A 118,575-nucleotide genomic window follows, 5' to 3' on the forward strand; every position below is an offset into this window, starting at 1 on the left:
TCGATAGCTGTTCGGGATTTCCCAGAGCTAAAGGTGATCAGATTTAATTTCTTAGCCCAGAGCCCTGAAAACTCCACTTTCCATGTAAAATATCACAGAACATCGGTTTTACATATTTAGAGTGCCTTTTCCACTTAAGCAAATAGCTAAAATTTGGAGAGACATAAGTACTTTTCTAGCGCTGTTAGCTATACGGAGAACAGGGACGCACAAATACGGTTTGTAGTGATACAGCATTTCCAGAGGACCGTGGCAATACGTATTAAATTCGAGTTCCACTTCTAGGACTTCATCCTAAAGAGTTATATCTGTATTTTTATATTTCAAAGCTTTAATGGCAAAAGGAATATTAAATTGTCAACAAAAGAACTGGCTAAGTAGTTTTAGATATCCAAACACTGATACATCTCTATTTTTTAAAAATGCTAAAAAATTTTCTGAAAGGCATCTATTAAGACACAAAGATACACATGATATTTTAAGTAAAAACACAAGTTATCAAACAAAAATTTGTGTGATCCTCTTTAAAAAGTATACATAGTATACAAATATATGCATATTACTAAAGTATAATGGTTGTGAGACAGAATCATGTGCCCACAAAATTAATATGTTGAAGTCCTAACCCCCATAGCAGTTTTTGGATACAGGGCCTTTAGGCTTAAGTGAGGCCACAGTGGAGGGGTCATAATCTAATAGGATTGGTGTCTTTCTAAGAATTATAAGAGATAAGAAGCCAAACACAGAGGAAAGCACATGTAAGGACCTTACTGAAAATAATCCCACCAGCACCTTGGTCTTGAATATGCAGCCTCCAGAACTGAGAGAAAATAAATGTGTTGTTTTAGCCACCCAATCTGTGGTATTTTATCATCCCAAGCAGACTAACCTAATGCTTGTCTATCTTTTGATTATTTCATAATGTGAATGTAATAATGTTTTTTGAATGTCTTAATTTTTGAAGTAAATAAAATTTACTGGAAAAAAGGCAATTGAATCACATTGTAAGAAAAACAACAAATACTAGCTAGGAATAGTGGTGTAAATCTATAATCCCAACACTCTTGAGGCTGGGGCAGGAGGACACAAATTTGAACCCAGCTTGGGCAATTTTGAGACTTAGCCACCATCTTCAAATAAAAAATTAAAAACAAGGCCCAAAGATGTAGCTCAGTGCAAAGACACTGAGTTCAATCCCCAATACATCTTCAAAAACAAAACATAACAAAACAAACCTAAGATATTTATTAAAGACAAAAAAAAAAAAAAAAAAAAAAAAAAAAAAAAAGAAAATTAAAATGTATATCATAGCATAACAAGTTTTTGTTCTTGGAGTGATTTTGAGAAGACTTCCACACTTTCCACCTTTCTCAACTACACTTTTTCTTTACCTGCCAAAATCTTCTAGTAATTTTGTGTATATGCTATAACAGAAATCTAAATCTCAAATATATCTGATAGCCCAGCAGAATATTAATTTTACTCAGAGCTGTGGATCATTCCATATGGAATTTTATTAGTGAAGAATAATAAATCATCATGCTTATTTAGAGCATTGCTTCTATTTTCATTTTGTCATTGCGTAATCTTAAATTTTGACCACAAATACATTTTATTTCCCACTAATATAAACAGTATTTATCAAAAATTTATTTTCTCTATAAATTAATTCACAATATCTTAGCAATTTCATATCAAGGACATTTTGAGTTTCAAATTTTTAAAGGCTAAAATCATTCGCATAGGAAACAAAAGAATTACATAACTTGGATCTTTCCTTTTTTTATAGCCCACAGAATGAACAAATAGATTCTAACAACTGCTCACCATAGTATATGGCTTTGAGTTTACTTGCTTTTATTTTAGGCCTGGACAAAGAACCTTTAGTGATAATCTCAAACTAAAAAATTAAAAGGGGCTGAAGATGCAGTTTAGTGTAAAGGAACTTGGTATTGAAGTATTGAAGCTGTGCAGTGGCTCATCCTGTGGTCTCAGCTACTTCGGAGTTAGGCAGAGACAGGAAGACTGCAAATTAATTGCTTGGGCAATTTAGCAAAATAAAACACAGAGGAGGCTGCGGATGCAGCTCAGTGATGGAGCATTTGTCCACAGTAGGATGTGCCAAGCCCTCATTTCAATTCCCATACCACAACAAACAAAAAGTGTTGGAAGAAATTTACAAAATTCAGAAAATCTAGCAGCTTCTTTGATAAGTGTAGGTAAAATTATGTTAAATGGTAGAAAACAGAATCAAGGGATTAGGAATCGGGAAACCTTTACTTTTTAAATACAAATGTGAATTGGATGAAAAAATTGTCATACCTAACAGCCCCTAAACTAGTCCAGCTATGGGACAGAAGGGATGAGGGAGCACAATTTTTGCTTTTTCATTAATGATGCTGAATTACACAAATCTATACCCTGAAGAAATTATGATCTGTGGCCTAGCACAACATTAACAGTGTATAGTTTTGTACACAGAAAATTTAAAGTGTATTGTTTTTTTATGAATGATTTTGGAAGGGTATGCTTCAAGTTGGTAATAGTAACTACTTTCGTTAAAAGACTGGAATTGGGTAATGAGTGAAGAAACTTTTATCTGTATTACTTGAATCTTTTACAGTAAAGAATGTATTGTCATATACATAAAAATTTTTTTCTACTACAGAATATCTTATTTGAATGCATGTCTACAGTGGGGTTAATTACCTTACATACTCCATTAAACTTTGTCAAGGGAGAGAGGTATATATGTATTTTGGGAAACAGTTCTATTTCTAGATATTTGAAATTTTAAATTTTTAAAATTTATTTCTTATTAGTATATGTTTACAGTACATGTTTACATTTCTAGTATAGAATTATTACATGTGCATAACACATTTTAATTCCTTTTTTAACCCCCTTTCCTTGCCCTCATTCCCCTCCTCCATCTCTTGATTCCCTTCCCATTTGCAAATATTGTATTTCAGTTACCCATAAATAAAACAAGAATTGTCAGGCATCTTGATTTCTGAATCTACTCGCCACTGAAACATATGGCTACTGCACCATGAATTTCTGGTTTAGAGCCATCTAATAAACTGTTGTCTTTTTTTAAAAAAATTTATTTAAAGAAAGAAAGAAGAGAAAATTTTAAAAAATAGAAAAAGCAAGAAAAAAGTAGAATACAGAATTCAAAAAAAATAACATCATAAAATCACTAGTTGATACATTACATATTGTCATCCTAACAATAGTTGTCAAAGTTACAAAATCAAAGCATAAAAAGTGGCTAGACATTCAAACATTGACAGTGCAATTTGCTAAACTCTTCCTGTCTTTGGTTCTTCAGTCATACTTATACATATACAGCTGACTTCCACTTTGAGAAAAATGACTCAAATAAATTTAATTTCTGCCTCCAAATCCATTATTATTGATTAATCCAAGAATACTGTATTTTATACATAGCTGCATGCTAATATGTGAAAAACTACCAGGCCATCCACAAACTTTTGTCTTCCTAGAGTTCAGTCACTATTTTAAGAATATACTTCAGAAGAATTGAAAAATCCTGTTTTCAGTTGCCTGAAATAAGTAATGGGTTTGTACAAATATTCTTAAAATGATTACTGGTTGACAAATCACATATTTGCTTTCAAAGTGGGCTCTCTGATATAGATACAGTCAAGGATATTGAGTTTATGAAAGAAAGTAGAACAATGAGTTGAATTCAGTTATATATGTATTATTTTTAATTTGTTAAATTTATTTAAAAATAATGCCTAGAAGCCTACCAGTATGAATACCAGGTGATATTTCCATTGTATATATTATGTAATGTTTTAATTAGGTTAAACATGGCTCTTGTCTCAAACATTTATTATATCTATATGAAAACATTCAAAAGCCTTCCAGCTTTTTGAAATATACAGTACATTATCATTATCCATAGTTACTCCTCCTGTGTCTGGCACACACTTCTCACTCCCATTTACAATCTTCCTCGCTCACTCTCTCCTCGTATCTACAGCCTCTAGTAACCACCATTCTCAACTTGCTTATATCTGCGGATTTTCTATTTGTTTTCCTTTTAAAAACTTGATTGAATCCTTTTTAGGGTTAATCTGCTTTGAGCCACTAAGTCTCAAGGAAAAATTAATGGTAGCCTTTTGAAAAAAAAATAATCATGCTAAAAATGATTTCTTATTTATCATTTCAAAGTTAAACTCTCCAACTTGGCTTATGATGACTCCATTATGTGATCATAACTTAAATTTCCCATGGTCTTCACAGTATAGCTCAAGATGAACGGCAGCAGGGCCAAATGGTCAATGAGGGGCATGGGGACAGCCTGAGACCATCACAGGACAAAGAGCAAGTACTGGGTCTTTAACCTGTTACTCATTAAAAGTATGATTTGTGTTTTTTTCTGAGGCAGTCAGAGTTTTAAAAACTACTTTTATGAAAATATAGTCACTTGAGCCCTCAGATACCGATTGTTAACTACTTTTTTCTTTTTTTGTCTTTTTTGAAACAGGGTCTCGCTATGAAGTTCAGGCTGGCCTTGAGCTCACTTTGTAGCCCAGGCTGGTCTTGAACTGACAACGATCCTCCCACCTCAGCCTCCCAGGTGCTGGGATTACAGGCGTTAGCCACCATGCCCGGTTTGTTAACTACTTTTTTATTTTGTACATATCTAAAACTTGGGTTTAGATCCCTGCTGACTCTGTACATAGCTGTATTGTTTAGAAAGTATCTGTCTAAAAACTGTCAATATTGTTCAAAGTTGACTATTCCTAAATTTACATCATCTATCTCCTGTCCCTTCAAGATTGAGAAGTCAAGATGAGAGATTTACAGCAACATTCAATTACCAACATGTGCCTAGAAGTCTAGTCATAGCCCTAAATCTGCCTCATCTTGGATTTTAGCAGTCTTGGCAAAACTGAGACTTCCCCAAGCAGAAATAATTATCTCATGGAGACCAGATTTCTCCTCAAATAGTAAGGATTTATCTAGAGCCACCTGGCAAAACCAGAACTGAGATATTAATTACCTAGACCCTAGCCCATCCCAGAAACTGCTTAAAGGGTTCTCTCTTCCCTTTGCAGACAGGCCAGTGTGATCTTTATCAGAACTGTGATTCCCTCAGCTCCTCAAGTCTAAGTCCCTTCCCTAGCTTCCCTTACTAACTCTGGATGATTAATAAATTGGGCTATATATGTCACTGACACATTCTGAAATGCTTTTCTGCAGCAATATATCAAAATCCTGCCTGGGCTGAGCTGAGGTCCCAGTCTCTTCAGACACACAGTGACTCAGCTGTCCCACCAACCAGTTTCGTAATTCTCCTGGATTTCAATTTTCTTGTCTGAAAAAATAATAGCTAATATTTAAAAGTTAAAATATGACACTAGGCATGGTGATACACACCTGTAATTCCAGTACTTGGAGGGCTGAAGCAGGAGAATTCTCCTGAGTTTGAGGCCTGCAGATCAATCAGAGAGCACAAGCTTAGCCTAAACTGGTAGTGAGACTGTCTTAAAAAACAAAGTTTAAAATATATTAAGTACTTTACATAGATTATCTGATTTAATCATAAGAGGCCAAATATTAACAACTTAATCAAGATGACATGGTAAGTAGTAGAGCCTGAGATTTACATATACTGTAGAGGCACCTTTTATATTATTTAATGTTTCTTAGTATAACAATATTTGGGGGAAACTGTTTTTTGTTGAGGTCAGTGCCTAGATCCCTGACCCTCCAAACAAGTGCACGGTGAAGGCTCAAATGAATGAGACAAGCAGCATGATCTTTAAGGCTCCAGGAGAACTAAAATCCTGTGCAGAGTTTATAACTCTGATAGCTGACCACATGACTACCCCTGGGTGGCCTGTATTTATTCAAAACAATGGAGGAGCTGAGTGGAAAACACAGGAAACCCAAGCAGGATCTTGGGAGGAGTTCAAAGACAAGACAGCCTCTGAGCAACACACGATGCTAATTAAGGAAAACTATCCAGAAAGTCTTTCAGTGGCCTCAGCTCTGGCCTGTCTTGCCCCCTAAGGTGTCTCCTTGTTCTCAGTTCAGCCATGCCTGGGCCATGGCACAGCCCCGCATGTGTATTCAGCTTCAACGACTCCAACAGATTTCTAAGCTTTGCTTTTATCTTATGAATTTTAGAAGTTTTGTATAACTAGGTATTTCTCCTATCCCGAGAACACAGAGTGTCAGGCCTCTCTGGGAGTGAAATAAAGCCAAGAATACCAGAATTCACATACAGAAAGCTGTATTACAAGGTGAAGGACTTCTCAAAAGGGTTTTAATAATGGATTAAATAAAGTTACTGCTAAGGAACTTTTTTCATTAGTTAGGATGTAATGGTCATGGGCTCTGAGACATTCCCATTTGGTGGAAGATTTTGATTGTGCCCAAGTCTCAGAAAACTTCCTTGTACTCAAGAAAAACCTCTACTCTGGTACCTCAAGACTCTAGATAGTGGTCCATCTGCAGTGGTATAAGTAAACAGATATGAGTCCTTTCCTGTTGGAAGGTAACAAGGAGCAGATCGGGCTAGAAGGAAGTTTGATTTGACAAGTATAACAAGACATCTAAAGATGAAGGTCATAGTCTACGAGGTTTTGTAGTTCTAAAAATCTTGACATCAAGGCATTCCTCCAGACAGGCAATCAGGGAATCCAGAGATGATAAACATAATGAAGAAAGTTTATCAAGAGGCACAGTGTCCCCGTCTTAGCTTAGAGGTCAGGAACAATTCTGGAGTAAACTTTCAGGAATATGTGTTACTAAGAAGGATGCAGGGACTGGGGAATACAGCTCAGTGGTGGTATAAGCATCTGCCTGGTAAGCACAAGGTCTCAAGTTTTACTGCAGGTACCAAAAAACAAAACAAAACCAAGACAAGCAAAGACGCAGAGCCAGACATGGTGCACCTAAAATCCTAGGACTTTGGGAGGGGATTGCAAGTCAGAGCCCAGCCTGGGAAACTTAGCCACTTAGTGAGAACCTGTCTCAAAATTTAAAAAAAATGAATGAAATGTAGCTAGCTCAGTGTGAAGGCCCTAGATTAAATTCCTGCTACTGGAATAAAAAAGAGAATGAATCCATTTCATAAGGGACTCGACTGGACATGTTCCCAAGGCTCAGACAAGATCAGTTAGGGCTCAAAGTGAATATGGGACTTAGAACAACACAGAAGCTTAGCCTTCAGGATTGGGACACAAAGATGAAGATAGGCCAGCACCTGAGAATTCAGCCAGCAGTTTTTACATTTCTTTTGCTTAAGGTTTAAAGAAAGCTATACATTGGTAATGTTCAGGAAAGTGAAGGGCAGACCTGGTGGGGAATAAGGGAACGTTACAAAGGCTAAAACCCAGTAGAAATTGACAAGGAACCTGAGCTGCTTTGCTTTATTATACAGTTTCCTAGATGCTCTGGAAAACTCAACAGAAGTTGTTTTATTAGGATATTTATGACTGGTATTTGATTTACAATTGCAAAGTTATATTTTGCTGCACTTGACAGATTTTTTTTTCACCATTGAGATATTTTGAAAGAAAGTTAGAATTTTCTGCCAGGCATTCACTTGTGCCCTTGATTGAGCCCTTGGCTCACCTCCATGGAATGTTGCTTTATCCAACTGTGCATGAACAGATGCTATGAGAGGAGGAAAATAAGGTGGATCAATACAATGACCAGTTTTGGGATAGTAGATTATCTGGGGCTTCTCTTTTCCATGGGTTTGTAGCCATTCAGACGTTATATTAGCACAGAATCCACTATTCCAGTTATGATCATCCATGCCAACAATAAACAAGAAAGGTTCCCGGGCCTTTTCCAGTGGAATAAGACTCTAGCGATTGGGTTCTTCCAGTGGGTTGTTCCAAATATCCACCATATCCAAAAGGCCTGACGATGATTTTTTGTTTTCCTAGATCATTTTGGAGATTAGGAATAATCATATCCTTGTAATGAAGAGGACATACTGTATTGGCCACACAGGTATTGATAAGTTCAGTGGCAGTGCTACCTTTCAAGAAAGATGCCATTGAGAGACACAGATCACCTCCTTTGGAGAAACCAAGAAGCCCAATACTAGGACCTCTCACCTGATGAAAAGAGAAAAATAACAAGCTTAGAAATGGAGGACATAAGCAATAATTTTACATGTTACGTAACTTTCTCAAATATAATTTGCTTTCCTTATGCAACAGTCTACAAAGTTCCAGTGTGTCTTCTACTGTCAAATGATTTCTTAGTATACAAGCTATCCCTTGGTATTTATGAAGACTGGGGTCAAGAGTACACCTTCCTCCTTAACATTAGAATCTTTGGGTCCCTTTAAACCTAGATGGTAGCAAAGAGTATGTATCGTTTCATTTATAATCATACCAAAATGTCTTAATTTTCTGCTACCAGACAAAGACAGCTGAAAGAAAACTGTAATACTATTATGACACTTGCATTAATGATGATTCCTTAATATCACCAAAACACTGTTCCTATTCAAATTGTCTCAAAAATTTCTCTTTATAGTAAAAACTTTCTCACTATGCATTTGCATCAGTGCTATAAATAAGAAAAATTAAGCCCCAGAGCCTTATTTCGGATGTTAAGGCATATGGCACATATAGAACAAGGACTCAAGGTTCGTATTTTCTTAATACAGTGCTCAGTGAATTATGTAAACACAGAACTAAACAGTAAGTATTAAGAGATAGGTAAGAAGAGTGGAGGCGGAAATAATAGTCCTGGTAATCTTTAAGAGAGTGCTTGCATCTCATACATAGTTTCCACTCCCAGTTCCTGCTAGGGTTTTGGGTCCAGCCCTTTATTCACTCCACCCAAGTCCTTCTGCATTTAGGTGAGTCTCAGGCCTTACCTTTTGGGTGTTGAAGCATAAAGTTCACAGCTTCTTCAAAATACTCCAGGTGGATCTCACCCAAATATTCTGGAAGATCCTCAAATCTGAAGCACAGCAAAGCCATGTCCAGCCAGCAGGTTGGCTCTGTATTCACAAAGGCCACCACCACTTCCAAATAGGTGGATGATCCCAGGGAAGCTGCCCTTGCCTGGAGAACATCACAAATCAAAGAAATTTTACTTTCTCAAAAAGAGAACCTGGGTTTGAGATTTGGGCAGTTAGCAAGTAAATTTTTGAAGCTAGAAAGATTAGGAGTGGAGGTTAGTGAAAGAAGACACGGTTTTTGCTTCTTGTGTTTTATCTTTTTTTAATGACACACAGAAAAGAGACGCAAAATTCTTTATTTTCTTCTGAATTTGTCACATATTTCCACAAATATTATATAAGTAAATCAAATTAGAAATAGCCTGTGATGAGATGTATGATTTTCTATCAACTATTCGTTTTCATTTCCTTCAAAAATCATACCTGAGAATGCTTTGAGAGCTGTAACATGCACTATGTATAGGGCGCTTACTAGAATACACTCCTCACCTCCGCCTGTACCACCTTAAAGAATGCCATCTCCAAATACGCATCTTGTTTTTTGCTCCTGAATATTAATACGTGCTGGTTCTTTGGACTATTCCCTCTCCTCCCACTTTTTTTTGATCTGATTGACTCCTTAGTCTTCAAGCCTAAATTTAGATCTCTTTTCCAAAAGCCTTCCTAGATCCCCCCAGGCTGAGTGGGGTTAAAGACCCCTTTTATATGTTTGTATCAGCAAACTGGGCCTGAACCTCCCCTACCATAGCAAAGCTGCGTAATGGGAAGTATACAAGCTATCCCTTGGTATTTTGAAGAAGACCCACCATCTTCCAAGGCAGTTGGTTCCTTCTCACATCACTCTGTCTCTTAAAGTCACTGGCCTTATTCAGCAGCAACATAATGAGACCTTTGTCTTGCTTACAGTAGCACTTGCCACACTATTTTACAGGTATAATGTTATTCGCCAGCATTCTCTATTACACTATAAGTGTAACAAGGTCCATGCTTGAAGAAGACTTTTTCTGGCACAAGTTAAATTCTTTCACCACACTTAGATTTATTTATTTATTTATTTTACTAGTTGATGTTTACATATTGTCATTTTACAAATAGTTGTTCAAGATACAAAAATGGAACATGTAAAGTGGGAATTCAAACAGCAAGATCGCAAACAGTTCTGTTCAACTGTCCAACAAAAACTTAGTAACTTGGTTGTCAATCCTATACACTTAAACATACATGCAGTTATCCATATCTTCATTTATGTTTAGATTAAACAAACTAAAGCAGGTTAAAATCATTCTGAACAAAGAATAATAGTATTGCTGGATTTTACATCATAACACTCTGGGATCAGCACTGAGTACTGTAGTGCCTTTTTTAAAAAAAAATTTAATTTAAAGAAAGGCTAAATAAAACAGAAAATGGGTAGAAATACCACATAATTTCAAAGAAAAAAATAAACAGTAAGAAATCACTAGTTGATGATTACAGATTGTCTTCTTACAAATAGTTATTCAAGATACTAAAGTGGAGCTTATAAAGTGGGGATTCAAATGTGAGATTGCAACCAGTTCTGTTCAACTACCCAACAAAAACTTAGAAGTATGGTTATCAATCCTATACACTTAAACATACATGCAGTTATCCATCTCTTCAATTATGTTGAGATTGAATAAACCCAAGCAGGCTAATATCACTCTGAACAAAGAATAATACTATTGCTGGGTTTCACATTATGACACTCCAGGATCAGCACTGGGTATTTTAGTGTCTCTTTTTCTTCAAAGTATCTGTTCATTTCATCATTGTCATATGATCAGTTCTCATAAACTGTTTATAGATTCTACACATGCATGAGTCTTAACATGTATTTCTATCCTTTCTATATCAGAGGTAGAAACAAAACAAAGCAAGGCAAAACAAAACATATTCCTATAAACACACGAAATGAAATAAACATATAAGACCATTGTACAAATCGTTCTATCATAGTTCCTGTGTTGTCTCTTGTTATCTCCAATAGAATTGGCTATATCATCAGACATAGTATAATTGAATATGTCAGTAAATAACAGTAATAAAAACACAACTTTGTATATAATATATAATTTCAAAGACCGGAAGTTATCAAATCAGAATGTGTATTGCTGAGTCTTGTCATCTTCAATGTAGTTGCCTATACTCTCAGACTTGATACTATCAATCCTATCAGTTTTGAATAAAATTTTCTCTGCCTCATTTCTGTTATGCTCTTTTTTGCCATCAAGTTGTCTGCTTATCTTCTTCATTCTGTTTTCTGCTCCATACATTGAGGCCTCTCTGCCACTATTCCTGAAATCCTAGTACTTTTCTCTCTCTAGAATGCCCTTCAGTATTCTCTGTAGAGTTGGATTGGTGGTTGCGAACTTCCCAGGTTCCTCTTTGTCTTGGAAGCATCTTGTTTCTCCATTAATTTCTAGAGACAGTTTAGCAGGGTGTATCAATCTGGGATGGAGGTTATTTTCTTTCTTGGCTTGGAATATTTCGCTCCAGGCTCTTCTTGACTTGATGGTTTGTGTTGAGAAGTTTGCTGTTATTCTGATGGGCCTTCCCTTGAAGGTTATCTGTTTCTTGTCTCTAACAGCTTTTAATATTCTGTTCTTATATTGAATTTCTGGGATCTTGATTATTATACGCCCAGGTGTAGCTCTGTTTTGGTTGTAGGTGGCTGGAGTTCTGTATGCCTCATATATCAGAATATCATTTCCTTTTCCTATGTTTGGGAAGTTTTCCTTAATTATTTCTGTAAATAACCTTTGTATTCCTTTGTTTGTATCCCAGCTTCTTCATTTACATTCTTTATTCTCAAGTTATAGATCCTTTTGTCATCTTCTAGCCTTTATATTGTTTCTGCTTGTTTCCTTGTTATTTTTAAAAAGTTTTCCCTTTCATACTCCCACATTGCAAAATTGTCCTCCAGTTTGGATAATCTGTCCTTAGTTTCTTTCAAGCTGATTTGCCATCTTTCCATAAAGTTTGTAATTTCCTGGTGATCTCTTTGAATCTGCTTCATGTATTCTATATTTTTTTATATTCTTCACCAAATGGTTCTCTCCTGCGTTTGAGTTCCTCCCTTTTTCTGTCTGTGTCTGCTTGAGGGGTGCTCAGTATCTCTAATCTTCTTATATATTGCTTTATTTGGCTAAATATTTCACTTTTGAACTTGTCTATGAGGTCCCGAATATATCTCTTTATGTCCACTGGCACTGTATCTGATACTGCATGTTTGCTGTTCTCATTCTCCTTTGTATTTACCTGTCCTGTGTCAATGTTCCCAGGGTTGGGGTCTGGGGACTTTTTGTTGTTGCCTCCTCTTCGCATCTTTTTTGCTTCTTCCAGGAGGCCCCAGTTTCTTTCTTTGTTGGTTACAATTCTTCCAAAGTGTGCTGGCTAGATGACCCTTCACATTGCAGTGTGCTAGTGAGTTGCAGACAGGGACAGTGTATGCTGGCCCCTCCCCTCCAGATCAGTCAAGCTGCTGTGGCCTGCACTGTATTACTTTGCACTGCCTCCCCTCTGGACCAGCCAAACCTCTGAGGCCCCACTGGGCCAGTGTGGTTAGTGTGTGCTACCACTGCAAGAACTTGACCTCAGATAACCTATTGGGTCTCACCCAGGTTATGTGACCCAGGCCTAGCTCACTCCACCAATCCCGTTGGAGAAGGGAACAATTGACTGAAGTCACTGCTGCCCCTTGTGCTTGTCAGTCCTGCCCGGTCCCAGAATGTCATCTGCAGGAGCCCCCCTATTGATGGAATGGCTCCACTCCCATCACTCACCACAGGTTGTGTAGGCTCCCCACCAACTCAGCTCTCTGTTCGGCTCTCTGACCCACGAACTCAGTGTAACTGCACCTCCAGTGAGTTGAAGCAGCGGGACCTTGGATGGCTTGGCAGGTCATGGGTCGTGGCGGGACCCCGGCCAGTCTCAGTGGGACCCCTGGCAAGCCACAGCGTTGGCCAGTTGCCGAGGGACCTCTGATGGTTGGCAAGTCGCCTTTTCTTCTTGGGACCAGAGAATTCATCTCCCTCTGTTGGGGTCCCCACTCTGTATTATGTTGAATTCTAAGTTGACTATCTCAGGGAGCTTCTGTAGCCAGTTGTTATCTATCTACCATCTTTGCTCCTCCTAGTCAATTTATTTATTTTTCTGTCTGATTAAACTCCATACAAATGCTAGCTAGAAACTCCCTATATTCCTCTTTCCTCAAACACTCCTTAGAACTCAGCTATAGAGAAAGGTCACAACCAAGTGACAACAGCCTGTAGCTTGTAGCTACAACAGCATGTAGCTACAACAGCTTGTAGCTACAACAGCATGTAGCAGAAAATGGTTAGAGCCAGGCATGGGTCAACAGAAATTATAAGTCATTTATATTTTCTTTTAAATTCACAGGTTCACTGACCTTCCCATAAGATACATAAAGATTCATAAGATTCACCTGTCTGGAACCTCCATCACTTCCCTTGCAAAAATCAAAATCTCAAGCTTAGCATTTCCCAGCATTGTCTATTACACTATATGTGTAACAAGGTCTATGCTTAAATAGGCTACACAGTAGACACTGAAATAGTTAATGCAAGATAGACACTGACTTGTGTGGGGTATCAGCATAACTAAGTTTTTTTAAAATTAAAAGTTAGAAAGTTCCAAATTAATCAATGTGATTTATTGAACTCCTACTACACTGCTGTGAAAGACTCCAGAAATATAGAGAAACAGAAATATGGAAGATCCAACTCCATCCTAACAGTTCACAGTGAAGAGAACAGCAGCCTCTAGTTAAGAACTGCTGATGATTTGCAAAAACAAAACAGTCTGTTATTTTGGATAATAATCAAAGAGGTCAGCTCCAGCTTTCTGGGCACTGTGTCAATCAAGTCTAGCATTTTTATGTAGTAGGGGTTTAAGTCAGGAATTTGGTTGCACTGGGTGAATCAGAAGTGGTCTTATATCCAGGTCACTTCTACCTAGCCTGCTTCCCTTTTTGTCAGACTGAGGTTTCTCAATCCCAGCACTACAGCCATTTTAAGCAAGGTAAACCTTTATTCTGGTGACTGTCCTGTGCACTGTGCAATGTTTAGCAGCAACTCTGGCCTCTACCTGCTAGATACCAATAGCACATCCCCCTGCGGTTATGACTACCAAAACTGCAGATACTGCCAAATGTCCCCAGAGGAAGTGGCAAAGTCACCCAGATCGAGATCACTGATAATATTTATTTTAGGGAGAAGTGGAATGTCAGGGAATTTTGTGTTTCAGTGATTGTACGGCATTGGCTCTATTTGGACTTAACCTCTTTGGAGAGACGACAAAAGTAACTTTTGCTCCTGGATCCAATCATTGGATTTCAAAACACACTCATGCGGCTGGCGTGAAGAGAATCTCAATATAAGTGGAGTGCACCGCTCAGCATCTGGCTAAAGCACTGCCAATGCCTCCAAGGATGGCCATGGAATTTAAACTTCCATTTAGAGCATTTGACTGACACTGGACAAGGCAAGCAGTTTAGAGAAGTTTCACAACCACGTGTCTCTAGGCCACAGAGCATTTTTCAATCTTCTGGCAGCAGTGTCTCACCTGGGGGCAGGAAGAGGGTGGCCCGCACCCGGCCCTCCCGCACAGGCACGCGCCGCACCCCGGGCGCCAGGAAGTGGCGCTCGTGCACCGCGCTGGCCAGCAGCTTGCCCTGGTCCGGCTCGTGTCCGTCCAGCACCTCCAGCTCCACCACGAAGGGCGTCTGCACGTCCCGCTTGAGCAGGCTCCAGAAAGGCCTGTCGGGCTGCATGGCCCAGAGCAGCCCCATGGGCTCCAGGCTCAGTGCAGCCTCCATTTCGGACCTTGAGCGGGTAACAGCTCGTGGACGCTGTGCCTGAGCTTCTGAGGCGAAGGGAACCTGGCTCCTGGCTGGGCGGGGCTGGGGCTGCGGGTGGGGGACAGGGGTCAGGGCTGTGAGGTTCTGGCTTTGGAGCTGAACCTTTAACACTCCCACTGGGGGTGGACTTTGGTAATCAGTTGGTAAGTGACAGCAGAGGAAATGAGATCAAGTCAAATTCCAGCACTTCCATGAGGGCAAAGACAGTTTTTAAAATAACCTTCAATGAAGAATATTCTCTGTCTTGGACCGTTTATATGTTGCTATGACAGAATACAGGAAACCAGGTAGTTTATTTAAAAACATTTATTTCTTACACTTGGGACTGGAAGGCCAAATCGGAGGGGTCACATTTGCAAGGGTTTTCTTGCTGTTATCCCTTTGCAAAAGGCAAAAGAGCATGCAAGAAAGGTTGGGGGAGATTTAATTAATCCTTTTTGAGGAACCTACTCTGGGGATAACTAACCCATATCTGCTATAAGGGTAGTGCACTCAGGAAGACAGAACCCTTGAGGCCTAATCCCTTTTGAAGGTCCTACCTCTCAACACTGTGACGTTGGGGATTAGCATCCAGCACGTGAAGTTTGACAAAAAAGGCACACATCACACAGGTATACAGTTCAGTGAATTTTCACAAGCCCAACATACATACATATATACAGTCAGACATACATGCCTTTCCATGTAACCAAGTAACAAGATTCAGACAGTGATTACTATTACCAAGTCCATAGAATTAATTCTTAGTCTTGCTCCAAGCATTTCCTCCTTCCTAAAATATATTTGTCAGTTTTGCACTACTACAACAAAATACCTGATGCAATTAACTTAGAGTGATACAATGTTTATTTATCTCACTGTTCTGGAGTACCCCAGTCCAAGATTGGACTGCTCCCTGTATTTCTCTCTCTCTCTCTCTCTCTCTCTCTCTCTCTCTCTCTTTCTCTCTCTTTCTCTCTGTCTCTCTCTCCCTCCTTTGTTGCCTCCTTTCTCTTCCCTTGTTTCTTTTGCTACATACCTAGCCCTTATTATTGTGTTTTATTATGAGACAAGGTCTTGCTAAGTTGTCCAGGATGACTTCATACTTGCCATCTTTCTGTGTAAGTCTCTCAAGAAATGTATTACAGGTGTGTGCGGCCACTCTTGGTTTAGGCAGTCTCATTTCTTTAGTCTTCTGATGAGGGTGCCAGATGGTCATGGTGGGGCCCGCCAGAACCCATACCACAAGTCAGAAGTAAGAAAGACACTGAAGTGGTAGGGTCCTACAGTCCCCCTCAAGAAGTTTCAATAGCCAAGGACGTCTCAAGGGTTCCACTACCTCCTATTAGTATGAGGGACGCGATGAATATCAAACCAATGCAATACTTTGTCTTGATTCAAATACCACAGGTTAATTTTTCAACTTTATGGGAATAAATTGTACAGTATGCTTGCTTGCTTTCCTTTTTTTGTGTGTGTTTGCCAGGCAGGTGCTGTACTGATGAGCTATACCCTCAATCTGTATGTTTTCTATAGTCCCCATTTTCTTTCACTCAATACTATAGTTGTGAAAATCATCAATATTGTACAGTGTATTTGTAGATTATTCATCTCCTTGCTAAAAACTAGTCCATTTTTGCTCCCTCACAATGCTTTCTGCCATGATGTGATGCAGCCAAGGGGGCTCTCACTAGAGGTAGTACCATATGTTTGAACTTAAATAATCTCATTTTCTTTATAAAATATCCAGACTCTTGTACATTGCTATATTAACAGAAAATGGACTGCTTTAACAGCAAAGGTCCTCATCCACATTTGTCTCCTGTTACTGAAATATCTCCTCTTTTTTTTGTTTTGTTTTTTTCTTTTTTTTGGAAACAGGATCTCTCACTATATAGTTCAGGCTGTTCTTAAATGCACTGCATAGCTCAGACTGTCCTCAAGTTTGTGACCTTCCTCCTGTCTTGCTCTTCCAAGTGCCAGGATTACAGGCACGTGCCAGTACACCTGGCTACTCAAATGTCTAAGCATTTGGTGGCCTCTGATGAAATGTCTTGTGTACAGTAGTAAAAATACCCAGTAAAAGAATAATTTTTCCATCTATGAGTTTTTGTATAGAGTGAAATTAAACCTGGGGTCAATCCTTTTTCTTGAAATCAGTCCCAATAATTTTTTTACTTCTGGTAGGGAGACACAAGGAATGGTGTAGGGAAAATGATTTGTTGAATAGTCCTGCAGCTCATTTTGGAGACTTTTGTTTTAGGAAAGTGAAGCAGAGGACAAGAGTTCAGGAGGTTCCAGAGGTAGAATTTGTATAGGCTGTAGGACCTAGAATGTTAGTGAAATTTGTTACACATTGAATTAGGGGGTCACTAGAGCCACAGATTGATTAGTATTTGGGAAGGCAAATCCAACAATCTGTAAGTTTCCCTTGGTGATGGACTGGCAGAGGCAGACTTGTATATTGTTCTTGCAAGGAAAAAGAGAACAAAATAAATCTAGAAACAAGGAAAGGGTGTATTTGCCCACTCTGGTCATCATGGGAAATCTGTCTACCACATATCCCAAGTGCCTCAACTCCTAGAAATTTTCAAGATTAATTCATCAACAGAAGTATAGATTCAATTCAGAGCTGATATTTTCCTTACTCAGGAAAAAGGTAACAGGAATCAATTCCTTTAATCTTGACCGCACAAGGGTTGGTCAACAAGACCTGGAATGGGACTTGTGCGGAGGTTGTAATGTCTGTTTCAATAGGCAAAAATCTCCTTGCTAATACATTATGGCGTTTTAAATCTTTATCTCCTAGTAGAGTACTATGGAATGATTGTTGTTACAAGAATATAATTCTTATTTATAACATTCATTGTACCTTTACAATACAGAAGTATGTGACTTTTTACTAATTTTGGATGAAAGGAAGTTAGCGACAAGTACCTGGGGAAGCCTTTAATGATTTTGAGTGGGACATTTTATTTAATTTCAAGAGTGACTGTTAGTTTCAAAAGGTCTGTATATAGGTCTCTTGTCCAGGATAAATGGAAAGTTTGCATAATTTTGGGATTTGAGCATTCATTGGTACACTAGCCCAGAGGACTAGGGATGGTAAACACAAAGACATGTTGTAAGACCAGCCATATTGCATTTAATTTGTCCAGTGAATGTGTTCTTTGGCTGCTGTGGTGCTAGAGGGGTTGCCCTAGGTAAGGATTAATTTTCTAAAAGGACTTCAGCTAGTGTTGAGGCGGTGGTTTGTCAACTAAGGGAGAGAAACTGCAAACAGTGACTAAAACATTTTTGTATCTGTGTCATGGAGATACTTGGTTAAAGTCCATCTGCAAAATCTGAAACGATCCATTATGGAGGTCAAAATTACCAGAGGCTGTACTCATTAGTTTTCTAAGATATAATTTAGGACAGATGTATCTGGCCAGATAAGTACTTTTGCATCTTCATTGAATCTGCCACACCAGTATTGTTTCATAAGGTGACCATCATTTCCACGGGCTTTGTCAGTGGTGGTTCCATTTCCCTGTCAATGCAGAATGGTCCTTCAAGGAGATGGGCAGAAAGGAACCCCCGTCAGGAAGGGAAATGATCCTTCTCCTTCTTTACATCTCTTGGGTCTCACGAGAAAGTATCAAGAAATTACAGCGTCCCATAGAGTGCACAAGAAAGAAAATGTCTACTCTTCCAATAGACCAAAGAGTTCTTTGCTTTTGCAATAGAACCCATATGAGTCCATCACACTGTATTAATTTCTAAGTGTAAAATTATATCACCTCCCTCTTACAAAACTAAGTCATTACCTTGCTTGTTCAATTAAATACATTTAAGGCCATTTATCAACTACCATGCTCCTATGTTTGTAGTTTTACCATTATGTTATTTTATGTGTACATGAATGTTCTACTGTGGACTAAGTATATATGAACACACTTGAGTATTTCCGTCACTGAATCTCTGAGCCTACTCTTTACATTTTTCCAAAATGCCTCTACCATTAACTCCATTTTGGAAAACTTACACAGACCGTATGTAAAATTCAAGTGGCAAATAACAAACTGATATAAGGTGGCCAGCATTTACAAGGATGATTTACTTTCTTAATAACAAACACTGCCACAAGCCAATAGGAAATAGATGAGTGCAAGAATGGAAGAGGGCGTTCTAAAAGGACAAAAATATTTTCCCAGTAAGAAAGGAAAATATGGGCTGGGAATGTAGTTCAGTAGCATAGCACGTGTTTATGCATGAAGCCCCAATTTCAATCCCAAGCAATAAAAAAAATAATATTCAACATGACTAACAAAATCCATACAATACAATCCTCTTCATAGTGCATAAAATGTGTAAAATTGAAAGGATTCCAGACACACATATGCATACACAACCATACTATACCCAATGGTGGTAAAGGTACAATGCAAAATAGGACTGTTACATCCAGTGATTCAGATCTGGGAGGACCATCTTTCCTGGTATTAACACTACAGAATCATACAACTATTTAAAATCCTTATCCCATGGCCTGGTAAGTACAAGGTTATCACTTTGGTCCCTGGTACCAAAAACAAACAAACAAACAAACCAAAACCAAAAAAATCTGATCCTAGTAGTAATTTTATCACAAAAATATCTGTTACTAAAAATAAGCACACCCTGCCGGGGATAGAGCTCAGCAGCAAAGCGCCTGCCTGGCAAGTACAAGGTTGTGAGTTCCATCACCAGGACCAAAAAAAAAAGCAGTTATGCATACAAAATCATCTATAGACAAGTACTTTCACTGTAGCACCAGACTTTGTGACAATAGCATATCAAAAATGTAAAGGCCCCCAAAATAGAGGATATGTTCAATGAAGGGTAGTGATAGTGATCTATAAACTGTAAGTCATGCTGTTTAAAAAATCATTTGTGAAGAATATAATAAGTGGTAAAATGCTCACTACACACAATAGAATCCACTTTCTGAAATATTTAAAAGCCTGGGGGGAAATGGAAAAAGGTTAATGGGACTGATTTCTAGATGATAGAATTATATGCACCACATTTTCTTTTTTTTAAAATTTTATTTAGGGAGGAAAAAAACAGAGAAAGGGTACAAGTTATACAGATTTATAGAAAAAAATAAACAGTAGGAAATCACTAGTTAATGGATTACATATTATCATCTTAAAAATAATTGTTCAAGTCACAAAATTATAGCATGAAAAGTGGACATTCCAACAGTGAGACTGCAAACAGTTCTGTTCAGTGATCTAATAAAACTCAGTGATATCATTTTCTATCTTATACACTTAAATATACATGCAGTTATATCGTTTAGAGCACTTTCTTTTCCTCTCTTTTGTACAATGACAATTACACATTTTGGGTTTTGTTGCTCCCACAGTTCTTATTACTTTTTTGGAAGGGAGTAGAACCAAATGTGACATAACAGAACAGAGTCAATCAAATCAAAAGGGTGGACATAATAGATAATGTAAAAGCATAATACAAGGTGATCAATAATGGTTACCATAATGCCTCCCGCTATCTCTAATAGAATTGCCTATATCATCAGTTATAATAAAATTGAACAAAACAGTAAAGAACAAAACCGACAAAACCAAAACATTGGAGACATTATAGGTCTTCAAAAGTAGGTAATAGTCAACCAGAATGGGTGTCATAATGAATCCCACTATCTTCACAGCTGTTGCCTAAACTTTCGAACCTGGTACTATCAAGCAAAACAGAATAGGGGGACATCAGTCAAAACAAGATGGTGAGAGCAATACAGGGCTTTAAATCAAGATAATGGAAAGTCAAAGTGGGTTACTATAATATATCCTGCTATTTTTATTTATTTTTCCCTTAATTAAAAGGATGAAAATAAAAAAGTAAATAATGGAGTGGAGATTGAGATAAAAGAGGGCATAACAGCAAAACAGCGCAGATCAAAACATAACCATTTAAGCAGAATAATGTTTCACCACAAGATAATCCTGACATAAAAGTAGTTACCATATTGTCTCTTTTCTTGAAATCCTTGAGTACAACTTCGTATACTGTAGCATCAAGTATATCAAAACAGTGTAAAACCATGTAAGAGAATGACAGCATTACAGGGTATTTAGAATCAACTAACAGAAAATGAACAATGGTTTCTGTATAATCTCCTTGTCTTTAAAAGTTTTTGCTTATACTATCATACATAATAAAATCCAATAAAATACCATCTGTTTAGACCAATGGAGACAGAAGAACAAAAGCTTGATGAGACTTCAAAACAAGATGATACTAAATCAGTATTACCTATTAAGACGTCATTTTCTCCAAAATAGCTGTTCCTATCATCCAATCTTCTCTGCCTCATTTCTGTTGAGCTCTTTTTCTGTCATTAGTTGTCAGTTTGTCTTCTTCATTTTGTTCTCTGCTCCATTCATTGTGGCCTCCCCTCCACTATTTCTGGATTCTTTGTATTTTTCTTTTTTAGAATATCCTGCAATACTCTTTGTGGAGTTGAATTGGTGGTTGCAAATTCCCCCAGTTCCTCTTTATCCTGGAAGCACCTTGTTTTTCCATCAATTTCCAGGGACAGTTGTGCAGGATATATCAATCTTGGCTGGAGATTATAATCTTTCAAAGCTTCAATTATTTCCCCCCACGCTCTTCGTGATTTGATGGTTTGTGCAGAGAAATCTGCTGTAATTCTGATGGGTGTTCCCTTGTAAGTGGTCTGTTTCTTGTCTCTGACAGCTTTTAATATTCTGTTCTTGTATCTGGAATTTTTATTATTATATGCCTAGGTGTTGCTCTGTTTGGGTTGTAGGTGGCTGGGGTCCTGTATGCCTCATACATCTGAGTATCTTTATCTTTTGCTACATTAGGAAAATTCTCCTGGATTATTTCTGTGAGTAGCTTTTGTAGTTCATTTGTTTGTGTCCCTACTTCTTCTTTTATGTTCTTAATTCTTAAGTTATGGATCCTCCTATCATCTTCTAGTCTTTGTATTATTGCTGTTTGTTTCTTTGTTACTTTTAAGAAGTTTTTCATTTCATTCTCCCATATTACAAATCTGCCCTCCAGTTCAGATAGTCTGTCCTTAGTTTCTTTCAAGCTGTTATGCCAGTTTTCGATAGTTTTTAGTTTCCTGGTAGTCCCTTTAAACCTGCTTCATGTATTCTATGCTTTCTCTATTTTCTCCATCTAACAATTCTCCCCTCTTTTTCTGTTCTTCCATTCCACCATCTGTTTTTTTCTTGGGTGGTGCTTAGCATTTCTCTAACTATTCTGCTTACTTCTAGCTTCAGATCATTAATAACTTCATTGCTGAACTGATCTATGAGGCTCTCTAGATGGCGCTTTATGTCTATTGGTGCAGTGTCCGCTATTGCCTGTTTCTCAGGATTGGGGGCCAAGGAGCCTTTCTTGTTGCTGCCTCTTCCCATGTTCTTTGTTCCTTATACATGCAAGCTTATATAGGAGGCCCAGCTTCCCTCCCTGTCAGCCACAGCCTGATCGAATTGCGCCAGCTAGGATGCACAACATTTTCTACTGAATAATTTTCCCATTGTATTTACTATGGTGTTTTATAATTTCAGAGTCACTAAAATGATGTCCTCTTAATTTTTAAGCACACATTTTAAATAAAAGCATCTATCTGGATTTTTTATACTTGCCCCAGTAACATATAATTTTCTTCTGCCCTTCATAAATCCTCTCTATGGCATCTATGGTGCCTCTTTTTAGCTCCTCCTACTTAAAAGACTTTAAATTATCTTTGTGTCTTTTCAATTACATGGTCTATATGACTGGATTATTAATAGATTCTAAATTTCTGTTGCTGAGTTTTATATCCCTCATGACCCTCATTCTTCATGAGACTTGCATGATAAACAGGAGATTGCTGAAACTGTCTTGGATCATTCTGTTCACTCTTGGCTGGTGGATCTAATATGGCTTATTGAAAAGAGAAGAAAGAAGAGAGGAAAGTGGAAATGAAGGGCAGATTACATGTGTTAACAAGGAAGGGGTGTAAGCGATTTGTAGCTGTTTGTCCTCCATATACCTCCCCGTCAGACTCAAATGCTGCATCAAGGCTATGGCTCTGGTTCCAGAGCTACTGTTGTGGATGTTTTTCACACATGGTGCCATGAAACATCGCCTACCCCCTGTCCACTCTCAATTCAGTAACTCTATCACAAGCCTATATGAGTAAAAGAAGATGCATTTCTTTCCCTCATGCAGTAACTGGAACTGCTGTCCTGCAGACAGCACAGAAGGGCTCTAGGGAACTCGCGATGCACCCGTGTGTGAGTGTGAATGCAGGCCGGGATGCATTCTGCTGCTCGGTCAAGAAGTGGCTGAAATTGATGGACAAATGGCTCTGAGTCTAAAGAAAATGAAAATTCACAGACTCAAGCTAAAGAAAATGAAAATTCACAGACTCGAGCTGAGCACCGCAGTCCCAAAACAAGCAAGTAGATTTTGGGGTGCTGAGCCCCCGCTCTACACTGACTTACAGGGACCATCTCTATTGACTTGAGTGTCTCATTTAATAAATGAAGAGGACCCTGCTTCACAGACCAGTGAGGATTCCATGACAGGGACATGGTAGCACCAGTGTGTGAGTAAAACCAACAAAACAAAGAAAACAATGTATTGTTTTTGAGTTTGAAGGAAAACATCTGCTGAGAATTGCCTTCTTAAAAAACAAAATTGAGGAAACAACACAATAACCACTGATTAAGGTACTTTATTGTAGCTACATTTAAGATCTAAGAAAAGCTTATTAAATGTATGATGGAACTATTTATGTCAAGTGATACAAAAATCATATTGTAATTTCTTTTCACATCTGTCAATGTTGCAATCATGTATGTACTTCAGCTAAATAATGTGGTACCAACTTTTGAAAAACAAAATCATAAAGGTTCCTAATAGTTTCTTTCTTTAGAATTTTTTTTCTTTTTTCAATTGAAAGAAAGAAAAGAAAAATTTAAAAAATCAAAATAGAAAAAAGAAGGTAGAATAATACAGAATTCAAAAAAATTAACATAAAATTGCTAGTTGATACATTACATGTTGTCAGCTTAAAATATTTGTTGAAGTTACAAAATCAAAGCATAAAAAGTGGTTAGACACTCAAACACTGATAGAACAGACAGTCAAACATTGACAGTGCAAACCCTCTGTTCAATGATCTAACAGAACTTTAGTAATATGGTCATCTACTAACAGTTTCTTTGGTAGAAGAATCCATATTCATCCAAGAAGACATCCAAGAACAAAATCTGTATTTGCTTTGACAATTTTTACTAGTTTTATATCTAACTTGTAACCAGTTTATAGCTTAGATGTTACCTCAAGGCTAAAAGAAGCAGCTCAAATCTGATGTTGTAACTTTTTAATACATGGAGAACTGGTTGCAGGACCATTGCAGATACTAAAGTATGAAGAAGCCAAGTCCCTTATGTAAAATGGCATGCTATCTGTCATGTAACCAGCAGGTATTTTTCACATACTTTTTAATCACACCTGGATTACTTAAGTTACTTAACACAGTGTAAAGTGTCGCTGCACCGTATTATTTAGGATAGAATAACAGGGGGAAAAATCTGTGTGTGTTCCATTCTGACACAATTTAATTCCAAATACTTTCAAACTGGAGTTGGCCAGATGTACAATGTGGAGTCCACAGACATGAAGGACCACTGTATATGCAGACAGTAATTTACTAGCCAGTAGTCATTTAGCATATGTTATGGATTAAGAATTGGTGGCCAACTTAACGCCAGCTGGATTACATCAGCATGGCATTGAGCAAAGATGCTCCACCGGAGGAAAGATGCCAGGATAAATAGGTGGAGAAGCAGGGAGGTGTTGAGGTGTTGGGGCGTTAATACATTATTGCATCGCGTTGAGGCATTGTGGGCTCTCCTATGAGTTGCTGTTTGAGCCGTTAGGTTCTCTTGGAGAAGCTTTGGTCCTCACACCAAGCATTGCTTCCTGGCTCTGGAGGGGAAGATGCGTGCCGCTTGGTTTCCAGGATGGGCTCGTCACGCTGGCTTCCTGGTAGGTACTTGATTGTGCTTGTTGTTGGAGGAGCTCGGGGCCTCCATGTCACTGAGGATGGCTGTGGTGCCTTTCAGGACAGCCCTGGTCTTTGTTGTGAGTGTGTCTTCTCAGCTCCAGCACAGAACCCTCATCCCACCAGCACAGCTCCTTCACCCTGCTGGCATAGACTTTCTGGCTTCCACTGCTGACCCTTGGGTCTTCCCGGCACGGATCCATAAAAGAGTCTGGCATGAGTCCTTCTTGTGGGCTCTGGACCTCCAGTTGGACTCGTGGAGGCATTGCCATGAGCTCTGGGTTTTATCTGGACTCATGTGGGACATTGCTGTGGGATTTAGGCTGTTGACTAAATAATCTATGTCTTTGGTGTTGTGGATAGATTTCCTGCATTTTCTTGTGTTAACTACCGGTGACCATTATAAAAATAATATAAACTCCATGTCCTGATTCTAATTGTTCTCAGTGTACAACCCTAACTACAACAGCATATAACTAAATTCAAGTTGTGTAGCAGGCAGGGTTAATGAGTGGTACTCACTTTTTATTTGTTTATTTTTAGTGAAAGCCTGTCAGCTGCAAGTTGTATGATAGTCATAGATAAGCTTTTAACACCTCTTATGATTACTTATATTTTTGTGGAATCAATCTCCTCAGGAATAGATAAATATCTCTGGGGAAGGACTCTTAGACAGTTGCTAAAAGGAAAATACAGAGTTAGAGATTTAGCTCCATGGCATAGGTACCTGCCTGGCAAGCCTGAGGTTTAGTTCAGTCCCTGGTATGAAAAAGAAAAATACATATTTTGAAGTGCAGCATTGTTTGCACTGTTCTGCTCTAATTTACTTTGTTCTATTGTTTTGGTTTAGTCTCTTTATAATAAAAAAATTTTTAAAAAAAAATATATATATGCACATGAATTTGACAGCTATTCCCAGTAGAGATCAGCATCAGATGCCACACAATCAAATAAAAATGATAGTTTTGTTTGTATGGTCCCCTCGTTACCACCCAGGTGTCTGTGGAAGAAACTCTGGAGTTGTTTCCATGTATCCACCTGGGCCACGGCATGAGACCTGGGCTCCCCTCCCCAGAAGACAAGGCTACTCACTGTGGGGTGTGGAGAAGCTGGGCACAGAGGAAAGAAGGGGAGCTCAATAAAGTGGCCTATTTCTGGGTAACAGATGATCTGGGGCTTTTTCTTCCCATGGGCCTGTAAGCACTTAGAGGCCACATTAGCATAGAACTCTCTGCCAGTTGTGGTCATCCTGAAGGTGGTGTCAGACCTTTCCACAGGAATTAAGCTCTTCTGGTCAGGTCCTTCCAAAGGATCGTTCAGAACATCCACAATATCTTTGATGCCATCTTTGGACACTGTGACTCGCTTCAGGTTTTTGCCCAGAGGGGGCAGGGTCACATCCTTGTACCTCAAGGTGATGTCAACATTGGCGATGGAGCCATTGATGATGACAGCAGCTGTGATGCCCTTCAGGAAAGAGGCTATGGAGACGCAGAGCTCACCACCTTTGGAAATCCCAAGCAGCCCAATTCCTGGGCCTTTTATTTGAGAAAAGGACAGATAAAAATAAGGAGAGGTAAAGAATTGAAAAGTTGGTTTCTATGCCGGTGTCTATGTGAAGGTCAAATGAGAAACTACATGTAAGCACTTGGCATGATGCCTGTCAAGGAGAAAGACTTCAGTCCGAAAAGTGTTGGCTACTTAGTTTCCAGTGCTTCAATGGGTGCTACACTCCCATAAGCCTGTTGGAATCTGAAGAAGATTAAAGTAAATTTTCACTTGAGTAAGATTCTGAGATGAACTTGTCAATACTACTACTAGGGAGGAAAAAGTCCTGTGCTTAAAAGTTTTCTCCATAAAATTAATACTAGTTCAAAGAATGATTTGAAGTAAATAGTTACCTAGCAGATACATGCACTATAAACTCATCAACAATTATATATTAAAAAGCTGACATATCCATATAAGCCTGTTTGACAGTGTCTATGTCATCATTAATTCCTTCTGTGTTTTATTATGTTGCTAACATTTAAGTGGTAGCCAACATCAAAAGATGTTAGAAAACATATTATCAAGAATGATCTAGACAACAAATAGTACTACTACTGCTATTTAGGGTTAGTAGTATTTAAGCTTAGTAGTGGGGTTACTACTGTTTAGAACTTCCATCTGTGATAAATGAGGCTCCTCCTGGCTCTGTCCAGTCTCATCCACTTTGACTTCCTCTCTTCTGCCTCAATGTCTTATTAATTTCCTTTGCACTTAGGTTGTTACGATTCCTTTTCCCCCGGCCCTCTCTGCATTTGCAGGTCTGTGGTATGCACACTGTATTCTAAGCTCATGTCCTTCTCACTCTGTATTCACTACATATACCTGGATTCTCTAGTGTTTGCTGCATGAATGAATTCATGTTGATCATCAAATGTTATACCTTATTTCAATGGCTTTATGTGTACGACTCATTTAACTCTCACAACAAATCTGGAGGCCAGATACAAATTCACACCTACAAAGCAATGATGCTACAAAGATGACCAGCCCTCCTGCTTTGCTTGGGCCTATGCCAGACTTAGCACCAAAGGTCTGAAATCTTCCATCTAGACAAACCAAGATGCTCTGTTACTCTCCCTGACATTCAAATATTGGAAGCTTCAGTGATTCTGTCATATGTTCTGTGAGATCATCCCAGCTAGAAATGTACTTTTTTCTGTGATTTAGAAGAAACCTGGTATTTGATTTTGTCCGAGTGCATCCTCAGGAAACTAAATTGAAAAATCAATCTTACTTTGGCTAGGGGACATATTGAGGAATCTGCTGTCTAAACTAAAAGATGAACAGAACAGACAACCTGGGGGTGCTTGAGCAAGTAGTTCACGGCTTCTTCAAAGTATTCCAAGTGTAGCATCTCTATGTCCTGGGAGAGGTCATCGCAGTTATAAAAAGCCAGAGGCATCACAGCAAAGCCCTTCCCAGCCAGCAGACTTGAACAACTATTTGTAAAACGACAACATCAACTAGTGATTTCTTAGTGTTTATTTTTTTTCTCTGAACATATGTACTATTTCTACCTATTTTCTGTTTTGTTTAGTCTTTCTTTAAATAAAAATTTTAAAAATAGATAGTTGAACAGAACTATTTGCAGTCTCCCTATTTGAATTCCCATTTATATGTTTCACTTTTGTATCTTAAACAATTATTTGTAAGAGGACAGTATGTAAACATCAACAAGTGATTTATTACTGTTTATTTTTTTTCTTTGAAAGTATGTACTATTTCTACCCGTTTTCCGTTTTGTTTTGTCTTTCTTTAAATAAAATTTAAAAAAATTTTTTTCACATATAGTTCTTTTTTTTTTTTTTTTTTTTTTGTACTGAGAATCAAATTCAGGACTTTGTGCTTGGCCAGACAGGCACTTGTGCCACTGACCTATATCTCCAGAACATATAGCTCTTTAACTGAGGTGGAATTCATTTTTGTATCTGTGATGAGGTAGGGATCTAAATAAATATCTAATATGATATTCTCCAGTAATTTACACTCTCCCCTGTATCACATTTCAACCTTGAATAGGTGCATATATCAATTAATGAACTATTTATTCTGTATCACTACCCTATTTGTCCATTTCTGTATCAACACTTTTTAATTACTGAGATTTAATAAAAAGTTTAATATCATGAGTTGACTATTTCCTTGAGCCTAGTTTTAGAATTGCTTTACATGCCAAAAAATTATTTTGCATGTAGACACATACACTTTAGTATATACAGAAACACTTGCTTACTTAGGAAGTGAAATCACCTTATGTACCTTTCTGCAACTTGTCACGGAGGACTACATCTTAGACAGCCTTACCTCTGCCCGCATTAGTACACACATCGACGTCATTTTGACAGTTGTAGATCATCTCAAAGTACTGACATATCACAGTTTCATTATGTAACTAGTGGACATGCAGAAATGTGTTCAGACTCTCATAATGACAAGTACTGCTGTAAACAGAGTCGTAGAACGTGCACGAGATTCCTGGAGGCTGAACAGGTGCATTTCAGCAATTTCTTGCAGTGAGGAAATCTCCCACCACACCAAGGACAGCTTAGGAGAGTAAGAAAAAGGAGATGTGTCAGAGCAGACTGAACAGAGAAAGGGGACAGAGGCCAGCTCCCCCGGGGGCAGGAAGAGGGTGGCCCGCACCCGCCCTCCCGCACAGGCTGCACCCCGGGCGACAGGAAGGGGCGCTCGTGCACCACGCTGGCCAGCAGCTTGACCTGGTCAGGCTGAGAGCTCTTTGACTTTTCCCTCAAAAGAAATAACTATAGGTGGGTATTTGAAATAGCTGTTCTTTGAAGTATTACAGGCTGTGTCCGAGTCTAGGAATATTCAACACATAAAGCATTTACCTCGACCTCTGCAAATCTGCAGCACAGAAATGGAGGCCTACGTGCAACTTCAGAAGGGCAGTTGCTCCTTTTCCTTCTCTCACCAATGATACTGCAGAGAATCACAAGTGCTCTCTGGCATAGGAAAAGCAGCTGGCATGTGGCCTGGCAGGGTGCTCTGAGCACCTTCCTCTTGGGAGGTCTGTTCCTAGGAGTTCCATGAGGAGGTAAGTGCTGTGTATGTTCACTGTCTGGGGTACCCCACTCTGAAAATAATTACTATATAAAAAGTACCTTAACTCATGATCAGAGGCTGGCTTCATAGAAAGTCTAGAGTTGTCCAGTGATCTGATGAATATGTAGTCTCCAGAATTAAACCAAAACATTCTTTTATGTCTAGTGTTCTATTTTTGGAATACCCATACCGATTAAACATAAGTTTTTTTTTTCTCTTTAAATTCTTGTCTCTTGAATTTTTCTAAGTAACATATACGAATTTCATGTAAAAAAATTTAAAAATTGCAATCTTTGGCATAAATGGGTTAATTTTTGTGCCCTAACCAGGGGGAGGGTGGATGCCATGTCAAAATCCTTTGCCTATCTAGGGCAGAATTCTTCTGTTTACCTCCAAGAAGACTTTCCTAAAAGGGTTTGTTTCTGAGAGGGTCCCTGAATTAGTACATGGGTAAATAGCCATTGACTTTCAGTTCTAAATTCAATATGGAAAGGCTGAGCTTCAGAAACAAGATCATCTGGATCAGCCCTGATCAATACACCATCAATATAACTATTACCAGCCACTTAGGTTCATATGCTCAGATCTGCTTGTTCACCACCAACCAAATCAAAAGACACCATTCATTTATTTTGGTGAAAAAGAAAAGCCCTTATTCAAAGTTAACTGAGGATATGGAGCGGCCTTGCTTGCCTCAAATCACCTATGAATGGTGGTATAAGGGTCTCTTATACTAAGGAACCGAGAGGAGAGGAAATACTATGAGAAAGTGGACAATTCCGAGCTTGATTTACCCCTCCAGGCTCTTTTCTTCCCTACCTTCCTGTAGCAATCAAACTGGACCACAACTTCCCAGTTTTTGCATATTGTATCTCTTCATCTGAGCTGAGGACAGTAGTGGTAATGGTTATGGCCTAGACCTGGGCAAGTTTAGAGAAGCTGCTTATTTGTTTTTTTTTTTTTTTTAATTTTAAGGAGAAAAGAAAAAAAAGCAGAGAAAGGGTACAAGTTTACAGATTTACAGAAAAAAAATGAACAGTAGGAAATCACTAGTTAATGGATTACATATTGTCATCTTAGAAATAATTGTTCAAGTCACAAAATTAAAGCTTGTAAAGTGGACATTCCAACAATGATACTGCAAACAGATCTGTTCAATGATCCAATAAAACTCTGTGATATCATTTCCTATCTTATACACCTAAATATACATGCAGTTACATAGTTTAGAGCACTTTCTTTTCCTCTCTTTTGTACAATGACTGTTACACATTTTGGGTTTCATTGCTCCCACGGTTCTTATTACTTTTTTGGAAGAGAGTAGGAAGCTGCTTATTTGTAAAGAAAAAAAATTTAACTTGTCAAAGTACCATTTTTGTCTTGCTGTTTACAGAGTGAGTAATTCCATTACATAAATTAGATTTGGGATACTTTTATTTAAATCTCACCTTGACCATTTATGACAAATGTTAGAAAATGACATGTCTTAAGGCAAGATTGTAAAGATAATCCTGACTGGTTATTGGAACTGAAAAGACTGCATTGCTGAGGTCAATAAAAAGTGCATAATGAAAATCACCCAAAGTCATTATTTTGGACTAAGCTCCTGCACTAGTTAGCAGTAGGCCAAAGTAAAAATCAAACTGGAGTCACCCATGTGGAATCTAAGTTGTTTGTGAAATCAAACTGAATCTAAGTTGTTTTTTAAAGTTTGGAGAGAGAGAGAGAGAGAGAGAGAGAGAGAGAGAGAGAGAGAGAGAGACAGAGATGGAGAGAGAGAGAGAGATGGAGAGAGAGAGAGAAAGAAATAGTCAAGTTTCCTAAAAGATCAATTGCAAGTGGCATGATGATGAAGTTGTCTCTATTTAATCCTTATATCCTGTAGTCCTTTAAAGATTACAGGACTGTGGGGGCTGGGGATTTAGCTCAGTGGCATAAGCGCCTGCCCTGCAAGCAGCCAGTCTTGAGTTCGGATAACAAGGGAAAAGACAAAAAAAAAAAAAAAAAGATTAAAGGACTAACCTCAAGTACTGCAATGTAATCTGTTATTTTTTTGTTCTTCTGTCTCCCTGTCTCTACCTAACTAGGAAAGTGATTTTGAAATAACCAGTCCCTTTTTCATATTTCATTTCTATTTTTTATAGACTTTCTCCACCTAAAAAACTGAGGTTTTCTACCCAACCAATGCCAACACTTATTCTACTGAAGTGTTACCTGGCTGTAGAATAAAAATAAAATCAATGAATATTTTAAAACTAAATTATTGTCATGTTTGTTGCATGACAAGGAACAAGGTGACTTACAGAAATCTTATATTAACATTACAAAGAGAAATATTGATAAGCATATATTCTGTATAAATGAAACAGTGATCATCATCCTAGTTTCCTGAACACCAGGAATAATTTTTTTTTGTCTTTTTCTTTTTTATCGGTACTGGGGATCGAACTCATGACTGCCTGCTTGCAAGGCAGGCGCTTATGCTGCTGAGCTAAATCCCCAGCCCCAGGAATAACTTTTATGTGTGTAAAAATATATCCAGATCTTGCTTGGTGCAGGTGTCTTTCTGACACTGCCCACCAGGTGTAACTCCATCTACTTTACAGTAAACTCTGTCTATCCATCTGCAAGGCTGCCTGTGAGTCTTGACTGAAATCTTTCATCAAGGGCACAAAAGAATTGAAGACCAGGAAGTGAGGGGCTGGTTCCTTGCTACATTAGGGTCTGGATTTCTGGTGATAATAAAGTAGACATACAGTTACTTTAGAGCTAATATATTGCAGTAGGTAATTGGAGTCACTGTCTTTGCCTGTGTGGGGCCTAATCCTTAATCTTTAAAATAGGGTTTCCTACATTCAGGGAAATTCAGTGAAATAAAGACAGTGTTTGCAAAATAGCCACTAGGAATGAAAAGAGCTTTGTCATTATACTGGTGAAACTTCTGTAGGTTGCTCATTTTCCAGAACCTTGAACTGTGTGTGTTACCCAGTTGAACGCTTGCCAAGACCTTTTTCCTAGTTCCAGATGACAGGCAGAAGTCTGAGAGATTAAATCCTTCAGAGACTCCATCAATTACTTTTGTACCATAATTTTATTAGATAAACAATAAGCATAGTACTTGGCTAAGCAGCTTTTTTAGACAGAATGAGACATTAGCTTTTAAAAATACATTATTTGTTAACTCTCTATGTATTCATTACCAACACCATTCATTTCCTTTGTGCTCAATATGCAGGACAACAGTTCTGTGTCCAGCCGTGTGGTGTGATCAAAATATATGCTGAATGTTTAATAAAATGATAGTAAAAGACACATTGCCATTAATCCTCTTCAAAATACTCTTCCTCACTCTGAACACACTTACCTGGTTGCCACTTTCTGAAGGAGTTCTGAAAGTCCTTTTCTGTGTCTTTACATTGTATGATCAAAAAATGCTGCTGTCAGGCTGGGTATTTAGTTCAGTGGCACAAGTGCCTGCCTAGCAAGTGCAAGGTCATGAGTTCGATCCCTGGTACAAAAAACAAACAAACAAACCAAAACCACAACAAAAATGCTGCTGTCAAATACTATATCCAATGAAAAAACAGATTTCTAAAAATATTAGGGTGTGTCCACACTCACCTTGTTCTTTAGATCTGTGACTTCTGACCCTTTTCAAAAGTCAAAATAACCACGAAAGGTAAATGTTTGAGTTGATTCAGGACATCAAGACAGCCACACCAGCAAAACTAAAGACATGCATGAAGGAGAACTTCCAGGACTGCTTCGTAAAGTGAGAAGAATGACTTAAATTTTTCAATCATTCCTCTTATTTGAAAGAGAAGCATTTAAATACTTGGAAAAATGAATGCCAATCTCTTTGTGTTTACTTAAGCTAGATTATTTGGGCAGTTGTGGTTCCCCAATATCTCATAATTATGGAAACCTCTATGTGCATGAAATGCCAAAACAGACCATCTAATTCTTATCATGTCACATTCAAGGAGAGGTTTCCCTGTAAGAACTCCCTTCCCATAGTCAGACAGGTCAATAATGAAATATTCCCATTGGTCTCACAGCATTCATACTTTTTTCCTTAGCAGTATTATTGTGAAACATTCCATGGAGAAATTCAAGTCCACCCACCCCTATCATTTTAGAGAGGTAAGCACAGAGGAATTGTCTGTTGCGTATTCCTTGTCTGCTGCCTCTGCCCCTTGCTGACTTCTTTAAAGATGTGTAATATGTCTCTTGGGGATGCTAACAATACTTTTTCCCTTCTCTTTTGCAGTAGTGAAAGGGAATACTAATATTCTTGAACAGAGAAATCACAAAGTACAAAGTGTATCAGGGACCCGACCAAGATCCCCAATCTCCCAAATGACTGTATGGTGCAGGGTTAAATAAATCAGACAATTAATATGATTTTAGGGCTCCAGGAGGATCAAAACCCTCTAGCAGTTTGAGATTCTGGGGGCTGAGACAAACTGCTTCTCTGGCCTGTTATTTATTAGGTTTTCAAACAAAGAAAGGGGATATTGAGGAGAGTGTGAGAACTGAGCAGGACCTTGGGAGTCACTTCAAAAACTTCTCCAAGTAGTAAATTAAGCCAATTTAGGAGAAACACCTTATCTCCATGATGACATTTATGGTAGGAGTGGGACAGCAGGAGTGAGAAGCCTGCATCTGCAGCCTCTATTTACTTAATTAGTGTTGGAGACAAGGTGTCTTCAGCTGTGGCCTTATCTTGCCCTTTGAGGTATCTCTGGCCTCGAGCTATCTCTGGCCTCACAGGTCTCAGCCAGGGCCAGTGACTCATAGAGGTTCACTTACTATGAATCTCTTGCCCATCTCCAGGCCTAGGCCTAGACAGATTCACAGATAAACATAGAAAGCCAATTAGTTAATTTTAAATCCTGCTCAGAGCCACTTCATTAGTGGTCTCCACCAAAAGTCTAACCTAAATTGGAGAGAGAGTCTCTAAAGAATATTTATTTGGAATAGAATAGCACTTGAATAGGAATATTGGTTGTATACTAAACTGACCATTCTCAAAGAAGTTGAGGCAAGAGGGGAAAAAACAAGGGTTACAGCAGATATTTTACAATAAAAATAATGAATCACACACACTCATAATAAAGATGGAATCAGTCTGAAGTTGTATAGTCAGCTGAGCACGTCCTTGCAGATTGATTGACCGACTTATTGGTGTCTGTGGTTGCAATGGCCTTTGTGCAAGTTTGTGGTTCTGGCAGAGTCTTTTGAGATTGCATCAGGATATTGTAAGAACCCTTCTTTCTTTCATAACTACTATTCTTAATAGTTATTCTGTGAATTTCAGTGTTGGTTAAAGTTTTCCCTGGCTCTGATTACAAATGTTTTTAAAAGATAATGTGAATGACAATAGACTTGGCTAAAATTTAGATGCAAGTTCAGTAATTGATAAGACATTTTCATTGAATAGAGCGTTTGAAAATAACTGTCTCAGTGTTCCTTGGAATTTTGTAAATTTCATAGAATTTTTAGAACATTCATGTTAGTTATATTGCCACAGGAACATACCTTAAAGAATATTTACCATCATTTAATTACTTGACAATGTTTCCTATAAAGTCCAATATAGTAAAATCCAGTAGTAGCCTAATTGGGAGAAAATAAATGATACATTCTTTGAGGAACTGCAGAGGCCCAACTGGAAAATTTCAAAGTCCAAATGGCTTCATAGAGAACTTTGATCCTGGGAAGCCCGCCAAAGATGTCAAAAGGTTTGAAACATTTCATTATGATAACATTACACATCATTGTAAAATAATAGTCCTTTATTTAACAAGCATAAGAGACCAGATAAGGAGGATCGAGGCTCCAACTGATCTTCTCATGAGCACAAATGAGAAAAAAAGTAACATGGCAGCATGCAAGCAGATGGCACTGTTGCAAGTTCCAGGGAAGCATCAACACCAGCTGAGATCTGGTTGTTTACTTGGGCATATACTATAGATAACAGGAGGCAGGTGAATCCTCTGCTACCCTAATTGGTTGTCCCTGTGTCTAAGCAAATACAAGCAAGGTAAGCCAATTGCTCATGGCTCTTTTGTCCTCTAGAGGCAAGAACCTCCTGGCCCCTGCATCCCAGATTAATTCTGTACCTTTTTATCTTTCATCCTTCAGTCTGTGTTTAGTCATATCCCTCCCATCAGGGATAAACTCATAGGCATAAGTTAGTTCCTATAGACCAGAGTGATTTAACCAGAGTTATAATTCAGATGTAACCACAGCTATAAAGTAATTTGAAGATATTAAAAGCAAGTAAATTACCAAAAAACTCTTAAAGCTTCTTTTACCTAAGTAATCAAACACGTAGTACAAGTAGCAAAATCACAATCAATTATAAGAACAAAATCTGGGTTTTTAATGTCTTTCTTGTAGTTTTTTCTCATAAAAAACATTTTTGTCAGGCATGATGGTGCACACCTGTAATCCCAGCAAGGAGAAGGCTGAGACAGGAGGATTTCTGTGAATTTCAGGCCAACCTGAACTACCAGTGGGAACCTGTCTCAACTCTCCCATAAAACTATTTTCTTACATTTTTGCATGTATGATTGAATATAATAATTAGAATTTTTAACCTTTTTTTTTTTTTTGTCTTTTTCCTTTTTACCAGTACCGGGGATCGAACTCACGACTCCTGCTTGCAAGGCAGGCACTTATGCCGCTGAGCTAAATCCCCAGTCCCCAGAATTTTTAACCTTTAATAAACTTATTTTTAGTGAAGACACAGTAAGAAATAATTTTAATACTTTATTAAGATATGTTATAATTTCTCACAGAAAAATTTTATATGTGCAATGAACATACCAATATACAAAATTTAAAAAGTTAAAGAGTACTTGAATTTGCACTTAGCAGTTGATGTTTCACTGTTTTAACTTACTCAAACATTTTATGCATATCTATTACTTAAATTAACGTAACTTTAACTTTGAGAAGTTCATTTATAAACATCCCATTTACATTCTCATTTAATTTTAACAATATTACTTAGATTACTTATAAAAATTGAGATAATATGCAATCATGATCACTGTTTCAAGTTATTTCATTGTCAATGGAAAAAACTCTACAAGTTAAATTGTTGTATTCAGTACTCGGGAAGGAATGGATGTGGCATTGCATTTTCATCTGTATATTTGCTCTTAGTAAAATTATACTTTTATCATTTTATACACCAAACATAGATAAAATAACCTACCTGGGTAACACATGTGCTAACAAGTATGATGACAACTTCAGTTTTATTTTACCAAGAAATTTAAAGCCAACTTATTGTGCCCAGGTTCACTTCAATCATATGAACTAACTAGAATTTTGGTTAATTACTGTAATCCTAACAGTTTAATTTATGTGTGTACCCATTTATCTGTTAGCCAACTGGAACAGAATTTTCTTCTGGTGATTTAGCCCTTGTCACAACATTCAGCATATGCACATGTATAACCTACATAAACGTGTATGACCAAGAATCTTACAGCATTTGTCTTAGAATTTTTTTCACAAAACAAAAATAAAATAGAAATGTAAAAGTACCAACTTATAAAAGGCTGTGTAATCCACATTATATATCTGAAAATTGAGACAAATTAAGGCTGAGAAAGAGATGCTCCTGTGTAGAGGTTTCTTATGACACTGCGATACTATGTATTAACTTAGACTTAGCTAGAAAAACAGACTTTTCTCCTGTCTTCCCCTATTCAGACTATATTCTACAATGTCTCTTTTTACTATTTTTATCTCTTCCTCAAGGTCCTGCCTATCCAGAGACCCTCCAAATGCGTGATATTTGCTAGGCAGTTAAACAATTTTAACTGCCAGTAATTTCCACTCAGTTAACCATTTCATTTTGAAAATGGACTGCTTTAAATTTCTTTTTCTCACATCTTGAATAGGTTAATGCAATTATCTTATTTGCTAGTCCTATTTCTATGTCTAATCTATATAGTTGGGAGATAGTTTTAGAAAAATTTTGTTTAGTTGGTTGGTTCTGTGGTTTTCAGGCTAGAACCCAGAGCCTAATGCATGTTAGACAAGTGGTCTACCATTGAGATACACTCTCCACCTTTAGAAATGGTTTATGAAAATTTGGGTTTTTTTGTTTGTTTGTTTTGTCTTTTTGAGACAGTGTTTCACTGTGCAGTTAAGGCTGGCCTTCAGTGTACTTTGTAGCTCAGGCTGGACTTGAACTGGCAGCAATCCTCTTGCCTCTGCCTCCCAAGTGATGGGATTACAGATGTGTGCCACCATACCAAGTACACTATGGATAATTTTTACAGGGCCTATCTCTCTCTCTCTCTATCTCTCTCTCTCTTTCTTTCTTTCTTTTACTTTTTCCCATTGATACAGACTAAGCAATTTTTTAGTGCCAGAGGTCAATAGCCAACTGCTTTAGTTATGAATTTGATATGGAAAGCAGAGATACAAAAAGATTTGTTTTCTCACCATCACAGGAACTCCTATAACAAGTGACTGATGTAAAAGAGAGAAGCATACAAATTTCTTGAATATAAATTTTTGGTTTTTTGATACTGGGACTCAAACTCAGAGCCCTGCACTTGCCAGGGAGGCGCTGCACCACTGAGCTATAGTCCGAGCTCTTGACTATAAATTTTATGTGACATAAGAGTCTCCTGAAGTGAAAACTCAGAGAAACAAGAGAAACTCGTACATTTTTATGATTTGGCGTGATGAAGACTGGACTGGCATGTGGAGTTATGCTTAGGCTAACAGGCTACGATCTAATAGCCTGGTATGTCCATATAAGGCAAAAATTTGGCACCAAGAAACCACAATTTCCAGTCTTCAATAAAATGCTTCCTATTCAACAACAAGGAAAGTACTCGCTCACCAAAGGATTCACTCACCAACAGGACTTGGTGGGGAGCAGCTTTCCCCACACCTTAAACACCACTGGTCATTACTTCTATCTATTTCTGAATTGTAATAGGTCTGTTAGCGCTATGCTTTCAACTTCTGGAGCATTTTTTTGGTTGAACAAAACAAACAAGCTTTTTGAATAGGGCCCTGTGTTCATTTTCCAGCAAAGGGAAAGAGTGGGAAATATACCTTCCTCACCAGCCCCTCTTTCTCCAGTTTCTTCCATAAATTTATAATGAAGTCAGTCTTATATTAGGTCCAACATACTTGCATTGCTAACAAACTAGTCCCATTTTCCCGTGACACAGTCTGCCAATGACTGAAACAATGTATTTTACACAACAGAAGTTGTTTGCAAGACAGTTGAGTGGGGGGAGGCGAGTCTCAAATCTATGTCACTGAGTGTAGTGTTTAGCAGTATTCATGTGGTGAAGAAGTGTACGACAAGGTATTATGGAAGGTGACTGGAGTTGAAGCAATCAGTGGTCTTCTTGGAATGCGTGTTCAAAACATAGTAGTTTTTCCACCTTTTCATCTCAAAAGATCACTCAACAGATACTTGGATAGGCCCAAATGAAGGGTTGCTGGTTTAACTAAAACTCTTCTTCTCTTTACTTTGAATGTTGGGTATTTTGTCTCTGCAATGAGTGAAATAACTAAGACACACTCAAATTATGGTGCTGGTACCTGAAATGGTATTCACTTTTCCTTTAGGACCTAAAACCTTCTTAGTCACATTTCTTTTTTTTTTTTTTTTGTCTTTTTCCTTTTTATCGGTACCAGGGATCGAACTCACGACTGCCTGCTTGCAAGGCAGGCGCTTATGCCGCTGAGCTAATCCCCAGCCCCCTTAGTCACATTTCAAAGCAGTAGAACGTAAGAATTTTTTTTTGTCCTTATGTTTTCTTCAGTTTTTCCCCTCCACAAACTGATAACGTGTGCAGTTGACACATATCTGTTGACGCAAAACTATGTAATTCTTTAACGGAAAACAAAATATATATACTAGCTTCGAGCTATTTCTAGAAGAGATAAGAACCAGGGATGTTACCTGATCAAACAAAAACTAGAGTTTTGCTGCAATGGTCCCCTCTTTACCACCCAAATGTTTGTGGAAGAAAATCTGCAGTTGCTTCCATGCATCCAATTGGGCCATGGCATGAGCCCTGGGCTCCCCTCCGTACAGGATAGGAGCACCCACCAAGTTATGCCAACCAGTCTTGCACAAGGGGAAATAAGGCACCTCGATATAGTGCCCAGCTTCTGGGTAACAGATGACCTGGGGCTTTTGCTTCCCATGGGCCTGCAAGCGCTTGGAGGCCTCACTAGCATAGAACTCACTCTGCCAGTTGTGGTCATCCTGACCTACAAGGAACAGGAAGGTGGTGTCAGACCTTTCCACAGGAATGAAGCTCTTTGGTTCTTCCAAAGGGCTTTTCAGGGCATCCATAACATCCATGATCCCATCTTTGGTCATCTTCATTCGATTCCTCATGACAGGGACAGGAGGTACAGACTCATCCTTATAGTATATGGGTGCTCTGACAGCAGCTACAGAGCCATTGATGATGACGGCAGCCGAGATGCCCTTCAGAAAAGAGGCCATGGCGAGGCTTATTTCACCGCCTTTGGAAGTTCCCAGCAGCCCAATTCCTGGGCCCTTTACCTGAGAAAAGGGCAGAAAAAAAAAGAGAGTAAGTTCATGATCCAAGAAGCAGTACCTACCTATAACTCAGCTAGATCTGAGCCCAAATCTGACTCTATCAGTACCTCAACTTTAAGATCACTAACGCTCTCTAAAGCTCAGTTTCTTTAGCAGAGGGATGAGGAGTGAACCCCTAAGTCACAGTCTATGCAAAGCACAAATGAGAAGCCACATGTAAAGCACTTGGCATAATGCTTGTCAAACAAAAGCATTCAAGTCCAGGTGTGGAATGGTGGTCTCCAGCGTCTTTATCTTTCAATGTGTTTTGCATTGAGATATATCCAGGGAAACTGGAAAACATGTAATGTGAAAACTTAGCTAATAGTACATTTGCATATAAGACTCTAAGAACAGTATTGGTAAAGTACAGTATCATACAGTATTGGTGAAGAGAAGGGCTGTACTTATAAAACAAAAAAATTTCCATACTGAATTATTTGTGCAAAGAATGTTGGAAGCAATAAAAATGTTTTCTAGCTTATACAGCATATATATGCAGTATAAAATTACCATCAAGTGTTTACAAAAAAACTGAAAGAATTCACATAAGCCTATTTGGCAGCTACTACATCATTACTAATTATCTTTTGTGTTTATTTTTAATATGTAAGCAGTAGTGGGTACTGAAAGGTTTAAAAGCTAAATGGTCCAACTAAGAGTATGATGACTAGTGATAAGGGGGTCTACAGTTTCATGCACACTATTCTTCATCAACATCCTTTTAATTTCATTATTAGTGTTTTTACTGCTGAGATTCCTTTTTCCCTAACCTTTCCTCCCCAGTCCCTACAACTGTATTGTGTGTCATGTGGACATGGACCTTATCCTCTTCACTCTATGCATTCAAAAATGCCTAGTTCCTCTAGTGTTTGCTGCATGATTGAATGTAAATTAATCATCAAATGTCGAGCCCATTTCAACGATTTAACAAGTGTGGTTCATTTAGCTTTTATAATAAGTTTGGAGACTGAATACAAACTTGCTGCCCACAAAGCAGCACCATCCCTCCTGATTTACCTCTGCCTATCTGGGTCTTAGCACCAAAGGCCTGCATCCCCAAAAACCCTCTGTCTTGGGCAAAATTAAAATGTTTGGTCAACCCTAACTGGGGATCTAACACCTGGCTGGATGCCCAAATTTATCACTCCAGCTCAGAAATATACATTTTCTCTGTCAGACTGTGGACACTTAATATTTGTTTTTTTTTTTTTTCCATAGAGGATCCTAAGGTCACTTAGCTGAAAATCTGTACTACATCGGGGAAGTATTTAGAGCCTGCTATCTGAACCAAAAGACTGAAGGAATAGCCAACCTGAGGGTGACAGAGCAGGTAGTTCACAGCTTCTTCAAAGTACTCCAGGTGGCAAACATCTATGTGTTTAGGGAGGTCATCATAGTTATAATAAGCTAGAGCCATCACAGCAAAGCCCTTCCCAGCCAGCAGACTAGCTCGATACTCTAGAAGGCCTCCTCCAACTCCAAAAAGGTCCACGATCCCAGGAAAGGGCCCAGGTCCTTGAAAAGAAACAAAACAAAGATGTAGTCCTTCGGATGGGTGACTTTTAGAATCTGATTCTCATTATTTGGGAAGCCTCCCGGGTGGGTGAACATCCATTACTCTCCTATTTTGAAAGGATGCTATGTAGGGGCTCAGAGAACTTAACAATATCACCAAGGGTGGAGAGAGATTTCCTCATCGTGTGACCTAGATTCACTTCCTTGAGTGATAGCGAGAGGTAGGGAGGATTTAGAATTTACTCAGGGTAGCAGCAGTGGCACTGAGTCCACAGGAGTCCTTATGTGGTACCGAGGGTCCAGCATTAATGATGTCCAGTGTTGGCACAGTACTGTGACCTTAGCAGGGTTCTTGGTGAAGTCTCCCTTGACTGTCATTTTTCTGATCCTAGTCTTTGGGACAATTTGGATCCTAAACTTTACCTCACAGTAAATCCCTTTCCTATTTAAGAAACAATAAGTCTTTACTTGCAACTCAAAAATTCTAATCGAGCTTCCATTATGGTGATGTCAAAATCCATTGTGAGAAAAAACTGCAAAGTCTTAGGCAATGTCTGGACATTCTATGTCAAGGCTTATCGTCTTCCAGATTGCCATCAGAATGGTCAAACTCAGTCCACACTTCATCTCCACCTCCCGCCCAGAGTCCCACTTCTTTGTAAGTCAGGTTTTAGTTAACAAAGCTCCAGGTTATGAGTTTTTGTTTTCCACATCTGAGGCCAGTGGCAAAACCCATCTATACTATATATAATAGGTTGATGAAAAATTTACGTGGTTTTCTTTGATGATCATTAAGGTTGCTGCAACTGCTGCTTTAAGTATCCTGTAAGCTCCACATACAAGCATTTTTCAAGCACTGTACATACAAGATACACGCCTAAGTTACTTAGATAATATGTACATTTGAATTTTGACTAAAACCTACCAAGTTGTTTTTCAAAGGTGCTTTATTGATTTACACTCGCACGACAGGTGTAGACTGTTTGTGGTACTGCATCACATCTTCACCCACACTCGAAACCAGGTTTTCAACAAATATATTTGTTTGAGGGATATGAGGTATGAGAAGGAATTTCCTAATACTTTTAATGTGCCTGTTTATGTTATCTGAGTTGAGAATCTCTTCACATGTTTACTGGCCTTCTTTTTCCTGTTTCCTTTGCAATGGAATGCCATCTCTTGGGCCTGTTTTTCTAAAAAGTTGGGGGTGCCTTTATTGACTCATACTAGAAACATCTTCTATTGCTTATGAATACACCCACAATGTTTTTCCTCCTTTTTTCAATTTGTGAAACCCCACAGCCTTGAAGTCAGGGAACACTGAGCCATACCCACAGGCCTTTCATATTTTGAGACAAGTTCTTCACTAAGTTGCCTAGGCTGATCTCAAACCTGACATCCTCCTTCCTCAGATTTTAGAGTAGCTGAGATTACAAGTGTGTGACACATTGTCCAGCTCCTAGTAATGTTATAGCTTTCATATACATGTCTTCAGTTTACCTGGAATTCATTTTTGTGTATAAGACAGCAATTTCAATAAGAAGCCAATATAACTGCCTTTCCCCAATAATCTATACTACTACCTATATCGTTGGTGGCAAAACTATGGCACATGGACCACAGCCACCTGTTTGTTATCATTGAGAGTACTAAAAGATTCACTGTTCTTGACCTGTGTCATATTTCATGCTTCCCTATGGGCATAGGTCAATTTATGCAGTGTCTATTTTGTTGATCTATTTGGCTGTACATATATCAACATGTTTAATTGTAAAACTTAATTCCTGGCAAGGTTAAGTATGTTGTTCATTATTCTCTTAAACCTTGTTCCACTTTGGAACTGTAGGAATTATAGTTTTCAACCTCCCAAAGAAACACTGAAGTTTAAAAACTATCGTAACTGGGATAATGGATTATAAGACATCAAGTACTTCACAGAAATACAGCGTCCCATGTAAGTCAAGGAAAGATAACATATAGAAGACAGCACTTTAATGTAGACCCCTTGTCCTATTGATATATTTGCTTGTTACTATTTAAATATGCAAATATTACATTATTTCCTTTACTAAAGAACCACATTTCCAATTTTAGAAGTTTATTCTTTTTTCTGTAGCAGTGTTAGGGACAGAGTTTTGGCAAGAGGAAAATTTAACTACTGTCTAAGATATAAATAGTTCTGTTATTATTATTTTTATTGTTTTGGTGTTGGGGATCAAACTCATGACCTCACATCTACCAGGCAGGTGCTATGTCGCTGAGCTATATCCCTGGCCCAAATTATTTTGTTTTTGAGACAGGTTCTTGGGATGTAATTCAGGCCAGTCCCTGAAACTGGTGGCCATCCTCCATGCCTCAGCCTCCTAAGAGCTGGGGACTATAGGCTTGCACCACCATACCCCGCTAAACTATCCTTACCTTTGTGCCTTCTATGTGCACGCCTGTCTGTCAGTCAGCAGTCCCAAGTCTGACTCTGCTGAAAGGGAATTCCAACTATTGACAGAGACCCTGAGAACAGCTCTCGGTGAGCCCCAGCACTTTGCAAGTCCCTTTGCTTTAAGCACAGGTTCTCACTCTTCATCTGCCTCAGAAACAACAGGGAAAAGTGGTTCAACTCAGGATGCTGGTTCCACTCCCAACCTGCAGGCTCTTGCAGTGTGGGAGGACCAAATAGCATTTTTAAAAAGTTTCCTGGAGAGGCTGCTAGTTCCTCTGGATCCAGAGCCCCTGAGCTCCATCGTGGACCTGTATACAAATCACCTGCCAGTTTCTCTTGTCCCCAATCAGATTCCACCTCAGCAGGTTCTGAGAAAGCCAGGCATTCTAAGCACCTTCGGTACTGCTCAGACTTTAACTGTAGCCAAAAAGTCTGTCACACTTGCAGTGACCACAGACCTCTAAGGGTTCCTTGGAGGGCTTGGGAGAGGAAGACAGAAGAGGTTAGACCAGAGGGGGCAGCAGTGTCTCACCTGGGGGCAGGAAGAGGGTGGCCCGCACGCGGCCCTCCCGCACAGGCACGCGCCGCACCCCGGGCGCCAGGAAGTGGCGCTCGTGCACCGCGCTGGCCAGCAGCTTGCCCTGCTCGGGCTCGTGTCCGTCCAGCACCTCCAGCTCCACCACGAAGGGCGTCTGCACGTCCCGCTTGAGCAGGCGCCAGAAAGGCCTGTCGGGCTGCATGGCCCAGAGCAGCCCCATGGGCTCCAGGCCCGCGAAGCTGCCGCCCAGCGCGGGCGCGCGCTGCAGGTCCAGCCGGCCGGCGGCGTCGGCGCGGTAGCGCGCGTGGGCCCGGAAGAGCGCGCCCTTCTCGTCGCGCAGGGCGGCGCGCAGCGTGACGGGCTGCTGGGGGGCGAGGCGGTGCACGGCGATGCGCAGCGGCTCGTCCCAGAGGCTGCGGCCCGCGGGCTCCACGATCACGGTGGGCGCCATGGGTCCCTGAGTGAATAAAGTTGGATTGGCGGGCGGAGTTGGCTCAGCGCTTGGCTTCTCCTCCGGGGAAGCGCTTCCGGTGGAGCTCCCCAGACCGCTCTGGTCTGTTGGTGTCAGCTGCACGAGGACCCCTCAGTTCACGTAATACAGCACCGCCCTCCTGGGTGGAGAAGAGAGTGATGATTACTGCTGCAAGTGACGAAATAGAGGTAAAATTTAAGAGTGAACCTGAAAGCCTGGACAGGGTACGTTCCTAAGAGGGAACTTCGGTCTCCATGATAATAAACTCAGCCTGAGCAAAGAGCACAAACTAACAAGGCAAAAAAAGCTTTAAGTGAGAAGTAGGGGCTTTAGCTTGAGACTATTTGTATCATTAAAAGCTCTAGAAGTTCTGCTGTCACTGGCCAGTCCGTATCAGCATGTGGATATAGAGAGTACTGATTGTGAACTCATAGGTCTGCTCCCTGGGAGTGTCAGTTTTGAGTTCCACTAGTTAGGATTTTAGCATGAAACAAGTGACCATGTAAACTGAGTCATTTGGGAAGAGTTCCATAAAGGGATTATTTTCATGGACAGGGACAATAATTTTATTTTATTTATTTATTTTTTTAAAATTTTATTTAAGGAGAAAAAAAGACAGAAAAAGGGTACAAGTTATACAGAATTTCAGAAAAAATAAACAGTAGGAAATCACTAGTTAATTACATATTATATATTGTCATCTTAGAAATAGTTGTTCAAGTTACAAAATTAAAGCATATAGAGGGGACTTTCAAACAGTGAGACTGCAAACAGTTTTGTTCAATGATCCAACAAAACTCAGTAATATGGTTATCTATCTTATACACATAAATATATATGCAGTTATATTCTTTAGAGCACTTTCTTTTCCTATTTAGGGAAACTAAGATTTAATCCTGTAGAATCAAGGAAGAGAGCTGACTGGCAAGACCTGCTGCTTTCCTAGAGGGAAATAATCTATGATCATGATGCAGACAGTAAAAAGTTCATAAATACTCCATTTCACTATACCCTTGCCCTGCCAATTCCTGTCTTTGCTGAGCTGAGACACTGTTACTGGTTAGTGTGAGTCCTTATTTTACTGATAATTGTTGTAACCTAGTTTTAACCATTGCGCCTCATTTTCTGTTCTGTATGCGTCTTACTGCCTCCTCCTCCCCTTTCCCCTTCCTATCTATCCAGGTTAAGTTTCAATTTCCTGAGAAAGCTGTAAAAGCCTTAGGTATCAGTTTCCTGTAACCCCCTCCCCTACCCCTCATCTGGGTATCTGTAATAAAATGTGCTGTTCTTTAAGAAATGCTTAACTTCAAGGAAATTACAGGAAGTTCTATAAAGCCCAGTTGCTACCTAACTGTCAGCGATTATAACATTCCTGTGGTTTTTGGCTTTAAAACCCAACCTTTCTAGCTGTAAGGCTCCCAGTCTCCAAATTGGCTCCTGGAGACTGTGACGCCAGGCCTGGCCTAAAATAAAGCCTTTGCTCCCCAAATTTTAATTTCTTGCTTCCTTGGGTTTTATTCTGGGGTCCAAGCTAACACAATAATAGAAATTAAAACAAAAGTGCAAGTATGAATTTACAGGCAAGAGCATTCATTGAATGATAACAGAAGATAAGGAAAGGACTCTAGTTAGAGGAGTAGCTGGAAGGGACATACTCTAATGGAGAGGCTCAGATGTGCCCACCAACAAATGTATGACGTGTGTGATGTATGAAGAGAATTGCTGTCTGGCACAGGAGGGAAAAGCAGCTGAAGAGGTGGCCTGGGCTGAGGCACTGAACCATTTTCCTCAGAGATGTTCTATCCCTAGCAGCTCAATGAAGAGATAAGTGCAGAGTTTAGTGATAGAACTGTGGGGAGAGGAGGACCGGTGGTGGCTGAAAAGGTAAGAAGTATGAAATATAAATGACCTTTATTTTGGGAATGCAGGGAGAGACACCCCCGACCCCCTGGGGCATGGCATCTCCACTCCCGGGGCTAGAGATCTCTCTGTGGAACATGTGGAGTGAGGCACATAAGTAGCTTCGGCTTGGGGTGGAACCTAAGGGGAGCGTTAGAGATGCACAGGCAGCCCATTGGTCTTAGTTTGGCGCCAGAGGTAGATTCCCAAGGGCGGGGGAGATAGGAGCTCTTTGGCTTTACAGGCTGCAGTGTCCAGCCTGGGCCAAAACCCTTTCAGTGAGGGGTGACCATATCCCAAAGTAGCGTCAGCTACCATAGAAAATACTTCGTACTCATTTGAGGAAAGTGGCCCCAAACAAAGTACAGTGCTATGTAGAGACTCAGTGAAGAAAGTAGCTTAATTCCAAGATGGATGGCATGCTGTCTCCAGAACTAAACCAAGTATTAATTTCTGTGCCCTTAGGGTTGAGAACTTTATAATAGCCAGAGTCTTTGGCTTGATCCAGGTAGAATTTTTCCACTTACCTCAGAGATGACATTGCATCTTCTCCTGCTTGGTTTTCTGGCTCACCTTGGAAGAAGAGGACATTTCCCTCTCCCATGACCATCATTTTTGCAGAATGCACAATGGCTGGGCTGGCCTCTGGTGTTTAGGGTCCCCACAATTTCCCTGCTCTGAGGGTGAGTGACTCACTGAAGTAACAGGATCATTTTAATAGGGTCCTGTTTTACCCTGGGTTCTGACTGACCTTAGAGGGCAAAGGCCAAATATTATTTGTCCCCTTAGTCCTTTTATCTTTCTTAACTCTCCATGCTTTGGTTGTTGAACACTCAGAAGGTCACTTACTCCAGTCTTGAAATGGTATCAGTGGGCTCTAATATTAACTATGGTAGTTTCCTCTAGGTCCAGGGACTCCTCTCATATTAAAATATTGTTAGGTTGTCTGCTAGAAGTCATGCTCCTGAAGAATGGAACAGACAACAGTTACAAAGTTTTATAAGGAAAAGTAAGCAAAAGATAGTAAAACCAAACCACTGCTAAATGTGCTAAGAAATATAGTAAATCTAGTTTTGTCAGAATTATAGTCTTTTGAAATATAATGTACTTGTTTACAGATGTGATGTCTAAGTAAATAATCTTTACCCCTGTAGTTATTGGAATGACACAGCCTGGAATGCAGTTTTTAATGATCATAATACAATTAAAAACACATAAATACAGAACTAAATTTAATTACCATAATGCCATTAGAAACACAACCACAGAACTAAAAAAAAAATCTATTATAAAAACCTTTAATTTGCAAGATACCATTATTATAATGTGTTTTTTTTAAACTTTGTATTTCAGAAGACTTATGCACTTGGGAAGTATAACGACATTTAACATAAAAAGGAGTCAATATTATTGCTATGTAGAAGTCCTGTGCATATCCCTCTAACCTTTTATTTTGAGGCTAAATTTAGAACTTGTACCATACTACTGTAATCATATGATTTTGCAATTAACAGGCCTTCAAAACTGAACAGCACTGACCAGGGATGATTTACAGAAATTTCCCCCAGAGACATACAATGTCAGCAACTGCTAATTCTAGTTCATTTAGTTTTCTGTGATTCTCAATTAATTCCTGAGATCCATCTGCTTTTTGAATAAGCCAACTAAAAGTACAATAAGAAAGAGTTAAGCAAGACAGACTCCAGTGTCATAGCCCTGAATTCACTCTTGAACCTGGGCCTTACTGCATAGGTATAGTTTGGCTGGGACAGGGGAGCTCCACATCTTTCCAGTTTTAGTAGCCAGTGGACTTCCTATTTGAATGAGTGCTTTCTTTGAATATTTTTGTAAGGTTTGTGTAAGTGTAAAATTGTTTCAAAATAAGTTTAAAAAGATGATCTCTGGGAAAGGAAAACATATTTCTTGTTCTTGGCAAGGCAGAACCAATATAGTGAAAATGACCATCCTTCCAAAACTATTAATACATATTTAATGCAATCTTGATCAAATACCAACGCATATCTCACATAATGAAAGGAAATAATCCTTAAATTAATTTGGAACCAGAAATGACCTAGGACAGCAAAAGCAGTTCTGGACAACAAAGGCAAGATGGGCACATCAAATCCCTGACTTGAAATTATACTACAGAGGTACTGTGATAAAAACAGCATAGTATTGACAAAAAGAGGCCTGAGGATCAGTGGTACAGATTAGAAGATGCAGGACAATTCCAAACACACTCAGCCACCTTATCTTTGACAGTGGGGCTAACTACCTTTACTGAAAGAAAGCATCTTTAATAAGTGATGCTTGAAAAACTAGCTTTCTACATGCCAAAGATTAAACCTAGAACCATATCTCTCACTATGCACCAAAGTAAAATTGAAATGGATTAAAAATCAAAATATTAAAACAACACGTAATCTGCTGGAAGATAGAATAAGTAAAACTCTCAAAGACATAGGTGTAGGTAAAGATTTTGTGAATAAAATGCTGACCACACAGGAAATATTATAAAGAATCAACAACTGGGGTCTCATCATATTAAAAAGCTTTTGCACAGCAAAAGAAACCACCAACAGTGGAGACAGCCAGACCCCAGCCTTTTCCCCGTGAATCAGAGCCATTTGCAGACTGCAGGGAAAGAGAACAAGAAATCACCAAGAAGCAAGTCTTCCCTGTGAATTAATGCCCTGTGTGGGCTGCTGAGGGGACAGCCAGACCCCAGCCCCTTCTGGTGTGCAGTCTGGGAAACAAGAAAAGCCAGCCCTACCTCCCCATAAGTGACCAGCTGATTCAGAGAAACACAGGTTGTGATGTTAGCTCCTGAGGTGAAATGTGATTTGATGCTTATGGTGTTTGGTGTTTCACTGACTTTGCAGGTCTAGAGCCGGTGGTCTGATCATCTATTCAGGGGATAACAGTACACAGTGTGGTATCTATGGGGTATCTTCTTCTGAATGTGTAGCCATTATTAGTTCCCTATTATCTTATTTTGAAGTCCTGTATCATTTTCATTGTTTTGTTGGGTTGGGTTTTATTCTGTTTTGTTTTGTTTGATTTTGTTGAATACAATCACATGGACAGCTATTTCAAAGATAGCAAGATATAGCCATTTTGGATTTACTGTTGTCTTGTTTTGAAGTCCTTTATTGTATTCATTGTTTTGTTTTTATTGGTTCTATTCTGTTCTGTTTTGTTTGATTTTTAGTATGTCTGAAAGTATCTGCAGCTATTTTGAAGACAACAAGTGGCATTAGGGTAACCATAGTTGATTCTGTATTGCTTTGAAGTCCTGACAGCAAATAAATATGCGAAAAAAATGTTCAGCATCACTAATCATTTGAGAAATGCAAATGAAAACAACACTGAGATTTCATCTCCAGAAAGAATGGCTCTCATCAACAATCAACCAGTAACAAAAGCTGGAGAGACTGTGGGGAAAAAGAACCCTTCTCCACCGTTGATAGAAGTGTAGATTGGTGCAACCAATAGGAAAATCAGTATGGAGAGTTCTCAAAAAACTGAAACTGGGGTTCAGTTTGATCCAGCTATTCCCTTTGTTTGTATCTTTCTGAAAAAGTTAAAAGCAACATACCACAGTGATATATGCACACTAATTTTTATAGCAACACAATTTGTAATAGCTAAATCTTGGAAACAGCCCAAATGCCCATCAATCAATGAATGCATAAAGAAAATGTGTTATACAATGAAGTACTACTCGACGATAAAGATGTAAATTTGAGACATTGTTAGGTAAATGCATACACCTCAAGCCCATCCTTGTAATAAATTGGAGACACATGTTGACATAAGCAACTCTGCTTGACACTGTCAACCTTCAGAGGCCAGCATGTCATTGGGGTATGTGTTGCTGCAGTCAGGGCTCTCTGGAGCTAGGTATAGAGTACACGGCTGCTGAGCTGGCTGGTTGTACTCCAAAGAAGCACATGTTTAATGCAATTTTTTTGTCATGTGAGAAACTGAAAGGGTAAACAAGGATGGTAGATAATGGGAAGCAGGAAGAACATGTTCAGACAGGAAGGGGAACCAAGGAGAAGGGAGTGGAAAGGGAAGGAAGGTAAAAGGGGAAAAGAGAATGGAAGGAATAAAATGAAAACAAAGGTTTTGTAAATAAGAAGAAGAAGGATTGAAGGGGAGAGGAAAAAAAGAAGAACCAAAATATATTATGTCCGTGTACCAATTCCTATGATTAATATGATCATTAAGTATATAAGAAGTGTATCAATAAAATTAATTTTAAATTATCTCTGGAAATACCAGAGAGAATCTTTTGATGGTTCTCTGTGCCTAACTTGTAGAGTTAATAAAAAAAAATACATCTCTGATCGTTGCTTCTCCATATCCTGAAACATGTAACATTACCCATTCTGCTTAAATTGCTAGCCATTTGCATCACCTATAATCTTGTGACTAGAATCCCCTGAAATTGTTGTTGTTTTTCTTGTTTACAGCATCTGGATTCAGGCATAGTTATTTCAAAGGAATCTGCGTTGTAATGGGTCATTATAGAAAGGTCCCAAGGTTCAAGGAAATTGAGTTAAACGGAAGGCATAGTTTTCCAAAAAACCACTGGGTACAAAAAGAGCTTGGTTATTACCCTGATGAGGAGCTCATTTTTCAGAACCTTGAACCCTGTGAGTTACCCAGTTGAGTGTTTGTGATGACCTTTCTCCTAGTGCCAGGTGATATGCAGAAGATTGGAAGATTAACTCTTTCAACCCTACTTTTGCAATTTTATTTGCTAACCAGTAGGAGTGACCATAGGCCTTGGTGAGCAGATATTTTCTACCGTGAATCAAAGACTGGCATACAAAAGTCCTTCTCAGACGTCTATTTCTTCTCCTAGATTGGAGTATGTGTCTTTTTTTACGATATTGATCAGTTTGGTAAATTCTGTGGCCTAGATATCAGGGATAAATCTTGTCTTTTTAAATTTACTTCACATTGTCCAGCTTTGGGTTCAAGTTTTTAGGAAAGAGTAGTCCATGTTCTTAGAAATTTTGCCACAGGAAATAGGGCTGGAGAAACCTACAAGCATTTATGCTGTAGTCTGGGTTATAGGTAGATCACTTGTTTAGTTTCATTGGATTTGGCTTAATATTTACAGAAAAACAAGCAAGAAAAGTAAACAGTATATAGTAATCTCAGATAAAACTTACCCAGATTGCAAAGCAGGAAGACTTTGATTTCCACCTACAGTACCATGTACCTAGAAATTCCAGGGCCTACTTTGAAGTGACAATTTTTATTTACTCATAGTAAGGCTGGAAACTTTTGAAGTTAACATTCTTTGCATATTTTCAAATATACAAAAGTTTCCAGTTTTGTCCTGTTATAAAGAAAACAGATTCTTATTGAGCTTATTGAAACAACCACATTGCCATAATGAAAATAAAGTCCTTATGAATGCTTTTAAAATTTTTTCTTTTGTTTTTTAAGTTGATTTATTTCAGCTATTTGTTATAGTGATGGAATAACAGCAGATGCTTTCCTCAGATTCAGTAATATTTGTAATATTATTTACATGAATTTCACAAAAAGCATCTCTCAAAGATTCAGAACAGAAAGTACCTTCATAATCTCAATATTTCCAAAAAAATACTAAGTTCAGAAATAAAATAACAAAGGCTGTTTTTTTTTTTGATAGACCTTCATGGAAGGCAACTTAGAGAAGTGTTAATTAATGTTAGAAACTCGTTCTTTTTGATTTGGTGTGTATTAGTGATGTGGAACTATGAGTCTCATTGTGGTAGTTTGGGATTTTACATGCATACAATATGTTCATCAGTTCTTTCATTTTTGTGTAATTACTGTTTGATTTTCATTAGTAATCTCATGGACCCATCACTTTTGCCTGCTCACAAGGCAGGTGCTTAAGCCACTGAGCTAAATCCCCAGCCCCCAACCCATCACTTTCTATATTAGAGTTCTAGAAACTTTTAGTTAGATCTTTAGTTTTAAAACTATCAGAATATTGCTGGGCATGGTGGCTCACACCTGTAATCCCAGCATTTGAGAGGCTGAGGCAGGAGGATCATTGCTAATTCGAGACCAGTCCGGGCTATAAAGTGAGCTCAAGGTCAGCCTGACCTGCATAGTGAGATCCGGACTCAAAAAGACAAAAAAAATCAGAATGTTTATTAGTCTTTTCTATGACCCCTATTTCAAATGTTAAGGTTGTGATAAGAATTCTGCAATTGATATGGCATTTCAGTTTTTCTTACTGTATAAGCATTTGAAGATAATTCACAATATTCTCAGAATTTTTATATCTCATGTAACCTGTAGAAGAGTCATATCAATTACACCTCCATAGGAACATAACTTAAAGAATATTTAGCATTATTTCATTACTTGACAATATTTTTCCATACAATCCAATATATCCCATAAGCCTAGTTAATTTATTATCTGTAGGAGATGAGAAATATACTCTTTGAGAATCTGCAGTGGCCTAACTGGAAAATCTCAAAGTCCAAAGGCTTCATTGAGAACTTTAATCCTGAGGAAGCCTGCCAAAGATGTCAAAGGGTTTGAAATAGTTAAGCAAAATAAGGTTGCACATCACTGTGAATTAATAATCCTTCATTTAACCAGTGATTTAACCAGAGTTAGAAATCAGATATATCAGAGTTATAAAAGGATTAAAAAATATTAAAAGCAAATACATGTTTTAAGAAAATTTAACTTTTAATGCTCATTTACCTAAGTAATAAAATACCTATAAAGTTAACAGAAATCATAAATTATCTTCACAAAGAAATTTGCATTTGTTAATTCTCAGAAGACTAAGATTGGATGTTCTATTCAATCCAACTATTCCCCCCTGGGTATTTTCTCAGAAAAACTGAAAAGGTCATATCACAGTGATATATGTATACCCAATGATCATAACAGCACAATTTTTTTTTGTCTTTTTCATTTTTATCGGTACCGGGGATTGAACTCACAACCGCCTGCTTGCAAGGCAGGTGGTTAATGCCGCTGAGCTAAATCCCCAGCCCCTTATAGCAGCACAATTTGTAATAGCTAAATCTTGGAACAAAAACAACAAGATGCCCATCAACCGCAGAGTGGATGAAAAAGATGTGGTATTTTTATACAATGGAATATTACTCAGCTATAAAAAGGATAATCTTGAGGCCTTCATAGGCAAATGGAAACAACTTGAGGCTATCCTCACTAGTGAAATAAACAAGAATCATATTCATAAATATCACCTTGTGTCTCTAGTGTAAAAAGTAATAAGAAATGTACGAGTTATAAACCCAAAATGTGTAATTGGTATTATAAAAAAGAGAGAAAAAGAAAGTGCTCTAAAGGATATAACTACATGTATGTTTAAGTGTGTAGGATTGATAACCATATTACTAAGTTTTTGTTGGATAGTTGACCAGAACTGTTTACAGTTCTTGCTGGTGAATGTCTACTTTGTATGCTTCACTTTTGTAACTTGAACAACTGTTTGTAAGAGGACAATATGTAATTATTAACTAGTGATTTTTACTGTTTATTGTTTTGAAATTATGCATTATTTATACCCCTTTTCTGTTTTGTTTTTTTCTTTAAATAAAAAAATTTGAATTTGTTAAGCCAGTTATTGAGAGATAAAGAAAAATCTCTTGCCATGTCATTGCTTGTATTTATTCCAGATCTGTTTAAATAACTTTCTATTAAACCTCACGAAACAGTACTTGAATGTATTTGGACACAGGCAGAATGTGTATCCCAGTTATGATTGTATATCTTAGTAAACAAGAAAACTAGAACCTTGAGCAGGGCAATGCAGGACTCTTGGAAATAGTAAAATCACTTGAAATTGGTTCCACCAAACAATTTAAATACAGGCAAATTAAGAGTAAAGAACCAAGTTATCCTAGCCTTTCAAATAAATATTTGTGGTATCATCTCAATAGCCAAGTCAGACTTGTTGTACCCCCAAAACAAGCTCCGTGATGTTGTCAGTTGTCAAGAAGGGGACAAGACATGTTTTAAAAAGAAGCACTTTTAGTTAAGCTGGTATCCAGCAGCATAGTGCAGATGGAGTTTGCAAAGCTGTGCAACTGGGTTAGAATTTTGACGGATTTTTATAGTTCATTTACGATTAGCTCATTGACCACTTAAGTACATAGTGATGAGAAACAGAAACAAGGTGGGCCTTTGTTCCCCTCTGCTTGAGGTCGGAGGCATTTCACAGTGGGTGGTTAGCCAATTCATAGCCCTTGGTCTGCCAATTCCAGGAACATTTGTTTCTTACAAAGGGAACAATGGTTGACACAGCAAACAGGTTACTCAGGGACGAGGCATACAGAACAGCATGATGATGTGGTCAGTTAATTTATAACTATGTGGTTGGTGCTTCGGAGTTCCTAGGGTAACGAGCACAGCTCAGAATGACAGTACTGCTAATAACTAACTATCGTTTAACTATTTTTGCTAATAACTATCTTTTTAACTTTGCATTTTAGTTTTTTAGCATTTTAGTACAAGACTAGGGAGGAGAAAAAAAGCTTTCAGGAGATGACTAAAAAGTTAAGGCAAGAACACCAGCTAGTGGAAAATGCAGTTCACAAAAAGGTTTTTAAAAAACAGATTTCAAAAATATCAAACCCTCTTGCAGATTTTTCCTAGGAGCAGATCAGTATTTCAAGAAAGCTTGCTTTAACCATAATATCTTACATTCCAGTTTCATATGGTGCATTATTACTTAATTTTTAGAAAAGCCTATAAGCTATTTTCTTTTCATTATACCCAACTTGATCACAGCTACATTTTCTTTCATAAGATTATTCCTTTATAAACCTTTCCTCACCTCTGTAGCCTACTTGAACATTTAGTTTTGCTGTTCCCATTCTGGACCAATCTAAGTGTTCACCTTAGGACAAAACTTTTATTCTTCCATGAAAATGACCTTGCATACTAAAAAATTCTTAATGTTACTCACAAGCAGATTCTCAGAGTTACACATTTTTTTTTGCATTTTGCATTTTGAAAAACTCACTAAGAAAAATCTCCAAATTTAGAGACAAACATTCCTTTTCCTCAAAGAACAAATTTTATCTCATAATTTTTCTCATCCACAGCACAGCTCTCTTTTCTTATATTTTCTCATATAAAATTAATATATTAAAATAGAATTAAACTCATAGTAAACTTACTTTTTAGTGAAGACCCAGTAATAAGTAATGTCAACATCTTATGAAAGCATATTTTATAATTTCTATATAATTTTTATTATTAAAATATTTAAATGTGAAATCAAACTAACATGTATATATACATTAATATATTTTCTAAATTATTTAAGAAGCCAGGAGTACTAGAATTTATATTAACTAATTGGCATTTCATTATATTGAAAATAATGCAGACATTTTATGTGTATCTATTACTTAAATTAATATAACTTTAAAATTTCAAACTTCATGAAAGTTCATTTATAAACATTCTGTTTATTTTTCTCTAATTTTACTCTTAAAAATTTTGCCTTCGTTACTTATATAACTGAGGTATTAGACAGCCATGATCATTGTTTCAAGTTGTTCCCCTGTCACAGAAAAAACCTTAAAGTGCTGTACTTGAGGGACTGAGGATTTAGCTCAGCGGCATAAGCCCTGCCTTGCAAGTGTGCGGTTGTGAGTTCCATCCCTGGTACTGATAAAAACAAAAAAGACCAAAAAAAGTGCTGTACTTGATACTCATTTATCTGTAAGCCAATTTGAATACAATTCTTTTAAGTTTTTTTTACCATTGGAAACAAAATACACCATATGCACACATATAATGTATGTAAACACATATGTCCAAAGATTTTATAGTTTTTTAGTCGTGAGACAAAAAAGGAAAAGCAATGTAACTCACCTGTTCATATAAAGACTGTTGAATCCAAATTGTATTTCTAACAAAATTGGAAAAATTAAGGTCTTCTGTTTGTATGTCTCAACATGAAGGATTTTATTTGTCTTGATCCATAGTCTTACTTTTTGAGACAGGGTCTCACTATGCAGTTCAGACTGGCCTTGAGCTCACTTGTAGCCCAGGCTGGTCTCAAACTCACAATGATCCTCCTGCCTCAGGCTCCCAGATGCTGGCATTACAGGCGTGTGCCACCTCACCCAGCTGATCTTTTAAACATTTGTGGACCAAAATTTTGGTTAAAGCAGTTCCCATAATAAGACAGTTAGGGACCACTATGCTGATGTGACAGAAGGCTGGAATGACAAAATAAACCTTAGAGACAGCAGCATAGCATGTTCCACAAACCCATCATGCAACCACAAAAGCAGAATATTTGCGTGAAATGAAAAATTGTCACCAAGAAAACCCAAGTGAGCCCTCTAGCTTTACTTCCTCTTTAGACTGCTTAAAAACCACTGATTATGAAAGTTACAAAGCTGGGCGATGCTCTCAGTTTCTACTGGCTTTGCTATGGACCTCTAAGGTGGGGTTTGATAATAGTTCCCTAGGTTTCTTCCCAGAGACCTGAAGGCTGCTTTTGCTGAGAACATGGACCCTTTACTTGAGCCTACAAAAATTTGATGAGCCAGGCGTACACACCTGTAATCCTAGGAGGCTGAGGCAGGAGGATCACTAGGAGTTCAAAGCCAGCCTAGGCTACATAGTGAGTTCAAGGTCAGTCTAAACAACATAGTGAGATCACATCTCAAAGAAAGAAAAAGATTCAATCGGATGAGTCACAAAAATGGAATTAAAAAATTGATATCTCTGTCTTTACCTTGTATCTGTCTCCTTTGCCATTTTAATCCTTGGGTCAGATTCTATTCAATTGTGCACTTAGATACGTTGATCTTATGAAAGTGTTTAAAATGAAGTACAGTAGTATCTCAGTTTGCAAATGGTTTTGTTTATAAACAATTTGGTTCACAAACAGAAGTGTTTAGCAAAACTTCAGTTTGTTTGCATACTGCATCGGGGTGAGGAACATGACCTCACCCATCTTTCCCATACAAACACAAACATGGGCATCTTTTCCAAAGTCATAGAAAAATTAATTTTGTGAACCCAGGCACCACTGTGTAGGGGTAACACAGGCTGTTGCCCATTGGAGCCAGTGTGTGTTTTCTTTCCCTCTTTCTCTGCCCCTTTCTTGTCCTTCAGAAGTCAAAACAGGGCAAGCATCTGCAGTCCTTTGTCTCTATCAGATGGCCCAGACCCACAAGGCCAGGAAGGTTTGGGTGGGATAATGACATCAGCTATACAAGATTTAGGTTTTTCTTCCTGCCATTCTCCCCTGTTGCCTCAGGGTGCTAACTAAAAGGTTCTTGCCCCAGTATAAATTACTGTACAATTATGGCAGTGGTCTCACATGGCAGAAGGCCAAAGCGGGAATACCTACCACTTCCTGTTTCTTCAGCCCTAACTGCAACTTCCCTTCCTGTTTGCAGGTACAGAGAATTCAATCAGTTCCTCACGCATCATCAATATCCGCCCCACAGGCCACTGCAATCAGAGGTCATATAACTGTCTCTCTGCATCTGGTCAAAGGAGACAACAACTAAGCCACCATGAGTTGTGTGCTCCTTGCCACGTCCTCAACAAAATAAACCTGTCATTTTGTTCTTTTGCTTCTCTATTGCTCCAGAATACTTTAACACTGACCATGTGTCTTGTGATTTTCCCAGAGGGAACAAGGTCTAATCCAAAAGCCCTTTCCATATTCAGGCACTTACTGCTCAACAGGGCCTTCCAGTATTAAATTATGCACTGACAAAAATAAACTTATGTTACTTTTAACTCCATGAAGAAATATATAAATACCATTTAGGATGTTATGGTGCTTTATGGCAGGAAAGGCAGCAAATAAAACTACAACCATGACTGACTATCTACAGAGAATGTCCAAATATTCATATTCACATTGATCATATCAACAAAAAACATATCTCAGAAGAACAGAACTTCTCAGGAGGATGGCTTCATGAGCACTTTGAGATAAAAAACAAGCTGCTTATAGAATTCTGTGAATCACCAGGTCCGGAAAGAAAAAAACAAATTTCCTGGGGAAAATGTTAATTCAAATGAAATGAAGTCTCCAGGAGCTCCACGGTCAGTGTTGCTGTGAAGTGATCTGACTGCTGACCTGCTGATGAGGGAGGATGAAAGAAATAGTAGATGAACACATGTGTGTGCGCTGCCCTTGACTCTCTGTGGGTCTCCGCCAGAGCTTGAGAGGTGCCCATTCCCATCAGTGCAGGGTGGACGTTGACCCTCACAGACGGTTCACATCACATCTGAAAGAGTTTGCGGCGCAATAAAAGAGAGAATATAAAATAAAAAATAGCCTTTATTCCAAGGTCGTGGAGAGAAGTCCATGACCATAGACAGCCTGAGTCCCCTCTGCCAGAAGGTGGGGTATGGGATATACATGTAACCTCTGACGGGGTAGCGCTTAGGGCAGGCATTGAAGATGCGCGAGGAGCTGATTGGACTTATCTGTGCCTGCAAACAGGAAGGGGAGTTGCGGCGATTAGGGCTGAAGAAGAAGCAGGAAGTGGTAGGCCATCGTGCTTTGGCCTTCCACCATGTTAGACCACCGCCATAACGATACAGTAATTTATTCTAGTGCGAGAACCTTTCAACATCCAGTTGCTTCCTGAAATGAGCAAGAAGTGTAAATAAAGGCTTGTCAATTAAATGTTGGATAAAATGGAATTTATGCAAAAGCCAATATGCATTTGATTTTGGGCGAACACATTGTTTTTCAGTGTTAGTGCAGGAGCTACCGAAAAGGTCAAAGCTAAGTAGAGTTTATGCTGTACTTTACATGTCCCATGAACTAATGTCACCATCTAACAACTGTTAGGACTGTAATTTGCTATTGTTTTACAATTCAGATTTCTGTATTTTTAACTTAGTTTGCAGTATATTTCAATGTATTTATTTCCAGTGTCTGACAATTTGACAGCTCCAGGCTCTTACCACTGAAGTGTTCAGCATCTTGCTTTGTAATACTCGGCTTTCTGCTTAGTTTCTGTGAGTTGGTGAGGAGACTGCATTCAAGTACCAAGAAACTCAAGGGAAAGGCAAGAAATGTTACAGGATAAAAGTTCTGTTCAGTGTATATTTTTAATTGTGTTGCATTATTAGCTTATTTTATTTTATATTTGCAAAATAACACTTAATATTTGTTGAAGTCACTTAAATTTGCATATTCTATATCTACACAAAAGAATAAGGTAGGAAATGTCAACATGAAGCTTAAGTTAAAATTCTGAGTCTGATTCATTACATCAGAACTTTAAATTTCTTGGCTTCTGAAGAGATAAACTGTGCTATTAGTAATTCCCAACACCTGTGCCATAGGTACTTAAAATATTAAGGTTTCCTCTTATCTTTTGTATCAAAATAATCAGCATGAACCTCTCTGTTGGACCCTGAGACACAGGTAATGAAGTTGTTGGAGCCTGCAGGCATTCTGACTAGATTTATTAGCATGTGCCTTGTGCCTATTTCTCTGTGATTTAAGGGATGCATGTGATGGGGAAGTCATGTGTGCGCTGTTGCGGTAGCTCCTCACTGTGCTCCATCCTTCTCCCCTGGTTTCCCTCAGTGGTGCTGCACAGTGGGCGTGGGTAAAGACATAGTGTCGGGGTTGGGGATTTAGCCCAGCGGCAGAAGCGCCTGCCTTGCAAGCAGGCAGTAGTGAGTTCGATCCCTGGTACCGATAAAAAAGGAAAAAGAAAAAAAGACATAGTGTCAACCCTGGTCCAGAGTGGCTCTCATCTGGCTCTTGGGAGTCAGCTTCCAGGGTGCTGCAGAAGCATCTTGCATTTATCTCTTGTTAAGAGGTTCACCTTCCTTCAGCCAGCAAAATGCAGATGCAATTCATCAGCATGGAGTGGGTTTGCTCATTTTCCATTCATCCTAGTAGAGATCCACGTGATCTGTGACACTTGACAACAAGCCTGTGCTCAGAACCAAGCTGGTTTAGGCCAAGAAACTGTACATGCCATGGAAGAAGATCTTAAAGCCTGATCTGCTCTAGTTTATGTTACAATACAAATACGGTTGTCTGCAGTCCTTTATGATAACATTTCTGCTTGCTACTAGAGATTAATTTTTTTCAAAATTGTATCAGTGACTCAGATAAAACATACCAGTTGAATCATGATAAAGAAAATAAAAAAATAATTGAAGGAAATTGTGTCTATGTTACATTGCTTTTGTCAAACCAGACCCTTGGAGTACCCTTGGAGAGTTGTGTGTCTGTTTCTGTCTTACTGTGTTTGTGCCTCTTCCCACAGAATACAGTTAGTGTAGCTATGGATGGGGGCGTGGGTCAAACTGTTAAAAAGTGCTCTCACAACTAATGAATTTTCTCTTACCTGCAAAATGAAATTTAAATCCATCCCATGTCTTCGTTAAATAATTTTTAACAGTGCTAAGTTTAGAACTTCTTTCTGACAAGATTGAAATAAACAAAAGCAGTGATCCTTCTAATATCATGGATATGCTACAGTTTTAAATTTTTAGGCAGTATCATTGGAATTACACGGATTAAAACTGATTTTAACAAGACAAGGTGACCCATGTGAGGTCACTTAAACACTGTATTTGTTAGGTCTGTGCTCATATGAATCTCACAAAAGGGTGATATCGTAGTGGAAAAATTTTGTATCAAAATGAAGTTTGTCTCTCATGTGTTGATTTTTACTTGAATTACCCATTTTCTAAAAGTAAGGTATCTTTGCCTATCTGTAAATATTTTCACAAAATATTACTTAAGCTTTTGCTCGTATTATTCTTGCCGATTTACAGCTTAATTATTATTTAACTTTAGAAGACTGCCACCAATGTGCATATTTAGTGTTTTCAGAAAAGGATGTATTTAGAGGAAAGCCAAAAAATTGAAAATCTTTCACTGCTGAGAGAGACAGAGAGAGAGACAGACGGACAGACAGAGACAGACAGAGAGATTCAGCAGCTCTAGGATGAGTTAAACATGACCACCTATTGTTCTGAATCCATCAGCAAAAGAAAACTAAACAAAACTTCCAAAATCTTTTGATCTATACCCCAGCCAATGGAGATGACCAGATTTTAACATACCCCAACAAATCAATAAAAGCTGGTCTCTTTCTCCTGGGAACAGCAGCTTGGTTACTCTACACAGCAGTTGTTGACTGCCGTCTGCTCGAGTGCAATTATTTACCTCCCTATAAAGCTTGGCCTGTGCATGCTTGCAGTGTTCAGCTGGTCTCTTTTGTACCATCTATGGGTCAAAAGATTCCATTGCCCAGCATTAACAACAGTTTGGTTCTCTAAAAAGCCTCTTTCCCCTCCTTTTTTCAGTTTCAAGTGAGTTTGGTGATTAACTCTTGAATGTTTATATTTTAGCTTACACTGAACTAAACTACACGTAATCTTTAATAGAATAACAAAATTATGTTTGCTTGCTAGTCTGGTTTGCTTGTGTAATTAACATAGGGAGAAATCTTAGAAAAAAATCCTTTTTTTTGGTGTTAAGTGTAGAACCCATGTCTCTGTGCATGGGAGGCAAGTGGCTTACCACGGAGCTACACTCCACAGCCTTAGAAATGGCTTCCAGAAGATGATTTGCAGGTCTTTTCTTTGACATTTCATTACTGATATAGCAAACTTAGTAGTAGTTTAATGCCAGGCAGAGATCAATAGCAAACTGCTTTTCAGTTATGACTTCAATATGAAAAGTATAGGTACAAAACTTTGCTCTTTCATCCATCACTAGGTTTATGAGTGAGACTCTGACAAGAGGTGGCAGATGAATGAGAGAAAAATACACACATTCATTTATTATAAGTTTTATATGAAAAGAGAGTCTTCAGAAATAAGACCCAAAGAAAGAAGTTTGTGCATTTCTTTGATTTGGCGTGGTGAAGAGTAGATGGGCATGTGGAGTTATGGGGCTGTGATCTGGTAGTAATAAACAAGCAAGTCCTGTTTAAAAGATTCTTCATGGCATTTCTGTGTCTTTAAGGATAAAGAAGTTCCTAGGAAGGGTTAACATACACTTAAAAACAAAAATTTGGTACCAAGAAACCATAAGTTCTATCAGAGCAAAAAAATAACACAACTGAGACTCAGAAAACAATACAGAGTCAACAAGTCAAAGAATTGGTTCTTTGAAAGAATAAATAAAATTGATAAGCCCCTAACCAACCTTATCAAAAAGAGGAAAGAAAAAACTCAAATTCATTCAATAAGTGATGAAAAAGATAAAATCACTACAGACCCTGTGGAAATACAGAAGATCATCAATGTTTCAAAAACATATACTCTCATAGGTTCAATAACACAGAAGAAATGAGCAGATTCCTAGAAACGGACAAATTACTAAAGCTGAATCAAGAAGATATACAACTGTGGAATAATCCAATTTCAATGAAATTGAAAATGTAATAAAAAACTTTTCAATGAAGCAAAGCCCAGGGCCTGATGATTCACAGCTGAATTCTACAAGAAATTTAGGAAAGACTTAATGTCAATACTCCTCAAAGTCTTCAAGGAAATTGAAAGGGGATCAATTCTGTTAGGTCTGGGAGAAGGGGGGAGGCGAGGAGAAGTCCGCGGGAGGAATGGAGCGGAGTGGACGGCCGTAAAAGTAGTGGTCAGCGGTGGCTTTATTCCGGGAATGCGGGGAGGGGGCCCCCGCCGCCGGCCCCGGGCATCTCTGTACCCGGGGCCGGTGGTGTCTCCGGGAACACGGGGAGTGGAGACTGGCGCGCTGGAGTCTGGCGAGCTCTCTCTCTGGCGAACTCTCTCTGGCAAACTCCTCGGCGAACTCTCTCGGACACGTGGCGTGGGAGATCTAAATAGCCTAAGCTTAGGGCAGCACCCTAACTTCATTAGAGATGCACAGATATCTCATTGGCGCACAGGTCCTTAAGGATGGGGATACAGAATTACAATCAAGTCCATAGGGGGCAGGGTGGGGGAGGAGTTTAGGTGCAGCCTTTTCTGGTTACAGTGTTTTATCTGGGCCGGCAACTCTTTCATATCCCGTCTTCTGGTTATTAGGAAAAGGGGCGAAGATCTCTCTCTGTAACTACTTCCTGCTGGCTGAGGGCGCTGTATTGGGGTCTAGGGGAGTTTGACGGGATGAAGGTTGATGCCCAGGTAGACACTGATGCCAGGTGTTTTAGCCAGGACAACTTCACTGGTGAATGTATGTATGTCAGACTGGAAAAACAAAGAGACATAATGTTATTAGGAGACATGGCACTATTATATTTAAGGATCCAGGTGAGGTAGATAGGAAGGTGACTTTGGTTTTGAGATGGTATTTTATCAGGGTGACGTTGAGGTGGCAAGGCAGAATTCTGAAAAATAAACGTGGGATTAGGAGGAGTGAAGTTATGAGAGGTGTTTACTCCCCCCTATGAAAGCATAAAAGTTAAAAGGTAGGTAGGTAAGGCTTGTCTCTGGTATATATGATGTTGGAGTCTGTAGGCAACCGTGTTAAGGACTCCTGCTATAGAAATGATTATTAATAGAATGTAAGAAATTAAGAATCAAACTGGACAACAAAACATGACAACCTGTGAGTCATAAGGCAGAGATGAGCATCAAAAGGATGGTTAGATTTAGGGCCTGAGTGATGTGAGACCAGAATGGCAGTTTAAAAGGGAATAAAAGCATTTTATGATTTAGGATTGGGGCCTGTATAAAAATGGGCCTGTTTGTAAATGGCATAGGTTGACCATCAATACCATGTCATAGAGATTGATTTAATATAGCAACCTGAATACTCAGGAAGAATCCTGTATATATGGCCTCTATGTCCACAAATATAGAGAATGTCTTACCTGAGACTTTAGTGTGACTTGGAATCTGAGACGGACACCTTAAAGGGGGCTGTTGTTGTCTTGAACCCCCTCAGCCTCCAGCAGCGATTTTTTGTCGGTGACGAATCTGGCAGTGTCGACATTTCCTATGAGGGCTAGAACTTAGGATGGCTTACCCACTCTCTGGTGGCTAGGACAGTCCAGTAGCCCTGGAGTAAGGTCTCAAAGAATGCCAGGATGGGGCATTTTTTGTCCAGTATCTTCTGCTGCATTTGAGCGTGGTCCATGGAGGGGGTAGGCAGCTCCACCTTGTGTAGGTTTACCTGTCTCAGAACTCCAAGTGTCACAAGTGTTAAAAATATAAAAAACCATATTAAGATCTCTCTAAGGTTTGAAGGTCAAGTTTTGCCTTTTTGTTTGGGATTTGGACTATAGTAGAATTAAGTAAGTATAGGTTTAGCAATCTTATGAATAAATCAAAACTGATATAATACTGTCAGATTTTGAACACAGTTACTTTTAAAGTTGTTATTTGCAGTACTATGAACCACGACAAATAAAATAAAACTTTGAAGAAAACCCTTGTCTTGAAATAGAGCTAGTGGTTTCCAGCAAAAAGGAATTTATAACCTTAGTTGTTAAACAGGAGATTGGTGAAGGCTTTGATCGATAAACAAGGCTGGTAAAATTATCAGGTGGCCAATAACTTTGATTAAATGGTTTGAGAATTGTAATAAAAGCATCTCTTGAGCGGAGCCAAATTGTAAAAAAAAGCATGCCTGAGCAGAGCCGCTGAGCTGCTGTGTGTGCGGTCCCGCGGAGAGGTAGGCAAGGAACCGTAGAGTGGGCGGGGCGAACGCGGGACACTGTAAGCAGACAACGGAGGCTTACTGTGACGTGCTAATTGTTATGCGGCACCAGTGGCAGCCTGTGTGTGTGGTGCCGCAGAGGGGCAGGCAAGGAACCGCAGAGTGGGCGGGGCGAACGCGGGACACCGTAAGCAAAGAACGGAGGCTTACTGTGACGCGCTAAGCGGCGCAGGGAAATGACGTCGTTCCGCTGCGATCGCGTAAGGGGGTGGGGCTTGGAGGCCCCGAGTGGTGATCCCAGTTAACGCCTGGCGCCAATGGGAGCTGCGGCTCGCCTTCGGTCCCCTGGAGGGACGGGGCGACGGCCGAGGCGGGCAGCAGAGATGGTGGCCGCGGCGGGCAGGGGCAGTCAGAGGCAAGGCTTTGCTGATCCCAGTTGGCGCCTGGCGCCAAAGGGAGCTGTGGCCCGCGTTCGGTCCCCCGGAGGGGCGGGGCGACGGCCGAGGCGGGCGACAGAGGGGGGTGGCCGCGTCCCGGAGGGGTGGGGCGGCGGCAGAGGCAGTCAGAGGCACGGCTTGCTGGCTGCGCGGAGCCCCGCGCGCGTGGGGCGGGGCGACAGAGGGGGTGGCCGCGTCCCGGAGGGGCGGCGCGGCCAAGGCGGTGGCTGTGCCCCGGAGGGGCGGGGCGACGGCCAAGGCGGGCAGCAGAGATGGTGGCCGTGCCCCGGAGGGGCGGCGCAGCGGCAGAGGCAGTCAGAGGCATGGCTTCTTGCTGTAAGGAGCCCGGTGTGTGGGGCAGGGTGTGGCCGCGGGAGAGGCACAGCGTGAAGTTAGGTGGGCTTTGTTTTGAAAGGCTCACGGCTGCGCCAGAGCTGGGCGCGCTGTGAAAGCCACGGCTTTTGGGCAGCTACGGCGGGCGGCGTATGGCGCAGGGACGAAAAGAAAAAAAAGGCTGTTTTTAAAATTAAAAGCAGTTTGATGTGAATTTTAGGTTTGTCTGGTCTTATTTAACTTCGGGAGAATGGCGTAAAGTGGGAAACAAAAGGGAGAGGAGCCAGGCGCGGGCGGAGCCAATGAATGGGAAGGGCCGGGGCTCGAGCTGCTGCGCCGGCGAAATAAACAGAGCTAAAACATGGTGGGAGGGGGGGGGAGAGGCGCCTGGCGCAGAGGAGCCAGGCGCGGGGCCCCCCCTGGGGTGACCAGGCCCCGCGGGCCACGCGGGAGACCGTCTCATGACCGCAGGACCAGCGGCGCGGAGGCAGCGCGCGGCGGGGAGGGATCCGCGCCGGGAAAGAAAGCTGCTTTAAAAGTTTTGTAAAGGGCCCTCGCGCCCAGAGCCACTGTGCAGGCAAAAGAAAGGGAGCTATAACGTGGTTGGGGGGGGGAGGGAGAGGCGCCGGGCGTGGGCCCCCCCCCTGGGGTGACTAGGCCTCAAGGGCCACGCGGGAGCGTCTGATGACTGTGGGACCGGCGGCGCCGAGGCTGTGAGCGGGAGCCGGAAGAAGGGCGCGCGGGTCGGGGACACAGGGACAAAAGAGCGCACGCTGGGAAAGAAACAGCCTGTTTTAAAAGGTATCAGGGGAGTTAATTACCCGAGTGGTAGTGGATTTTTGACTGCAGAAGTAAAGAAATTTTAACAGCAGGGGGACTATAAAACAAAACTGAGAAAAGTATAGTCTCTCACCTGCCGCCGAGTCACAGGGCACCATCTGTTATGAAAGAGTTGCCGGCCCAGATAAAACACTGTAACCAGAAAAGGCTGCACCTAAACTCCTCCCCCACCCTGCCCCCTATGGACTTGATTGTAATTCTGTATCCCCATCCTTAAGGACCTGTGCGCCAATGAGATATCTGTGCATCTCTAATGAAGTTAGGGTGCTGCCCTAAGCTTAGGCTATTTAGATCTCCCACGCCACGTGTCCGAGAGAGTTCGCCGGAGAGTTCGCCGAGGAGTTCGCCAGAGAGAGTTCGCCAGAGAGAGAGCTCGCCAGACTCCAGCGCGCCAGTCTCCACTCCCCGTGTTCCCGGAGACACCACCGGCCCCGGGTACAGAGATGCCCGGGGCCGGCGGCGGGGGCCCCCTCCCCGCATTCCCGGAATAAAGCCACCGCTGACCACTACTTTTACGGCCGTCCACTCCGCTCCATTCCTCCCGCGGACTTCTCCTCGCCTTCTCCCTTCTCCCAGACCTAACAAATTCTCTCTAAATCATTTCTGGAATAAAGTATTACCCTGATATGAAAACCAGGGAAAGACCCAAGCAAAAAAGAGAACTACAGGCCAATTTCCCTAATGAACATAGATGAAAAAGTCCTCAATAAAATACTGGCAGTGAATGCAGTGAATCATCAAGAAGATTATGTACCACAACCAAGTGAGATTCATCCTGGGAATGCAGGGATGGTTCAACATACACAAATCAATAAACATAGTACATCATACCAGAGCCAAAGACAAGAATCACATGATCATCTCAATAGATCAGAAAAAGCTTTTGATAAAGTCCAACATTCATTCATGATAAAAACCCTATGGAAAATCAGAATAGATGGTCTTTACTTCAATCTGATAAACACCATATATAAGAAACCAACAGTCAACATCGTACTAAATGGACAAAAACTGAAAGTTTTCAACCTAAAATCAGGGACAAGACAAGGATGTTCATTATCACCACTCCTATTCAATATAGTTCTGGAAACATTAGCCAGAGCAATTAGACAAGAGAGAGAAATAAAAGGAATAAAGATAGGGAAGGAAGAAGTTAAATTATCACTATTTGCATATGACATGATACTTTACAGAGACGACCCCTAAAACTCCATTGCAAGATTTCTAGATCTAACAGCCAAATTCAGTAATGTAGCTGGAGACATAGTCAACACTCAAAAATTAGTAACATTCCCATACACAAACTCACTGAGAGAGAAATAAGAGAAACCACCCTTCATAATAGCATCCAAAAACAAAAATGAAATACTTAGGGATCAATCCAACAAAGTAAATAAAAGATCTATCCACTGAAAATTACAGTACTCTGAAAAAGAAATCAAAGAGGATTTCAGAAAATGAAAAGATATCCCTTGTTCATGGATAGGAAGAACAAACATTGTGAAAATGACCATACTCCCAAAACTGTTATACAGACTTAATGCAATCCCAACCAAAATACCATTAACATGCCTCACAGATCTAGATAAATCATTCCTAAAATTCATCTGGAACCAGAAGAGACCTATAATAGCAATACTGGGCAACAAAGGCAAGGCAGAAGGCATCAAAATCCCTGACTTGAAATAATATTGCAAACTACTATGATAAAATCAGCATGGTACTGGCAAAAAACAGACCTGAAGATCAATGGAATAGGTTAGAAGATACAGCCACAGCTACAAACACTCTCAATCACCTTGTCTTCAACAAAGGAGCCAAACAAGGTCACTGGAAGAAAAACATCCTCTTTACACTTTTTTTTTTTTTTTTTTTTTGGTACTGGAGATCAAACTCATGACCTTGTGCTTGAAAGGCAGGTGCTTTGGCACAGAACTATATCCCCAGCTCCAAGACAGCCTCTTTCATAGGTAGTGCTGGAAAAATTGGCTTTCTATCTGCCCAAAACTAAACCTAGACCCATGCCTGTCACAATGCACTAAAGTCAAAATGAATCAAAGACCTAAATATTAAAAGAGAAACACTAAATTCACTGGGAGACAAAGTAGGTAGCAATCTTGAAGACATAGGGGTAGGCAGAGTGTTCATGAACAAAAATCAAAGCACGTGGGAAATACTTCCCAGAATCAACAACAGAGTTCTCATCTTATAAAAAATTTTTTGCATGTCAAAAGAAATCTCCAACAGAGTGAAAAGAAAACACACGCATTGGGAAAAAAATCTTAGCCACGTATCCCTTTCAGACAAAGGACTCCTATCTAGAACACATAAAGAATTAAAAAAATAAGGCCCCCAAATTCAAAGACACAATCCAAAAATGGTCATCTGAGATGAATATGCACTTCTCAGATGAGGAAATAGAAATGGCAAATAAATATATGAAAAGATGTTCAACATCACTGATCATTTGAGAAATGCAAATTAAAACAACACAGATTCCATCTCACTCCAGAAAGAATGGCTATCATCAAAAAAAATCGATCAGTAACAAATGCTGGTGGGGTTGTGGGGGAAAAGAAACCCTTCTTCATTGTTGCTGAGAGTGTAGACTGGTGAAACCACCTTGGAAATCAGTGCAGAGATTCCTAAAAAAAAAAAAAAAAAAAAAAAAACTAGGACTACAGATCCCATTTGACCCAGCTATTCCCTTTTTGGCTATTTTCCCAGAAGAATTAAAAACATCATACCTCAGCAATATATGTATGCCTGTATTTATAGCTGCACAATTTGTAATAGCTAAATCTTGGAAAAAACCCAAATGCTCATCGACTGAAGAATGAATAAAAAAGTTGTGGTATTTTTATACAGTGGAATACTGCTCAGCTGTTAAGAAGGATGAATGGGCTTTCATAGATAAATGGATGCAACTTGAGGCCCTACTCAGAAGTGAAATAAATCAGACTCACATGTGTAAACACCATATTGTCTCCCTTGTGTAAGAAACTGAAAGATAAATAAGATCTAAAACATACCATGGATATTGTGAAACAGAAATAAACTGTTCAAAAGGAAAGAACAACTAGAATGGGAAAAAAGAGGAAAGAAGAAAGGAAAAATAAATAAATATACACACAAGATTGTTTAATTGTTTGATTTGTTTTGCATGCCTCTATCTTGTAAACTGAGCAACTATTTTGAAGATAACAATATGAAATATAGTGAGTGACTATTGTTAATTTCCTATCAGCTTATTTCAAAATCCTAATCAGTTCTACTGCTTTGTTTTTATTGTTTTGTTTTCTTTTAATCACTTTAAAATAAAAAAGAAATTGTAAGTTCTAATCATTAATACAATGTTTCTTGCTTTAAAAAGTCTGCACTGTGTGCACTGTGCACATTTCCACCCATGGTACATGGTGTGTATACCTCCTAACATCTCAAGACATTACTCTTGTCTGTTTCTAATGATTTGGGTTATATATATATATCTCCCCCCCCCCGTGGTGGTGATTGAACCTGGATCTTTACCTACCCTAGGCAAGCACTCTATTACTGAGCTTTATCTCTAGCTAAATATTTGCTGGTTTTTTTAAAAAAGAAGAAAGTCAGAAAAGAAAAACAAAAAGCAACAGATAACAACAACAAACCCAAAACAATAACAATACAGGTTTTCAAAACAGAATGAAAGAAATTTAACAATGGTTGTTATATTGCATATTGCTCTTTTTTTCAAAGAAAGAAAAGAAATTTTTATTTTTATTATTTTATTTTATTTTATTTAAAAGGAAAAAGAGAGAAAACAAAACAAAACAAAGCGGTGTAAGGGTACAAGTAATACAGAACTACAAAAAAAAAAAAACAGTAAGAAATTACCAGTTAATAGATTACATATTATCATCTTAGAGATAGTTGCTCAAGTCACAGTATCAAAGCATACAAAGTGGACATTCAAACAGTGAGACTGCAAACCATTGTGTTCAATGATCCAACCAAAAACATTAATATGGTCAGCTGTTTAACACCCCTAAACACACTTGCTGTTGTATCCTTTAGAACACTTTTTTCCCCTCTCTTTTTTACAACAAAATTTACACATTTTGGGTTTTATTACTCCTTAGTTCTTATTACTTTTTTGGGGGAGAGAATACAGTCAAATATGGCAAAACAAAGCTGTCAGTCAAAACCAAGGATAGACATAGTACATGACGTAAGAACAGAGTACAAGGTTATCAGCAATGGTTACCATAATGTCTCTTGTTTCCTTGAAAAGAAATTTTTAAAAAAGTAGAAAAACAGAAAAAGGTAGAACAATACCAAATTTTAAAAAATTAATCATAAAACCTCTAGTTGATACATTACCCATTGTCATCTTAAAAATAGTTGCCAAAGTCACAAAATCAAAACATAAAAGTGGCCAGACACTCAGACATTGACAGTGCAAACCCTTATGTTCAGTGATCCAACAGAAATTCAGTAGTATGGTTATCTGTCTCACATACCATACTATACATACCATTATACCCTTTAGAACTTTCCTTCCCTTTCACTTTCACAATATCTATTATACTTTTTGGAACCCATTATTCTGTCAGTTTTTATTGTTTCTTACACTAGAGAGACAATGTGACATTTACTAATGTGAGTTTTGTTTATTTCACTAATGAGGATATTCTCCACTTACCTAGAAAGGCTGCAAGATCATCCTTTTTATAGCTGAGTAGTATTCCATTGTATAGAAATATCACATTTTTTCATCCACTCTGCAATTGATAGGCATTTTGGTTATTTCCAAGATTTAGCTATCACAAATTGTGCTGCTATGAACATAGGTGCACATATATCTTTGTGAAATGACCTTTTCAATTTTTCTGGGAAAATACCCAGGAGGGGAATAGCTGGATTGAAATGGAATTTCCAATCCTAGTTTTTTGAGGAATCTCCATACTGATTTCCACAGTGGCTGCACCAGTCTGCACTCCCACCAACAGAGGAGAAGTGTTCCTCTTTCCCCACAGCTTTGCCAACATTTGGTATCATTTGTTTCTTGATGGCAGCCATTCTTTCCAGGGTGAGATGAAATCTCAATGCTGTTTTAATTTGCATGTCTCAAATGGCCAGTGATGGTGAACATTTCTTCATGTAGTTATTTGAAATTTGTATATCTTCATCTGAGAATTGTATGTTCATCTCCAATGCCCATTTTTGGAGAGGGTCTTTGAATTTGGGAAGTTTGATGTTTTTCAGTTCTTTATATGTTCTGGATATAAGTTCTTTGTCTGAGGGATTGTTGGCTAAAATTGTTTCCCATTCTGTGGGTTTTCTTTTCACTTTGTTGATGATTTCTTTTGAAGTACAGAAATTTTTTAGCAATATTAGAGCCCAGTTATTGATTCTTTGAAGTATTTTCTGTGTGGTTTGCATTTTACTCATGAATTCTCTGCCTACCCCTGTGTCTACCTTGTCCTCTAGTAGATTTAGTGTTTCTATTTTAATGTTTAGATACTTGGTCCATTTTGACTTTAGTTTAGTATATGGTGATAGGCATGGGTCTATTTTCAGTTGTTGGCATGTGGAAGGCCAATTTTTCCAACACCATTTATTAAAGAGGCTATCTTCTTTCCAGTGAACATGTTTAGCTCCTTTGTCAAATACAAGGTGGCTGAGTGTCTTTGTAGTAGTGTTTGTATCTTCTAATCTGTTCCATTGATCCTCAGGTCTATTTCTTTGCCAGTACCATGCTGATTTTATTGCTGTGGCTTTGTAGTATGGTTTCAAGTTATGAATTGAGAAGCCTCCTGCCTTGCCTTTGTTGCTCATAATCACTTTTGCTATTCTAGGTTTCTTCTGTTTCTAAATGAATTTTAGGAATACTTTCTCTAGATCTGTAAGGTATGTTAATGGTATTTTGATTGGGATTGTATTGAATCTGTATAACAGTTTGGGGAGTATGGCCATTTTCACAATGTTGGTTCTTCCTAGCCAAGAGCAAGGAATATCCTTCCATTTTCTAATATCCTCTTCAATCTCCTTTTGTAGAGTAGCATAATTTTCAGGATATAGATCTTTTACATTGTTGGTTAGGTTGATTCCTAAGTATCTGATTTTTTAGATGCTATTTTGAAAGGTGATATTTCCATAATTTCTCTCTCAGTGAGTTTTTGTTTGTGTACAGGAATGCTATTGATTTTTGAGTGTTGACTTTGTATCCTCTATGCTGCTGAATTTGTTTACTACCTCTAGTAGTCTTTTAATGGAGTTTTTGGGGTCTTCTATGTAGAGTATCATGTCATCTGCAAATAATGATAATTTAACCTCTTTTCCTATTTTTATTCCTTTTATTTCTCCCTCTTGTCTGATTGCTCTGGCTAATATTTGTAGAACTATATTGAATAGGAGTGGTGATAGTGGACATCCTTGTCTTGTTCTTGATTTTACAGTGAAGGCTTTCAGTTTTTCTCCATATAGTATAATGTTGGCTGTTGGTTTGTCATAGATGGTCTTTATGAGATTGAAGTACATACCATCTATTCTGAGTTTCTGTAGGGTTTTTATCATGAACAGATGCTGGACTTTATCTAAAGCTTTTTCTGCATCTATTGAGATGATCACGTTATTTTTATTTTTGGCTCTGTTGATGTGATGTATTATGCTTATTGATTTGCATATGTTGAACCATCCCTGCATTCCTGTAATAAATCCCACTTGGTCGTGGTGTATTCTTGATGATTTGCTACATTCTATTTGCCAGTACTTTATTGAGAATCTTTGGATCAATGTTCACCAGTGAGATTGGTCTATAGTTCTCCTTTTTGGTTGGGTCTTTCTCTGGTTTTGGTATCAGAGTGATACTTGCCTCGAAGAATGATTTAGGGAGGACTGCTTCTCTTTCAATTTCAATGAAGAGTTTGAGGAGTATTGGCATTAAATCTTCTCTAAATTTCTTATAGAATTCAGCCATGAATCCATCAGGACCTGGGTTTTTCTTTGTTGGTAAGTTTTTAATCATGTTTTTGATTTTAGTAACTGATATTGGGTTATTCAAAATTGTTACATCTTCTTGATTGAGATTTGGTAGTTCATATGTTTCTAGAAATCTGTCTATTTCCATTTTCCACCCTATATGAATAAAGATTTTCAAAGTAGGTGTTCATGGTGTTTTGAATTTCCATGGGATCTGTAGTAATTTCCCTCTTTTAAGTCCTTATTGCATGGATTTGAGTTTTTGATTACTCTTTCTTGATAAGGTTGGCTAGAGGTTTATCAACTCTGTTTATTCTCTTAAAAAAAACAGCTCTTTGATTCATTAGTTCTTTGTATTGTTTTTTTTGTTTGTTTGTTTCAGTTGCATTAATTCTGCTCCAATCTTTACAGTTTCCTCTCTTCTGTGAGCTTTGGGTTTGACTTGCTCTGCCTTTTCTAGAAGCTTGAGATGTAGCATTAGGTTATTTATGTGTGCTTGTTCCATTTTCTTTGTGTGACTGTTTATTGCTATAGATTTCCCTCTTGTGACTGCTTTCATTGCATCCCATAGGCTACAGTATGTTGTATCTGCATTTTCATTGTATTGCAGGTATTATTTTATTTCCTCTTTGATTTCATCGGTAACCCACTGGTTGTTCAGAAGGTTATTTAATTTCCATGTATTTATGCATATTTTGAAGTTTTTTTGCCATCGATTTCCAATTTTAGTGTACTATGGTCAGATATTATGCATGGGATAATTTCACTCCCTTTGTATTTACTTAAGAATGTTTTATGAGTTAAAATATGGTCTATTTTGGAGAATGTCCCATGTGCAGCTGAGAAAAATATATGTTCTGGTGTGGTTGGGGGGAACACTCTGTAAACATCCACTAAATCCATTGGTTCACAGGTATGATTCAGTTCTGTTATTTCTTTGCTGACTTTTTGTTTAGTTGATCTATCTCTTTGTGACAGTGGGGTGTTAAGATCTCCGATTACAATTTCGTTCTTGTGTATTTGGTTTTTCATATCCATTAGTGTTTGTCTTATACAGTTGGGTGCTCCTGTATTTGGTGCATACATATTTATAATTGTTAGTTCTTCCTCTTGTAGTTTTTCACTTACAAGTATGTAGTGAACTTCTTTATCTCTTTTAATCATTTTAGGTTTGAAGTTCTCATTGTCTGCAAATAGAATAGCTACTCCTGCTTTTTTCTGGGTTCCTGTTGCAGGGAATACTGATTTCCATCCTTTTGACTTTTAGTCTATGAGTTTCTTTTTGAGTCAGTTGTGTTTCTTGTGTAAAGCATATTGTGGGGTCCGGTTTCTTGATCCATTCTGTCAACCTGTTTCTTTTGACAGGTGAAATGAACCCATTTACATTTATGGATATTACTGATATGTACTGGCTTGACTTTGTAATATTGTGTTCCTGTTTTTGGTTTTCCACTTTCCTCTCTTGTTTAATTTCTTGTCCAGCCTGGTGGTTTCTTTCTGTTGTTGTTGTAGAGATTGTGGTTATTTTCATCTCTTTCTAGCATGTCTTTGAATATTCTGTCTAGGGTTGGTTTGATAGATATGAATTTCTTCAGTTGTTATTTGTCATGGAATATCTTGTTTCTCCATTAAATTTCAAAGACAGTTTTGCTGGGTACATCAGACAGGGTTGAAAGTTGTTTTCTTTTAGGGCTTGAAATACTTTACTCCAAGCTCATCTTAACCTGAAGGTTTGTGCTGAGAAGTCTGCCACGATTCTAACAGGCTTTCCTTGATAGGTAAGTTGTGTCTTTTCTCTAACAGCTTTTAGTATTCTGTTTTTATGCTGTATGTCTGGGATCTTAATTATTACATATCTGAGTGTAGATTTATGTTGGTTATGATTGTTTGGTGTTCTATATGCCTCACTTATACATCAGATATTTTCTCCATGTTTGGGAAAATTTCTGCTATTACTTCTGTGAATAGCTTAGTTAAGTCCTTTGCATTGTCTCCTGCATCCTCACTCATGCCTATTAGTCTTACATTGTTTCTCTTGAGATCATTTTGAAGCTGCTGGATTGTCATTTCATGCTGCTTTGTTGTTTTTATAAGTCCTATCCTTTAATGGTTGCTATCTGCAATCTTATCCTCAAGGTCTCAAATTCTATCCTCAGGTTCATTTAAGTGGTTTTGCCAGCTTTCAGTAGAATTTTTTGTTTCTTGGATGTCTCTTTGAATTTTTTTTATGGATTCTGCTTACAGCAACAGACAATGGAAATAAACTTAAAACATAAGTCTCCTAAAACAAGAAGACTTAATTATGTTGTTCATAACTTCATACTTTGCATAGGGATTTATAAGAGATAACTCTTCTCTGATCAGGGTGTTTGGGAGGGCATGTTCGGAAGATCCAAATGGCTGAGGCTAGAATTCTCTGGAGGTTTCTTACCTACATAATCTGACACACAGGCAAGATGAACCATGGTCTTACCTCAGCTAGGAGTGCTGAGGGAGGAGGATGCCAAGCTCAAGCTTAGCCCAGGAACTTAGTGGCTCAGTAATACCCTGTCTCTAAATTTTAGAAAATATGTAAACGGATAACTCAGTGCAAAGCTACTGAGTTCAGCCCCCAGTACAGGATTGGGGGGGGGTGAAGAATAAAACAAAACTTTTAACAATGAGGATGCTTTTTTAGTTTCTTGTGTAGTACATGTCTGAATCTCCTACAACAAAATGCATTACCTTAGTAAAAACACTGTATGGACTGTAACAGCAAAACACAAGAAATTCACCCATAAGAGATCAAGGGTTGAGAAGCAAGTAAGTTTTATTTCAGGACCTGCAGTGGTCAGCAGCAAATTCAGGTTGTTGAGGCTGCTGACCCTGATCCTTTGTTCTGCTTCCCTTTAAATACACATTGGAGAGTTCACAAGATCAGTGGATTGTCAGGGGCACCGTATTTTACAACATTATTTCTTTGGAATGTCATAAAATCTTTTTTATATCTGGTTAGTTGACACACAAGATATAGGTGAAACTAGGCAAGTTGATCATTTCAAGTCAAAACTGTTTGTTCCTCTCTTTTCCTTTGTAAGGTTTTATAATTAACTAACTAAGGAGAGGGCTTTCTTTGGAGAAGTAGGGCTAAGTTTGCTTGCTGTTAATGCCTAACTGCAACCTAAACTATAAAACTACAGGCTATGAAGTTTTTAGCGCAGAATGGAGCTGTGGGGCAAAATGAAGTTGCAATTATCCTCCCTAGGACACATAAAGCATATTCAATAAAGTGATTTAAAATCTTCATTAATGCCAATGACTTGAAATTTAAAGTTATTTAGGAGACCATTTATTCCCATGCAGTTACTGAATACTTCAATCTCCCATGTCAACCACAGTTGCACCAAGAAAAACAGACTATAATTTTGAGGCAACTCTCTTCTGGGTATCGCCTAAGTGTTTGGAGAAAAAGAATAGGATTTGCTTCCACGCATCTACCTGGGCCTTAGAATGAGCCCTGAACTCCCCACCCCAAATCACAGTTTTGTTCAGTAATTTGTGCAGGGAAGCTGGGCACATAGGAAAGTAAGGAGGCTCAATGTAATGCCCAGTCCCAGGGTAAGAGAAGACCTGGGGCTTTTCCCTTCCATAGGCCTGTAATCGTTCAGAGGCTGTTTGGGCATACAAGTCACTCCTCCAGTTATGGTCATCCTGCCCAACAATGAAGAGTATGGGCCCCTCAGCCCTCTCTATTGGTATAATACTGGGATTCTTATGCCCTCCTATAATATCATTTCGTATGTCCACAATGTCCACAATGCCTGAGAAAGTGACCTTGGTTCTCCTCAGGTCATGGCCCAATGGTGGGATGCAAGTCTGCTTGTAGCGTATGGTTCTCATTCCACTGGTCCCAGATCCATTGATGGAAACTGTGGCTGAAACATTCTTCAAGAATGAGGCCATCGAGAGGCAAATATCAGCTCCTAGAGAAATGCCCAGAAGCCCAATGCCTGGACCCTTTACCTAGAAGAAAGAAGAATCAAGAGTCAAAAATGTTTAGCTGGACTAGGGATGTGGCTCATGGTAGAGTGCCTAGCACACACAAAACCCTGGGCTCTATCCCAAGCACCACACACTAAAAAAAAAAAAAAAAAAAAAAAAGAAACTGCTTTTCTAAAACGCAATTAGAGCTGGGCGTGGAGATGCACACCTGTGACCCCAGTACGCGTGAGGCTGAGGCAGGAGGATCACTGTAAGTTAGAGGCCAGCCTGGGCTACGTAGTTAGTTCAAGGTCAGCCTGAACTACATAGCAAGACCCTATCTCAAAAAAGAAATGCAATTAGAAATTAGTTCCAGATCCACGCCATGTTGGAACTTAGGACTCTCAGAAGCCAAGCAAGCACCTCCCCTCCCTGGTAAGTGGAGGCAGGCTGGCAGACAGCTCTTCCGGGGGAGAACCAGTAGTGTCTCCTGAGATCCACGCCATGTTGGAACTGAGGACGCTGTGAAAACAAATGACCATCCTGCCTCCCTGCTTAGCAATAGTGAACCTACTGCTACATGGCCTAGAGTCAAATATCCCACTTCCCCTATCCTCCTTCTCCCCCCCCCCCCGCCCCACCCATTAGCAAATGGGAACCAGAAATCTGAGCATCTCCTGGCAGGTTGACCATAGCAAATAAGGGGAACGTCCTACCATTTCTTCGAAGGCAAATATTTTTATTACTGTTTTGCTCTCTTCTAATTAAGGGTACTGCTCTATTCAATATTCTGTTTTGATAAGTTCTATAGTGTTCTATATTTCATCTCATTTTGATATACATGACTGAAAGAATAACTATTATAAAGATAACAAAATATACTGTGATACCTATTATTGTTATCCCGGTAACCTGCTGTGAAGTTCTGTACCAATTTCACTGTACGATCTTAGTTGGCTTTATTCTGACTCGTTCTGTTGTATACTTTCAAAATTAAAAAAAAAGTAAAAAAAAAAAAAAACAAACATTGGCCTAAACTGCAGGCAAATTAAAAAAAAAAAAAGAAAACAAAGAAAAAAGAAATTAGTTCCAATCTGTGAACTGTCTACATTGACTGACAGGGGCATTTCTTTCTAAATACTGATTATCTGGTTAAACACATAACAAACAAACAAACCATAAACTCACTAGTAAATTTAGGAAGTGGTTATCAATATGGATAAAAATGTGAGAACATGCTCTGGTATCACAATATTAAAGATTAAAACACAAGCATGCAAAGATGAGATGCTCAATTTGTACTGTGGAGGAATTTTAATATTACAAAATAAAATTTCAACTTCACATGGACGTTACAATTAATTCTACACCATGAATTCATTTAGCAGGAAAAATGAAAATAATAGGCATCTGAAGCCAAGTAGGTTTCTAAAAGACATCTCTGTGATGAAAGGACAGAGCAAAGTCAGTGCACTTGGTACAGGTTATACTCTCTGCAGAGATATTTCTAGAAAGACTGATTAAACAGAGCATAGGAGAACCTGGGGGTGATGAAGCATGTAGCGCATGGCTTCTTCAAAGTAGTCCACATGTAAGATGCTGTAATCCTTGGGGAGATCTTCAAAGTCATAAAAAGCTAGAGCCAGTGTGGCAAAGCCATGGCCAGACAGAAGGCTGGCTCGGTATTCCAACAGGCCCCCTCCAACACCGTTGATGTCAATGATCCCTGGGAAGGGTCCAGGTCCTGGAGAAAAAAACAGTATAAAGGGAAAGCATTGCACAATTTAAAGAATTTACTTTCCTTTTACATACCTTTACAATTTATTTAGGTCATGTGAATCAAAGGAAAGAGGACAGATCCCTGTGTCAGTATTGCAAAGAGACACAAGCTCTGTAGGAAGGGAAATATTCCAAACTAGAGTAACTTTGGTTATTAGACCCTCCATGTGATTCTAGGAGAAAGCTTTCTAGAGGTTCTAAGAATCATCAGTTATAAAGGACAGTAACAAAGCCTTTTGTTAATGAGAACATCATAGGAGGAATTTGCATTAATTTAGAGTTAGAGGATTCGACATAGAACTAAGAAGGTAAAAAAAGTAAATAAAATCTGGATGTTGTATCGACTCTGAAATTTTTAATGTATTGTTAATTTCAGATGTCCATGTAGTGAGAGAGAAAAAGAACTGCACAGAGTTAACATTCAGCGAGGACGGCAGCGAAGCCTGAAATAGAGGGACAAAAAATGAAGGGATATTATACAGATATTAATATAATTTAGGCATATTATCTTATAGAGGTGTTATAGAGATTAAGTGACAGTAGAGTTCAGAGCATAACATCAAAATCTTTTAGTTAGTGTAGGTGGCCACTGACAACCAATGGCAGCTTCCCAGGACAGCTCCAGAGCCAAACCAGCACCAGCAGCAGCACCAGACTCTGTGACCCAGAACACAGGATCATCATGCTCTAGCAGCGAGCTCACCTGCGGGCAGGAAGAGGGTGGCCCGCACGCGGCCCTCCCGCACAGGCACGCGCCGCACCCCGGGCGCCAGGAAGTGGCGCTCGTGCACCGCGCTGGCCAGCAGCTTGCCCTGGTCGGGCTCGTGTCCGTCCAGCACCTCCAGCTCCACCACGAAGGGCGTCTGTACGTCCCGCTTGAGCAGGCGCCAGAAAGGCCTGTCGGGCTGCATGGCCCAGAGCAGCCCCATGGGCTCCAGGCCCGCGAAGCTGCCGCCCAGCGCGGGTGCGCGCTGCAGGTCCAGCCGGCCGGCGGCGTCGGCGCGGTAGCGCGCGTGGGCCCGGAAGAGCGCGCCCTTCTCGTCGCGCAGGGCGGCGCGCAGCGTGACGGGCTGCTGGGGGGCGAGGCGGTGCACGGCGATGCGCAGCGGCTCGTCCCAGAGGCTGCGGCCTGCGGGCTCCAGGCTCAGCGCTGCCGGCATGTCGGACTTTGAGCAGCTAAGCCCGAGGCCCCTGTGAAGTAGTGGTGAGCGCTCCACGGAGTTCCGCGGGGTTCCAGGCTCTTGGCACCGGAACGCTAACGTGGCTGAACTGACACGGGGTATCTGGGAGCTTCAGTTCTGTGGACTCCGCACCTTGAGCGTCTGAGGCGATTGGAACCCGGCTTTTAGCCAGGGCGCTCTGAGGTTTGGCCTTGGGGCCGAACCTCGTGCAGCATGGCACGCAGTGGATTCACTGTCACCACTCCCCCTTGCGGGCGTGCAAGTTGTCAAAAGTGAATGAGGTCAAGCCAAAGTCCAGCTCCTCCATGGATTCAGCTTTCTACAAGAAACATTTTAACGAAGTTTAACTTTCTCTTGGATGATTTTTCAGCCACTGTGTGAGTACCAGATATCAAGTGAGTTGTAAATACCAGGAACGCATTTCTTATATTTAAAGAGGCTGGAGTGTGCAAATTGTAGGGGCCCACTTTCTGCGAGGATACCTTTCAACAACGAGAATTAAGTTTCCAACGTCAAAACTTCGAGGGACGTGTTCAAACCATAGGCAACTTACATACAAACGGCACAAATCTCTTATGTATGGTTCAGTGAACTTTCATAAGTCCAACATATTCTACATATGTATACATGCATATCAATGTACCACGCATGTGGGCCTAGAAGCAGCTCATTACCAACAGGTCAGACACTGCTCCAGGCCTGTCCCCTTTCCCCACATGTACTTGTATTAGGCACCTTCACATTATCACAACTAAACAGGGGTTTGTCTTAGAGAATGTTCATTTAGCTCATGGTTTTGGAGGTTCTGGACCAAAACTGGCAGTTGATTTCTTTAGGCTTGTGGTGAGGGTGCTAGATGGCAGTTGAAAGCCAGAAGGAAGACACTAGAATCTCACAGTTCCTTCAGAGACACACCTCCAGTGACCTAAGGACTTCTCAGTAGGCCTCACCTCTCAAAGGTCTCTCCATCTTCCAGCATCATCAAGCCTTTAACACAGTTGAGGACACTAACATAGTCAAACCGTGGCAGTCTATCGTGATGCCAACACTACAGATGAGTTTGTTTTTATACTTTATAGGGCTGGATCCTGCAATATGTTTCTATTATGCCTGACTTCACTCAATACAGTGAAAATAATCAATACTGATAGATGTAATTGTTCACTGTCATTGGTAAGTAGTATTTTATTTGTGACCATAAATAATTTTTCCATTGTATTGCTGATGGGTGTTTATGAGATTCTGGGTATGGATGATGAGAAAGACTACTATGAATATTCAAGAATATGTATTTTGATGGACTTAAAATATATAAATGATTATATATTTGTGTATTCTAGCTACCCTTTATCTGTCCCATTTTTTTTTTTTTTTGCATACTAAACATTTGTGCAAACACCATGAGTATTTTCCAAATATTTCAGGACGGGAGCCTGAGACTTTAAGGGTATTAAGTCTTTGATGATCACACTTCTAATAAGTAATGGGAATCCACTAACTTCAGATATAGAATTCCAGTAGAGAGCAGCAGGTGGTCATATACATTTGTATACATTTATATTTATATATAATTCATGTAAGTCATATGCATTTATATTTATATATAATTCAACAGTAACTAATGTCTCCTTGGACTGCAGAATTTACTATATTTGTGTTTATTCATGAAGAGGGACTTGCTGTGAACATTTCATATATATTTTTCATGCTTTATTTCCATCATTGCTATTAGTTTTGTTCAATTTATTTTTTGTAGTGAAATATTTTAATGCTGTTCTCATTATCTTGTGTGTATATTCTGTAACTGTAAGAGTCTTTATAGGGACCATGGAGATTACTGTTAACATCTTAAAGATTTAAAATTCTAATTTGAATCTGTACAAAATTGCTACTCCTTTATAGTTCTTTTTCCATCTCTTTTGGTTTTTGGTGTCATAGAACTACATATTTGCAAAAGATCTAACATAACATAAATCTTTTAAATGCATAAAGCAAAACATAAGTGTTGTAAATGCATTAGTTGCTAAAGTCACATAAAAGACAAAATGTGCATTTTCCCATCAGTTTACCTCTGTCCATATCTTTATTTCTTCAGATGACTTAGAGTTACTGTGTAGTATGCCTGTATTTCACTGCACAGGTCTCTTGGAGCATTTTCTACAGGGCACATCTAGGGGTAGTGAACTCCCTCCACTTTTGTTTATTTAGAAATAGCTTTAATTTCTCACTCACTTTCAAAGGCTAGTTTGCCATAGGTAAGATGTTCGGTTAACACTTATTTTTCTTCCACTGCTTTGACTGTATCTACCCACTACCTCCAGACCCCCTGAGTTTCTGATAAGAAATTTACTCAGAATATTCTCAATGACCTCTTTTTTTTTTTTTTTTTACTTTTTTTTTTTTATCTTATTATCGGTACTGGGGATCAAACTCATGACCGCCTGCTTGCAAGACAGGTGCTTATACCACGGAGCTAAATCCCCAGTCCCTTCTCAATGACCTCTTGTGTGTAATTGAAACTTTGAAAATTCTTCTATCTTTTGACAGTTGACTTATGATGTGTCTCAGAATGATTCTCTTTGAGTTCTTGTTACAGTGGACCCTTGACTCATGAATTAAATTCATTTGCAAGGGCTGTTTGTAAATCAAGTTTATTGTAAGTCAAGACTATTTTTCCGGTAAGAACTAATGGAAATACCTGTAATGCATTCCAAACCTCCCAAAGCACCCCTTAATTAAGGATTAATTAAGAAGAAAGGATTCTGTAATTTACCAGAAACACCAATGATTTTCCTAATGTATTCACCAAAATATTATAAAATGTAAGTAATTTACTAGAAATAATAGTATCATACTGTATTCACCATCCAAATAGACATCTTTGGGTTGCAGAAGGAAGGATGAAATGGAAAGGGGTTATTGTTTGAAAGGAGAGTCCCCTTCCTTAAGAACATTAGGAATCTGGCTCTCTGCTGTCCTTTTACTCCTTGGGAGAGTCTGTAGCCCCCTCAGACGTGCTTCTGGCTCACTAGGTCTCCATCTTTTTAGAACTAAAAATTGGTCTAAGATGATCTGTTTCTGTCTTTTCTGTAACACTGTTCTGTAGTTTGATATGACATGTCATTAAGCAAATGAATGCAATGATTCGCTTTTTCTCTGAGTGGGTGGGTCTCCTCTACAAATGCTTACAGCTCTGTTCATTCTTTTCAAGATTCCCTTTATTTCGGCAGAACTTTGCTGCACTGATTGTTGATATTCCCCTCCTCTTCAGAAATCTCCTCAACTGCCATTCTCTATTGCTCAGCCAAAAGTTACTAAAGTTCTTCTGTGGACAGTTCCTCTGAGTGTTCCTCCATCAGTTCCCAACATTACCACTGTCTCCCTGCAAGCCTATGGACTCTGCTCTAATGACAGTGTCATCAGCCACAGGGTCAGTCGAAGGCTCAGGTTCCTCTACACAGCCTTTGAAGTTTCTTTCTTGTATAATTTTAGGCCACACTTTCTTCTGGACAATTCTCAGTGTCTTTAGAGAGACATTGGCCCAGGATTTCTTAGTTAACCCTACCCAGGAAATGATGTTGTACTTCCAGAACTGATTAAGGATTAAATCTGTATCTGAGATGACTTGGAAGTACTTAAGTAACAGTTCCTTGATTTATAGCTTCTTAAAGTTAGCTTCAATCTGCTGGTCTTTCAGGAAATTATTATTCTCCAATAAAATAGCAGGCACTTTTTTTTTTTTATTGGGAGTGGAACTCATGACCTTGTGCTTGCCAGGCAAAGAAGCAGGCACTTTTAATGTTGCTTTCCCTCAGATCCAAAGCCTTCTTTGTTGTGTGTTGTGTGATAGTAAAACAAATGCTTTGAATGTTTTTTCCAGAGTCTTCACACCCAAAGTGATAAGGTGTGCATTTTATGTAGATCTTAAGACTTTCATTTAACTGTTATGTTTAAAAACTAAGTAGTTATTAAAAAGAAAATAATATATAAATGTGTGCCAATTATGGCAGATATTTCCAGCCAAAGTCAGCATCAGAGACGCCACAAATCAAAACAAATTAAAGTTTTCTGGGATGGTCCCCTCATCATCTAGGCATTTCAGTCTGGAGTTTTTTCCACATATCCAGCTGGGCATGAGCTCTACCTCCCCACCAAAGGCAGGAAAATACACCAAAGGTTACAGGGTTACCTTGGCAAAAGGGAAAGAATAAGGGGGCAAAATATTGTGCCCTGTCTTTGGGTAACCAATGATTTATGGCATTTTCTTCGTATGGTCATCCTAACCCTCAAGGAACAGGAAGATGGTATCAGTACTTTCCACAGGAATGAAGCTCTTCTGATCCTTCATAAGTGCTGTTCGGTGCTTCTACAATATCTTTGATGCCATCTTTGCTATCTTGACTCTATCTTCCTGGAGCTGCTGAAGAGTTTGATGTTCCATACCAAGGATTGGAACAAAAACAAGTTCAAAACCCAGCAGGGTAGATATTAAATCTTTTGTTGCATATCCAGCTTTTGAAACAATCTGTGGCATACTGTGAGCTCCAAAGGGCTTGTGTTATTCCATTCCCATGGTGTCTGTCTTGGGCTTGCTTCTGCTCAGTTCTTGCAGCTTATCTTAGGCGAGCCACACTCCTCTTTTCCAAATTTCTGTGTTTTCCATTGCTTGGCTTCACACTCACAGCTTCGCAAACTGCTCTCTCAGAGACACACTTCTAGGTCTCCTCAGGCCCACTGAAATTGGGGTGGAAGTCTTTTTAACCTCAGAACTTGTTCATGCTCCATGCACCTAAAACCTGCTCCATGTGGACGATGCCATGGTCTACTGGCAGCTGGAGCAGTCGCCAGGCTTTCCCCTTCTTGGCTCTACAAGTCAATGCCTGAATTGCTGAGCACTCTCAATCTTTTCATTAGGAACAGATTTTGTATGTGGGTTCCATTCTGGAACCTGGTGCAGCCATGGCCATTCTGGAATATGAAGCTCTGTAGCTTCCTCCTCCAAGCAAAGTCTTCCACTTTTGCAGTTTTGAGGCTGCAAAGGGTGGAGACTACTGCCTTCTCCTGTAATGCTCAAAGATCATCATTTTTATTTTTCTGTTCCTTCTCAGCATTGACATCTCAACTGTATCTTTATTGTTCACAGCTTTTTGGCCAAACTCACAATGTTTTAAATTGCACTGCTAGGCTCTGTTGATTAGCAACATAAATCTGGCTAAAGGACACCAACATTAGCCATGCCACCGCCTCAACATTTGACTGCCTTGAAATTTCTTCTGCCAGGTTATTTAGTCCATTGTCTTCCATCTTAGTCTCAGACAAAGTCTCTGGATACAAGCAAAATGCAGACAAGCTCTCTTCCAAGACATAACACATCATCTGGACTCCAACAACTAATGCAGTCCTTCTTCCCAGCAGAAACCTTTCACGCCTGGTCTTTACCAGCAGGATTTCTATCAGCCTTCTGATTTTCTGAGCTCTGACCAGAATCTCCCATTCGGAATGCCTAAGCTGTTCTCGGCTACACTTTGAGGCGACATCTCTAAATCTTTCCAAACTGCTCTCATGAGCATTCCCAAATGTTCCTGAAGCACATAGGTCACAGAAATGACCCTATTTCTCTGGCACCAAATTCTGCCTTGGTTACTTTTCTCTCTTTGTTGAGACAAAGGATCTGATGCCTAAAATTAAGGAAAAAAGGGGTTTTTTAGCTTACAGATTTTTAAGATTTTTAGTCCATAATCAGCTGGCTCTGAGGCAGAGTGGCATGGCACTTGGGCATTACTTCAAGGCAGCAGCCAGGGAATAAGGAAAGACTCTTTTCTTCCTTTATAGTGTACACAGACCTCCCCTAAAAAAAATCTCTGTGCCTTCCTCCTACACAGGATGGGATATTTACAAAGTAAAAATCCTGGCTCCCTGCTGAGTCTCTCAGTTAAACTTCTCAAGATGTATCAAGTTGTATAACAACTACCTAAACCAGAAAAGCAAAATGGAGTTAGTTCTTTCAAGATAGGGCATTAACTGAAGACTTCTAGGCTACTGCTCTAAAGGACTAAAAGACAATGCTTGTAAAAGCTGACAGCTAACAATCTATTGATTAGGATTTCCCTGCAAATCTTGAGCATGCTTTAATTTCTTTTAGCTTGGTACTTTCAGGTCTGGAGCGAAGGGGGGGAGTGGAAGACCACCACATCACCCTCCCCTAGACCCAAATATGCTTACTTGTGAGCAATGCAGACTGGATAGGGATGACTTTAAATTGACTTTCAGTTTGAATAGTGAGTCTATCCACAGCTGTACATGTGTTCTGGCAAGTGGATTACTAATGGGACTTTTTATGCAGGAGTTTTTATACCAAAAACTAACCAGGAGGGTTCTGGTAAAGATGGCATATAGATAACAGCAGGCTGCAGATGCTCCCTGAGATAGTCAACTTAGATTCCAAAAATAATACAGCATGGGGAGTCCCCAACAAAGGGAGATGGATCCCCCCCCCCCAGGAACAAACTAAGCTGAGAGAAACCAATTAAACATACAGTCCCGGTGCTGAGAGAAACCAATTAAACATACAGTCCCGGTGCTACGATTGGAACAGTTTAAGGCTCAGGGCTCCTGCTGCAGTGCTTGAACTCGCTCAGCCAAGACGTACTGAGCTAGCTGAAAGCCTGCCGCTTCCACTCACTGGAGATGCTCTTATACTGAGGTTGGGGGTCAGTGAACTAAATGGAGAGCTGAGCTGGCGGGGAGCCTGCATCGACCTGTGGTGAGTGATGGGAATAAAACCAATCCGCAGAAAAAGGGGCCCCAACAGATGACACTCTGGGGTCGGGCAGATTGGCAAGAACAAGGAGCAGCGGTGACTTCAGTCAGCTGGTCCCTTCTCAAGTGGGATTGGTGGGATGCGCTTGGGCTGGGTCATGGCCTGGCCTGAGACCCAATAGGTTAGCCCAAACCACGTCCCTATGCCTGGCAGCGCACCCTGATGCAGTGAAGCCCTCAACAGGTTGACTGACCCAGAAGGCGGGGCCCTACTGCTGCCCCTGTTTGTACCTCCATAGTACACTGCGGTGGGCAGGAGGAGTCAGTGCACTTCAGACGAACTGTAACCAACAAAGAAAGGTTTGGAACCACTTAGGTAAATAGCAGGTTGCCCCCCGCAATTTAAAACGGAGGGTGTTAGGGAGACCCAAAAATGCACAATACAACCTGGGGGAGGGAAAGGCAAAGAATAGTCTTTAAAAAAAGACAGCAGAAGATATTGCTAATAGTATATCAGGAATTAAAACCCATATTACTCGCACCACTCTGCTTAGATAGAACTTATTCCATCCTAGTTTGTATACAAGCACTAGATCTGAGGGTACAGACAGCTATCCCCAAAATATCAGGATACAACACAGTAATCATCTTGAGTTTCCTATTAACTTAATCTGGATCCCTATATAACTTATACTGTTATATCATGACTGATCTTAGTTAAATCTGATTTGTTTGGTTGCTGTTTGTTATTGACAGATTTCATTTAAAACTGTTAAGGTTGATAGTATCAAGTCTGAGAGTATAGACAAGTAATACTGAAAATGACAATGATTCACTACGATACCCATTCTGGTTTGATTACTACCTGTTTTTGTAGTTCTACACTATCCACAAAGTTGTATTTCTTTTAATACTGTTATGTACTGATATATTCAATTATACTATATCTGATGATATAGCCAATTCTATTGAAGATAACAAGAGACAACAGTAACCATGGTAGAACTCCTTGACAGCAGTTTTATATGTCTTTTTAGTTTTATGTATCTATAGGAATATGTTTTCTTCTGTCCTGCTTTGTTCTGTTTCTTCCTCTAATATAGAAAGGATAGAAATACATGTTAAGACTCATGCTTGCATAAAACCTATGAACAGTTTACAAGAACCGATCATGACACATGATGAAATGAACAAACACTTTGAAGGAAAAAAGGCACTACAGGACCCAAAGCTGATTCCGGAGTGTCATGCTGTGAAATCCAGCAATACTATTATTCTTTGTTCAGAGTGATTTTAGTCACCTTTGGTTTGTTTAATCTCAACATTAATGAAGATATGGATAAATGTGTATGTTTTAGTGTATAGGATTGATAACCATATTACTAAATTTTTATTAGATAGTTGAACAGAACTATTTGCAGTCTTGCTATTTGAATTCCCATCTATATGTTCCACTTTTGTATCTTGAACAATTATTTGTAAGAGGACAATATGTAAACATCAACTAGTGATTTATTACTGTTTTTTTCTTTGAAAATATGTATTATTTCTACCTGTTTTCTGTTTTGTTTTGTCTCTCTTTAAATAACATTAAAAAAAAAAACTAAGCAGGAATCAGACCAGTCTGAGTGAAATGAAGGTCAGTCTATAGGGCTAAAACAAGCTTATATAGACCAGTAATGGGACAGTGAAGAGTTGAATTGAGACACATAGCAAACATATGACTGCAGATGCCTCTTAGCCACTGTCCCACTCAAGTGGATCAGTAAAAGTGAAGAGAAAATCATTTTCCAGATCAGGTGGGGCAGAAGTTGTCATAGTGGTCTTCTCTCACCTTGCCTATTAGTTTGCTTGTTACATGCCTGGAACTAATTGTCCACCTGGTTCTTGCTAACACTTGACCATGGGAGTGGCATATTGGAGTCCTGTAACCTCTCTCTAGGTGTCGTTTCTCAAGTCCTTGTTGTCCTGAATAATGAATTGGATAGGAAATGAAGTAGTGAGGCTTTGCGATCATTAAAGCTGAGAAAAGAAGGGAGAAAGAGTGCTGTGAAAGATGTGTTCTGCAGAGTGATTGTGGGCCAATTAAAGTAGGGAATACACTGTGCATCCAGAGCAGACCACTGCAAAAGAAAAAAGGCAGTGGCCATGAGACCAATGGCTGATGTCTATACCCCCATGTGATATGAGAACTAGGTTGTCCTATAAAAAATCTGCTTGAGTTTGTATCAGAAGCATTGAAGATAGCATTTCCGATTGTATCAGATGGCATGGTTTTGTGAATGTCTTGGATCTCCATGATTGACATTCTGCCATGCCATAATCTGCCATAACCTCAGGCTCTATTTCTTTGGCCATCTTCACTCTCCCTTGAGCCCACTGCCTGTGTTACTGGGTGGTTCCTTTACAAATGCCTCACCAATTAAATGTCTTTCAGGTCTTTCTTGGCTCTAACAAATAAGTGAATGAGGCAAGCCAAAAACATTGACAAAAGTTTATTTGAAAAGTGTGGGATGAAGGGATAAAGGAGAAGCTGGCTCTGCAGTACAAACTTGGGTCAAATAGAAGAGGAAAAGAGAAAATGAGCAAAAATAAAGGTACATCCAGTTTCCAAAAGACTCAAGTAGGCTACTGTAAAGAGTCACAGTAGCAGGCTCATCGTGGCATCTGCATTCTTATGGCATCCACATCTCATGAAGTCTACAAAAAGTTCTACATAGAAAGCCATGGAGTTAGGTTAGGTTGAGCTGGGATCTTATAATTAACAGGTTCTGCTTAATTCCCAAGCCAGCTTTGCTATCCTGTAAACTTTTGCACCTCTGAAGATGCCTGCTATCTTCTACCTAACTTTCTTATTATTAACAATTAAAAGAAATTTCCTTTCCTTGCATTTCACTAAAATGCTTTTTCCATCAACATATCAAAAACTCAAAGGACACAAGAAATTGACCAAGTGCTTGTTAGATTGTATTGTTTACTTTTCTCTCACTGCTGAGACAGAATATCCAATACCCAAAGTTAAAAAGATTTATTTAGCTCAAAATCTGTAGAGGTTTCAATCCATAATTGGCTAACTCCAAGGCAGGATGGTATCATAGACACGTGGCTTGGCAGAGGAAAGATAGTTGATGATGAGCAGAAGGTGCAAAGCAAGCAAGCAAAGTTTGACCACAAGTAGTTCTATGCTTTTATCTTACCCAGACCACTTAGGGTTGGTATCACTCACAGCCTTAATCCTAGTCCTTGATTTTAGCATTGTGCTGGAATCAATTCTACTGACACACACTCTAGGTCTAACTACCTATGAAAAAGCTCCCCCTATGACTGCATTAGTGGGGGAACAATTAAACCCATGTCATAACACAGACCAAATTGTCACTGTGAGCACACTAGATTTTTCATTCTTCTTTCTCTAAGCTGAGGCTCTCACATTTCAGCTGACTTAAGGATCTCCAAGGAAAGGTGGTCCATTACTGGCTTCACTCTCACCCTCCTGTTTCCTTCAGTCTGTGTCACATTTTTAACAAGTTCCCTGGAGATGCTGCTGGTTCACCCACTGCATGAAATCACTGCCCCAGAGCAGCTGATCTCCAACCAAAATTTGCAGCAAGTCACCAGAATAATTTGTCACTATTTAGACTCTAATTTGGGAGCACTTAAGAGAAGTCTAGTACACATCTGTTCTAAACACTTCCAGGAATGCTGTTGCTGATGCAGGCATTTACAGAAGAATGATTGGAAGAGTAAGCAACACTTTTCCAGTGAACACTGACCTGCCAGATCCCCTAGGAGAGTTTGGGAGAGGAGAACAGAACAGGATCAGAGATACTGCACCCATGCAGCGACACAGGCAGATGGGACCAGAGAAGGTAGCTGGTGGCAGGAAGAGGATGGTGTCAACAGGCACACACCAAACTCCGTGTGACATTAAGTGATGCCTGTATACTGCAGGGGCCAGCAGTTTTCCACTGTTGGTATTATGGGTTTATGTCAGCCCAGCATGTCTACTTCTACTGTTATTCAGTTGCTCTTTCTAAAAGTGACTCACCAAATAAACATTATTGAGTTTTGTGGCTCACCTCTCCTTCTGAAGTTGGAAACCTAGATTCTTCTCATCTCAAATAAAGAACTGAACAACCCAAAAATCTGTGGCAGTGTTTACTTGGAGAAGTAAAAGTGGAAGGCAAGGAAGAAACTGGCTGTCCAGAGTGAGCCTGAGCTCACTAAGTAACAGACAAAGAGTCAATATAAAAGTATACCCTGGATGATGCAGGCCAGGCTGTCATGAGGAAAACCATGATAGCAAGCACTTCTTGGCATCTGTGTCTTTTTATATCATCCAAATCTTGAAACTTTTAAATGGGTCCTGAGAGCCACTGCTAGATTTCCAGGCCTTAGGCTCAGTTTAGGTCAAGGCCATCCTATTGAAAACCTGCTGTTGTTCTTGGGAGAAGTCCTCATGCCTGGCTTTGGGAACTGTTCTGCACATCTGTTCTAGGTTGCTGTAATTAACAGGTCATGCCTATTTACCTAGCCAGCTTTGCTACACCCTAATCTCCTATCTTACCATAAGGAATGGTATCTGCAAGTCCTATTTTAACAAGTGCCAAAAATACTTTTCAGGCTGTGTGGCTCATAGTTGTCCCATATATTGGAGGCCCACCAAGCTGCTACCCAGCATGGGCATGTACTCAAGCAAGGTCCAGCTGGTTGTTGGTGTCTGTGCAGTAGTGTATGTGGGCTTAGGACAGCATGTGCTTCTTATGGAACAGGGGCACAGATCCTTCATCCCAATGATGCAGACTTTCTATCTTCTAGCACTGACCTTTGGGCCTTCCCAGTGTAGGTCCTTGACACAACTTGTATGAGAGATTGTCATGGGCTCTGGGCTTCCAGTTTGACTCATGGAGAACATTGTCATGGGCTCTAGATGTTTAGCTAGACTTGTGCAGGACATTGTCATGGGATCCAGGCCCTCAACTGGATTCTTGGGGTGTCCAGTGTGGGGACAAATTTTACATACTATTTTGCACTTGACTCTCTGGGTGAATATTATAAAATTATACCTATGAATTATGTATCCTATATGAAATCCATTCCCTTATAAACCCTGACTAGAAAAGACTTATGTTGTTATTGTAGCTCCTGTTTATTGTCAAGTTTCAAGTGTGCATGACTGGTCTTCTACTCGAGTGACCAGAGCAGGACTGTTGTTTTCTTACAATTCAGCCATGTATAGACAGTCAGCATTCAGGAGCGCTAGAGAAGGATGGCTCTAGTCAGCATTTAGGAGGACTAGAGCAATTTTGGTGGTGGCTTAGTCTTACTGTGTGATCAGCTGGTTCAGCTGGTCTGGATCCTGTTGGCTGGTCCACCTGTCTTGGGCTTCCAGCTTCAACTGACTGTGGTGGATCCAAGGCACAATTATTGCAACTGTTTTTCTGGTACTGGGAGTCAAACTCATGACTGTGCCCTTGCCAGGCAGGTGCTTATGCGGTTGAGTTAAATCCCCGGCCCAATTACTGCAACTTTGACAGCAGTGGGCATAGACAGCATTACATTAGGGGACTCATCCATATGGGACTCAGGGTGGTTAGATTCCATTTCTTGACCCAGAGTTCCTTGATTTTAAGAGGTGTATTGCATCTGCCAGACTTATGGGCATCATGTTTTTGTGCTTAGTCATGGATGTCTTTGATGGTTATTCCCAAAGCTTGTATCTGGCTTATTAAGGTCAATTCCTCTAGTTCACAGAGATCACTCATAATTTGATCTACAGTTTGGGGTGGCCAAATGAAAATATTTCATAAGGGAATTTATTCCTTTATGAAACCTTTGTTTGGTGGGGCTGCACCTGACTCAGAGGAGGGCCATGGGCAGAATCTGATCCTATCTCAAATGGTTTCTTGGCAATATTTTTCACTGATGGTTTGAGTAACTGGTTCATGTTTTCCTCTTTTCCTGAGATCTAGGGCCAGGAGGCTAAGTGTAGTTTCCATTTTATTTTTCAAATTCATGTGAGCCTCTAGACTAATCTCAACTGTCATGATTGGCCCATTGTCTGACCCCAAGGTGAGGGCAGTCCCAACTTTGGGATGATGCTTCTTAATGTTATGTTTGTCACCTCTAGCTCCTTTTCTGTTTGGGTGAGGAAAGCCTCAACCCGTCCTGAAAAAGTACAAACAAGCACAAACATATACCAGTAATCTTCCATTTGAGGCAGCTTCATGAACTCCATAAGCAAATTTCCACAAATTGTAGCACCCATTTTCTGAATATCTAGGATCCTGGTAGGCCTTAGGTTTAGGTTGTTGTCTCATACACATGTTATGCATTGCTCACAAACAGCTCAAGTGATGGAAATAAGCCATGGTACATAAAAAGGATGGCCAGTAACATCTCTACTCACATGTTTTTCTCATGTGAGACCCTTAATGGAACTGCCTTAAAAACCTGGGAGACAGCCCGCCCAGCTTCCAGCCACACTATATTGGGCTCTGTAGGTTTCATGGGCCTACCTGGGCCATGCCCAGTGACCTTCTTTCAACCCAGGGAACTGGGGCTGCCAGAAGTGAGTTCCAGCACACCAGTAAGGGCCCAGGGAGAGTTTAAAATCATTGCTCCCAGTGGTTAAGTGCCCACCCAGTTTCTAGCCACACTAGAGGTTTTGCAGGCCTGACTAGACCACGTCACTACCTTCTTCAATCAGGGCAGCTGAGGGCACATGAAGTGAGTTCCAGCACCAATGGGTGCTTGCCCAGGGAGAGCTTTGCACCATCACCTACAGTGGTTAGGAACCTACCCATCTTCCTGGACAGCCGGAGGTGGCATGGGAGGTCCTGTGGGCCTGACTGGACTACGCTCAGCAATCTCCACTCAGTCCCAGGAGCTGAGGGCATAGGAGGCAATTTCCAACATGATCAGGGGAAGCTTTGGAACATCACTTGAAACATGGAAATATAGAAAAATGACAAGATGAAAGACCAAATGCACTCTCAAACCTCCAGCCCATCCCAAGAAAGCCTAGGAGCCATGTACATAGATGAAAACATGCCATATACCTGAAATACCTGAAATAATAGCAACTGAAATAAAGAAGCAACTCTGGGAAGCTTTAAAGAACTCAAATTAGAATTCAAATTAGAAATAATCTCCCAGGTAAAAGAATAAATGACAAAAGTAATGAAAGAGATGCTGAACACATCTGAAGAAGACACAGTTAAAAAATTAGAGGAACAAAGCAAAAACATAAAATCTCTGGATGAACAATATAAGAAACAAACAGAATACATGAAGCAGATTCAAAGAGATATACAGGAAATAAAAAATTTTATTGAAAGTTGTCAAAACTGCCTCAATGAAAGTAAAGATGGAATCTCAGACTTTAATGACAAGATTCCAGGTAGTGAACAGGAAAGGAAAGATCTTTTAAAAATAACAAGAAATCAGGAAATAACAATTCAACAGCTGCAAGATGATACAAAGAAAAACAACATAAGATTGATAGGGATAAATGAAAAATAAAGGGACAACACAAATGATATCAATAGAATTTCAGACTTTAATGACAAGATTCCAGGTAGTGAACAGGAAAGGAAAGATCTTTTAAAAATAACAAGAAATCAGGAAATAACAATTCAACAGCTGCAAGATGATACAAAGAAAAACAACACAAGATTGATATGGATAAATGAAAAATAAAGGGACAACACAAATGATATCAAGAGTCTATTTATAGAAGTAAAAGCTGAAAATTTCTCAAACATGAGAATGGAAACTGACATTTGGATTAGTGAAGCATATAGAACTCCAAATAGTCATAACCAAAATAAAACTACACCCAGACATATAATACTCCCCATCCCAGAAATCCAGCATAAGAATAGAATATTAAAAGTTGTTAGAGGCCCCATACTCCGCCATCTTGCAGGTTCTTGGCCAGTCCTGCTAGTCTGCTAGTGCGGGTCTGTCTGCACCTCAATGTCCTGACTCAACCCCGCACAGCCGCTCCCATCCTTGGGTGACTGCAGAGGAAGGCCAGAGCTCTTGAGCCACCTCCATCTAAATAGCCACACAGATTAGGGGCTCTGTTCACCTGTTTGGGGAGCTGGGAGATGTGTGCTGGACCCAGCTGCGGCATCTGGGGCAGGGACGTTCCTGCCTTAGTGTCTTTCAGGGCATGGGACTAGCCATGCTGCCCTAGGGACGAGGCCTGCACCTCCTTGCCCATCTGAGCCTGGCTGCTCTGAGCCTGGCCATGGAGGCAGATCAAACGCCCACCTCAGCAACAGATAGGCCTGTATCAACCTTGTAAAAATGATTCAGGTGTTGGGGATGTGTCACACACCTGTAATCCCAGCACTATGGGAGGCTAAGGCAGCAGGATCTTAAATTGGAGCCCAGACTGGCCAACTGGACTACTTTAGTGAGACCTTGTTCCCAAAAAAGGGTGCTGGGTGGGCGATAGAGTAAGTAGGTACTTTGTGAATACAGATTTGCTCCTTGGCCCCGCTTTTGACAGAGGGTCTGCAGCATTTCCAGGAGCTGGGGTCCAGGATTCACTTGTTTCCAGACTGCAGAAGCAAGTTTGTCCTCCACTTGGTCTGTTTAGCTGGGACTGATGTTTCTTAAAATACTTTCATGTTGGGGAGAAAAAAGATGGTGGATAGATAACAGCAGGATACAGAGACTCTGAGATAGTCAACTTTGATTCCAAAAATAATACAGCATGGGGAGTCCCAAACAGAGGGAGATACACTCACCTGACCCAGGAACAAACTAAGCTGAGAGAAACCAATTAAAAACACAGTCCTGGTGCTACAATTGGAAAATCTAGTCTCAGTGCTGCGCCTTGAACTCACTGCTTGAACTCGCTGCAGCTGCTGTGCTTCAATTGGCACAGCTGGAATAGCCTGCCACTCTGACTTGCTGGAACTGCAGTTGTACTGAAGTACAGTTGCGCTGAAGTTGGAGGTCAGCGAGCCCAATGGAGAACAGAGTTGTCAAGGGACCTGCATTGACCTGTGGTTGACTGACCCAGAGGGGAGGAGCCAGCATACACCGCCCCTGTTGGCACCTCAATAACACACTGGAGTGGGCAGGATCACCTAGCCAGTGTGCTTTAGAAGAACCATAACCAACAAGGAAAGGGACTGGGACCTTCTCTATACACCTATATGGAAGAAACCAAAAAAAAAAAAAAAAAAACCACAAAGGAAGCAGCAAGAAAAAATCCCCAGACCCCAACCCTGAGAACACTGATCCAGAAGAGATAAATACAAAAGAGATTGAGGACAGCAAACATGCAATACCAGACACGGCATCAGTGAACATAAAGAGATATCTTCAGGACCTCATAGATGAGTTCAAAAGTGAAATATTTAACCAAGCAAAGAAAGATATAAGTAGATTGATAAAAAAAACGCTAAGCACCTCTCAAGAAGACACAGACAGAAGAATGAAAGAACACCAACAAAGGAAAGAACATTTGATAAAGAACATAAAGAAAACATAAAATACATGTAGCAGGTTCAAAGAGATTACCAGGAAATGAAAAACTCAATTGAAAGCTTGCAAAACTTCTTGAAAGAAACTAAGGATAGATTATCTGAACTGGAGGATAGGTTTGCAATGTGGGAACATGAAAGGAAAAATTTCTTAAAATAACAAGGAAACAAGCAGTAACAATACAAAGGCTAGAAGACAACAAGAGGATCTACAACTTAAGAATAAAGAATGTGAATGAAGAAGCAGGGGTACAAAAAAGGAACTACAAAGGCTATTCACAGAAATAATTAAGGAAAATTTCCTAAACATACGAAAAGGAAAAGATACTCAGATGTATGAGGCATACAGAACTCCAGCCACCTACAACCGAAACAGGATTACACCCAGGCCTACAATAATCAAGATCCCAGAAATCCGACATAAGAACAAAATATTAAAAGCTGTCAGAGACAAGAAACAGATCACTTACAAGGGAAAACCCAACAGAATTACGGCAGACATCTCAGCACAAAGCATCAAATCGAGAAGAGTGTGGGGCAAAATAATTCAAGCCTTGAAAGAAAATAACCTCCAGACTCTATTGATGTACCCTGCAAAATTGTCCCTAGAAATTAATGGAGAAACAAGATACTTCTAAGATAAAGACAAACTGGGGGAATTTGCAACTACCAATCCAACTCTACAGAGAATCCTGCAGAACATTCTAAAGAGAGAAAAGCACCAGGATTTCAGGAACAGTAGCAGAGAGGCCCCAGTGAATGGAGCAAAAAAAACAAAATGAAGAAGACAAACAAACAACTAGTGATGGAAAAAAAAAGTACAACAGAAATGAGGCAGAGAAGGTTGGATATAATTTCTAATATAGATGGCCTAGATACAATAACTTAAGGGAAAAAAGAGAGAATCACAGGCAGGGTGGATCAAGAGGTAGGATCTACTGAGATGCTCTTTATAGGAAATATAATTAACCTGAAGAAGGGTACATAGATCAAAATCAAATATGAGAAAACAGTACTCTATGTGATAGAGAACCAGAGAGTAATAGGGGGAACTGGACCAGTATTTATTATAGGTTGAAAAGACAGGCCTTAATAAGTGAAGCAATACAACTAGAGATCAAGTCCAGGAGTGAGAAAGTTCAGAAACACTTAGGTAAATAGCAGTTTGCTCCCACCAACATAAAACTGAGAGTGTTGGAGAGACCCAAAAATACACAGTACATCCTGGAGGAGTGAAAAGGGAGGAACAGTCTTAAAAAAAGACAGCAGAAGATACAGCTAATAGTGTATCAGGAATTAAAACCCTTATTACTCGCACCACTCTCCTTTGGATGGAACTTGTTCTGTCCCAGTTTTTATACAAGCACTGGATCTGAGGGCACAGACAGCTATCCCAAATATATCAGAATATAGCACAGTGGTCATCTTTAATTTCCTTTTAACTTAATCCAGATCCTTGTATGACTTATACTGTTGTATCATGACTGATCTTAATTAAATCTGATTTGTTTGATTGCTGCTTAGTTCTAACAGATTTTCCTCAAAACTGTTAGGTTGATGGTATCAAGTGTGGAGAGTATAGACAACTATACTGAAAATTAAAATGATTCACTATGATACCCATTCTGATTAGATTACTACCTGTTTCTGTAGCTCTACAATATCTACAAAGTTGTATTTCTATTAATTGTTATGTACTGATATATTCAATTATACTTTATCTGATGATATAGCCAATTCTGTTGATGATAACAAGAGACAGCACAGTGACTATGGTAGAACTCCTTATACAGCAGTTTTATATGTCTTTTTAGTTTTATGTGTCTATAGGAATATGATTTATTCTGTCCTGCTTTGTTTTGTTTCTCCCTCTAACATAGAAATATATGTTAAGCATAGCATAGAAATATACGTTAAGACTCATGCTTGCGTAAAACCAGTTTATGAGAACTGATGTTATGACACATGATGAAATGAACAAATACTTTGAAGAAAAAAAAGGCACTACAGTACTCAGTGTTGATTCCAGAGTATCATGATGTAAATTCCAGCAATACTATTAATCTTTGTTCAGAGTGATTTTAATCTGCTATGTTTTGTTTTGTCTCAACATAAATGAAGATATGGATAAATGCAAACATGTCTAAGTGTATAGGATTGATAGCCATATTACTTAGTTTTTGTTGGATAGTTGAACAGAACTGTTTGCAGTCTTCCTGATTGAATTCCCATTTATATGTTCCACTTTTGTATCTTGAACAATTATTTGTGGGGGGGAAATATGTATACATCAACTAGTGATTTATTACTGTTTATTTATTTTCTTTGAAAGTATTACTATTTCTGCCTGTTTTCTGTTTTCTTTTGTCTTTCTTTAAATAAAATTAAAAATAAATATATAAAAGTTGTTAGAGAAAAAAGACAGACACCTATAAAGGAAAACCTATCAGAATCATGACAGGCTTCTCACAAACAAGTCAAGAAGGGCATGGAGTGAAGTATCTCAGATCCTTAAGGAAAACGACTGCCAACCTAGACTGATGTACCCTGAAAAACTGTCCTTCAAAATAGATGGAGATATAAAGTACTTCCATGACAAAAAACAGCTGAAGAACTTCATGATCACCAAACTAACCCTGCAAAGAATACTAAAAGACAGTCTAGATACACATAGGAAAAAACCACTAAGCAAGGCAGACAATTAAACAGAGTGGAAAGATAAAGATGCAATCGCAGAAAGATAACGTGTCAACAATAAACCAATATATAACAGTTATAACCATTAATGTAAATGGTCTCAATTCACCAATTAAAAGAAACAGACTGGCAGAATGGATCAAGAAACAACATCCAACCATATGCTGTCTATAAGAAACCCATCTAACCCAAAAGGAAACTCATAGACTGAAAGCCAAAGGACAGAAAACAGTACTTCATGCAACAGGAACTGCCCTCCCTCCAAAAGTGGGGATAGCTATTGTGTTTGCAGACAATGTGAACTTCAAACCAAGAATGATCCGAAGAGATAAAAAAGGTCACTATATACTAGTTAGCGGAAAACTTCAAGAGGAAGAGATAACAGTGTTAAACATATATGCACCAAATTCCAGAGCACCCAGCTATACAAAGCAAGTATTAACAGAAGTGAAAAATCAAATAAGTAATAACACAATTAACACACCATTGACACCAAGGAACAGATCAACAAGACAGAAAATCAACAAATAAATAACAGAACTGAATCACACCTGTGAACAAATGGACTTGATAGGCGTATACAGAGTGTTCCACCCAACACCATCAGAATATACATTCTTCTCAGCAGTACATGGGACATTCTCTAACATAGACCATATTCTAGCTTATAGAATATATTTAAGTAAATGCAAAAGAGTTGAAATTATCCAATGCATATTATCAGATCATAGTGCATGAAACTAGAAATTAATGACAAAAGAAACTGTAAAAACTCCACAAACATGTGGAAATTGAATAATACACTTTTGAATAATCAGTGGGTCACAGGGGAACTTAAAGAAGAAATTAAATAATACCTACAAGCAAACAAAAATACAATCTGTGGGATGCAATGAAAGTGGTCCTCAGAGGAAAATTTATTGCACTGAGTTCCCACATCAGGAAAACAGAATGAATACATATAAACAACCTGATGGTACACCTCAAACATCTAGAAAAAGAAGAGCAAGCAATCCCAAAGCCAAAAGAAGAGAGGAAATTATAGAAATCAGAGCAGAAATTAATGCAATAGAGACTAAGAAAACAAAGAATCAATGAATCAAAGAGTTGGTTCTTTTAAAGAATAAATAAAATTGATAAGCCCCTAGCCAACCTTATTTTAAAAAGGAAAGAAAAAGTTCAAATTCATGCAATAAGGAATGAAAAAGGTGAAATCACTACAGACTCTGTGGAAATTCAGAAGATCATCAACACCTATTTCAAAAACCTCTACTTTCATGGGTTCGATAATATAGAAGAAATGGACAGATTCCTAGAAACATATGAAGTACCAAAGCTGGGTCAAGAAGATGTAAAGCTGCTGAATAACCCAATTTCTATTAATGACATTGAAAATGTAATTAAGTCCTTACCTACAAAGAAGAGCCCAGGCCCAGTCGGATTCACTGAGGAATTCTACAAGAAATACAAAGAAAACTTAATGCCAATGGTCCTCAAACTCTTCAGTGAAATCAAAAGGGAAGCAATTCTTCCTAAGTCATTCCTGGAAGCAAATACAACACTATTACCAAAACCTGAGAAAGACCCAACTAAAAAGAACTACAGGCCAATCTCCCTAATGAACACAGATGCAAAAATCCTCAATAAAATATTGGCAAACAGGATGCAACAAATCATCAAGAAGATTACACACCACGACCAAGTGGGATTCATCCCAGGCATGCAGGGATGGTTCAACATGCGTAAATCAATATATGTAATCCACCATATCAATAGAGCCAAAAGTAAGAATCACATGATCATTTCTATAGATGCAGAAAAAGCTTTTGATAAGGTCCAACACTCATTCATGATAAGAACCTTACAGAAAATTGGAATAGATAGTCTTTACCTCAATATGGTAAAGTACATCTGTGACATACCAACAGCCAGCATCATATTAAATGGCCAAAAACTGAAGGCCTTTACCTTAAAATCAGGCACAAGACAAGGATGTCCCTTATCACCCACCGCTCCTATTCAACATAGCACTGGAAATAGTAGCCAGAGCAATTAGACAAGAGAGAGAAATAAAAGGGGTAAAGATAGGAAAAGAGGAAGCTAAATTATCATTATTTGCAGATAACATAATACTTTATATAGAAGACCCCAAAACTCCATTGAAAGACTGCTAGATATAACAAATTCAGCAATGTAGCTGAATACTCAATACTCAATAAAGTTAATACTCAAAATCAATAGCATTCTTATATACTACAGCAAAATCACTGAGGGAAAAATAAGAGAAGTCACAACCTTCACACTAGCATCCAAAAAAATGAAATACTTAGGAATTAATCTCATGAAAGAAGTAAAAGATCTATACAGGGAAAATTATAATACCCTGAAAAAGAAATCGAAGATGATCTCAGAAAAAGGAAAGATATCCTTTGTTCATGGGTAGGATGAATAAATAATGGGAAAATGGCCATTCTCCCAAAACTGTTTTACAGATTCAATGCAATCCCAATGAAAATACCATCAACATACCTCATAGATTTAGAGAAATCACTCCTAAAATTCATCTGGAATCAGAAGAGACCTAGAATAGCAAAGGTAATTCTAAGCAGCAAAGGCAAGGCAGAAGGTATCACAATCCCTGATTTGAAGTCATACTACAAAGCTACTGTGATAAAATCAACATGGCACTGGAATAAAAATAGATCTGAAGATCAGTGGAATAGATTAGAAGACACAACCACAACTACAAACACACTCAACCACCTTATCTTTAATAAAGGGGCCAAAAATGTTCACTGGAAGAACGACAGTCTCTTTAATAAATGGTGCTGGAAAAACTGGCTCTCCATATGCCAAAAAGTAAAACTAGATCCATGCCTATCACCATGTACTAAACTAAAATGTAAATGTATCAAAGATCTGAATATTAAAACAGAAATACTAAATCTGTTGGAAGACAAATTAGATAAAAATCTTGAAGACATAGGAGTAGGTAGAGAATTCATGAACAGGAATCAAACCACAATGGAAATACTTCCCAGGACCAATAACTGGGATCACGTCTTATTAAAAAGTTTCTGTATGTCAAAAGAAATCTTCAGCATAGTGAAAAGAAAACCCACAAACTAGGGAAAAAATCATAGTGAAACATCCCTCAGACAGAGGACTTCTGTCTAAAACATATAAAGAATTTTAAAAAAATCAGACCCCCGAAATTCAACCAAAAATGGGCATCTGAGATGAATACACAGTTCTCAGATAAAGAAATACAAATGGCAAATAAATACATGAAAAAAAATGTTCATCATTAGTCATTAGAGAAATGCAAATTAAAACCACACTTAGATTCCATCTCACTCCAGAAAGAATGGCCAGGATCAAGAAAACTACCAACAACAAATGCTGGAGAGGCTATGGGGAAAAAGGAACACTACTGCACTGTTGGTGGGAGTGTAGACTGATGCAACGACTGTGGAGATCAGTCTGGAGATTCCTCAGAAAGCTGAGATTGGAAGTCCCCTTTGACCCAGCTATTCCACTTCTAGGCATATTCCCAGAAGAACTGAAAACATCATACCACAGTGATACATGTGCACCCATGTTTATAGCAGCACAATTTATAATAGCCAGATCTTGGAAACAACCTCAGTGTCCATCAACTGAGTAATGGATAAAATATATGTGGTATTTTTATATAATGGAGTACTACTCAGCTATAAAGAATGATCACATTGAGATGTTTATAAATAAATGGATGCAACTTGAGACTGTACTCATAAGCGAAATAAATCAAACTCACATGTATAAAAACCATATAGTCGGGCTGGGGATTTAGCTCAGCGGCATAAGCATCTGCCTTGCAAGCAGGCGGTCGTGAGTTTGGTCCCTGGTACCGATAAAAAGTTAAAGAAAAAAAAAACCATATAGTCTCCCTAGTGTAAGAAATGGTAAGAGAACATATGATTTTATGGTAATCATGATTCCCCATTACATTGCTTTGAAGCCTTATAATGTTTTCATTCATTAGTTGGAATGGTTTTATTCTGCTTTGTTTGATTTTATTATGTGTGATGGTATGAACAGCTATTTTGAAGAAAACAAGACATTATGATAGCCATTGCTGATTTAATATAATCTTGCTTTGAAGTTCTACCATGCTTTAGTTCTGTTTCCATTGGTTCTATCATGTTGTATCTTATTGGATTTTAATATGTGTGATAGTATAAATAAATTTTTATGGAAAATGAGACAATATAGTAGCCATTGTTCATTTTCTGTTATTTGGTTCTGAATGCTCTGTAAAACCATTCTCTTGAATGGTTTTACACTATTTTGTTATGTTTGATACTATTGTATGTGAAGGTATGCTGAACTAATTCAAAGAAAGAGACATTATGGCAGCTACTGTTAGTATCAGGTTGTCTTGTGGTGAAGTACTGTGTTACTTACATTGTTCTGTTCTGATCTGCTTTGTTCTGTCCTCTTATGTCTTAATCTCTTTAAAATAAAAACAATTTTTAAAAAAACCTGGGAGGCATTATTTCAGGGAAGGCTGGTCTCTAATTAGATCATTTCCACCATTCTTCCTTGTTATAATTTCCAGATTCCCCAAGAAATCATGCCTTTTTAATTAGGGAAGTAGTTTGGGCTGTCCAGTAGTGGATGCTCCAGGATGAGGGGCATGATCAGCACTCTTGGTCATGGGGCTGTCATAGTGCCCTATCTTGCTTCTCTGCCTGCCTTTTGGTTTCCTTCAGCTTCTACTATTTCAATCTTGAAATGTATAACAGCCACTTTCCTTAGTGCCCTTATAGCATGTAGGAGGTGTAAAATTTCTTCTTTGTAATTTATTTTTTCCCCAGTAGTCAAGATACCCATCTCATTATGTATAGCTTCATTAACATGTAATGTAGCAAAGTCATACTTGGAATATGTACAGATGTTAGCCTTTTTATATGGTGCTAGTAAAAAAGCCCTTGTCAAGAATATTAACCCTGCCTTTTGTGTTGAGGATCCAGTAGGCAGAGGGTGAGCCTCCATCATGGATTCTAGTATCTAGTTGCATATCATGCCCATTGGACCCCTTCTAATACACAACTGCTTTCATCTGTGAAGTATCCAACATCTGGGTCTCCAAGAGAATGATCTATAAGATCCAAGAGAATGATCTATAAGAATACCTCACCCATGGTTTCCACAAGTTGTGAAAGATTGCTCCCAATTCAATTATGAGTAGAGTATCTGTCTTAATGTTTACTGTTAGAATTAACCAAGCATTTATGAACTGGAGCTCCTGATAATGTGTGATCCTTGGATTTGACAACCAGTGGTGCCCCCTTTTGTCCATTAAAATTATGACTGAGTGTTGTACTCGAATGGTCAGTTACTTTCCCAAAGTCAACCTATTTCCTGAATCAGTAGGGCAGTGGCAACAAGTGCCCTGAAGCATGGAGAACATCCTAGGACTTCAGAGTCTTATTATTTTGACAAATATACTACCAGCCAATACCAATATCCCAAGACCTGAGTCAGGACTCTGGTGGCCATTCCCTTCTGCTTGTGGGCCTGTAGGAGACAGACTTAGTTATATCAGGCAGTCCTAAGGCTGGGATCTGAGTCAAGGTTCCCTTGATTTGTTTAACTGTCCTTTCTTGATCTGCTTCCCAGATGAGGGGCTTCCTTACCCATATTTGTGACTTCATAAAGGTACTTAACTATAAGTGAGAAATTTTGGATGCAGATATGACAGAATTCCATTGCTCACAAGAACTCTCTTTTCTGGCATTGGTGGCTGGGATTGGGAGGGCACAAATAGCTGGTTTCTTTTGATGCCGAGTTAATGCTCCTTTTGTGTCACCATTAAGCCCGAATACATGACTTCTTGTCAGCAAATTTGCACCCTTTTTTGGACACCTTAAATCCTGTGTTACAAAATAGATGAAAGAGGTCTCTAGTTCCTTGATAGCAGTTGACTGGTTGGGGCTTCCAAAAGGAAGTTATTTACATATTGTAGCAAGGCACAGTTGTCCTCTGGTATAATGAAAGCTTTGAGGTCACTGGATAGGGTCATTCCAAAGATCACTGGAGAATTTTTGAATTGAGGAAAAAATCTTCTTTTGAGTTACTTCAAATGCGTGATGTACAGCACTGCTTCTGTTTTTGTCCCACGTGACCGTGTGCTTCATGACTCTAGTGTGACAAACTGAGATTCCTTAAAGTGTCTCAGACCATCCCATTTACTCTGGGCAGGTAAGTATTCAAGGATTATAAGAAAGAAGAAAAGCAAAGTCAGGGAAAGAATAAAGAAGGACAAACTCATACACATTCTAACGAAGGAGGAGATGTGAGCAATGTGTGGCTGTCATCTGTATACCTTGCCAGGACCAAACTACTGTATCAAGGTGAGGGCTTACACATGGTCCCAGACCTGCTCTTTCAGAGATTTTAATACATGGTTCCTAGAAACAATCTTCCCATGCCACACCGCAAATCTAAGAATTCTATGGAAAGTTTGTGTAGGTGAATGAAGAGCTCTCTCCCTATCCTTAGCTGAGGCTAGTGCTGACAGGCAACAGAGAGACAGACAGACAGACAGGGAATCTGCGATGATTCTGAAATGCTAAAACATGTTTTGGGTGTGAAATATTTTTAATTGGTCCATGAGATATTAACATCTCTAATAAGCCCTAATTCTTAGATTTAATTCAGTCAATTAGCAGACAAGCTCACAAGATTGTACAATGACAGCAGAGATAAGAGTCTCCTCAAATCTTGGGAAGACAATAGGCTTAAAAATAACTACAATGAAAAGTACAGAGAGAGGAAGGGATAAGTGTGGGATGAAATAGATTGTTTGGGATAGACTGTGAACGTTGGATCCCAGGGGACTCCTGTGAGTTAGGAATAAAAACACAGAGCTTTCCAACCCTCTAGTCACCAGTCTTTCAAAAGATTGTAATAAAAGCCTTGCTTTCAGTGCCTCTGGGGCCCAAGTTTTCTTTTTCTTTTTTCGTTACTGGGGATCGAACTCATGACCGCAGGCTTGCAAAGCAGGTGCTTGAGCCACTGAGCTAAATCCCCACCATCTTATTTTTTTCTTTTTGATCTGGACCAGTAAGATCATTTTTCCCATGGGTGAATGGCAGCACACACCACTGTGCAGTGTACTGGGTGATTGACAAATGCTAGAAATTGATACACTAATGCTTCAGTGACCAAAACCAAACATGACCTCACTGTGTTGCCCAGGGTAGACTTGAATTTGGGATCCCTCTGACTCAGCCTTGGTAGTAGCTGGGATTATACTTCCAAAACCTTCTTGCCTTGTTAAGAAGCAACAGATTTCAAATGACCAGTTTCCTACTGGAAAAGAAATGGGATTTAGAGATACTGAGCCCCAGGCCTGCGCTGAATATGAAAGGAACAACTCTTGGACTCAATTTCCTCATCCAGAAAATGAAGAGGACAGTACTCTTAGACTGCTGAGGATTCCATGACAAACACATGGAAATATTTTTAGAAAGCTAACAACAACAACAAAAAGGCTAGGTGTGGTGGCTTATATAAATATGTTCAGTGTAGACACAATTTTTGTCAGAATATTTTCAGTACATATTTGGTTAGATCCACTGATACAGAACCAATGAAAATGAAGGGCCAAGTACATATGTACACTTTTCTTATACATTAGATAATTGTTTATTTATTAATCAGTCATTCAGCAATCAATAATTGAGCTACAACTACATAGCAGGCCCCATTAAGTATCACTCATTTTTCCTTTCAATGCCAAAGTCTTCTTGGTGGCATGCTATGCTGCAGTAAGTGGTGAAAACTATTCCTACCTCTTACGTTTTCTACTGAATCTACTCTCCCAAACTGATGAGATTATCACTTATAAAAACTGTAAATACTCTTTTTGGTAAGTTCATTTTAAGTGTGATGGTAGAAAACTTCTCAATGGTTATTAAAAAGAAAAAATGCATGTATACTAGCAATCCCCAGGAGAGATCAGCATCCAAAATGCCACACAATCAGACAAAAATTACAATTTTGCTAGGATGGTCCCTTTTTCACCATCCAGGTGTCTGTGGAAGAAACTCTGGAGTTGTTTCCATGCATCCACCTGGGCCATGGCATGAGACCTGGGCTCCCCTCCCCAGAAGACAAGGCTACCCAGTATGGGGTGCAGAGAAGCTGTGCACAGGGGGAAGAAGGGGAGCTCAATAAAATGGCCTGTTTCTGGGTAACAGATGACCTGGGGCTTTTTCTTCCCATGGGCCTGCAAGCGCTTAGAGGCCTCACTAGCATAGAACTCACTTTTCCAGTTGTGGTCATCCTGACCTACAAGGAACAGGAAGGTGGTGTCAGACCTTTCCACAGGAATTAAGCTCTTCTGGTCAGGTCCTTCCAAAGGATTGTTCAGAACATCCACAATGTCTTTAAGACCATCTTTGATTACCTTGGTTCGATTTAGGTCTTTGCCCAGAGGGGGCAGGGTCACATCCTTGTACCTCAAGGTGATCTCAACATTGGCGATGGAGCCATTGATGATGACAGCAGCAGTGATGCCTTTCAGGAAAGAGGCCATGGAGATGCAGAGCTCACCCCCTTTCGAACTACCAAGCAGCCCAATTCCTGGGCCCTTTACCTGACAAAAGGACATGAAAAAGAGAATAAATTCTTAGTGCAAATCTGACTCTATCAATACCCCAACTTTAAGAAGATCACTAAGGCTATGTAGAGCTGTCTCCTTAGCAGCGAGATGAGGAGTGAACCCCTATGACACAGGATCTATCCAAAGCTCAAATGAGAAGCCCATGTAAAGCACTTGGCATGGTGCTTATTAAGGAAAAGCATTCAAGCACAGAGGTGTTGCCATGGTCGTCTCCAGCATCTTTATCCTTTAGTATGTCCTGCATTGAGATAAATCCAGGGAAATGGGAAAATGTTCAAATTGAAGCTAGGTAAATACATTGTGTATGTAAGACTCTAAGATATACATAAAAGTAATGTTGGTGAAGAGAAGTGCTGTATTTAATAAAATAAAATATTCTTCCATAGTGGATTGATAGTTATTTGTGCTATGAATGTTAGAAATAATAAGTGCTTTCTAGCTAGTATACCATATTCATGTAGTACAAATTCACCAACAAGTATTTATGCAAAAACTCAAATAATTCATACAAGCCTACTTGGCAGCCACTATATCATTACCAATTACTTTTGTATTTACTTTATTTTTAATATGTAAGCAGTAGTGGGTACTGAAACGTTTAAAAATATAAAAGCTAGAATGGTCCTTCTAAGAGTACCACGACTACTAATAAAGAGAGCTAACATATGAGCTTTTGCAAAGGGAGGCTCTTCCTGGGTCTATCTAGTCCCATACAGTTTCATGCACACTATCCTTCATCAACATCCTTTTAATTTCATTATTAGTGTTTTTACTGCTGAGATTCCTTTTTCCCTAACCTTTCCTCCCCAGTCCCTACAACTGTGTTGTGTGTCATGTGGACATGGACCTTATCCTTTTCACTCTATGCATTCAAAAGCGCCTGCATCCTCTAGTGTTTGCTGCATGAGTGGATGTATGTTAATCATCAAATGTCAGGCTCATTTCAAAGATTACCCAAGTATGGTTCATTTAGCTTTTATAAGTCTGGAGGCTGGATACAAACCGGCATACCCTCAAAGTAGCACCACCTCTCCTGATTTACCTCTGCCTATCCTGCTGTCAGGACCAGAAGACCTGCATCTCTCGGAACCTTTTCTCATGGGCAAAATGAAATCCTTGGTCACCCCTAACTGGGATTCAACACTTGACTGGATGCCCAACTTTATCACCCCAGCTCAGATATCTACTTTTCTCTATGAGACTGAAAGACACTTAATTTTTTTTTTCACAGAGGATCCTAAGGTCACTTAACTGAAAATCTGTACTGCATCAGGGAAGTATTTAGAGCCTGCTCTCTGAACCAAAAGATTGAAGGAATAGCCAACCTGAGGGTGACAGAGCAGGTAGTTCACAGCTTCTTCAAAGTACTCCAGGTGGAAAACATCTGTGTGCTTAGGGAGGTCGTCATAGTTATAATAAGCTAGAGCCATCACAGCAAAGCCCTTCCCAGCCAGCAGACTAGCTCGATACTCTAGAAGGCCTCCTCCAGCTCCAAAGAGGTCCACTATCCCAGGAAAAGGCCCAGGTCCTTGAAAAGAAACAAAACAAAGATGTGATCCTTTGGTGGGTGACTTTTAGAATCTAATTGAGTCTGATTTATTTGGGAAGCCTTGGGGGTGGGATGAGCATTCAATATTCTCCTATTTTGAGGGGCTGTTCTGTTGGGACCCAGAGAAAGTAACTAAATGGTAAGAGATTTCCTTGTCCTGTGAACTTGACTCACTCCCTTGAGTGATAGCGAGAGGTAGGAAGGATTTAGAATTTACTCAGGGTAGCAGCATTGGCACTGAGTCCACAGGAGTCCTTATGTGGTGCTGAGGGTCCAGCATTAATGATGTCCAGTGTTGGCACAGTACTGTGACCTTAGCAGGGTTCTTGGTGAAGTCTCCCTTGACTGTCTCATTTTTCTGATCCTAGTCTTCGGGACAATTGGGATCCTAAACTTTACCTCACAGTAAATCCCTTTCCTATTTAAGAAACAATAAGTCTTTACTTGCAACTCAAAAATTCTAATCGAGCTTCCATTATGGTGATGTCAAAATCCATCGTGAGAAAAAACTGCAAAGTCTTAGGCAGTGTCTGGACATTCTATGTCAAGGCTTATCATCTTCCAGATTGCCATCAGAATGGTCAAACTCAGTCCACACTTCATCTCCACCTCCTGCCCAGAGTCCCACTTCTTTGTAAGTCAGGTTTTAGTTAACAAAGCTCCAGGTTATGAGTTTTTGTTTTCCACATCTGAGGCCAGTGGCAAAACCCATCTATACTATATATAATAGGTTGATGAATAGAGCAAAATTTACGTGGTTTTCTTTGATGATCATTAAGGTTGCTGCAATTGCTGTTTTAAGTATCCTGTAAGCTCCACATACAAACATTTTTCAGGCACTGTACATACAAGATACACGCCTAAGTTACTTAGATAATATATATATTTGAATTTTGACTAAGAGCGACCAAGTTGTTTTTCAAAGGTGCTTTATTGATTTACACTCGCACGACAGGTGTAGACTGTTTGTGGTACTGCATCACATCTTCACCCACACTCGAAACCAGGTTTTCAACAAATATATTTGTTTAATTGAGGGATATGAGGTATGAGAAGGAATTTCCTAATACTTTTAATGTGCCTGTTTATGTTATCTGAGTTGAGAATCTCTTCACATGTTTACTGGCCTTCTTTTTCCTGTTTCCTTTGCAAATGAATGCCACCTCTTTGGCCTGTTTTTCTAAGAAGCTGGGGGTGCCTTTATTGGCTCATATTAGAAACATCTTCTATTGCTTATGAATACACCCACAATGTTTTTCCTCATGGTTCTTTTTTCAATTTGTGCAACCCCACAGCCTTGAAGTTAGAGGTTGAAGTTAGGGAACACTGAGCTACACCCACAGTCCTTTCATATTTTGAGACAAGTTTTTACTATGTTGGCCAGGCTGATCTCTACTCCTCCATTAGAGTAGCTGAGATTACAAGGGTGTGACATGTTGTCTAGCTGCTAGTAATATACGTCTCTTCAGTTCACTTGGAATTTGTTTTGTGTATTAGATAAGATAGGAATCTCAGTAAGTAGCCAATACAATTGCCTTTCCCTTATAATCTATGCATTGGTGGCAAAACTATGGCACACATCCCACAGCCACCTGTTATTATCAAAAGCTCTAAAATGTTCACCATCCCTGATCTGTATTATATTCCATGCCTTCCTGTGTGTATACATCAATTTAGGAATTGTCTATTCTATTGACCCATTTGACTATTCTTATATCAACCTGTTTAATATTAAGTGTCTTATTCATTATCCTCTTATTCCTGTTTCTTTTTTTAAATAGTCTTATATACTGAAATGTTTGTTCTCTTGTAGATACGTGCTTCATGCACAAATGCATGCACAAATATGCTTGTTTGCTTAAAATAGAGGATTCGTGTTTTTACAAATTCTTTCATGCAGTAATATATTTTGCACATCGTGCATCCTCTGACAAAAGTACACATGGATTCACCTTATTCTAAAGTTTCTAACAGTGGATTATTTTAAACTATAGGTATGATAAGTCCATTCTCTAAGCGATGGACATTTAGGTTGCCCTCCATTTCTCATTATGACACACTGATATAGGAATGATATAGGAACTCTAAATTATATGGTGGAAATATAATAACTCCCAGCATGCTAGATATCTGATATGCAAGTTTTGTTTCCCAAAATGGATGAATTCTAAGACACAAAGGAGGTTAAGAATAGGAAATACTTATTGAGAGGTAGAGATATAGCTCTTGAGAGGCAGGAAGTGTCCTGAGTGATTTGCCAAGGACCCCACTTTTCAGGGTTAGTTATATAGAGCACAACCACATGGGTACAATGTGGGTTAAAACTATGATCAACCAGTAAGATAATAAGTATAAACATTGAGGTAATATTGATTAATGGGGAAGTAAGTCACATACCAAGTTTTCATGGAAAGAACAAAGAACTTCTGTTCATGCAGCAAAATGTATTATTGCTTGAAAGAAGTGAGGAATTCAAGGGTCTTGTTCACCCTCCAAGGTGCCAATGTCTATCTAGACTTTATTGGATTAGAGGTTAACTTGTATCTTATCCTTTGATGAAGATTGTATACCTGGCCATTTTGTGTTGATTTTGAGGCTGGGCATCTAACAGCTGTGCCTCCAGTCACAGTTGTAATGAGTTTTCATCTTGGGGCTGACTCTCCAGTGGGCCCAGCCCCATCAGACTGCTTATAATATTTTTATCTCATTTAGTTCTCTATAATAAAAGTAGTCTTATATGTAGGATTATGGAATATACAGGAGATTCTGGCAGTTCTTAAGAGGGAAGTCAATGGATTGCAGGAGTACAAAAGCCATGCATTACTCAAACAAGGACAAGATCAAAAGGATCTCAGCCTAGAAGACAAAGGGTCTGTCCTGTACTTGAAAGAATAAGGACCTCAGTGCTTGTAATTTGCAATCAGTAAGGGGGTTGGGGAACCCACTGTGGAACATGAGATATGTTTTAACACTAGAGCTTAATTGTAATACTTAATGTCTGGTAAAATAAGTGCCTTAGTCATTATCATCTGCAACCTGACTCTTTTTTTAGAATTGCAGGAATTATGCTTTTCAGCCTTCCCAAGAAACACTGAAGTTTATAAACTGAATTTTAACTGGAATATTAGATTAAAGGGCAGAGATTCAACTGCCTGTGAGCTGCCCATTAACTGTCAAGTAAAAATGTCATATGGAAGACAACACTGTAATGTAAAGCCCTTTGTACTGTTAATTTATTTGCTATTTAAATATGTAACTATCATATTTGAAGTTTATTTACCAAAGAACCATGTTGCCAATTTTAGAAGGTTTCTTCCATAGAAGGAACCTAGAGCAGTGTTAGGCATATGAATTTTAGTGAGAGAGCTGAACTATTGAATAAAACATAAATTATCCTTGTTTGTTTGTTTTGTGGTTTTATTTTTTGATACCTGGTATTGCGAAGTAATTCAAGCCAGCTTTGTACTCACTATGTAGGTAGGACAAGCTAGCCTGGAACTCATGGCCATCTCCTGCCTCAGCCTTCCAAGAGCTGGGATTACCCAGGCATGAGCCACCACACTCAGCTACAGATAAACTGTCATTTGTGTCTTCTGTGTGCACGCCTGTCTGTCAGTCAGCAGTCCCAGTTCTGACCTCTGCTGAAAGGGAATTCTAGCTGTCCATAGAGTCCCTGAGAACAGCTCTCGGTGAGCCCCAGCAAAGTGCCCTTTGCTCTAAGCACAGGTTCTCACTCTTCATCTGCCTCAGAAACAACAGGGAAAAGTGGTTCAACTCAGGATGCTGGTTCCACTCCCAACCTGCAGGCTCTTGCAGTGTGAGAGGACCAAATAGCATTTTTAAAAAGTTTCCTGGAGAGGCTGCTAGTTCCTCCCCTTGGCCTGAATCACTGATCCAGAGCCCCTGAGCTCCATCATGGACCTGTATACAAATCACCTGCCAATTTCTCTTGTCCCCAATCAGATTCCACCTCAGCAGGTTCTGAGGAAGCCAGGCATTCTAAGCACCTTCGGTACTGCTCAGACTTTAACTGTAGCCAAAAAGTCGGTCACACTTGCAGTGACCACAGACCTCTAAGGGTTCCTTGGAGGGCTTGGGAGAGGAAGACAGAAGAGGTTAGACCAGAGGGGGCAGCAGTGTCTCACCTGGGGGCAGGAAGAGGGTGGCCCGCACGCGGCCCTCCCGCACAGGCACGCGCCGCACCCCGGGCGACAGGAAGTGGCGCTCGTGCACCGCGCTGGCCAGCAGCTTGCCCTGGTCGGGCTCGTGTCCGTCCAGCACCTCCAGCTCCACCACGAAGGGCGTCTGCACGTCCCGCTTGAGCAGGCGCCAGAAAGGCCTGTCGGGCTGCATGGCCCAGAGCAGCCCCATGGGCTCCAGGCCCGCGAAGCTGCCGCCCAGCGCGGGCGCGCGCTGCAGGTCCAGCCGGCCGGCGGCGTCGGCGCGGTAGCGCGCGTGGGCCCGGAAGAGCGCGCCCTTCTCGTCGCGCAGGGCGGCGCGCAGCGTGACGGGCTGCCGGGGGGCGAGGCGGTGCACGGCGACGCGCAGCGGCTCGTCCCAGAGGCTGCGGCCTGCGGGCTCCAGGATCACGGTGGGCGCCATGGGTCCTTGATGAAGAGAGTTGAACTGGATGGAGGCAGAGTGAGATCAGAGCTAACTTCTCTTGGCTTCTCCGCTGGGGAAGCGCTACTGATTGATGTCTTAAGACTGTTCTCTTCTGTACGTGTCAGCTCTGCAGTGGCTTTTGGAGTTTGTGTAATACAACAACACACCGTGGATGGAGAAGACCAATTTGTGAAAGAGTGATGATTACTGATGCGAGTGATAAAGGTACAAAGAGTAATGAACTAGAAAATATGATCAGGGTACGTTCCATTCCAAAGAGGAACTCCTAATCTCCTAATCTCTCTCTACCTGAGCACAGAGCACAAACTCACAAGCAAAAGGTTTAATTTTTTTGAGAGTGAATTTGTCCCAAAAGAAAAAAAAATCCTAACAAAATAATGAGAGCAACAATATTTAATACATTTTATTATATTTTAAGTAATTGCTCGGGATACAAGATATGGGCATAAAAATTTCTCCAATTGATACTAGCACCAGCCTCCCTTTTAATGAACTAAGAGATACCAATAGTATAATTGATTTGCATTTTTCTCTAGTGGCTTTTTCCCTTTCTCCCATCGTACTTCCTTTGTCCTTTTGAACATTTTCTTACCATTTCACAGTATCCGTTATGCATTTTAGACCTTATGTACTCTTTCAGTTTCTTACACCAGAGAGACAATATGATGTTTACACATGTAAGTCTGTTTTATTTCTCTTATGAATATGGTCGTATGTTGCATCCACTTATCGGTAAGAGTCTCAAGTTTATCCTGCTTTATGACTGAGCAGTACTCCATAAAAAGACCACATCTTTTTTTATCCATTCTTCAGTTGGTGCGCATTTAGGCTGTATCCAAGATTTAGCTATTACAAATTGTGCAGCTATAAACATGATTGTACATCTATTTTGGTTTGATGTTTTTAATTCTTTTGGAACACTATCCAGAAGGGGAACAGCTGGGTCAAATGAGATGTCTAATCCTAGTTACTTGCTGGGAATTGCATGCAGGTCTTCTGCATGCAAGGCAAGAACTCTATCACTGAGCCACATTCCCCAGCTCCCGTGCTTTTAACTATATTGGGGAATAAACTTTTAATTATACTGTGGAGTATTTCAGGAAGGAAGTAGCTGCATAGAATGCAAGTACTAGTTTTAGTTTGTTGAGGAATGTCCACACTGATTTCCACAGTGGTTACACCAGTCTACAGTCCCACCACCAGTGAAGAAGTGTTCCTTTTTCCCCATATCCCCTCCAGCTTTTGGTACTGGTTGATTTCTTGATGACAGACATTGTTTCTGAGGTGAGGTGGACTCTCGGTGTTTTTTCATGCCTATATCTTGTACTCTGAATATCTACTGTGTAGAAAACATTATGCAAGCCGGGCTGGTGGCGCGCACCTGTAGTCCCAGCTACTTGGGAGGCTGAGGTGGGAGGATCGCTTGAGTCCAGGAGTTCTGGGCTGCAGTGCGCTATGCCGATCGGGTGTCCGCACTAAGTTCGGCATCAGTATGGTGACCTCCGGGGAGCGGAGACCAACAGGTTGCCTAAGGAGGGGTGAACCAGCCCAGGTCGGAAACGGAGCAGGTCAAAACTCCCGTGCTGATCAGTAGTGGGATCGCGCCTGTGAATAGCCACTGCACTCCAGCCTGGGCAATATAGTGAGACCCTGTCTCTAAAATATAAATAAATAAATAAAAAAGAAAACATTATGCAGTGCATTAATTATTGGTACTCCCCTACTGGCCTGTTTTGAAACTGTTTCAGCGGGGTTTTTTTTTTTCTTTTTAAAATAAAAAATAAATAGAATGGTGTACTGTTTCTCCAGGCTTCCCCCTGCAGAGAATGTAAAATGTCCCACCCACTCTGCAAAGAAAGAGTCAATACTAACAGTCCTCTGACCATAGGTTGATTAAATCTATATTGAAATATTTTCTGGGCAGTAAGGACCCTGCCATAGGATTCCACTAGGGAGCCAGATCCCTTTGAGAAGTAGAAAGAAAACACCCTCTGCATAGCAACAAACACCTGAACTGACAGTCTGCAATTTGACCTAGTGATTTACAAAGATTTTCCTATAGACACACAGTGTCACTTACTGTTAACTTAAGTTCATTTTGTTTTCTCACTCACCACCTGGGATTCATCTCTGTATCTGTTAACTCAGTGGCAGAAAAATGGAAAAAGAGTTACAGTGGGAACAAAGGCCCACTTGCTGTTGTGTCATAGCTCCTGTTTCACTTGTGAAATAGCCTGCTACTCTGTCATGTGCACAGCTTGGGTGAAATGAGAAAGCTCAGCATGTTTCCATTTTTGTATTTGAATAAGTGCTTTCCCCAAGATAACAATCAGGTAATTTCTGTGTGCTCCCAAGGCCAGAGGCATTGCATCAGTGGTAATTTCCTGATTTGGAGACTAACTCTGATGTGTATTAGAATGTACATCCACATTCTAGGAAGCTCATGACTAATACAGGGATCTCCTCTATTTTTGCAAGATTTGTGTAAGTGTACAATTATTTCAAAGCAAAAAGTTTAGTAAAACAAAATCAAAACACAACAATCTCTGGGAATGATGACACCAACTTGGAGGAGCTTCAGTTTTGTGTCCTACTTGTGACATTATTGAAGCTTGACCTTTCCTGTCCTCTCTCATCCATATGGTCAAACATTAAGATCTTCCTAATGGATGAGGTTCCTAGCAGTCTGCGTTATCTATAACCTGTGTCTGTAATCTTTTGAAATTCCTATGTTTTTTGTCCATAGTTTATAATTTAGGCATACAGTTAGTCTAGAGGAGTCTTTCAGTGGGCCTTTAGGGTCATTTGCCATTCCCTCTGAAGGGTGTCTTCCTTAGTCTTTAGAGAAAGGCTCCCTGTATTCAGAGAGATCAGTTTCAATAAAAGGTACAGTTTTCAAGAACAGCCACTGGTTGTCTGGGTACAAAAACACAGTGTCACCCTTGTCCTGGTTAAGTCCTTTGTTGTCTCATCATCTCCCAGCACCTTGAACTATGGAAGTTATGTGGTTGACTGCTTGTCAAGGTCTTTGCTCCATTTACAGTGATATTTAGTATTTTGAAAAATTAAACCTTTAAGGTCTAGATTGATTGCTCTGTGATTTTATTAAATAACCAATATGCATGACCAGATTGGCTGCCCAAGCAAATCTTATTACATAAATATAGTGAGACACTGACATACAAAGTCTCCTATTTGCCAACCCATTGTGCATTGCCAACACAAATCACTTCTTATAATAGCTCTGCCTCTATTTGGGAGAAAAGGATTTAATTATTTGGAAACATAGATGATGTTTTCTTTATATTTTAGTGAATAGCAGATTATTCGGGCAAGCATACACTCATCAAACACAGACACAAACTATGTAATGATTGTAATGTCACATTCAAACAGAGGCGTCACTCACTATAAGACTCTCATCCCTAATTCAGCCTCCTCAATCTGTCCTATAATATTTCTCCTATAATTCTTTATCCTAAAATAGAACAATTAAATATATTTCATGGTTGCCTACTGCTCATTTAGCCTTTTCCCTTAACAGTTAAACTGTTGCAGAGCTTCTTCCAAGGAGAAATTCAAGAGCACAGTTCTAGAAATTAAACACTACAGATTTGTCTGCGGCTGAATTT

At 39.5% G+C, this 118,575-nt stretch overlaps 3 protein-coding genes, 2 long non-coding RNA genes and 1 pseudogene across 13 annotated transcripts; 2 read left to right on the forward strand and 4 right to left on the reverse strand.

The window, feature by feature from the left end:
* Nucleotides 1–7,459: 7,459 nt before the first annotated feature.
* LOC100719795 (acyl-coenzyme A thioesterase 6-like) lies at nt 7,460–14,855 on the reverse strand (annotated as a pseudogene).
* Nucleotides 14,856–25,839: 10,984 nt separating this feature from the next.
* On the reverse strand, nt 25,840–31,001 carry LOC100719518 (acyl-coenzyme A thioesterase 1-like). Its single transcript, XM_063241011.1, is given in 5 exon segments — nt 25,840–26,468; nt 27,772–27,911; nt 29,027–29,132; nt 29,135–29,243; nt 30,993–31,001. Coding segments are annotated over 5 exon segments (993 nt in total).
* A 5,307-nt stretch (nt 31,002–36,308) lies between these two features.
* Nucleotides 36,309–45,227, reverse strand: LOC100730476 (acyl-coenzyme A thioesterase 1-like). Of its 2 annotated transcripts, XM_003472406.5 has the most exons (3): nt 44,641–45,227; nt 41,469–41,671; nt 36,309–40,117 (listed from the first exon to the last, which is right to left on the reverse strand). In XM_003472406.5, exons 1-3 carry the CDS (start codon nt 45,095–45,097, stop codon nt 39,518–39,520), a joined length of 1,260 nt encoding a protein of 419 aa, XP_003472454.1. In that variant the 5' UTR covers nt 45,098–45,227; the 3' UTR covers nt 36,309–39,517. The 2 variants fall into 2 exon arrangements, with proteins under 2 accessions (XP_003472454.1, XP_063097522.1); XM_063241452.1 differs by lacking the exon at nt 41,469–41,671 and having other exon boundaries at nt 39,877–40,117.
* Nucleotides 45,172–61,208, forward strand: LOC134474244 (uncharacterized). Its single transcript, XR_010044970.1, has 2 exons — nt 45,172–45,306; nt 58,453–61,208. It is a non-coding gene; the product is annotated as an uncharacterized LOC134474244 (long non-coding RNA).
* A 15,792-nt stretch (nt 61,209–77,000) lies between these two features.
* LOC100730202 (peroxisomal succinyl-coenzyme A thioesterase) lies at nt 77,001–115,105 on the reverse strand. Of its 8 annotated transcripts, XR_010044949.1 has the most exons (6): nt 114,463–115,088; nt 110,094–110,296; nt 108,411–108,741; nt 79,711–79,913; nt 79,060–79,206; nt 77,982–78,211 (listed from the first exon to the last, which is right to left on the reverse strand). XR_010044949.1 is itself a non-coding variant. In XM_063241316.1 (5 exons), the coding sequence occupies exons 1-5, from the start codon at nt 114,917–114,919 to the stop codon at nt 77,606–77,608; spliced, it is 1,800 nt and encodes a 599-aa protein (XP_063097386.1). In that variant the 5' UTR covers nt 114,920–115,085; the 3' UTR covers nt 77,001–77,605. The 8 variants fall into 8 exon arrangements, 6 of the variants coding, with proteins under 6 accessions (XP_063097386.1, XP_063097387.1, XP_003472453.1 ...); XM_063241316.1 differs by lacking the exon at nt 79,060–79,206 and having other exon boundaries at nt 77,001–78,211; nt 114,463–115,085; XR_010044950.1 differs by lacking the exon at nt 79,060–79,206 and having other exon boundaries at nt 108,553–108,741; nt 114,463–115,081.
* Nucleotides 81,347–85,776, forward strand: LOC134474231 (uncharacterized). The gene is made up of 2 exons (XR_010044951.1): nt 81,347–81,506; nt 82,209–85,776. It is a non-coding gene; the product is annotated as an uncharacterized LOC134474231 (long non-coding RNA).
* Nucleotides 115,106–118,575: the final 3,470 nt, after the last annotated feature.

This window comes from Cavia porcellus, unplaced genomic scaffold (assembly GCF_034190915.1).
Source record: "Cavia porcellus strain 051 isolate PalLab524CR breed Dunkin Hartley unplaced genomic scaffold, mCavPor4.1 scaffold_31, whole genome shotgun sequence".
Taxonomy (NCBI): domain Eukaryota; kingdom Metazoa; phylum Chordata; class Mammalia; order Rodentia; family Caviidae; genus Cavia; species Cavia porcellus.

What these genes read in the sequence shown, in the direction of transcription:
- LOC100730476 (XM_003472406.5), bottom strand. Translation starts at nt 45,097, where the DNA reads ATGGCGCCCACCGTGATCGTGGAGCCCGCGGGCCGCAGCCTCTGGGAC. An exon ending in CACCCTCTTCCTGCCCCCAG is followed by an intron (nt 41,672 to 44,640) that starts GTGAGACACTGC and finishes TTTCTTTTCAAG; the next exon opens with GACCTGGGCCCTTTCCTGGG. An exon ending in ACCTGCTCTGTCACCCTCAG is followed by an intron (nt 40,118 to 41,468) that starts GTTGGCTATTCC and finishes CCCTTTTCTCAG; the next exon opens with GTAAAGGGCCCAGGAATTGG.
- LOC100730202 (XM_063241316.1), bottom strand. Translation starts at nt 114,919, where the DNA reads ATGGCGCCCACCGTGATCCTGGAGCCCGCAGGCCGCAGCCTCTGGGAC. An exon ending in ACCTGCTCTGTCACCCTCAG is followed by an intron (nt 108,742 to 110,093) that starts GTTGGCTATTCC and finishes TCCTTTTGTCAG; the next exon opens with GTAAAGGGCCCAGGAATTGG. An exon ending in GGATGACCACAACTGGAAAA is followed by an intron (nt 79,914 to 108,410) that starts GTGAGTTCTATG and finishes TTTTTTCTCCAG; the next exon opens with GACCTGGACCCTTCCCAGGG.